The sequence below is a fragment of the Ammospiza nelsoni genome, chromosome 3 (genome assembly GCF_027579445.1).
Source record: "Ammospiza nelsoni isolate bAmmNel1 chromosome 3, bAmmNel1.pri, whole genome shotgun sequence".
Lineage (NCBI taxonomy): Eukaryota > Metazoa > Chordata > Aves > Passeriformes > Passerellidae > Ammospiza > Ammospiza nelsoni.
This window is the reverse complement of record NC_080635.1, coordinates 108,783,330-108,925,883: the sequence shown is the minus strand read 5'-3', so window position 1 is coordinate 108,925,883 and position 142,554 is coordinate 108,783,330. Positions and strand designations below refer to the sequence as shown.

Sequence of the window (142,554 nt, the reverse complement as noted above, 5' to 3'; positions counted from 1 at the left end):
ACTTCCACACAGCTCCTCCCTCACCAGCAGAGCATGAGTTCATTCTGCTGGCTTTTACCACCAACTGGGTGGCCCTGGAGGAAAGCAGTGAGAGAAGGGTGCAGAGGAGGAGAGAGGGAAACGAGAGAAATTGAAAAACAGTGAAGGTGGGGCTTGAGAGAAAATACTTTGTGGGGACTGAAATGACAGAGCCGGATTCTTGATCTCACCCAGGTTTCTCATTCACTCATCACCTTGCAGCTCCCACCACGTGCTTTCCTTTCCATCCTTTCCATGAATACACTGCAATGGCTTTCACCTGCAGGACAGTGTCTGGCACCTCTGGTGTGCTGGGAGTGAGCAGTCACTGAGTGTGTATTTAGCTTTGATGGTTTGGCGCATTGCTGAAGGAGGCCTTTATTTACAGGAATTGTCTCAGAGCTTTCTTCTCTGCAGCAGATCCTTGGCCTGGCTTCCTTCATGTGAGGAGTCAGAATGGGGAGGTCCTGCTGCAGACAACATGCTGCACAGGCACCACAGGTCACTGTTCCAATACACTGTGTGTTGGAAAACTGAGCCATGGATGGATGGATGGGTCACTAGAGGACCTTTCTTTCATAAAAAATACTGTTTCATGTCTCTGAAGTTTTATTTTATGCTATTCTGAATGTTTCATAAAGAACAGCAGAATACGTTTTCAGTGTGGCTAATAAATACCAAACCCAGTTTTGGTCACAAGCATTTTCTGTTTCATTTTCCAGTCAGAATAAAATTCCATTATAGGGGGTTTAATTGTAGAACAGGACATCAATATTTGTAATGAGTCTGTATAGGCAGTAGAAAGAGGATGTGTCCATTGTAATGATCAGCATTTCTGCAGTGTACATCTCAACACCTTTTAATATGAAGATACATGAGGACTTCTGCTGAGGCATGGTTTTGCTGAGCCACCCAGGCAGTTTCTCTGCCAGTTTGGGAGGTCTGCTCCCCTATGGAAACTCTCCAGTTTTGGTTTATTGTATATAAATTTATACTTGGTAGCTGTTGAGAAAATGACTGGAAGAATAGCCATAATGGCAATGGAAAAAAAAAAAAAAAAAAAAAAAAAAAAAGAAAGAAGCAAAGCTTAATTTATTGCTCAAATGGAATGTCTTTCAGTAAGAAATCATTATGTCGGTTTTCAGCAAAATTAGTGATGTCCTACTTCTGGTTGTGTATTCAGTTATTTCAGTGGTAAGAGGGAGCAATCCTAATGGGTCTGCTTACAATTGCCCTGAAATATATATAGTGTGTTTTTAATTAATTTGCATTGGCATATTAATAGGAATTACTTGTATTTTATTCTTTCTCTTACTGAAGCTTGAATGCATTCAAGGGTTCTGCTGCAATTGGCTTCCTCAGGGAAGTGCAGCAGGAATTGTGTCCCTTCTGGCCTCCATGGATCACACTGGGAGATAGAGGGGAAAATAGTTTCTGCAGCTTACCTACTTGCACTCTTCCTTCCCTCCTTCCCCAAACTAGATGCCACAATCTTCCATCATGCAACCCTTTTTGTTGTTGTTGTTGCATGCACTGGACAACAAACCAGGTGAACTGTAGCTACTGAGCATAATGATAATGATCTTCAGCTCTCATTTTGAGGGTCTCTGAAGTTTAGGTCTTTCAAGTTTCTGAGCCACACCTCTAACAGTTCTTGTTCTGGGGTAGCCACACAAGCTTCCAACAAGTTAGTACACAGTGTAAATTAAGCTCTCTTTTAAAATTGGCACTGATGTAAATGGAAGTATCCCCAGCCTTCATTGAGGCTGGTTTTGCTGTTTCTGTGTAATCGGCTTTCTGGATGCTTCCAAAAAGCAAACCTCCCTGAGGTGGTGTGGAGGGAATGGACGATGCCTGTTGCACAACTCCCTTGCCCGCACCCAGCTCAGCCCTTGCTTGTGTCACTGCAGGCAATTAACAGTGCTCAAAACCACAGCAGCTCCTCTTCCAAAATGCCATTTGATGGTATCGGGACACTTGAGCATTCAGGAAAAAAATTGTTTATATTTTAAAGGGAGTTTATTCTTCAGCATTAGAAAATGCTGAAGTAATAAAAGGCATTGAGTGTGTAGCATCAACAAGAAGAACTTTGCTGCAAGTTATGATCTGGATGGGGATAAAAATGCTTCTTCAATATAATATATGCTTGAAATGAACTCTAATATATTCATGTGTTCTGCTTTGATCCTAATGTGTTGTGGGGTGCTATGCTGGAATGAATGTGGATACCATCAATAAAGGAGAAGATCCTTAACACCTTAATGTATGGGCATGTGCCGCAGTTGCCACATCATAAACAAGGGCGTAAGCTCTGCGGAGCTGCCCCAAGATAGGGAACCTTTTTCCTCCTCTTGTCCCAGGGTAAACAGGTTGCTGGTGTCTGTGAGAGCAGTGGGGTGCTTTCTCTGGCACTGGCCAGGGAGGGATGAATTAATTGCTGTGGATTTCTCAGATGTGCTGTAGATGTGCATCTTGACCCAATAGGAATGAAACTGAGAGCTTATCTCTACCTGCAGGATTTATGTTCAGTGATTTCATTATTTATGTCAAAGAGGGCTTCAGGGATTTGAAGTAACCTTAGGCATAGGATCATTTTGTTGACTACCCTTGATGCTAATTATTTGAAGCAAATCACACTCTAACATTTTTATCAAGTTTCACTGTGGAGCGAGATAAGATTAAGTGTAAATGGTGTGGCTGGAAGCTTCTTGAGAAATATTTAGGTTTATTTTGCAGTGTGACATAGGATCACAGGAAAAAGAGAGCGCTCCTGCCTGTGCTCTCTGCTGAGGGTTTTGGTGGGTGTCACTGTTTGCCTGAAGTGATTCGATCATGTAGTAAGGGTGTTGTTCCAGTGGAAATATCTCCTTGCCCAAGATAAGGGCTGAACTAAACCTGAGTCTGGTTCTTCTGAATTCTGACAATAATCATTTCAGTGAGCACAAGTCATGTTGTTGCTGCTCAGCAAGTCTGTAGGTTTTTTTCTGGATTTATTACCTTGCAGAGATAGAGCCTGCTGTTTATTCTGAAAAACTCCTACCTTGACAACTGAAGAACACGTTAAAATTTTTGAAACTAGAGGAAGAAGCTAGAGCTAGGAGGAGCTAGCAGCAACCTCCCATGATGTACCAAAAAGAGAGAAATCTCAAATTCTGTACTTTTCATCACTTCACAAGCTTCTTGATGCAGCCTAAGTGAAAGGTTTCTCAGTAAGTTGTCTGGGGTTCATGTAGGGAAGAGAACTGGGGGTCTTACTGCTGCTTATGTTATGTCAGTACTTTAGACTTTGCAAGCAGAGCTTATCAGTCTCTGCCATGAATCTGCTTCCTCCCTCTGCATGGCTATGGAAATTCATCTTCCAGGAGAACTCCGTTTCAGTTTTACTGGGGGGATGAATTGGTAAAAGCTTGGGAACAAAAGACGATGTCTAGAAGGTTACTAATGGCAGAGGATCCTTCTCAGAGCCTTGTTTAATCCTGCTGTGGATCAGGTGCTGGTCAGAACTGGGCTTGTGTTGAACCATCTGCTGATGTGTGGAACAAGTCTGTCAGTAATACCTGTGTGATGGCTTGGGCCTCAGAAGGGACAGATGCTACCATGCTTGGCAGTGCAAACTTTCAAGAGTGTGTGATCCTGAATTTGGAAGATGGCAGGGTTTGGTAAACGATGCACACAGCCTGTATGGTTTTATTATGGAACAACTCTTTCATGGCATGGTACACCATTAACATGAGGAGCATTGTTTTATTTATCTCAGCTGATGTTCCTCTGAAACTGCTTGGTGGGTAATTTTAATGGATGTGTGTCATGGTTTAGGAATGATATTCCACAATTTAGTGTTCCCATTGCTCCCTTCCCCTTCCCCCTGCCATGGGATGGAGAGGAGAATGAATGGGAGGCACAAAAGGTAAAGATCAGGGGTTGAGGTGAGAGCATTCACTGGAAACAGCAGTGAGATGAGAAAATGAACAGTGTGAGCAGCAGTGTTAATGGCAGAGGGTACAAGAAAGAGGTGAATGATTCACACACAGAGACCCCCTGACAACACCCAGCTGCTCCCTCCACTACACTACACTGATCCAGACGACTGTGAGGGGGTACAGAATAACCTCCAGGTTCTGGCCATCCCCATCCCGGGCAAAAATTAACCCTGTCCTGCCAGAGCCAGGCCGATGAGGAATGGGAATCACTGCACTGGCAGGTACAATAGTGCTCACCTTCTCTGCTTACCAATGCCTCAGGCAATCATGTGTGACACCTTCCTGCAAATGAGGCAAATCCCGCTTGGCGCTCAAGCTGCTGAGGAAGAAAACTTTTATATTGTAACATTAAAGGCAGACACTTTGTTTTAATCACTTGCCAAAACAGCTGAAAACAATTATTAATTAATAGGAAACATTAACTTTAAACTTTGCAAGCTCTCCAAAGAAGTGTCTGTGACAACTTGCATCTGGATTTATGGATAATTTGGATACAGTGAAAATGGGCATCGTACTGCAAAGGTTGACTGCTTTAAATTCATTTTAAGTGTACACATAGTGCTCTTAAAATTAATATGTTTATAAACCTAAATTGGTTCAGTTGGATGCCTTTTGTTCTCTTTGTGGCTTCATTTGAAGCAACAACAAAAAGCTATGCTTGTTTGTGTGTTTAACCAAAATGTTAAATGCAATTAATCCACCAAAAGCATACAAATATTTTTTGAATAATAGAGGTGCCCCTTTCACAGTGTCTTAGGTATTTAGCACCATGGTTTGGCAAGTAGAAAGCAAGTTCTTCACATCTCATAAATAAAATTTTAAAAATCTTTTACTTGGCTTGTTTAATTTGAACTAACACAGTGCAGCACCCTTAGTTTTTCTTGTCTGCTTTGATATGGCTGGAGTTAGTGTGTGTAGCTGGTGGGGGTGGCATTCCTAGTATTTTAGACTCTGGATCCTACTTTTCCCTGTGGAAAATACTGTGTCTGACAAATACAGCTCCCAGGAAAAAAGAAAGGGGGAGATGAATGTTGCAGTCTGAGACAGAGGTCCTGTTCGATCTGACTGGGATGTGACTGTCTGGGGATTCATCATGCAGATCTATTGCTTTTGCCTCTTCTGTCCAAAAAAAGAAAAATTCCTTGGGCTGGCAGAAACACAATATCCAAAATATTTCAGCTAGATCAGACCACAAGAGTTAGTTTGTTATCTTAACTGAGGATCTTTAGACATCTCAATTATTTCAACAATGGGAGAGTGGCTCCTTAGCCTGTTTGCTTCTAGCCTGTCCACTTCCCAGTTATTGAGCAATTCATGGGGGATCATAGGATGAGTTTAGGAACTGCAGATTCTTCAGCAATTACAATATCGTTTCTAGCAAATGTGAGAACTTTGCTTTTTACATTTGTTCCTAAGACTCTTCTCTTAAAAAAGGTGTGTTTTCATCCTTTATTTAAATTCTGCAGGTCCTGCTAAACCAGCAACTTGCTCTTTGCCAGGTAATTCAACCTGAGCTCATCTTCTGTGCATGGGACTGAGTCTGGTTGTCTGGTCTCTGTCATGTATAAGGAATCATCTTAGTTATCCTTGTTTTGATCAAAGCACAACACATATGGCTCTCACCAACCTGTGGAAGGCAGATTGGCCTATGTAGTCCTATATTTATGATTAAGAAGAGAATTGTTACACAGTTCAAAGGTTAAGTTGTGCCTTCAGATAATAACGCTTTGCTTTTCCTGGAATGTTTTGCACAAGTCTCATAAAGAAATAGAACTTGTCCTCATTTTATCAAACAGTTCAGACTTTAATGGCTGCTGAAGTGATGCCTACAGCTCATTTCCCTTTCCCTTCTCCTCCCCACCCAGCACAGTGCTCTTGTTGGAAAGGAGGGGTTGCAGTGGTGCACACATACGGATGCAGCACCTTGAGTCAGATGTACAGGAATGAAAGGCAGTGCTGCCACATCAACAGAGTGACATCTCTGCTCTGGGTGATAGTGCTCAATCATCTCAAAAATAGTGATCATATAAATACCTGAGGATTTTATGGGCTGAACTATGGCAACTGCTCTGCTTCAATTTATGTTTGTACCTGCTGAAGTCTTACACGTTCATCCCGAAATTACTTTTTATTACACACAGTGGCTGTTTGCTCAAAGAACTTCGTAATCTCAAAGCAGTTATCTTTCTTTAAATAGATAATTGGGTCATTACCAGCTTTTTCTCAAAAGAAGGGGGGAAATCGACTAGTCTAATACTCCTCAAAGGACAAAAAGTGATTTTTGCAGTGGGTTGGGTATTTTCTAGACTTCTGTTCTCTCCCAGCTGTTGCTTGATGCACTGCTCTGTCTGGAGACTTGCACTGAGCATTCACCCTATCAAGCTCAGGCTACCAGTGCCCTGCACTTGTGGCACCTCCACAGCATGGTGACCAATCTCAAATGAAAGCAGTAGGTTGCTTCTGCTTGCTCAGTGGTGTATTAGATTTCTAGTAGCAGTACCATTTTCAGGTCTGTAGGTTGTGTGTGGCAGATGGAAATAATTACTTTCAGTGTGCTCTGGGGTATTGCTAAGTGAGCAAGAAAGACAGCGTGGCTTCCCTCTCCCACCACCCAGGATTTAGGATATGCCTCGCTGGAGTACTACAAAGATCTGGATTGATTCCTGAGTTTTATTTTGGTGATTTTCATTATTTCCACAAAAGCAGCTGAGGGGTAAATGTAAATTCCAAGTGTCAGCTTCCAGGGAAGGTGTAAATCTGATCTGTGATGGTTCTTACTGAGAATGAATTTAGAGCAGCCTTGCTTTTAATGCTTGATTTTTGCTTGGGCTGTGGTGATTCAGGGTTTGTTGAGGCCTGTGAGGTTCCTTTATGCCAGTATTGGTTTGTGCCTTTTAAGCAGCATCCTTTCCAAAGGCCTCAGTGCTGAATCTCAGGTACAACTCCCATGCAGCAGAAACTTCCCCCACCTCTTGAGCTTCTTAAACACAGTCTGGGACTGCTGCATCCTCTGATGCTTCTGCATGGAAGAAGTTGTCTGGATTTAGTCTGTTCCTCTCCAGCTCTTTGGATCTGCCAGCTCTGTGAAAATAATGGGATATTAAAATTTTAAAGTTAAAAAATAAAGCATGACTTGATATGCCAGCTTCAGAGGACAACTGCTAATTCCAGTGCACCTCTCTGTGCTGTCCTGACTGCTGTTCCCTGCTACTGTGGCAGAATGAAATTTGTGTGATCCTCAGTGTTATCCTATGCTCACAGGATGTGGGAACCAGCAGGTTTCCATGCACAGAAATCCAGCATTAAGCAAGTGATTTGGTAATCTTTTCTAGTTGTCCAGAAGGTAAAATGCATTGTGCTGCCACAGAGCAGTCCTCAGAGCACCCTGTATATGGACAAGCTGTTTCTTTTTGCTTGGCCATCTTGTTTAAGATACAAAATTACCCCCCAAGCATCTTTCATGGCTTTCATCTGTATCTGTGGAGAATTTTGCAAATGAGAGTTGGGAGGTTTGCCATCCTTGTAAACAATATTGCACACCCCAATTCCAGAACAGGGAAATGCCTCCCTGTCCACAGATGAAATACAACAGATGCTGAATTTTGCAGTTTTTTGATGTCTCACAGCATAGAAGCTGTAGTATGAACATTGAAGAAAAGCCTTTTTCCCACCCAAAGTCTCAAGCAATCGTAAAAGTGAAGCAAAGCTGCTTCCTCTGTCCTGAAGAGAACACCAGGGAGAGGCAGGGACATGCAGAAATGAATGAGAAGGTTTGTTCTAACTGGTCTTTTTTCTCACGTAAGGTTAGCAGAATGCTGTTTGTTGCAGTCTGTTGTTGAAGTACCAATATTTGTTCTATTTTAAAAGCAAAGAAATGTTAATTTGATGAAAATCAACAGAAAAGAGTGCAGGAAGCTGCTGATGTGAATAAATTTCCCATCATGCCAAGACAACATTTTTTTGTATCAAGTCTTTTTTCTTTAAGGTGTCACTTTGCAAGGTTGCTTGCTGATGATAATGTTATGCTGCTACAGCTGTGTGGAGGAAATGAGACTGATGAAATTTCTCTGTGTGAAAACCTGTAGAAGTTGACTTCAAAGAGAGAGATGTCCATGAAACGTGAATGCAGCAGAGATGTTCCCCAGAGATATTTCAGCTACCAGGAATATGAACTGTTGTGAGCACCTCTCCTCTCAGATTTGCATAGATGGAGATGCATTGACTCAAAAGAGAAGGATTTTGATAAGCAGATATTAGCTTCAGTCAGAGCTGAGTAAAGAGGAAAAAAAAGGTAGGTCATATTCAAAATAATGAACACTCACCAGCTTAATTATACACTATGTATGGTCCTACTCTTCATCAGTGAAGATGGAAAAGTCCTTTATTAAATTTTATTGGTACCCATAAAACTGCAGTCTTCAAGCCTATGCCAGCTGCTTCTGAAATCACAACAGAGGATGCTGCAAGCTGAACGGCCATGTCCTTTCCTGAAATTGTGTGGTTTAGCCTACAAGTGAGACTTAATTGGGTCAAATGAAAAGGTTTGGATTTGATCATGGGTTGGTATATGGTTTGTCAGCTTCTGTTGCTGTTCTGCCTTGTCAGTTGAGAAATGCCAAAAACTTTGGGCAAGTGAAAGTAATGCAATAGCTTTGATAATGTAACTTTCATGATGGCTAAAGGACAGCTCAATACCAATTACCCATGATAAGTAATAAGAGTAAGCTAAAATTATAGCCTGACAGTGCTTAGGAGGGACTTGGAGGATGTGTGTAATACATTTGCTTCCTTCCAAAACTTGTTGGACTAGCAGCCTGACTACAGGAAAATCACTGTAATTTAGCTTTTGCTGGCAGTATCAGCAGTGGAATCTAGGGCATAAATACATTGCTTTATGGATATCTTAGCCCAGATCTAACATGGGAGCAAGTGAATATGACAAAGCTTGCACTGTTGTTGCTTCTCCTTTTTTAAAATAGAAACGGGGACAGCTCAGGCTTGGTTGTGCTGCAAAATAGATATGAACTTAAAAACATTACCTTTATTTCATCCCAAACATCTTATTGAAGGGAGATATGAGCCCAGGTTTTGCCCAAAACAGAGACTCTCAGACAGCAGGGCTGCTCTCAGGCAGCCACAAAGGAGGCAGATGAGGAAACTCATAGTTCAGGTCTTCAGGCTTGGCACAGGAAGGCAGCTCCCATTGCACCCAGCCCCTGTCTGGGATGAAAGCAGTGATCACAGCAAACCTGAACAGTCCACATGCCTCGCATGTGACAGAAACATTTGTATTTCCTTCAGCCTGGTCCCTGGGAAGCATCTGACACACCTCATGAGCTTTGATTTGTGTGTCTGGGGCACAATTTGTTTCTTATGGTATTCAGAGACTACAGACAAGAAAAACTGTGGGTCTTGGTTTTAAATTTTGGAAGAGTAGGGTAGCCAAGCTTTATCCTTGCATTGGATGCATTCTGTGAGCTAAGGAAGCACTCATGGTGACATGTTTTGCCAAATGAATTAGCAGAAGGAGACTCAGCCAGCCCTGAGTATGTCACTGGCCACTTTGGTGGCCCTTTTTGCCACACTTGCAAGAAACCTGGGAACTGCTGCAATCTGGAGAGAGAAACTTTGGAGCTTGTGCCAGCATGCACCTGCTAACAGGGCTTTGCTGAGGTCTCTGACCTGCAAACAGAGATAAGCTGCTCTTGTGGGTTAGGAGATTTGAAGCTGCCAGGCTGAAATCCAGCACGTTCCAACGCAAGCTCTTTACCTGTTCCTTGGTTAAGAGGTGCTTGAACTATTTGGCAGGGAGCCAATGAGGTCTGCTGGCTCTGCCATGGGTCAAGGAGTTATGTTAAAAGACCCAGTTTCCAATTAATCCAGGCCTGTGTAACTCTCTAAGTAGCTTGGCCAAAGTCACGTCGGTGCAGGGTCACCCTTGTCTGTGAGTGTGACATGGGGCAGAGGAGACCTCTGGTTCTGCTGGACACTGAACTTCAGTGCAGATCATTAACATTTTGAGCTTATCAGGAGAAAAGTTCTGGAAATGATCCGTGTGATTATATCTTGAGGGGCAGGAGGCAGAGCAGAGCTAACTGGCTGATGTTTCTCTCTCGGGCTGGAGTTCAGCATTGCCCCATAATCTCTGCTGAGGCTGTTTTTTGAATAAAATAGAACTCTGCATGGGACTGTTCTTGGTGTGGCTTCTGTGCTCTGAATTCTGAGGGAGAATTCATAACCAAAATTAGCCTAATTTTTTTCTTCTTTCTGCATTTCTGATGGTAGGTGCAGGATTTGGGGAAATTGCTTTGCTGCACCAGCATGGAAGTGTTACTGTAGCTGTGACCAAGGTGACCAGGAGATGGTCCTTGCTGCCAGATGTGCCCTGGCTTTACCAACCTGTGTGATTATTTTTGATATGCTTTTGTCTCATGGCAAGTATCTCTCAGAGGTAATCTGTACTCTCCTGCCCTGAAATACATCATGTGTAAAAAAGTGATGATGGGGTAGCTCTGTGACAGAGGTTTTTGGTGTAGCAGGGCCATGGTGAACACCCCTTTTCAGTAACTGGGATGGGTTTGCTGGAAAAGGCCTGACTGACGTGATAGTTCTATGCTGAACTGATGGAAGCTGTGAGCAGCAGCACTACACTGGCAGAGCCAACTCCTCTGCTGCTGGTTTTGACTGAAATGGTGATTATCTGCAGTAAATGGTGAATCAGTGCAAACCCTGGATATGCCTGCCCATTGCTTTAACAATTTACTCTCATAGAGGCTTTCAGATCCATCAAATTTTACTTGCTCAAAGAAAATTCACTTAAAAAACCAGGCTCATAACAGGAAGTTTATTCTTTTCATTAATACAGTCTCTCTAAATGCAGTGTGTTTGTTAATATGGTATAAATTGAGCTGAGATAAAAGATCTAAGAAACAGAACTCCTGCCTGAGTCCTGTGTGGTGTATATTTAATGAATTTTCACTTAATTATCCATTAATATGTATTAATAAAATAAACATGGCAATTGAACAGTACAGTACTAAAATACTGTTCTGAAAGAAAACCACATTGAGTAAACTAAAACAACTGCATTTCTTACTAATCTACACAATGCATTTAATTTAAAAGGAGAATTTATAGTATTTGAAATATCCTACCACATACTGAAACTTTTAGTGTAAACTGCCACTTTCTGACTATCACATATTGAAATACTTGTGGTGCATAGTGAAATTTATGTTACATTGTGTAAAATATATAGTGAAACCGAACTGATGTATAATGAGACACACATGTGCCTGCAATGACTTATCAGTTCCATTATTTTCTAACTAACATTATTTTCATGATCAAGTTTTTCTGGGTCAGAGGAAGAAAATGGTGAAGACTGGGACTGATACTACAATGGAGAGCTTAGACCCAAACTTGTACAAAAACCTAATCAAGCTGAGTTATCCTTTGTCCTTTCCTCAGATAAATTCTAAATGTAAAGTCTGCTAATGGTTACAACATGTCTCTCTTTCTCTGCCAAAGCTTCATTACAAACATTAACATCACCCCAGCAAGGGAAATACCACCAGCCACAAGTAGAGAGGCCGGGTGCTGAATTCTCAGCAGCTTTTACCAGGCCAGGGCTGCTGCACAAGAGACCCTGGTGAGGTTTGTGGGGCCTTGCAGGACCACCCCAGCACAGGTTGGGTCATTCAGACCCGTTCAGGTTTTGTGGGAGAGGGTAAGTAGACATCCCAGACCTGACCTCCTTCATCCACCAGTGCTCCAGCCCTCCTGTGAAGGCTCAGGGAGGATGGGCAGCATTGCTGTGACCTGCAAAACATCTCTCCATGCTGCTTAGATTTGTTTTTTCTTTCTTTAGTTAGGTCTGGACAGCACAGCCAAGCATCCCTGCCAGGCAGGGCAGGCAGGCTGGCCTCTGGGTGTGCCCTGCTGTGGCAGAGCAGGGCTGTGGCAGCTGCTGGCCTCCTGCTGACCTGGGTGCTCCTCTGCAGAGCTGCTGGTTCCAACCCACAGATGCCCTCCAGCTTCAGCAGTGGCTTGGGCTGAGGATGGTGGTGCTGGGCTGGCTGCCTGGCTTGGGAGGTGTTTTATCCTGGTTGACTGGAATCTTTGCAGGTCCCAGCTGGTGCAAGGCTGCAGGATCTCTCCAGCTCTGCCCACTCTTGCCCAGAACTTGCTGCTTGGGCCACAAACAGACTGCTGTTTCTGAGAACTTGCCAAAAAAGAAACTGAGGTCCTAATGCTGCTCAACCAAAAGAGTAGGAAGTAAACCACCTGTGAACTAAGTCTCACACCTCCTTGACAGTCCTATTCCAAGCTCCATCATCAAAGTGCTTTCTTTTATGGGTTATCTTTTACCTGGTTTTGCAGCTGTGCCAGGATGACAAAAGCATTTAACACCCAGACAGCGATAATCACCATCAAGTTCCCTCTTTCTCATCTGCCTCGGTAACACTCAAGTCAAGGTGTGTTTATCCCATCCTTGCATTGGGCTGTTGGCCTTTTGCTAAACCAAAACAAGCTGGCTGTGCTGAAATTGAAAGACCTTCCTACTTCATGGCTGTTGTGCAATCGGTGCTCATCAAGGATGGTTAAAGGCACAAGACAAAACACACCCTGCATTTGAGGGTAAGGTGTATTAACCTTTCCACTTGGAATGCCTAATTGCTCAAATATTGCCAACATTGTTCAAACTGCCAGATATGTTAGGGAACAGGCAAAACTGGAGGGACAACTCTGTATGAGGGGTATGACAAATTTATTGGGTAAATTGTATGGGAGTGCTTAACCCTTCTCTCTGTTCTGTTTTTTGTAAGGACAGTTGCCAAGTAGAGTTGGTCATGACTAATTCATGTGAGGAAACAGCACGGAGAAGTTAAACAGCAACAACCAGTTTAATTTCACTTGTTACCAATAAGGCCTAACTTAAGTTTCAAAAGGAGATGAAAGGTAAATTTGCCATTTGCTCTCTATGTTTTAAAAGCTGCATGAGAGCTTAAAGAGTGACATGTTCTGTATTACTAATGCTACCTTTGTCCTTAGAGCAGAGGGAGGAGACAAACACAATTTAATTTCTGCATGTACTAGGACAAAAATTCTCCAGAGCATAGATTTTGTGTTTTGTTCTACCTCATTCCTAGCTTTTAAAAATCATTCTAGAGGTACATTAGTTATCCCTGAAGCAGGGCAGAGCACACATATGCCTTGGTCAGTGCCAAAACTGACCAAGATGATACTGGGACATTTTCATGAAGAAGAAGGAAACTTATCCTAAGTATCTGAGTATCAACTCTAGCAAACAACACATCAGGCATGAATATTTCACAGGTGGTACAACCAACCAGCAGCTACTTCTCTTTTGGTTTATCTTCTTATCTCCCCTGAATCACAGGGTACAATGGTGACAGTGAGTGGATGAGGCACTGTGTATTTAGACAACATTGTAGAAGATGATTTGTCAACAGGGAGACAGAAACCTTTCATAATGCTTGGAGGAAAATTCATAGCATAATCCCAGGATAATAGATTTTTAATCCTTGGTTGTTTCCTTGTATGATACAAGCTAATGAGTGTCACCCACTCCTTTGAACCTTTCTGTAACTTCCTTGAGAAGTTCCAGTTCCTTCCTTCCATTTCCTTTTGAAAGATGTTCAGTTCAAACTGAAACATTTACCAATTCCTTCATTCCTGTGGCTAGATTGTTATTTTGCTAAAACAGAATTGAGCAAAACAAGAATCTTTTCAAAGGCAGTATATGGAATTGTTATCCCTTTGAGCTAACTGTGGGAAGGCAAGCACATGGCTGAGCTTTTGTAAGATCATGTTGGAACACAATTCTCTTCATTTAAAATGCTTCTGAAGAAGCCAGTCCTAATTTAAATGTCCACTGCATGGGTTGTAGTTGAAGACCATGTGAAATGAGGCGGTGAATGGGCAGATCTGGCCTCTGCTGAGCCGGGGGAATCTCTGTGAAGAGGCTGAAAGCAAATGGCTCTTGCATACATTAGCAGCTTAGCAATTTTCTCAGCATCCGTGAAAAAGCTGGGGGTGATCACTTGCCACTAAAAGGGACATTTTGCTAGCATGGACCCAGTTATTTTCTTCCCTGGCTGCCTGTATCCAGTCAAGGAGATGTCAGTGTCCTGACAAGAGCATCAGCTCCATATCACTGGATTTTCAGCTGCAGGGAGAAGTATTAGCAAAGGAAGACATGTCAAAACAAGGAAAACCCTAAAAAAGAGCTATTTGGTAATATCAACACAGCAAAATACTGAAGGGGAGCTTTGGCAGGGTGGGAATAGGCTTCCAAGGAGACAGAAAGCATCGTGGATGTCACAGTTTGTCAGGCCATTGAAATTTCATGCCTCAGAGTAAAGTCGGAGATGAGAAACTCTGGACCTTTCAATGTGGGAGAGCTGAATCTATCAAAATAGTTTCACTTTGCATCTGCAGACTGTGAAAATGTGTTCTTCCTTTTTTTTTTTCTTTTTCTCTCTCTTAGTGTTTTATCTCACCCTTGCCCTTAGTTGTGTGGGTCCCCTCAGTAGACACCATGTTTTCCAAAGAAAGGTAGGGTTTCACTGCTTCACTTCCCCAGAAATTCTCCTTCTGGGAAGACTGAAGAAGCTGGTGGCCACCAACTTGCAGCACTGCCAGGGGTCCAGGAGCCCTAGGGATGCTCACCTAGAAGGCAAGAGGACAGGGATGGGCATAGGGAAGGGGGGAATGAGAAAGGTAACAGAGATGGAGAGGAAGTGGGGAAGGTTCCCTACCCTCCTGTGCCAGTCTGCATCATGGGTGACAGCCTTCTCCTGGCAGCAGTGCCACAGCTAGCAGAGCTGGTGGATGGATACATGGAAAGTGCCAATCCTGCTGTGTTGTGCAGCCATAGCATGGGACAGTCACAGAATGGACAAATCTTACCAGTGCATGTGCTTTCCAAAGCCTCAGAGTTTGCCCATGCAGCTGGTGAGAACAGCACCGAGGCAGCAATCTCAGGCACTCAGAGGATGAGAAAAACTGGAATTAAGGTTCAGTCAGTCCTTCATGGACATACATAATTATGTGGTGTTTACAGGATGTGTGTTACCTTTGCCCTTGGCCTTTGGAATTGAGACCCAAAGGAGGCTCTAACGCGTAAATCCCACACCTTGGAGATGGTCTCTTGAAAGAGGAGGGATAGATGGAGGGGCTGTCATGGCCAGAGATTGGAGTGCTGCCTAGGGAGAATGTTTTCCACTGGCTGTTACCCAAAGATTTGTGTATTGCATGGAGCAAGTCACTCATCTTGAATTTTCACAGGTCATGTAGTGTAGTTATCCCTGGTTTGTGCTTGGTTTGAAGGTGCTCAGGATTCCCAGCTGATCCCTGAGGTTAAGATAAGCTAAACTGAAATAACATGTGGGATAAACTGCCCTGAAATTCTGGGCGCCCAAAGAGAATTTTTGACTTTAAACTCCTGTGTCTTATTTCTTTTTCAGTCCTGCCTAGGGATACCACCTCTCTCTCCCAGGTGAAGCCTTCTGCCATCTTTCAGTGGGTCCACTGAGAGCACTCAGAAGCAAATGGCCCCATCTGGAGTGGGGCAGGAGCACAAAGGCCAGAGCCATGTAGCCAGAAAGGAAGATGGGGTGACAGGAATGGCATCCTGGCATCCCTTCCCTGTCCCATGCAGGATGACCATTTCCTGCCTTGTGCACTGAGCAAGCTACGAGTCCTGTGGGAAAACCAGTGTGTGATCCTGCAAGCAAGGGCTGCTCCTGAAGCTATGTGCGGACAAGCTTAATTAATTCTGTCTTTTTTTTTTGGTGCTTGACATTTGAACTTTGCTTGCAGTGCGGTAATGGAGGAGAGAGGTGAGTGTGTGTGAGCCAGTGAAAGTGGTGTCAGCATTTTGATTAGAACAAGGTTTCCATTCGATGCAGACACATGTCCAACCTGGTACCTGTTTGTTTCCAAGTGATGTGAAGGCCCCCTCTGTTCAGCACACGTCTGGGGGCCCAGGCTTTTAATAGCATGTAATATTAATTTCTGGCAACAGATGAGAGTTAATACATTATGTTTAAATCTGGGATGAGTTGTTGACCAGCTGTGGTCTGTGTGCAGAGATACCAAATGACTTTCTTTGGATAATGTCAGTTCCAGCCTGCAAAGCACATGTGGGTCAGAGGCAGGACTGAAGACCAGCAAAATTAACCCATTTAATCTTATGGAGCCATGTGTCTCCTGCAGAGCATTTGGTGCAGTTATCCTCTAATGATTTATGCATTTCAGAAAGTTCTGGGTGAGATGGCTCTTTTTTCAGTGCAGCATGTCAGTCAGTGCTGGTGGGAGGTTTCTGCCCTTGTGTCTGCACCAGAGAGGTAAATTAGGTAAGCAGAGGCATGAATTATTTGCATGAAGCTGAGATGGTGAATGTGTTATCTCAACAGCAGAAAAGGAAATGGTTCTCTATAGATTATTAGTTACTGAAAAAGCAAAGGCATGTCTTTTGTTGCCACCACACCACTGGTCTGACTGTTGAGTAGATATGGATCAATATCTCCCCTTCCTCTTCAACCCCTTTGCTCTTCACATTTTCACTTGGGCTGAGGTGAAGAGGTTTCACTTTAATTTATGTCATTCTTGTATTGCCAAATGGCATGCCAGCGCAACCGATCCGGGTGTGATCTGACTCTCTGTTGTGTGCTCTCACATGCAATGCCCTCGTGGGAAAATGCTGAGAGAAAATGGAAATTTAAGCTGTGCACCTAGCCACTGTGGTTTTTTGGGTTTTTAATAGTGCTTTGTTTGTGAGGTCCTTTGGGGAGAGAGAGTTTGTGTTGAGTTCAGGGTAGTCATAGCCCATAAGTGAGGATTTCTAAATATTATGATATTGCAGATAGTACTGTAAGCAACTTGTTCTCTCTATGAACAACAAACTATGTGCAGTTACAGATCAGAGGATCTCAAAACAAGGTACAAATATTAGTCCTACACCACAGCCTGAACAAGTCTTGTACCTATTCTACAAATGAGTTGGGTGCTGTATGGGAAGGTCAACTGACTTGTTCCAGACCTCACTACTAGTTAGTGGAGGTGCCAAAACCAGAGCACAGCCATCTTAGCTCCGGGGTCCTTGTTTTCATTGTTTAGCTCTGGCCTTGAAGTACTCAAGTTTTTAGATTAAAAATAAAAAGTTTGTCTTTAAACCTCCATTGTTAGATAACCTCCATTGTTAGATATTCCCCTGTGTAGATACTCATCACTGCCTTAGTGTTTAGATTGATCTAAATAATTACACTGAAAATCAGTTTTTAAAAAATGTAGTAAGAATGGCATCAACTGGTATTCCCACACTTAAACAACCCGAATCTGGGGTAAATGAGAACCCCCGTAACTGAAGTCTGTGTCTGAGTCCATCTCTTGATATATTTTTGAAGTCAGACTCACATGGGGTGAGGCATTTCCTTGCGGCTAATGAATGCAGAGGGAGATAATGGGCAAGAGACCAGTGGCAAAGAACTGAGATTTAGCATGTTCAAGTCTAACAAGGCACTTATAGTGTTTTGCAGGCGTGTGTGCTGCTTCAGGAAATGAGTTTAATGGTCAGGGAGGGCCGTTGTTTTCCAGCCTTCTCATTCTGGATGAGTAGCTAAGATTTTGAAGGAAACTGGAGAGCACTCTGCCTCCACTAAGGTTTGTCCCCTCTGCTCCTCAGCCTGCCTCTCTGTTGGGTGCTCTCTAGCAGGGTAAGGAAAATTCTGCCCTACACAGCAGAAAGGCTTGAGCCATGCTGCCCATGCTCAGCAGCTCTTGAGCCACTCACACCTGCAGCCACTGCTCCACCTCATCTGCTAGGCTGCTTTTTGAGGTCAAGCAAGACCAACAACAGTGCAGCAAACAACGTAGTCATTCCTGCCTGAATATTGTATCTGGAGGGGATTACAAACTCAAGTAGATGTGAGGGAGGAAGGAAATCTACATACAGTTGCTATGTAGGTCATAACTTCATCTTAGAAATACTTGGGTGTTTTATGAACAGTCTCACAGTGATTTGTGGCATGTGGCTCCCAAGGAGGGCAATGGGAACTGGGCTGTCCCGCTGGAGCTGTGCTGAACTCCTCCTAAACAGCTCCTCTCAGTCACAGCCCAGGTAGGGACAGCAGGACAGCCAGTACAGACATTGGTGTGTAGTCTAAAAGCTGGGTGTTTATAGCAAACACATGTAAAGACACCAATGCTCATTTGGAAATTGATGCACACTGGGCACAGGTATTACTGTTGAGACCACGAGCCTTTGGAGCAAAGCTAAAGCTGCTTTTCAAGGGCCATGGATGTACCTGCCCCGCCTTTCCATTGCTGCCATCTCTAATCATGAGCACAATTTTGGTCAGGGACTTGTGGCCAGTCTTGCTCAGGGCCAGCCCAGGGAGGAATGGGGATGGGCAAGCACATCCTGCAGCTGCCCAGTTTGTATCTGCCAGGCTGTGCCCCCAGTACTGGGACACCAGTGCAAGGGAATGGGGCTGAGGCAGGATTTTAGGACAAAGGGGATGTAGGAAAAGAGCCCCAGCCCTGGGATCCTGGCTCTGCTAGCTTGGGCCTGTCTAGGGCCTCTCAGGGTGGCACCAAGGTTGCAGCTCTTGAGGCTTATTGCCCCACCGATTGGGTTGTGAGGGTTTTGGCAGATTGGGATGCTCTGCTGAGAAAAAGTCCTTTGGTTGTCACCTCTCTCGTTTCTCTGTGCTTAAAGTGTATTTTCTCAGTTTGCTGTGTGAGGGGGCTGGGTGCACTGTGAAGCAATTTGGATTCTGCATTGATAAGGCAAGTGCAAACTGTCCCCGCAGCTCTCAAGAGCAGAATCAAACTGAAACTTACCACTCAGAGTAGAAAGCACATAACACCCACAGCTACAGACATGCACAAATTGCTGTAATATAGGTTAGAAAAGGAGCCCTGTTCTGCACTCTCTAGTCTCATTAAAAACATGCACACAACACCAAATCTTCACTGAATGACTGCAAGCACCAGCACATGATCCCTCCTAAACACCCAACTTACTTGTAACGGCTTATTAAAAAGACAAATTTTCACTTTTCATGTATTCTTGCACCCCTTAGCACCTGGTTGCAGTTTCTACAGCATTTTTTAACTTCTGTTTTTTTCATGACTGGTTGAGAGTAAAGTGAGACCTCTCTGGGACACCACCCAGTCTGGTTAACTGGGTCCCCACCTAGGGACATGGCTCCAGCGTGGCCGGAAGAAACCAAACTTCTCCCTCTTAGTAAAGCCCTTCTGCAAGGAGCTTTGAGGCTGACAAGAAGAGCAGATCTGGTCTGTAAAGATGTACAGAACCTGTTCTGTAAAAACAAAAGGTCATCACAATACACAAGGTAGACTAAGAAGGTGAAGGTGGGGAAAAAATGTTTCCTGGGGTTCACAGAGGGACAGTTCTCACACAGAAAATTTTGCCATAGGAAAGCTCAAGGGAGACTATAATATCCAAGAAATCACATTCAAAATGCTGCCTGCCACACTCCTCTTCCTGCCCAAAAGCTGACCACTGCTTTTAAGTTAGGATTTAGTGTGTAAAACTTACTGGTATCACATTGTGACAGCTGTCCTCAGCGCAGGTGAACTGGGAAAGAGGTTTTCAGCCTCTGATTTTGCTGTGTGTGGTTTCAATATTGCAGGAATTGTTTCTCTTCCCAGCACAGTGTGGCCACTTTAAGGCAGGAATGCTGTAAGGAATCTCACTTGGTCCATGGATAAGGAAATGATCAAGGACTTGCTTATTCACAATTAATGGAGAAAAAGAGCTGAAAGCCTTTATTAATCATTGCACAATAAGGAAGTCATACTGGTTTTGCTCCCTTCAATAGGGCTATTTGGTCACACCTACCTAAGTGGTTTGGCATCCCAACCATCTCTCTGCGTGCAGCTGAGGAGGAGGAGGAGGAGGAGGAGGAGGAGGAGGAAGGAAGGAAGGGCCTGGCTTCAGTACCACCAAGGTGCCTGGCTGACAGCTCACAGGGAAGAGAGAACTCTGAGTGTCCATCTCGCTTTCCTCAAGGGCCTGGCATCTCTTTTTAGAGATCTCTGCCAGAGAATTGCTGGGAAATGTTCCCCAATCTCTTAAAAATTGATGACAGCAGAGTCATGCAGTGTGTCAGAAACTCTGTCACTGAGGGCAGTTGGTACAAAGGTGGCCTTCACTGGTGTACAAATGTGTTCTTTGCCAGCTCTTCCATGTGCTTATTGGGAGAATGGGAAGGGCAGCAGACATGCTGGTTGCAGGATGGGTCTGTTTCAGCATCTCATGAAAAATTAAACACTTGTGATTTTGGGAAGTGCCACATCTTTGACAAAAGCTCTTGTTTTTCTGCTGTTCAGTTGAGACTGTGCTGAAGTTACCAGAAAGTCAACCTGTGCTCCCCACATCCCAGGCCAGGCAGCTGTCTTTTTCCTGCCAGCCTACCCCAACCCTGCACAGAGGAGGGAAACCTCCCTGTCAGTGCCAGGGCGGCTGCTTTGATGCTGTCAGTGAGTTTTTCTTTAGCCACTGTGACAGCCTGTGTTTTGCAGATACCTGCCCCATGATGGGCACATTCCTCAGCCACACCGCATCCACTCAGCTCGGCTCATGCAGTAATTAGACAAGTGTTTCCTGGCTGCCTTTAATTACAGCCACAACTATTTCCCTCACTCTAATGTAACACCTCTGAATGACAGCAAAGGTTCTGGGCCACATCCCAGACGGTCCCAGCACGTGTTGAGACGCGGTCGTGCACTGGCAGACACTGATTGGAACCCAAAGGGCTCATACCCCCTCAGTGAGTCACATTTTTCATTTTCGACCTCAAGGCCATAATTGCCCTCACTGGGAATTAGCGGTGTCTCCCAGTACCCAGCCGAGAAACACTGGGCTTTATAAACCAGCCAGAGGGGCAGCAGCATCCTCCCTAAATCCATGCTTAAGTCTATCTCAGCTGTAATTCGCCCTGTCCTGTGGTGAAGCAGCTCAGCTGGCAAGGCCACACTGCCCAACACGTTCAGCCCCTCAGCATTTTCACACTGACACAGCAAGATGGGCACCAGGCCCGCCTGCCCACAGGCTGCCAGCAGCCCTGTGCCGGGGCACACGGTCTCGCAGGGCCGCGTTTGTGGCAGCTCCCAAATTGATGAGCTTTCCCCCCAGCCCAGCTCCTTGCTAAGGCTGTTGTGGTTGTCTGACCTGGTGGTGGTGGTGTTGCCATGGCTGAATCCCGCTGTAGCGCTGCTTGGAGCCCCCAGGCCCTCAGCGGCTCCCAGGGCTTGGGGCTGCCAGGAACCAAGGCAGCAGCTGCCGCACTCGGCCTCGCGAGGCTGTGATCTATAACGTGCATTGTCTTTTTATGTAATGCGTTTTATTAAACATCTTCTAAAGCTTACAAGTGTCCCCAGGACATAACTCTCCAGCACAACATAATGCTTTGCCAAGTAATGAAGTATGATTTATGGCGGTAATGGTTATCCTATGTTTTTTTAAAAAAATTATTACAGCAATAGCTCTGTCGAATATAGGAATATAACATGCTGCATTTGGCACGTTTATGACAACAGTGCTCTGGTTTTCTTAACTCCACAGTTCGGTGTTGGCAGTATTTCAAATTCTTGAGACAGATGTTTAAATGAATTTTTTTAAGAGGACAGTGAAATACTTTTAAAACATCATATGGCACTGAGTGTCTCAATATGTGCAGGAACGTTATTTCTTTAACATTCAGGTAGGGCAGGGCAGCACATGGCCTCTCTGGTTTAGATCTCAGGGTAAATGATGGAAGTAGCAAATGTTGAATTAGGCTTTCTGGGGCATCCTGGCCTGCTGTTACTCTTGGGTTGAGGTGGGGAAGGAGGGGCGGACACTTGACCTTCCCCTGGATTTAGTGCAGTGTTCACATCTCCTTTGTGAGCACTTATACCAGATCCACATTTGTTTTGAATGCAGTTCCCACCATGCTGAGGCAGGACTAAGTGGTCTCACACTGACATTTTGAGTGTGTCATTGTGGTCCCGGTGGTTAAGGTTTCAGGCCAGAAATGACAATCATTTGGAAAAATGTAAATGAGAACCCTGGTCATGTATCTCTGAGGCAGATAGCATTCAAGCATTTCCATTGAAACACTGAAAATTCTTGGCTTTTTTTTTTCTAAAAAAAGGTACTGGCTGAAATTGAGGAAACCTCTGTAAAAAACGAAGCCAGGGTATTCAGTTCTGGCATCACTGTTTGCACCTTTCAGTGAAGGAAAATCAGAACCCACAAGGGCAGGGACAGCATTGCTGAAGACACCACTGCCCTCAGTGTACCAGCACTGGGGCCACAACCACCCAGCTGGTGCAGAGAGATTGAAGACAAGGGAAGCATCAGTAAAGCAATGAACACTTATATTTAATTTACATTTGACAATTTGCACATAAATAATGATGTAAACCAATACGTAAACATATAATAGTTTGTTGTTCTAGCAAAGTAAAAAGCCTGTTAACTTTGGTCAGAGTCTTTCTTAAGAGAGACAAAAAAAACCCCAAAAACACTGTTGATTGTTGCTACATTCACATGTAAAACGTCTAAGGGAGGGGAGAAACAGTAAAGAGAAGTAACAATTCTTAAAGCTGATGCATATAAATTCTTGTAAATTTTGTATCAAATACAAGAAAGCACTACAGGCAATAATAGGAGAAGTGTGTGTCCAGTGACAGAGTAGTGATACTTTGGTTTATCCTACAATTAAGTACTATATTTATGAACTATTGCTACATTTAAAAGATGTCAGCCTCATAATTTGCAGGAGTGGAAATGTAATGAACTGAAGTCCTTCAAAAGGTGTGTTTAGAGACTTGTATTCCAGGATTGTTTGTTTTTTTTTTTAACAGAAGGCATTAAAATGAAGTTTGCTGGAAAAAAAAGACCACCGAATCCTGAATTGTTGAGGTGGACTTCTAAAAATTTTTTTTAAAAACATAACCAGACAAAAAGGGATACATGGTGGGGAGGTGTGTAATAATGCTAATAATGTTCTTGTGAGTTGACTGTGCAACTCGTTAGTGGCAGGCACAATGAGACAAGGGCCTTGTCCCACCTGACTTCCATACTGCCTTTACTATGATTTGTGACCACATCAGACACGGGTCATATTTGGCTTCATTTCAAGTTCTTTCAGTTACATTTTCTGGCTGGCTGTTGACTGACCACCAGCCTCCTTCCCCCCCAGTGCAGACTGCCAGAAGAGCAGGGGACTGAAGGAGCCCTGGCCTGCAAACAGGGTAATTCCCACCAAATTCACTGAGATGCCACACATGGATGCATGATGATGTCATTCACATGTTTGCAAGTTCAGCTGTGCATGTGTATTTGCAAGTGATAAATGCCTTGGTTCAACCTTCTGGTTTTGAGGTCATTGGTTATTTGCAAAACTGGGATAACATTTGATTTTCACACTTAAATGAAAAATAGGTTTTATTACATGGTTTGGCTCACAACTTAAGTGGTATAAATATATATACATATATCGTATAGTGGTATAAATATATCTATAAATATACATGTATTCTTTGCTACACCTCAAACGTCACCATATCATCTTTGGGCTTAGCAAAACAAAAAGATAAAAGGATGTGCATTCTATCTTTCCCTGTGCACATTTTGGTTTCTTCTCTAAAGTAGCAAAGCATTTAGGTAAAACAGCATTGTCTGCACCACTGGACACAAGCACTGAGGTAATTGTTGTTCAACAACTTTGCAATGCCCTTTTCTTCTTTAATTAAATTAACCACAAAATGTACAAACACAAATACTGAGAAAAATATGAGTCGTACAGGAAGGAAGAAAAAAAATTATGTGCCAGGAAAGGACTTTGTTCCCCACTTCTACCCAGGCAAAGTGGGAGAGAAAAATACAAGTAAAACTGAACCCCTTCTTACTCAGGGAATATGACCATCTCTTTTTTTTTTTATCCCTGGAAGGCTCTGGCCAAAAAAACCCCCAAAATAAAACAAAAATCAGAAGAAAGAAATTTGCCTAAACCCCCCTTTTAGGCAGAATAATATTTGTGTCTTTGCTTTTAAACTGCTTTTGGAAAAAAAAGAATGTAAGTGAGATTTTATTTTTGAAAAGCCACTTTAAGCTCATGTGTTCCTTTGGTCTAAAAGTTACATGATAATGCGTGGGGCTGGAGCTGTGTTCTAAAAACCTGTGGTATTGTCCATGGCAGGTCGGTGTTTGCTGTGCCACCTCTGTTCCAGGGAGAGCTGCAGGTAGAAGAATCTTTCTCCTCCCCTCAGAAGAGGAGAAAAAGTTTCTTCCCTGCTTGCTGCTACTCTGGGTTTGCTATTTTTTTTCTCCTTTTCAATTCCCAGTGGGGTGATTTGCTCATGAAAGTACACAGCATTTTTTTTCAAACCAACTGATCTAGAATTCTGTATGTCACATGTCCAACTTTGGCAATATGAAAAACCACATTTGTTTAAAAGACATTGGTACATAAAACACATTTACTGAAACCCTAATCTTAGGTTCTTAAAACAGACGTGCAGAAAAAAAATATCTACAAAGAATGGCCCATAAAACAAAAAATAAAAACATTTAAAGTAAAAATTACAATGAATTTTTCCAGTCATTGTAAACATTTTCCTAATTATTGCTTTTAGAATGATTAATTGCATAATAAATTATGAAGTACTATCATTGAAAAAATAATTATGGATAAATGATTGTCTCTTAGTAACTGGCGAGGCAATGCAGAGTCCTTTGCCCCTTTTTATGCCCTGAGAAAACAGTAACTTTGGAGTTCCTTCTTTCAGCTGGAGAGCGTAGGGAAACTACTGTAAGCCAAGATTGCTTTGCAGCATTGAAACTATGTACAAGCAACTGCTACAGGCACCCTGACTTGCCAAGTCATAAATAAAAAAAATCACTTTGCCAAAAAGTCTTAAGGGTCCATTGGTTCAATTGTTTCTTGCTTGACCTTTACAGGTAACAGAGGTAGTGGGTGACCGTGAGGCAACTTCATAACTGACATATCTGACGACTCGTAAAGGTTGCATCCTGAGGAGATAAGCCCATTTCCCAGGTTCCTCTGCAGAGAGACTTTCAGGTTAGCTCCTTCCATTTCCCTCCTGAGCATGGTCAGTATATCCTTCTCCACGATGGATGTTAAGTCGATATTGTCCTCCACTTCTTCCAGCTTGTCAGCATTGTCACTGATGTCGAACTTCTCGATCTCCTCGTTGATTCGGTTCAGGTCCTCCATGGAGCGGCCAGAGGCCGGAGCGACGGGGCAGTTGCCCTTCAGATGGACCTGGAGGCTGCAGAAGTGAATGTAGCTCTTGTGGCAGTGGATGCATTTATGGGGGCGTTCCCGAGTGTGGAGACGCTTGTGCAGCTTCAGGTGCACAAACTGGGTGAATTTGGCTGGGCAGAGCTTGCACTGGTAAGGCTTCTCTCCAGAGTGGAGCCGCAGGTGGGTTTTGAGATTGCTGGTGCTGCTGAACCGCTTGTGACAAACCTAATGTGGGGGGTGGCAGAGAAACAGCGAAATGAGTGGGAGGCAATTTTATGGTTTAAATCACAGACACCTAGGAGGAGACGGCAGGATGAAGCAGCAGCTTTCTATATCTTCACACTTTCTCACAAAGGGAAAAAAATCCCCACCTTTTTTATTTAAATATTGCTGAATGTCATTTTGAGTGTGGCTGATGGCAAAACTGTATCAGGCAGATGTTGCTCTAGCAGGCTGCAGGCAATCGTGCTGTCTCACAGACGCTGCTGCACGAGGGCTGGGCCCGGCTGTGGTGCAAATTCTAGCCCTGAGCAGCCAAGGGTTTGTCCCTCAGCCCTCCCTGCACACTGTAGGGGGTGTGCAAAGCCCTGCCATCCCTTTGGCCTGTGAAGGAGTCACCTCTCTCTCTGTGTTACATACCTGACACTCGTGGGGTTTTTCTCCTGTATGTACCAGATAGTGCTTCTGGAGGTGAGCCAGCTGCGTGAAGCCCTTATTGCAAGTCTGGCATTTAAATGGTCTCTCTCCACTGTGTACTCGGAGGTGCACCTAGGGAGAGACAAAGCAATTAACAATTTGCAGTTTCCAGTACTACAACAAAAGTGCTTTCAGATGTTTCCTAAAGTCAGCGGAAGAGTCCCATTGCCAAAATACAATGTTATCTAGTTAATTAGGTGGCGTCAGTATTAAAGCACACAACCATGCTTTCTTGCTGGGGGATACTGTATTAAGCCCAGACACATAAACAGCCTAACAAAGCAAGGGAGGCGTGACACTGCTTTTCCTCGAAAACCTACAGGGAGAAACCCGAGCCTTCAAAGCAGGCTCCTGTCTTATTCTCCACTGCCTACCTTCAGATTGGAGAGCTGGCCAAAGGTCTTGGAGCAAACATTGCATTCGTACTTGATCTTCCCATTCTGCTTTTTCAGTGGGTATGGGAGGGTTTTGTAACCGGTCACATTCCTCTTACTTTTAATGAGATTCATGGCTTCTTCACTGCCGGTGGCAGCCAACACCACTGAGGTAGGTTTAGGTTGCATTATGTGTTCTGAAGTGGCTGCTGTACCAGCGGTGGGGGACCCACTGGTAGGGCTGCATGGCTTGTCCTTCATGCTGGCAGCAGCGCCCGTGATAGAGAAGGCACTGTTGGGTGCTGGTATGAGGAAGTCTCTTGGATGATCAGGCTGCAGCAGTCGACGGCCTCCTTCACTGGGCAATGAGCTGGGGAGTGTGGTGGGGTTGAGCATGTGGTGGGAAAGGCTACCTCCACTGAGCAGGTTGCCATAAAGAGGGTACATCCTTGGGAAGAGATTGAAATTGTTGATGCCATTGATATTGTTCAAAGCGCTCAGATTATTACAGCTCATATTGAATGGAGGTAACAGGAATTTGGGGTAATGGGGGTTATAGGACGGTAGAAAGGCAGGTGAGAGGTGGCCAGGAGGTGCATATCCAGGATAAGACCCCAATCCTTCTGAGCCATATGATCCGTTCAAGTAAGAGTATGGCTCTCTGTGCTCTTGGGAAGTAGGTGCCAGAGGTGAAACTGTGACCCCCGGACTACTGTGAGGGCTTGAACTTTTTAAACTTTGGTCTGGGCTGCTCCTCCCGGAAGGACTTGGTGTAGTAGATGCCTGGATGGGTGAGTGAGTAATGTAGCTGGGTCTGTCCATGCCATATGCTAAGGATGCTTTCAGATAGTCTTCAGGAATGTGAGGTCGGATCGGGTAGACAACTCGAGGGAAGAAACACCTCTCCGGGCTATAGTTCTTATGTAAATCATCCAAGTCTTTTTCTGGAGTAACTGGTGAAATGTTGGTCTGAAAGAAGTCTTTTCCTTTAGGAGGATTGGATTCCATTTTCAGGATTTCTTTCACACTGTGCTCCTTCTTTGGGACACTTTTCTGATAAAGCTCATCTTTATCAGCGCTGTGCTGCTTTGGATTAACGTGGGTTTGTGCTGAAATACAAAGACAAGATAACAATTATTTAGATATGTCACTGGCGTTATCTCTTTTCAAAACAGAATCTAACCCCTACAAATTTAGTGGGAAGGAAGGGCTACTCTCGCAGATGAACAATCATTCAACTTGCCACAAAACTAATGGCTGTGTGAAGAAATGCCTGCTGGTATTAAGTGTTAATAAACAGCATTGTTAATTTAAGGGATACCAAGGAGTACATAGAGATCTGGATGATGATGCATTTGCAGAGTGCCAGCCTCCACTCTGCAAAGTGATTTCAACTTTCTTCCCCCTTAAATTTGCCTAGCTTTGCTGTTGAATGTCTCTTTAAGCAGTATTTCTAATAAATGTGGTAATGAGCATTTGTTCACAATACAGGTTTAACTGAAGGACTTTGCAGAACACAAGCTCCCAGAAATGTTCCTCAGTAAAATAACAAGGCATGACAAATCGGGTTTTGCCAAACCGCAGCAGTCACTTCACCAGCCAGTTCAATTACTTACAGTACCAAAAAACCAAGGCTGGCTAGGATGAAAGCCTTCTTCAAAGAGAAGGTATTCTCCATCAGTAAACAGATCATTACTCATTAAATATACTGCTTAGGAACATCTACAACAAAGCAGACTATTTACTGCAGATTTCTGTGGCATTCAGTCTATGCAAAACTCCTCTGCTTACAGCTGTATTTTATAAAAAAAATGCTGAAGCAAAGCAAAAGAAAGCAAGACTGGTTGGCTCCAGCTTAAGTTGAAATGTGCTTTAAAAAAAAAAAAAGGGGGAAAAAGAAATATGTATTTAGAAGGAAATAGAAGCTAGCATACATTCATCTCAGGTCAGCACATACTCTATTTATTTGTATTCAAAGACCTTGCTGTCTGAACATAACACAATCTTAACAGCACACTGAAAGATGCCTTCAGTAGAAAAACAAATCTGCCTATATCTTTGTTACATAATCTTGATTACTTGTAAGATATTTTATTATAGGGGGGGAAACCATAAGAAGGTTTCATAATCATAGTTAGTTAGTGCAAGGTTTTCCATCAGGAGGTACAAGCCAACACCAGTAGGTACGTGACTCAAGAACACTGCAGTCCTTTAGAAATGTTTCTGCTCCCATGACTGACTGTTCTTACTTCACTATCTGAGATGAGAAACAGTTATTTCTGATTTTTGGAGGATCATCTGAACCAAGTGTGGAACGTGAGAACCAGCAATGACCACACTGCTTTCAACACAGATTCTTTGCTTCACTATTCACTACCCTGATGGAATCTATCATTTGGCAACATTACCCTATAAGGCAAAGAAAGCCATTTATTAAACATATCCAAGAAAACAGCTGCTTGCAAAACATGCTCCTACTTACAGCAACACACTTTACAGTAGCATCCTTTTTGAAATGGCATTAGATTAGTAACAAGCAAATTTAGTTTGAGACTTTTGAATAGTTTGGATATTTTCAAGCTCCAATGAAATGCAATTGAACACATTTAAGTTCAATTAAAATATGTATGATAAAACTTAAAAGTGTTATACAGCAAGCATATGTACACATAAGCACACAGACAGCTTCCCAATTACTTCTCTTAGTGTCCAAAGTTTAATGCAGAGCTGTATCAAAAATAAAATAATAACATATTGTGTTTTCTGGCTTTAAAAATCATCTACTTTCTTTGGTAATTTTGTCTGTACTCGTGGACTGATAACTCATTTTCTAAATGTCAGCCAGATTTTGGGGCATAGCACAGAGGTCCTACTAGGTTCAAGAAGCTCCACAATGGCACTGTGAGTAATATTATCTGTATCTTCTTATCAGCTGCCTTTCACCACAGCAGTGTTTCAGAGCAAACATTCCTGGTGACACTATCAGCATCGGGAAGTATCAAGACCAGGCAGTATTGAAAACTGGACGGGGTGGGGGAGGCAGGACTTGTGAAGCCTTGCAGCAGGAAAAATAAATAAATACCACCTTATCAGGCCCATATCAGTTTCTCAGTGGGGTCTGTCAAGCAGGAAGTTCAAATTGACACTTTTCTCTTTTAAAGAAAAAAACTCAGGGGGAGGGGAAGAGGAAGGAGAAATGCTGGTGGTGCTGGAAAAGTGATAGAGAAACTGGGGCCTCTTCAGCTGGAGAAAGAGTTCCCACTGTCACAAGGTTAAACATGAGGGTGGGGATGTACGTGCCTTATGTGCAGGAGCAAGCCCAGGAGTGACAGAAAGGAAGCTCATGCAGAGATCGTAAGTTTCTTTGTGCAACAATCCCATGCTCTCTCTTGATAATAGCTCTTTTCTTCCCTTCTGAATTTTCCCAGTAAAGCTGTCCCTCCTACTAATTTCCATGTGTAGACAGAAGTTATGATATTTAAAGAAATTTTTTCAAGTCTAACTGTGATAGCTGTCTTTAGTTTGCAAGCTATCTTTGGTCCATAAATCCCCTCTTGGCTTTTTCCCTTATTCCTTGAGCACAAGGGACACTTGGGAACACCAGAGAGATCAAAACATAAACAAGTGTGTCAGCACTGTGTAAAATAAGAGAAGGTAATGTCCAGGGCCAAGGAGAGGTTCTTAAGTTTTATACTGAAGGTGGATTTAAACCAGGGCTGAAACTGATTGAGAGGTTTACAACCCTTCTTGCTGCTCTTAAAGGAGCCACACTTCAAAGTTAAAGAGATATTTCTTATAAATGGAATTTTTTTTGAACTTGTGATCTTTGATTTAAGTTTTTATCAATCAGAATGTCTCCCATTCACTCTTGAAATGCATTTCTCCCTCCCACCCCCATACACACACACACATATATATACATATACAGTAAATATAGGCACATACTCCTCCAAGATCTGTCTAGTTTCTGTGGTCAGAGGGACACACAGAAAAGAGATTCACAACAAAACAAAAATGGTGCAGCTGCATTTTTAAGTTACTGATCTGAGGGCGGGGGGGGGGCGGTGTGTGGAAGAAATAAAAAAACCCCAGACTTGCCTCTTGAGGATCCTGACACTTCTAACTGAGGTCAACAGATTATTTGCTCAGATCTGACATTAGTAAGTGTGTGCAAGAGGAAAAGGGACAAAACTCCTGTTACTTTTAAGTATTGATAAAACTTGGGTGAAGGAGCTGCCTGAAGTCACCCCAGTGTGGGTGTTCCAGCTACAGACTGCTGCAGAGCTATAGACTTTGCTCTCGGTTCCTGTGCTCTGAGCTGTACCCTGAGAAACATTTCATAAAAACAATGATCTGCTCTTTTCTAAAAACTTGAAAAACGGTTGTAGGCAGACAGTAATTGCAAGAGTAATTTCAGGAGTGAGATGGTACTGAACACTTCGAGTGGTAGAGCTTAATTATGTCGATTCACATTTTCGATCTAAATTAAGCACCTCTTTTGCTAGTAGAAAGAGAACCTCGAAGTTGTGAAGCGAGCAAAACAAAGAGTGTTTCCACTCAAAATGAGAACAGAGACCAACATTCAGAAGTACAAAATTTGATCATCTGTTTTCTAAATGTGTCCATGGCAGTGTGACATGCCTTTGAAAACCTTTTGCTCAGAGAAGGTCTTTCTGGGAGCCTTCAAATAATTCTCAATATTAAGACAACTTCAGTCCTCAAATTCTGATTTTGTGAGGACAACTTCTCATATCATTTAAAAATCATTTTCCTGAGCCCTTTTGAACATTCCAGGAGGCATTTTTTTAAGCAAGTGCAGATGTTTCCTCTCAACCCAAACAGAAAAGCTTCAAAACCAGAAAGTGAAACTGCCCATAAACAAAAGGGAAAGCGAGCGACAGAGCTGAGCTAACGGCCAGCATGTCAGGGCCAGCAGGAAGAAGAGAAGAATAAATCGCATTTAAGAAAAAAGCATTACAAAGTTGATCTTCATAGAACCGGAAACACTTTAAATAATGTCTTGTTAAACCTGTTAACGAAACAAAAAGATTGCCAAATATTTTGTAAATATGCAAATTATCTTCCCCCAGCCTGAACTTTTTTTCTAAAGCTTGACCAAAAGATGTCACCTGCCTCTACTTGACTGAGGAGACAAACATGACATGAGCAGCAGGAAGTTGCATCATATGATTGCAATATATGAACATTATTATCAAATAGTCATGCCCTGAGTCAATGCAATTGTTTGGATTTTGTTGGGTTTTTGTTGTTTGGTTTTGGTTTGGTTTTTTTTTTAACTGTTACCCTCTCCACCCCTTCATCCTAAAATAATCCTCCCATGTTGAGGTAAGAATGAAATTCTAAACCATTTGGAACCGCCAAAGCAAATTTCCTCAGTGTTTGCTAACTAAAATATCACAGACTAAAAGACAATCTGAAGGAGCAGTTGAATGAGGTTAGGCACATTTAACAAATTACTGAAAATTTATTTTTAGCAGAATACAGAAATCTTGTGCCACCATACTTAAAACTATTTACTGGACAATGGCACCATCTGAAGGTGACATCTTCAATCCTGACAGAAAACATTAGAGACCTCAAAACAGGCAGGACGGGAATGCCATTTGAGTTTCCAGCACTGGGATAATGTGGAGTCTTGCCTCTACCACTATTGTGCAACTCCTAGCAGGCACTTCAACATCCATTTGAAGTTACGTAGCTGCACTGGGAGCTAATCATGGCCGTGGAGGTAGGTGTGTGCTCCAGTGTCTGAAGGACTGGGTCAAAGGCCCCAGTTCAGGAAAACACAGAGGACAGGGTTAAACCCACAACTAAGTACATGCCTAATTGCTGTCTTGCATCTGGATGCTTTCCTTCTGCGGCACAAATGAGCTAATGCTGGGGAAGTTACCTTTAATTTGAAAGTTTGCTGTTACACAGGCAAGTAGATGTTACATGTGGGTGTGTAAATACATTTATGCTCTAAAGTGGTAGTTCTCTCATTTTTGAGGCCACTAATTACAGGAAATAAAGCCAGAGAAATTCCCTGATACATTTTTTCCCTGGAGGCCCATCCTGCTCTGGTGCTTAAAGAGGAGCTAAGGTGCTGAACTCTAAGGCTGTGATCCCCAAACCCTTGAGGCACTTAAAGCAGCTGTCTATATTTTAAGCTGGCAAGACTGGAAGGTCTCTGTAGGTGTGTATCCCAGGTGGCCTCTCCTGTGCTGGGCAGCCAGCCAAGGTAAGACTCTTCCAAAGCCTCCCACAGGCACCAGTGTGCACTGCACACCCAAGACACAGCTAAGGGAGAGATCTGGGTGCAACACACCATGGCCACTGGCTGCCTCCTGCCCATACCAGCGTGTATCCATGGGAGGAAACCCTGACTTCAGCTTTGCCTCTTGGGACCCAGACCCCAACTTTTCCTCCCTCCTCCTCAGAGGGTGCCAAAACCAGCCACAGGCTGGGAGAGGTGGTGATGCACCCCTGCTCTCCTGAGGGAGGCCATACCACTTTAAACACCAAATTATTAGCAATCCATTTGGCTGGAGAGGACTTTCCTGACTTCCTAGCAGGTTGGGGGGGAGGAGGGGGTCCCCTCAAGCAAGGCTGTGTTCAGATGTCTTGCTAGGCCAAAGCCCCACATCTGTAGCAGGTACAGGGTGCCAGAGAACTGGGGACAACTCCTGCACTTCACTCACGGATGAATGCAGTGCCAGGGTGCCTTGGCCAGCCTTTGTGACAGAGAGAGGCTGGAGAGGCACCACGATGCTCTCTAATTTTAGATTTAACTAATGGCCTGGGAGAAAGGAGCAGAAGAAAGCTCAACAGTGCTGGCATTCACAGTAAATTCATCTGGTTCCAGTACTAATGCTGGAAAAACCCAGCTTGCACCATTGCTACAGGGACTTTGGCAAATAAAGATCTTTGGGAGACTTTTGGATTTTTCTTCCACACTTTTCAAAAGGCTAACTTTAGAAAACCTCAATCCTTATGGTACCTGTAGGGTTTTTGGCCCATCTGCAGGCTTTAGACCTGATTGTGTTCCTCACAAGAATGAGGGGAGAAGAAAAAAATAGTGAAAAGTTTTTCTCATTTTCTGAACTACTATGTTCTTTAGGTGGAAGGAGCTAACATAAAATTTCTATATGGTTTAAATGTAATTATCTCAAAAAAGAGAAGAATATCTATTTCAAACTCAGCAGCTGGAAATACTGCAAATATTAAGGCTGAACTACTGTGGCTCAGGTTTCCATTTCTTTAAATCCTGATACTGAGCCTACTACTTTTACTGAAATCAGTTATTCTGCCATGTCCAGTCACTCCTAGTTTTGACCTGATTAGGAGTAACCAGACACAGTAGGAAACACATTACAAATACATTAACTGCTACTTCTGCAAGGAAGCCCAAGGTGCCAGCAGATGCAGGAAACTGAACCCATGTTTGTGTATCCTCCTAGCTAGTGACCAAATGTGCCTGACCAGATTTTAGCAAACTCCTCATCCACCAGAGCCCTACATGCTGCTGTCTCATCTCACCTGCAGGTCCCACTGAAAAATTAACAGCTCATTATATCAGGAAATAAAACTGCACACAGAGTGGTGAAATGACATATGTGCAAAGATGACAGAATCAGTGAGACAGTTTCTGAATAGAGAATATAGCTGCATAACACATTCCCTCCCTCTCTTCTCTCTGTCATTAGGAGACAAGTTTTCTTCTATTAATTTGCAGTGAAAGACAAAAAGCTAGTGAAAGAGTGACACCCACAGAGTATAGATGTACTTTTGATTAATCTGAATGTGTGATACAAGTTTTATAATATGGGATGACAGTTCTAATGATCCCCAAGTAACACTGCTATTTTATAACCCATTCCTTGTTGCCAAATAACTGTAAATAGTTCTTTTTATTAAGCAAAAAACCCCAAAACTGCTTGCAGTTTTTCCTTCAAGTTCCAATGTAATCACTGGCAGAAGGACAAAAGAATACTCTGTTTTAAGAGCAGCAACAGGGGAAGTAGCCTAAGAGTCCACTGAGAAGTCAGCAAGAATCTTTTCTTCTCTAGAAGGGGCTCTGGGTGAGGTGTCAGGCAATGATTAAACGAGAAGTAAAGCACCAAGGCTGGAAATAATCAGAAACCACAGAGGAACACAAACTCCTGGAAACACCTCTTCCCTCTGCTACCAGTGCTATTATTTTTGAACAGAAAATGAAAGCTGCAATAAAAAGTCAAGAAATAGGGACAAAGTACACTGAGCTTAAAACACAAGTAACCAGATGAGAAGACCACAGGAGGTTTGCTCCCACAAGATAAGTAAGGGCAGATGCAAGGCTCAAAGTGCATGATGCAGTAAACACGTATTTTGTCAGACACCTAGACAGAGTCATGGCACGTTGCCACTTCCTGGTACAGTGAGGGCAGCCCTTTGGGAGCATGAGTGGACAGCCTTTAGTGTATGCTACCAAAGCAGACTTTTGCTCAACACACCGTGAGATCTGAAATTGCACAGTCTGAGACTGAGCCAACAGCGATGGTTAGGAAGACATAGGTCAGGTTGTCTGTCCAGAATTTCACCAGATAAGACTCAGATTGTAAACAAACAACTACTCAGATTTTATAATCTCTTTCCATTTGAACAAGCACAGGGAACTCATTCTCTTGTGTTGGGTTTTTTAATTCCCCTTTTCCACTCCAAGCTACCTCCTGTGACACAACAGATGATGAAGCTGAGTAATTATACAACTTATTATTAGATGGTATAGGCAGAAGAGACATTACTAGCATTCCTTATTTATACTGTAATCCACTTACTGAGGTTCATCATTGTCAGCTCTCTGGAGGGGGGATAGTGCAGCCTCTCTGCAAAGTCTCGGCAATACCACACAAGCAGCTCTTGGTTGGCAGGGATGGGCTTGATGGTGTAGAAGTAGATGTTCATTCCATTCTGACAAGCAGCCAAGTTCTGCTCCTGAACAGAGTAGCCAGGGTTTACATAACGCATCCAGTTGCTCTTGTCCTCGTTAAATCCATCAATGAAGTGGTGAAGTTCACCACTTGAATAGATCTGGAACAGAGAGGAAGTGCTTATGAATATATATAGGTATATATAGGCACAATATGCAACATGTAGGCACAGAGTCCAGAGAGGAAAAGTGATAAGCTCCCCTTTTTTTTTTTAAGATGAAGTAAGAGTTCAAGCTGTGTTCATGCCTTTCCAACAATGACATCCTCTGAGTTAAGAAGGTATTTAAAGGAAAGTCCACAGTCACCTTTTCCATTTAATCTTAGCTAGCTTTGGAAAACAAGACCCAAAATCTGAAATGCAGAGTACTCTCTCTGTGTGAACATTCTACCTTAGAGCCCTTTTCCTGGTGCTCTGATCAACAAGTGGGTGATGCTGATGAGGGCAGGTCTGAGTGCATGCTTGCATTAATGCTTTGAGTCACCTGTGTATAAGACTGACTGACTGGGCTATGTCAGAGTTCTTCTCTCCTCTTTCTATGGCCTCTGTACTTGCAGTTTCCTACCACCTCCACCCAAAGGTTTAAACTAGGCAAACATTCTCCACCCCCCAGAGTCCTAAAGCAACACTTGCTCATAGTTGAACTGTAACCCTTTTGTAGGAAGGCTAGGCGAGGCAAAGATGAAATTCACCTGCCATAACTGAAGGAAGACCTGACAAGGGATTAGCCCATGAGATGTCACTTTTCCTACCAAGGGACATGCTCTGACTTGTCCACAGAGGGGCAAGAAAACATGAATCTGAAAACTGTTCAGTGGTTTCAGGGGAAAGAAGTTCCCATCACTGACAAAAGCTACTGTTTCTTGAAATAATAAGATAATTATTTAAAAAAAGAAAAAAATTCCAGAGAAATCCAGGAAACACACTTGTAAAAACACACACTGCTTACTCTTAAGGGGAGCTAGCTCCATGCTGGATGAAATGGGGCTCCTGGTTTTCTGAAAACAGATGACCAGGCAAAAGCCAGACCTTGAAGTGGGAGCAGCTCACACCTCGCTGAGGAGGAAATGCCTTTCCAAAGGGGAGACAGAGCTTATCTCGGGGAGAAAACCCTCCGCGGGGCGTTCCTGCCCCTGTGCCCCCAGCGCTGTCTCCGCACCTCTCGGGCCGGCCGGGACCCTCCCGCGCCCCCGGAGCCCGGCGGGCAGAGAGGGGAGGCGGCCTGGCCCTTTAACGCGGGCCGTAAACACCAGAATCACTTTCTTTAAGAGTAACTTCCTGTAAACTGAGAAGGGGGAAATACATGTGGCCTCATCAAAGCAGCTTGCGAGAGATTTTGCGGTGTGTTTGTTATGAGAAAATGGAAGGGAGCCGGGCTAGATGTGCTGCATCAAGAGGAGCCTCCGCGTTTCTCCGCTCACCCCGGCTCGCAAACTTCCAGGAACGCGGGGCTCCGGCGCTTGACGCCTGCCACCACTTCCCAAACCAGCCCTCCGCCGCTCCCACGTCAGGGCCACAGCCCCGGCTCCCCGGCAGAGGCACCCCCAGCTCCCACCTATTCTGAGGAAGGCGCGCCCAGATGTGCTGAGTCACGGCGCGCTTCCCAGAAGTGACGCGGGCCCGGCCGGCCCCGCTCCCCTGGCGCGGGCAGCGGCCCCGGGCGCCCAGCAGATGTGCCCGCCGCTGCCAGCGAGCCCAGGATGCCTCTAATAACATGTGGGAAGTTATCTCCCACAATTTCCTTTGCATATGCAAGGCTGTGTCAGACCCCTAGGAAGGAATTAATTTTCAGTGCAACAGTTTGCCTTGAACGAATCAAGAGGTTATAACAGGGAATTTAATGATGCCTAGATGGCTCCTAGGATATTATTTCTGAGGATCCCTCCACATTAAAGCTTAAAATCACATCATAAGAATGATGTCATCTTTCTCACTGCAATGTAGGAATGAAGTCCTGCAAGATGGCTATCAGCCCCTCTTCCCTGTGTCAGTCTCCTGGTCTCTTCCTACACTGGACACAAGCTCCCAAAAAATTCAACAAAAAGAAACATTTTGTGGCCTTGTTAATGAGAAAACAGTTGCCCGCTCTGTAAAAACACTCATGCAAATAACTGCCTGTGCAATGCTGTATTACATCGTACAAGAATGATCTGAGAAAACCAAAATGATTCAATTAGGTAGGTGGGGAATGCTGGTGCATGCCCTGGGTTTCACCTGGATATGAGGTTGGGATATTACTAAGGCAGGCACCTGAGCACATAGGCTTGGACACAGTCCCAAATCCACGGATTTAGACACAACCTACATGGCTAGAAGGCAGCAAAACAAATCCATGGAATGAGATGGGGCTGAAGGAATGTTCTCTAACAATTAATAATGTGTCTGTAAGGAAAATGAGGATTATGTCAACTGATAAACTGGAGGCATATTCCACAGCACACACTGCCCATGCCAAAACACATTGGCTGCTGCTTTCTTCCAGCTTATACTATGGAGTACAAATTAGGCACCACCTCTGGTGTTTGTCTCTTTTCCCTTTGCATGAGCTGCTTTTTTAACAATTCTGAGGAGGCCTAGTAAGATTTATGAATTGAATGATACATGCTGAAGACTACTACGACTGTGTTATAGCAGCTCTATACAAGAAGCAGGAAGAAATGTCAGAAAATGTATCATAATTCCAGAGTGAAAGTTTATGCAGTACTTTGACAGCTTCTTCATGGTGGGAAAAATCAAGGATGTGATACTTGCGTAAATCAGAATGACTTTCCACTGTGAAGAAATGCAAAATAACCTGCCCTTAGAGCAAGCAGGAGAACTATTTCTTTACAGAATCAGCACGGATACATTTTGGAAGAACAAGCCAGGAAGGGCTGTGCATCTGCAGTGCTCTCTCCACCCACACAGTCCCTACATCCAAGACAGCCAGGCTTCTAACTCAGCTTAATTCACCCACTGGCCCTGTTTGTGCCTGGCCACATACAGAGGCTGTCCCCTGCATCACACAGCAGGAAGTGACCCAGCTTCTCAGCCATACTCATTTAGTGATCTGCTCACTGCAACAACGTGCTGCTGTTTTTTCCTACTTACCCGCCAAAAGTATTTTCTGTTTGCATTCTTGGGAACTGTATCACTGGTATAGATCTCTCCCACCAGGGGTCCAAAGCGTGTTCCTTTTGGGATGTACTCTTTGCTTATCACTCCAGTGACCTGCAAGAAGAGCAGCACAGGATCAGTCCATTGCCAGTAGAAAATGAGAAGTCTCCCTCTTCTCCCCTGTCCCCCAAGTGTAACAAGATAAAGCAAACAATGCAGCAAATTTTTTGTGACAGGTCAGCAAACCAGAAATTAATAAATGAACAATCGTGTTGGTTACAATATTAACAGTTTTGTTAGGTACTAGCATTTTCCTAAGACATATGGAAGCTAATGATGAAAACCACCTTAAAAATGTGCTTTTTGGAAATACATTTACAAGAAGAAACAGTAAGCAAAATGTAGAGAGACTGTCAAATATCTTCAGAAGTTATTTTTCCCTATCAAAGGCAACACCTAAAAGTCTAGTTCCAGCAAACAAAAATATGCAATATCTATCAATCACTTCACTGCTACAGAGCTTGCTTTTCTAATAAGTTAGGAACTGGAATGACTGCTCTTCCAGATCAAAATGAAACCACCCTCCACCCCCCTCCATTCTCTGGTCTATACCCGCCCAGATAGCTAAAAGGAGAACACAAAAAAAAAAAAGACAACCTTCAGTTCTCTTACGAGCATACAGTGGCATACAAAACAAAACAGAATCTGAAATGGCTCTGGGACATATACTCACAGGTCACTTTCTTGTACAAAAAGGAATCATCAGTTCCAGTAACATATATTAAGTGGGTTTGGTCAAAAAAGGTGTAAGGATTTTGAAGAAAATGCTCCACTATGCTAGGTCTAAGAAATGTACTCTGGTTGTTCAGCTTCCTTCTTGACAGTAATTATACCAAAAAAAGTCACTGACCACAAATCAGGAAGCAATTAATCATTATTCAGAAGAACGTGCCTTGGAGTAACCCTTTGCAAAACACTGCTGAGTTATTGGTTTTGTCTCCCTGTTTCTCACCAATCTTCTTAAATTTAATGTATCTAAACAATGTTAGAAAACCAACAATTTTGTAAACCAAAAACCCCAAGCCTCTGCAAGATTGATCTTGCTGCTCAGATAATAGAAAAAAAAGAAGGTAAAAAGCCCATTAATTTGGTACTAAACCCAAATGTATTAAAAATGCTCATAGCAAAATGTATTAAACATCTTTCCACTTGTCTTGCCACACACCTTGCCACTTGTCTTTTTGCTCACCAGGATTTCAGAACAAGACAGGAACACCAGAAGAGTTGAAGAAGACTGAGAACTAGGATTACTGCTGTCTGTACCCCACAAGGAATCAATGTCCTTACCAAAGCAGATTAGCACTCCTCAGACCCTACAGATAGCTCACTTCAGTGAGCTTTTCTATTTCTTTTAACAGTCCTTCTCAGCAAAGGGTGGTAAAAACCCTGAACTGTATGTAGACAGTGCTTCCCAAATTAGCTAAGCCTTCTGACTTTCTCATGCTACATTTTCTTACATTTTGTGATCCTTAATGTGTAAGTCAGAGGCAGACAGAGAAATCCTTGCCTGTGTACTGGTCAAGATTAAAAATCCCAGGGAAATATGAACACCTAACAATTTCCTGTTAAATGTCAAAATAAAGGGGCCAAATAACAGCCATGGATTCAAGGAATCACCTGGGAACACATTGCTGGGTGTTCGTGGTGGCTGTTTGTACTCGTTTGCATTTTAACATGTGTTTTCAGCACAGTAGAAAGAAAAAAAAATTAAAACATCAACAGCAGAGGTAAATGCTCCATTGATCTGTGCATCTGGACTGAAGAGAGAGAAGAGGGACTTCCAGAAATTTTTTTACACCAACCATAGCTGAAACAAGCTCAGTGGCTCAGTTTTATTTTTGTGTTGCTTGTACATGTCTCATAGAGAGCTGAAAAAGGCAGATGTTCTTCTCATTTTCCCTATATATCTTAATTTACATCCATCTGCCCTCTCAAGAAAAGTTCACAACCAAGCTACAAGCACACCCTACCAGTTTTACTGCATGATAGCTTGAGATTTTTCATGGTTTTAAAACTATCTTGGCCTTAATTAAAACGACTTTAATGAAATTCTCAGAATCTCTAGAAATCACTCCTTGAACTAGTCAACTTGAAACACTCTGTGACACAGCAGATACTTTTTGATATCCACTTTGTAGACAGCGCTTGTGTTCAGCTGTGCCAGGGGAGAAGAAAAGATGATTTCCCAGCCTGCACACATCAGAACTTGGCAGAAGTGGTTTCTGCACATCTGCCTGTGCCAACACTGAAGTTTTGCTAAACCAGGCTTTAAAGCTGTCCAGATGACTTTTAGCTGACGGTGGCTCTCAGGTCAGCAACTCTCGGACTCCACTGTTCCCTGCCAAGCTCAGCTGCTGGGATCGATAGGGCAGTGCCAAGGCAGCCTGGCTCCAGGCCGCCAGCAGCCCCCCTGCCGCAGCCAGAAGGGGCTCCTGCCCCGCCGCAGCTCAGCGGGTGCGGCTTCAGAAGCGGCCAGGAAGCCGGGAGCTGCCGAGGGCGGGCAGGCAGGACAGCGGCGCAGCTCCGGGTCCGGAGCCGGGGCTGAGCGGCCCCCGGGCTGCCGGCGGCTGTGCCAGAGCGGCACTTCGGGGCTGTGTCCGCCAGGTGTCCTCCAGCGCGCCGCTCCGCCCGCCGGGGAGCCCTTCCCGGGAGCCGCGGGGAGCGGGGCGCGGGCGCTCCCCAGGAGCGGCGGAGCCCTTCAGCCGCCGCCCGGGCGCTGCCGGCGGGCCCGCACCTCGCCTCACGGGCGCTTCCCCCCTCGTTCCTCTCCACAGGCGCTTACCCCTTCTCCCTTCAGAGCTCCCAGCGCTCCGCCGCGTCCCTCCTCTCCCTGTACAACAGCATTTCCAGCAGGAAGGTGCAGCCCGGCCTCAGCCGGAGCCCGCCGCACGAGCGGGCCGGCTGCGAGCGGCGCCCAGGCGCGGCGGCCCGGCCCGGCCCGGCGGGGGGAGCCCGGGGCCGGCGGCAGCCCGGGACCGACCGCGGCCCTGGAACTGACCAGGGTCCTAATGCGGCGCCGGGGGCCCGCTCAGCACATCCCGGCCTGCCCGCGACCCCCGGGCGTGAGGCGGCTGGGCTCCGGTCCCAAATCTCATCTGAGATGGCGCTTTGGAAGATCAGCGCTCCTGCATCTTTGTTTGGGGAGATGTAAGTAAAACAACGACTCCTGCTCATTCTGCAAGGGACGGTATTTTGCGATGGGACCACTAAACTGCTTTAAAAAACCAAAACATCGAACAAAACTCTCATTGGCTTCATTAAAACAGCAGCATTCTCCACACGCAAATAGGGCAGACCGTTATGTGTCCTCAATTAACACTGATTTTAATTTGTTTTTAGCTACTAGTTCTATAGTTATGTATTTTTTACCCCTTTGTTCAGGGACCAGTTTTCTAAAAGTTATGCCACAAAATAGAATGCTTTCAGATGGCTTCCTCAGCAACCACATAAAAAATAAATAAAAGCAGTAGGGGGGAGCAAGTGTCTGAGGTCAGTGAGGCACAGTTCATAACAGCTCAAAATCACTCCTTTCACCAAAATCACTGATTCAGGGTCTGTCTCTAAGAAATGGCCTTATCAGAGATATGCAACAGTAATGGGTGGTTTGCCGAGATATGTTTTCCTCTGTCAAAGCTCACACACCAGGATGTGATGCTAGTAATATTCAAGATAGCAGAGTAACTATCATTTTATATGAAGAAAGTCTGTTTGGGCTTTAAGCACTGAGACCAAAGGGAAGATTATTGAAAAAAAAAATTTTTAAATGTTTCTATGAAAAAATCATTCACATATGGCCTTCCAGAGCATAAGTCCGACACCACATTTCATCATTTTTTGACAATTGCCAAAACTGGGGGAAAGGATAAATAATTCACATACAAATAAATAAATGACTTCATGTAAATCTAACAGCCTAAAATGTTATGAGCAGTAGTAATTCATTTTTTTAAATGCTGACACATTCTGTGAACTCACAGCAAAAAATGTGTTCTTCAGAAAAGTCCCTGATCAAGATCCAAGAATAAACAAGAATATGATGACGTGTCATGGGCTCCCTTGCAAATTGCATAAACCTTTAAAGAGGAGCTCCACAAAGCATGAAAGGAGAAGATATAGAAGAAGCAGCCCTCCCCAAACATCAGGGGCCGTACTTCCTCCCTCCTAAGCAGGCACGCAGTACTTTTCCTGCTCTAGCCAGAGATACAATACCAATCATGACAGAACTAGGATTTAATGATCTAATCATGACAGTATCAGCATTTCACAAGCGATATATTATAGATGTTTTTTTGACAATAAACTGACTCAGCATTTTAAACTCTCAACCAGATGAAGCCATAGCTTTCCCCAAAGTTAACAATGAAGACAGATCACATCTGAAACCCACTGGCAAACACGCACGTATGCATCCCTCAAAGTCTTACCTCATCCTTTTGCAAGTGAAAAAAACCCACTCTCCCGAGCTGTCAGGACTCCAGTGGTTTTCCACGAGGTCAAAACCAGAATCACGCTCCCTCACTGACCCACAAACACGCAAAAGCAACACATGTACCCAGTCCTGACCTCACCAAACAAAATCGAACTTAGAAGGCAGACAGAAGAAAAATACAGTGTTGCATGTCAGAAGTTCCTAGCACATGAGCAGATTATGCCATTTACAACTACTTCACCCTGCAGACAAGTAGCAAATGAGACCTGTCTGTATGTAGCCTTCACAGAAGGGGGGCAAAAGAGCCCAATCATATTGGCCCTTCCTTGCAGAGCTACCTTAAAGATAGTCAGGGCTCAAAAACTCCTATTGCTCCTTAGGGTAGGTGCAATTCAGCACAAATGAAAGACCGGGGGGAGCTTTGGAGAACAAAAGGAGGATGTCCTATAGTCAGACTCCCACTAGCAGGGAGCTGCACGGGTCACATTTTACAAGAAAGAACCAGCAATCTTTCAACAACTTCTCTCTTCCCCCACCTCTTATACAGAGATGGCAGCAATCCTCCTGATTCACTGACCTGAGCCAGGGAATAAGGAAATTACACCTTGGTGTTTCCAAACACAGTGCTGGGAATTTTGAAAGCTCTCTGGATGTCTCCAGCTACAGCAGCAGGACTCTACAGGGGCAGAGGGAGCAGCAGCCTCAGCAGCCAATCAATCATCAGCCGGCGGCCAAGGACCGACCCGAGCTGTCACACTGCAACTCATCCTTCAATCAGAAATCCTCCTCTATCCCATGGCAGAGTCTCAGCTTTATTTCCCTCTTCACACCATACTAAGACCTATCTACCAATGCAATAACACAAAACCAGGTTTCACACTTTTTCTGGAGCATGACCTTTCTCTGCCAAAGTTCTGCAGGACAGGGCAGGGCAAGGCAGATGGGAAGAGTGATTTTAAGGAGAATTTAGTTTTAACCTCTTACCAAATGTACTTGGCACTCTATTAAGTACTGCCAAGCTAAATTCCACGGTGTCAACACCCTTCAGCTGGGGGTCTGGCCCTATTTCTCTACACAGGATTAAACAAGTACCTGGTCTGGAAGGAAATATTTGATAGGCATGGATGAGTGTACCTCCTTTTCAGCTCTGTGGTCAGTATGTTTAGCCCAAGCAGAAGCACAGGTAATAGTTGCTATACCACAAGTCTCAGCACAGGGAGAAATGAAGGGTTGTCCCCTGGGTTGTTACGCTACTGAACATCACACCTAGCTATAATAGCTACTCTATACGAAGGAGTAAACAAAAAACCAAATTGCTCATCCAGGCTTGTTTCTTTCCAGCCCTTCTGAAACAACAACAAAGAATGTACCCACTCCAGGGACAAGGATGGAACAGACTCGCACGGCTAGCTACCGGTGAAGATACTGTCCCAGATAAACAAAAGTTAATTTAAGCTACGACCACACTTCTGTCAAGCTCGCTACAGTTCTACCATTACTTCCTTAACCGACATGCCAGAGTTTTTAAGAATTTAGGAAGTTGGGAATACAACAACCTCACGAAAAGAATAAGGCAATTTCATAACCAAAGGGAAAACAAAAAGAAATAATTAAACACATTTCCAGGAATTTGTTTTTTTTTTTTTCTTTTACTTTTTTAAAGCTATTTATTGGACAACCGAGGCACTTTAATCTCTGAGCCAGAGGCAATGAATGGTCCTGGCAAACAGCAGCCTAGAAATTGGCACAAAGAACTACCCCACAGTTTAAAAATGCTTATTCAGATGCTGTTCAAATTGTGTGAAAATTTAACTGTTTGCGAATTGGTACAGAACCAGTTTCAGGGATAGGTTGCCTACAATTTTCAGTGAAAATATTACACAACAGATGACCAGCACACAGTTTCTTAAAAGAGTTATTAGGGTCGCATATGAAAGGCCAGCGGGCAGCATTTGTTGTTGTTGGTAGGGTGTGTGTGTGTGTATGCTAAAGAATCAAAGACAGGGTGAGCACACGCTTTCCAAAGCGCTGTGATTTGGCTTGTCTGACTCCAGCCTTCCCCAGAGCACTGCCGCTTACCTCTTTGCAGTTAGATGCATATTTGAAAGTCAAGTTCCTTGGCAAGGAAGCCTCTGCCTGAGTTAGGGTGCCTCCATCGGCACTGGGATCCAGCGGATGATCATTTACAATATATGTGCACTTCTCTTCAAAATCAGCCTCTGTCCACAGAGTCATGTCAGCATCCTCCATGTCCATTTTCATTGTCCACTCTCTCCCTTTCACCAGATTCTTGAAACTCACAGCGTCCGAGCTACACTGTGTAGCAGCCTGGAAAAAAAGAAAACAGCCTTTAATCCTCATTGTCCTTCAGTGTTGTGGTTTCCGTTGATACAGTGTGACTAATACAGTAGTCTGTGACACTTTAAAAGCGTATGCGGGATAGTTGGTACAGTTGAGTAATAGCCAAAAAGCAGTGTAAACGAAGCTGCTCTGACTGAAGCAGCACTTTAAAATGCCAGTCTCGGTAGTAATGAGGGAACAAAAACAAAGAGGAGAAAATCCCTAGGCTGTGACAACCACTTTACCTTTTTCAGACCCTTTCCTTAATGCTTCAGAGAGAAAATAATATTCCGTGCCGAACAAAATGTGGGGTCATGGCCGTGAGACCACTTAGTCGCCTGTGGAAAAGCTGCCTCAGAAAAGTGTCACACAAACAAGGAGAGGAAGAGGAAAGGAACTGCTGTCTGCGTCTGAATGAAGCTAAAAATGGAAAGCGCATGTTGGAAGAGCGGAACCCAGCCTTGCCTCTTCCAAATGGGGAAGCCTGAACTTTCCCACCGGCTTTCAACACACAAACAACTTTCAAAACAACCTGGCCCCCCCGCCTCCTCCTGACGTCCCCTTATCCTTTGGCATGGAAAGCTGAGAAAGCCGACATCCTGCCAGCATCACTGTAGCAGCAGCAGCCCTGTACAAAGCACTGCAACATGTTCCTGGGGGTCAAACCAGAAAAGGAGCATGGGAAATAAATAAAATAAATTTTTTTTTAAAGTTATTCTATCCCTTTTAATTTTGATGGTACGTCCTAGAATTAGTATCCCAAAGCAGTGGATATGAGCCTAGCAGAATAGTTTCAGCAAGTCCTTCAGCCCCTCTGTCTGTTCAGGACAGAAGCAGTTATCTAACCTATCCTCGAACATGTATTAGGGTCGGGCTCTTTCCATACGGTTCATGAGAAACCAAAATCTGTGCCTTCGCCGGTAGCTGAGAATAACGCTCAATCCGGCGTAAAATCCCTTCATTTTTCCTTTTTGGATGCGCAGCTACTAGGAAATTCACACCCCTCCTCCGGGAAAAACGAAACACGAAGACTGAAAGCGCACGATTTTCCGAGAAAGAGGTTACGGGCTGACTGACTGCGGGTTCGGGGGAGACCCCCGGCGACCCCCGGGACGGGCCCTCCCGGGAGGCACAGCCCGAAGAGGCTGGGGCGGGGGTCGCGGCAATACACAGCCCCCCCCCTCCTTTCGACCGCCGCCGCTCCGGACCGGCCCCGTGCCCCGTCCTGGCCGCGGTCGGGGCGAGCAGAGCGACAGTGCCGGACCCTCGGCGTTGAAGGGGAAGAGGGGATGAACAGCGAAACTCGGGCCAGGGGTATGACAGCTGCGCAGCGGAGTGAAAGGGTTAATGCCGGTCAGAGGAGCGCTCCCGAACCGGGAGAGGCGACGAGGAAACTTTTGCTCCGTCCCGCGGGCGCCGGGACGAGCGAGAAGCAAGAGCCGGGGAGGTGGAGACGGGGCTGAGAGACGGGACAGCATCGCGCTCCTTACCGGGGCAGAGTCCGCGCGCGTTTCCACACCGAAGCCCACCGGCGGCGGCAAACCTGGCTCATTTCTACAGAGTAAACATTTCTCCTTCCTTCCAGCGGCCGGGTCCCCGGGAGACTGACTCACACCTCCAGCCGCCGCTCCCCTCCCGCTCCTCCCTCCCCCGGCTGTCACAGGTGCTGCTGCTCTTGCCGCTGGGGAACGCTGGGGGGCCGCCTGCCACAGCCGCGCTCTCCGCTCCGCTCCGCTCGCACCGGCCCGGCCCGCCCCGCCCTCCGCCGGCCCCTCTCACAGCGCGGGAGGTGGGGCCCTACCTGCGGACCCTGCCCCGCCCAGCCCACCCGCGTTGGGTTTTCTACATCACTGTTATTATTTTATTTTCCCCCCCTTTCGGCCCCGTGCGTCAGCTGGGAGAGCCGCGGCGCTGCCCCACCGCCGGGATCTGCCGGGTGGGCGGGTACCGCGGCGTTTCGCGGAGAGCGCACCTGAGGCAACTTTTACTAGAAATCTGTTTTCCGCGCTATTTTTAAGCTCCGGAGTTTAACACGTGCCCGCTTTCGTTCTTGCGTAGTTTGACTTGATAGCACTTTATAAAAAATACCAACTAAAATTAATTTACTGGTTTACTGATTAAAACTCGATTCAAAGTGCTTGCTCCCAAACCTCAGCAATATACTTGAGATGACAAATTTGGGAGTTTCAAAGTTTTGATTTTATCCCTTTCCAGAGTCTCTAATCAGTGCCTGTAAGAGGAACTGGGGAAAACATTTCTGTTTCTCCCCTTAAACAAAACCTTCCCCCTTTCCCTTGGTGACAGCAGGGAAGCTCTCAGCAGCAGGACGAGGCGCGCAGCGTTTCCGAGCCCGGTGCCCTTTTCGCAGCGCGGTAAGAAAACGAGCTCGGGTCTCGCACGGGGCGATGTGCGAGCGGCCGCCCGGGAGCGCACTGCCGAGGGGAGGAGGGTTGGTAGAGCAATCAACAGAGCCCGGCACCCAATTTTTTTTTCCTCCGATCCAAGTCAGCATGCTGGCTGAAGGAAGGACATCCTGTGATGATGGCATACAATGTCCTGTTTGTTTATTATTAAGAGCATTCCTGCTTCTCATTACAAAACAACCAGATGCCTTACTTCCTTCAGTGGTCCTGTCTCTTCAGCAAGGCGTCCTCGGGCTCAGAGGAACGGTGATGCACAATTCCATTTATAGCCATCCACAGCCCAGTACGAATGCTAGCTGCTTCCCTGTGAGGCAACTCTACTCCTTTTCCTTCTCCTCACACGTCTGCAAGCATATTTCTCGTCACTTGCCTGGCACTTTACGTGGCAGCTAGTTTCACATTCTCCTTCTAAACATACGTGCACTTATATTCTAGGATGATCTTGGTGAATTTCTTCACAGGAGAAGGGGAGGGGGGGCGAGAAGCAGGTTTATGCAATCCGGTGCCTGTCTGTCTCTCTGACAGGCGTACACAAACCCCTTTCTCTTAACCTGCTCCTCCTCCCACTGATAAAAAAAACGTGTGGAAAGGATTACTTGCCATTTTGGGCCTGCGATGCTGAGAATAGCACATCTGTGTAAAGACCTTCCGTGTGTGTGTGTGCGGTAGGGCTCGTGGCAGCAGACCTAAGTAGGGCAACTGCTCCCAAGTGAGTGTCCTGGCTTCACTGCCACCACAGCATAATTCCACAGGAGAGGTGGCCCGAGCACTGGGGCTGGAGGATAGAAATGTAATTGGATATACCCTGTAAAACCGAGGCACATCCAAAATGAGGTCTAGGAAGGCTCTGAAGTAGGAAGAACCATTCATTAAAGGAGAGAAATCCGGCCTACTTGATTGGGTTAATTAACTGATGCTGAGTCACACTGCATAGAACAGAAAAACAATGTAGTCATACTGAAGGTGATTATTTTACCGAAAAATAGTCTCACTCCGAGAGGCAGCTGTTTCAGATCTTTTCACTTCCCTGTTAGCTTGCAAGAAAAACAAAAAAAGGTGTGGGGGGGGGGGGGGGGGTGGGGGGAGACAAGAAGAAAGGGTTGATGTGTTTCCTTTAGGGACTGATCTTCTTAATGTGAAGGAGACCAAGGGAAAAAAGCAAATCTGCTTTTCAAGGAACTGAGAATGCTTTTGGGCTGGAAAACAAGAGGAAGCTGTGATTAGATTAGATTAGATCACATCAGATAAAGTGAAATATTCTTCAGGAGGATGCCAGTATCCCGGGTTAGTGTGGCTCTGTCCCTGGAGCCTGCGGAGGTGAGTACAGCCTATGAAGCCTATGGACTTCAAATAACTCTGTGGCACGCTCTGAGGCTATCCCAAAATTAGCTGCAGGTGTCCCAGTGAAGCTGAGCCCAGAACTATCTTAGTGCAGGAGAAGGGGTATTACTGATGTGCAGATCCAACCTAGCAGTGCCTGATCTGGAATAAAACTAAGTTTATCAAGAAAAAGAGACAGAAACAAATTGTTAAGAATGTGTACTAAAGTAAGAATCACAGAGGAAGCTCTGCCATTAAAGAAATATATAGACTGACCTTCTGACCTTCCTCCTTAAGAGAGAAACATAAAAAGACGCCGTGTTCAACCAGAAGTTATCTGCTCTTTTACAGAAATCGTTTGCACCAGTAGCTGCTATTGTCTGGAATGTGCAATCTCAAAATGTTGCTCATTTCAAAAAGAACAGTTTTAGTAATGTTTTAATTTTTTCCTTCTCGCTCATAGAAAACCTCAATTACTGTATTAATCAGCATTTCTCAGGCAGCTCTCTCTGCAGCAGCTTTCAGCCTGGCAACAAATCATGAATGGCCCTAACAGCTCTGATCTCAGAAATCCCCATCCATTTCCTTTGATGCTATCACCACTTCAGCTCAACAACAAGCCTGTGCAACTCAGCCTCAGCTGCCACTGAGTTTTCCCACTGCTGCTGTTTTCCCTGCGCCTGCTGTAATTGTAAAGGGAAGAAGGAGGGAAGGGAACTGACTCTAATAGATGAAATTTCTTTAAAAAGTTGGAGGGGAGATAAAATGCACACAAGAGATTAAAGGAGAGTCTCATTTTCACATCCTCCCCTTCCCCAAACAAGGTCAGTGGCAGATTGACCACATCAAGAGTAACTACCAGACCCACCCCCATTTCCCACTTCCTGCATGTAGGCATCCTTGTGCTGGTAAACATTTGGGGACCAGTTGTGGTCATTATTGGAGAAGGTACATGATGTAGTTGCACAACTGCACATCTTTTAAAAGCCAACGGAGAAATCAAACTCTAAGAAGAACTTGCTTTCAAGTTCTGATATGCACTCAAGTTTTGGGGCCACATTTTTGAAAACATGGTTGCTGTCAGATTCAAGGGAAAGAGAGAGACCCAGCACACGTTAGTGACTGTGCAACAGGAAAAGTTACACTTTGTTGTAAAAGAGAAGCTGCCTTCTCTTCAGACTGGCCTGACCTTTGCAAAACCTGCCTATGGGCTTCAGATATGATCTCAGAGGCTTTGTATGCCCTAGACAACTTCAGCTGGTATTGCCTACAAGGAGAGAAATTAAAATTGCACTTGAATCTACAAGAAGATTTTTGCAAGGGCATTTGGGATGGTGTGTGCTATAGCCAGGAGGCTTTTGAATTAACACATGCAGCTTTCAGGGACTGCCTTTAATTACAGAGCACCCTGGTCATTGCCTCGTAGCACTTCCAAATGCCAAACGTTTATTTTTGTCTGGGCTGTGCAATACCAAGAGCAGATCTTTTGGCTGCACTCTCAGCTACTGCCTAGTGCAAGCCTTAACATCACTTTTGGTTTCTGTTGTTTTATCCTCTCAAGAAATTTTCCTTAAAAAGAGAAAAAAGGAATCAAACTAAAATACCATATCCCTTTTTGTTTCCCACTAGGCCTTATTAAAATACTGCTCAGAAATGACGTATGAATAAGCCAAAACAATTCTCCTCCAATGGAATAAAAACATTCTCACAGCACACAGAGGAGAGAATTAAGCTTCAGCCTTTTCCTCTTGTTGAGGCTGCAGTTTGAGAAGGAGCTGAAGCTGTTTGGGCCTGTTGTCAGGAGGGCAAGAAGGCTTTGTGAGAGGGTGGACCACAGATGTGCCCTTCTTTGTTACCATCGGCCTTCCCATCACACTTCTGAGCAATAGTGGTCTTGGGAAAGGTAGGGGTGATAGTCAAATGCCCATATAAGAACACTTTTGTTGTCTTTGTGTGTTTCTACCAACACAAGTTTATGCTGGTCAAGAAGAGCTGAGTACAAATTCTACCTTTCACGTCCCAACCATGGAGTTTTGAATATTCTGTCTATTGTAACTGAATCTGAGGAAAAATTAATGACAACTGGCCAACCCATTCCAACTACCTTAATTACTTTCCAACCTTATTGGTAACAAGAGGACTGAAAAAAGAGTGTGCTTTGGAAAATTTTCATTTAAAATAGGCTGACTTCCAGACTGTCGTGGAGGAGAGCTGAGATGGTATGCATATATTAGAAGGCTCACTCTTGTGAATACTTCAGACATCAGCATCATAACAAGCTCACAACAAGCTGAAATGATGAAGTCACCTCAGAATTAATTGTATTATTTCAACTTTCATGTCTCTTCCCAACTTGGCAGTCATGACACTTTTTGGGGTACTCTCTCCTCAACCTGCCTGGTAAGACACAGTGATATGAACAATGGTGAAACTTCAGACTGTGCTCCTGCACAGTTCAGTTCTCATGTCACACTCTCCGAGCTGCCCAATCTCCTGGAGCTGATGAACACAGCAGAAGGAGGGCAAGATCCATGGATGGAACCACACCACTTTTCTGACAAAGAGCTGGCCACAGAGCGCATTTCAAAACAGATTAACAAAAACAACAGCTACGCACCATGACAAAGTGCATGTGGTGGAAATGAAAATATTTACCCACAGATTATCACACATCCAGCAGTGTGACTACCGTGCATTGAGGACCAAATGATTCAAAATAGTGACTGTATGTTTAGAGTTGATTAGGGTTGGTCTGTAGTACCACTTTTTAAGCTTCTAAGAGTACAGTTGTCATTTCTCCACCTCTCCTACCCCAGGGTGGTGAAATAACAGTCTTTTCATACCTGTGTGTTGGCTGGGGGAGGGAAGAATTCCTCTGCTATTAAACACAACTTCTCATTAAATAGTTGACACCTTATCCTTCTTTAAATGTTGTAATGTTTACTTTGCAAAACCCAGGAAAGCTTTTAAAATAAAGATAGCAGAGAGATTCTTAAGCCGGGTGTCCTTGCTTATCTGCTCTTTATCAACCAGCTATTGTTTCTGGAGGAGCTCGTTGGGGAAGGTGGAGCAAAGGGGGTTAATGTTCAATAGGTATCTATCAGTTCCCCTGAAGGAATAGTGCTGCTGACAGAAGAGCAACACTGGGCTCTCAGCTACTTCCTGCAAATGTGACAAACCAGAGAGAGGGAAAAAACCCAAAACAACTGAGGGCTGCAGCCACTTCTTGTCTCTTTTCTTCTTTTTTTTTCCCTCCCTCTCCCAAAACAACCAGTTTTAAGAAATACATTGTCCTTAGGAGAGATAATCCCACAATAGAGTGTCCATTAGAGGTATTAAAGCATTGGCAGTGCCTGATCTACAAGAAGGGCTCTGTCCTGACAATAGACAATTAAAGCTGATAAATCTGCACTACTTGTTGCCGTTCTAATTCCTCGTAATTGTATGCTACTTGTCCCTGCCTCCTGCGTCCAGGGATGAAGCATGCTTCTTTAATCTCCAGAGTACCTGACCTAGTTCCTATGTGGTCTTTTCAGGACCTGTTTTCTTCCCATCTGGACTTCTTCCCTCCTACTCTCCTTTCCTGCTTCTCTGCCCTAAGCATTAAGAAGAGGTTACGATAGAGGGCACAGAAAACACCAGAGCACAGCACCCAGATCAATAATTCTGGAGCCCCAGACAATGCACTAATCTGCAATAACAGCTAATCATGGTCAATTTGGCACACCAGTGATTAAACTGTACTTTTCATTAGGCTCAACAAGTAGAGCAGACGCACACTGACAATTCAAATTGCCCTATCAGTAAGAGCTGCCAAACTCGTGTGCACTTCTGCATTTGTAGCTGCTGCATCACTACACTTGCCAGACTAGGTGCTTTGTGGGGGCTTACCTGTTTTCTTTTGGTATTTTATGAGCTGGGACTCTTAGCTGTGTTTTTTATAAAAAGCAAAGCCGTTGCCTCATTCCACTGCCCCAAGTTCTCTTACTTAAAGGGCCCAGCGGGTGAAATTGTGATGTGCAGGATGCTGAAAAATGATCATTGCAATTACATGTTCCCTCCTGGTCCTAACAGAATTCTTGGGTTTATTTTATGTCTCAAAGATATTTGGTGATTTTGTCAAATTTCTTTTTTATTATATTTCATTGAATAAATCTTGTAAGCCTCCTGGCAACAGAGCAGAGGCATGAAAATGCATCACTGGATTTAGAAGATTGAAACAAGTAAAAATTACTTTGGATCTATGTATTTTTCAAACAGAACTGTTCAGCCAACCTCAGAGTGTATTTGGAGACTTGAGAAGGGTTTGGATTTTTTTTTTCACCCTTAAACTTATGAACTAGCTGCTACTGTGCCCACCTCAGAAATCTACACAGTTATTATCCTTTACATGTCATTTTGAAAGTGACCTTCCTGTCACCCTCATAGAACAATTTCTTGTGACAACAGTTTATTCTGGTTGCAGTCACACCTAACAGACCCATTTTAAAAACTGCCCTGAAAGTCTCACCCGAGAGTTTACCACAATCTTTCTCTAAAGCACAGCACCAAATTCCAGGACTCCTAGAGACCAACCCCACACATCCAGAGGTCTCCTTCTGTTTAACTTTAGCTTATCATCCTTGTAATAACTTGAATAAGTGTTAAAACTGCACTTCAAGTTGCTCTTAAAAAAAAAAAAAAGAGCTTGGAAGATGTCAAACGAAAGCAGGAAATGTCTATTCTACTATTAATATTAATGAATCCCTAATGCATTTGCAACCCACTTGAGGTTAAGTCAGTAGAGTTCTTCTTCTGACAGCTATTCCTTATCAAACTACCACTGCTGAAGATGTTGATGCTTTCCCTTTTGCTCTGTAATCTCTAAACCAAGTTTAAATCACACCAGAGCCTACCACAAAATAATGTATTTTATCCTAAGTGAACACAAAGCCCTGGAGACAGCAGTTTAAAACAGCACACATGTCCGCTCAATTTATCATTTTAAGATAGGAAGCTGCCGCAACAAACAAAACACCTCCTTGAAAGTGGGACAGCAGCAGATTGCGGTGCAGAAAGCTCCGGGATCTTTTGTTTTCCCGGAGAGCAACAACACAGCTTTGCAGAGAAAGACAACAGCCTCCCCTTGCTGAAATCTAAATCAGTTCATATAGAAAAGCCTGCCAACTGCTAGTGAGATGGTAGCAAAATATTGCAGATAATTCACTTTTCACGATAAAGCAGGAACAAGCAGGCATGCAGCACCCAGCAGGGGCTCAACTGATAAAACGGTGTCAAACTCAAACCATTTGTCAATTGGGAGGGAAGAGAGCAAGCTGAAAGATGGATTCAGGAAGTAGATTTATCTAGTGCGACACATTAACTAGTATAAATACTAAGGAAAAAGTAAACACATTTACCCAGCAGTATCGCTAGTCAGCAAAGAAAAGGCTTCTGAGCCTCAGACTCATGCTGGCTGTCTAACCACTCAGCTGTCAGCTACAGCAGCAGTAGCATTTTTCTTCTTGTGCAGGATTGCAATGACATTTAATTCACGGCACTAAAAGGTTTTATTAAAAGTGTACATTATAATTAAGCAAAACAAAAGCGTGACTCGTGTGCTGTTCTAGACTCCTCCCTCCACCCAGTAGCCAAACCAATAAAACCACCTTGGCAGCAAACAAGTCAGGTAACATACCCCGGAGAAGAGCACAGATTTATTATAGAATCATTCACTTGGTGTCTGGCTTGTTCAAAACTGCCTTATCAGAAACTTCTGTGCCGGAGGCTCCCGAGGCAATGGAGGGGGCTGACAATGCAGGTCAGGCACAGTAATTCGCCAACAGCGTAATGTGGGGCACATAAACAAACTGGAATAATGCAGGGCAGAAGGGCTCTTGGATGTATGCTTTCCATTGGAAAGTATAAACAAATAACACAGTCTGTGCACGGCACATCTTGCTACAATCACTGGGAAGAAGCAAAACATTTCAAAGGGCTTTAGGATACCAACCCACAGCTACGTGGCAACCTGTAATATCAAAGAATAGTGCAGCATATCAGCAAACCATTTTAACACTCAATCTAATGCAAACCTCAAAGATTAACAGCAAAGTAAGTCATCTGCATATCCCCCCACCACCATCCCCCTCCAAAAATAAAAAATGGTTAGTTCATAAAGAAAACTACAGCACGGTTCTTTGTTCAGCTGTACCTTTATGTGTCCACGCAGCACAGGTTCCCCACCTCCAGCTTATGCATCTCAGGATTTTAGTCCATATGGAAAGTCTGTCATTCGCTCTCACACTCTTACCCACACGCACGCATGCTCATGCACTCCACACCACACCCGCACTCTTGCTCCCCAACACACACTGCCTGGAACTGCTCCGAGGATTTTAGAATTTCCTCTTGCTAGCAGATTCCTCCCTCCCCTCACATCCACTCCACCCCGTTCTGTAATTAGGCTTAACAAGAACAATTAACAAAACAAACTCCTCTCCGCCTGGTGGCCTGATAATTCTGATTGTCATAATGTATTAAGATGTGTAAGCCAGTTTAAAATAAAGGTAAATTACAGCATTGCACAAGGGTCATTTTGCACCTATTTCTACTGCTTTTATCATAGGGATAATGAACATTCAGCCACGCCTTTAATTTAAAACATAAAACACCAAAACTCACATCTGAACGGCAGAACTCAAAATTAATGCTTTTGAACCAACAAGACTATTTTGATTTTTTTCTTAGTTTGCTAGAGGGCAGCTCCCAACTCCTTTGCAAACTCCTTAGAAAGATTTTTCTTTATGGAGCTACTTTGTGATTGATCCTAAACATTCAAGGTGTAAAATCAAGTTTTAATGCATCTTCTGGCTTTACAATTGTCCATGAATAAATGGATTGCAATTGTTTCTTTTGCCCTGCCTGGTGTCTAATGGCATGATACAAGAGACCAAAGCCTCAACATTTTTCTAATGGTTTCTCTGTCCACTTTTAAATCACTTTCCTTCAGAAAGCAAATCACATAACTTTAGTGTCAGAATCATAAAAAGACCCAATTGAGGACTAACTGATTTCAGGTGGTCAGTGGAGAAACTTTGATGTTCTTTGATTTCAGTGAGCTATGGGTACAACACACAGAGAAAATTTACAGACAGCCTGAATTCAGTTGGAAAACATATCTGGTTCTTGTTCTGCTTATACACTCTGTGAGGTTGTCATTAAAACTATCAACATCAAATGAGTAAACATATTAAAATCATAAGCAAACAGAAGACCTGAAAATAAAACTGGTATGATATGTGACAGGGATTTGGGTTCATGTGAACTGAAAAATCATTCTGTTCCCTCAGTTACGTACAGTCTGATTCACAATACCATCTGCCAACTAACCACAAACAATTTTTTTAAAAACGACAAAGAAAGAAAAAATAAGGCTGGTATTGCTGGTTTATTGTTGGAATCGTGCAGTTTCTGATAAGCTCGTTGTGTTTCCCCAAGTCAATGATTTCATCTCTGCTGGGTGTCAACATTTACACAAGAATAATTTGGGGGGTCAGGAAGACATCAGCAAATGAGATTTCAAAAGGTTTCATAACAGCACAGATTGCTCAAACCCAGGGAAAGGAGGGTTTCAGAAGTTCACTCTTCTGCTTCTTCATTCCTCCTTCCCTGAAGCTGAGTCAAAGTTCTGTAAAAACCTACAGCCAACCATCAGATTTGCAAGACAACAGACTCACATAAAAAACCCCAAGCTTTACAGTGAGACAAACTCTCCAAAATATCAGTAAAGGGAGACCTATTATGGTGCAAACTCAGGCATTCTTTCAATTGGTAGGAGATGCCAGGAGATCTAAGATTGTGTACAGAAACTCAGTTCTGCAGTCTTGGCATAGGACACACTATCTTTTTCTCCACCTCATTCTGTGTTTAGAAAGAAGAGTGCTGACTAGAGAGCCATTTTTCCAGAATTTTTTCTCTCTCTTTTCTCCTATAAAGGCCCACTGCTTTACTTTAACCACAGACCATTCAAATGAAGACAACCAATTTTGTCTTGTATTTTTCCACTTTGCTCATCAGAACAGCAGCACTTGAACGCTTCAGAAACATCAAATAATGACTAATCTGATTTTCACAATACCTCCCCCATATGTTGATGAAGGTATTATTGCTATTCTTGCTCTGCAGAAGGGCTATGGAGACACAATGACATTAACATCAAAAGCATACATTATTTTTGGGATGCAGAGCAGCCGATTTACTCAATACAGTGCATTATTTTATATGTTCAAAGCATTTCTCTTCCTGGCATCATTTCTGTGATGGCTCTGTGTTTTGCAGGGCTTCACATCAGGCACCCAGAAAAATGTCAAAATTTTTGCACACCTGCAAAAGGCTTTACTGAGGTGAATTGGCCTGAATCTTATTCTGAATCACAGGTAGGAATAATACATAGTTCATCAGAGCAGAGCTGCCCTGCTCTGAGGAGAGCAGCACTTCTTCCTGCCATGGCCATCTTACTTCCTTATGCAGCAGCAAATGAGATGGCGGGAAGAGGTGTCTTAAAGATAACATTTTATTACACCACCCCAATTCATCTCCCCTAGCAAGCTTGTCTTATGCCTGAATGAGGCACATAGCCAGCTAACAGTAATTAAATGAGTAATTAAAGACTGTATCATAATGCATAAGAGGATCAAATTTGAGTTAGGCAAACAACCCTAAACTCTGGAGAACTTGAATTTGCAATTTTAGTAATGTTTTTCTACAGGTTTTATGCTGATTTTTGAAACTGCAAATAGAAAAAGCAGAGAGCTCATGACCTAGCACTGCTCTGATGCCTACACAGATCAAGAACAAAGCTGAGGTATTCTGATCTGCCTCAGGCAGACCTCAGTAGGGACACTGGCAGACCTGACTCAGAGCAACCATACAGTTGTTTTTGGCAAGGTCGGCACAAGCACTGCAAGGGATAGAACACTTCTCTTGATGGGTTTCATCAGGTGATAGGCTGGCAGCGGAGGAATGACTGTTTTCAGGCATCTTGATTTCATGCCAGGTGTGGTGTGGAGTTTGTTCTTCCTCCTCCAGTGCTTGACTCAGACTTCTGATTGGTTTCCTTGCCCAGCAAGTCCTCAGCTTGTTCCTCCTGACCGCTCTTGTAGTTTCCCTTTCCAGTCACTCACATCTACCACTCCCACACCCAGGCTCCTGTGCGCCAAGTCTTCTCATCAAGCCAGTTTCAGTCCCTCCTGGTTCCTCATCTGCACTGCACTTCTTTCCTGTCCCACTTTAGGCAAACACGACATGCTGTCCATCCCCATGTGCCCCTGCTGCCCTGCAAACCAGCAGGCCTGGCCCCCACAGCCTCCTCATCAGTGTGGTACAGCCAAGTCTGCAGGCATCTCCTGGTGCTGCTGTGCAGGCATGTAGCCCTGAGCTCAGTTCACACCATGTTGAGCAGACATGGTGTCAGGCCAACTGGAACTCCTGTGACTATGTTAGTATGGCACTGAGCCCGAGCTAATAAGCCCTGGTGAGAGGCCGGATATATTAGCATGGGCTTAGCACTGTGCTAATGCAGCCAGGCAGCTTTTGGATCAGAGCTGGCTTACATCCCGCCCGCTTTTAACACCAAGCCTGCTCGTCTTCGTCTACAATAACGCATAAAGATAAATCCCCATGTCTTGTACTAACCTTACTCTCAGTTTCCCTCTTCCCTGATGCTGCTGATCTCCAGGCATAGTGTCTCCTCCTTCATAATCCCCTCCAGGTTCAGCTCTTGTCCATAGGCTTTAAAAACAGTTCCTTCTGATGACTCTCTGGCCTCAGGACGGTTTGCAGTGAGCATGTGCTGAACATGCACTCCTCTGCTCTCAGTTCCAGTGTTCCATTCTAGACCCAGGAGTGTTTGCCCACTGAAGGGAGCTATGATGCCCTTCTGCAGCTCCTGGGAGGGCTGCTCTGCCAATCCTCTAGGCTGGCTTCTAGCTCAAAAGCAATTCTCCTGGGTCTGGGAGTCAGAGATAGAGGTGGGGACATTGCAAGAGTGTGTTCTGGTCTTGCTCTGAGAGAGACCCAATGCAAATGAAGCACATGGATTCTCCACTTGGATGTGGAGATCCAAGAACTGGGAAGTGCTCCTGACAGAGGGGATGGCATTTGAGCATCCCAGACAATGCCAGTCACCACACTCCCCTGCCACATACTCTACTCTTCCCCAAGCCACTGAACCTGTCATTCAAACTTTGCTCCAAAAAATGGAGGCTGTCATGGTGGAGATTACTTTTCAAAAGAAAAGTCATCACACTCCTAATGTTAGCAATACAATTTTTGTCATAGCTAAATTCTTGGAAATGACAGAACAGATTTTGGGGGGAAATGCATCCATAGGAAAATAAAATGCAAGAAACACCTAAGGCACATGTTAAGAGTTTGGTAGATTTATGAGAACCTTAAAGTGAGATCTCCAAATGCAAATTGTCTGTCTGTCTTAGCAATAGGTGATGCTAGCATGGTGCTTGATATAGTTCCCTGAGATTTATTTTAGGGGCGTGTTATTGAAAACTCTCCTTTGTATGAGAATATTTCCATCAGACACAAGCCACATACAAAGCATATGCATAGATTTAAGCCCTTTTTCCTTGGTCTGCTGTTCCTCTTTCAGTGACCCAGGCCAATGCACTAGCATTTTATTACTTATACAACATGGCAAGGTTTGATAGAGACAGAGACGATGCTCCTATTCCTGTAAGTTTATATCATTTTCTCCTTTTCTTATACTAAATCTTAATGGAAAATGCAGACAATGGAATGCTGAAACTTCTAATTTTCATCACTGTTAAGGTTAGAAAAATAAACAAGTGACTATGTAATTGCAGTAGCTTGCTGTAAAAAACCCAGATCCTTAAATGACTAATCTCATCACTGAATAATAATAATAGAAAATCTTTTTGAAAGAATAAACTTGCACCAGTCTGTCTCAGCATATCCCTCTCATTTAAAACTACTAGCAGTACGTGCACACAAATCAGGCAACGGGGAGTAAGGGAAGCTTGCAGTCAGACCTAATGTCTTCCCTTCCTCTCAGCCCCCAGTACAGGACAGCCACTTCCTTTCTACAAACGCTTTGCTCAGATCTGTACACAAGACAGGCCACATCTTCCGGGGAGGCTCAAAGTCTTTGCAGACACACAGTTGCCTTCAAAGCATCACTGTAAATCTGTGTGGGAAGACTCTAAAATATTAAAACCATCCTATACTCTTTTCTTCTAAGCCAGCAAGAAACCGCCTCTAAACTTATCTATCTCTTCTCTGCTCAGTTTATTCTGGGCTGCAGAATAAACTTTCTGACTACTGAAAAAGATGCACAAATGCATAAGCTGCACCACTTGTGCAAAGGAAAACAAATAGAGAAAATATGTATGTCCCTTCCAGGGAGACAGTTCTTTTCCAGATCATTAAAATTATGCACAAGCGTTTCCCCTATTACAAGAAGCAGGCAAAAAGAAAGCTGGTGTGAAAAAAGTGCATTTCCAAATGTAGTTTATCTGTCCTAAATCCAAACTGACTTACCCTTTAGATCAACACTTCATTGCCATCTCGCCTGATTTTCTTCTTCCACAAGTAAGCACTTGCCCTCTTGCAGATTCATAAGTCACTTAAGCCATTGTGTTCAGTGTTAAGAAATCCCCATATGAAAGTTTGCTGCGGCACTTGTAACCACAGCCCGGCAGCGACAGGACGCGATGCTGCTGCTCCTCCTCGCGCAGCGCTCGGGCAGCCAGCCCGTGCTTACCCACTGCACACCAGAGATTGTCATGTTTGTGTTCCCCAGTTCTACCCTGAGAGCCGGCCTGTGCGGCAGGATGACTTTCAGAGACGCATCCTTCAGACCCTCTCCTTGCTGCCAGATGTCCTCTGCAGCCAGTTCATTGCTTTCATTTTGTATTTCACAACAGCTTGGAAATTTTAATAAAAATTCCCAGGCTACTACTCCTGAAAAAAAAGTTATTATTCTTACAGAAGGTGGAGAGGCCAAAAGAGCTGATCTCAGTTAAATCTTCTGAGTTTCTCTAATTTGACATTTCTTTCTGGCTGTCAAATCCAGGCTGCTGACAGCCCTTCATATATTCATCTCTTTGAAATATGGTCAAGATGACAAGGTGTGGGGCAGTTACAATAGTGATGCTATTCCCTGAAATACCTGGCACATTTGCACTGTGCTATCACAACTCACAGTGCAGAGAGAAGAGGGCACTACCAGACCTTCACAGGCTCCTGATAAGTTTCTGTGGATGGATGCTCTGACCCCACAGATACTGATGAGGAAGAATCAATTGGTTTAAGTCTGGCAAGGAGTAAAGACAAATAGGTACCAGAAATTCAGTGTACATACTGGTTACTGAAAACAGGCAAGGCACAGGGAAATATTTTTTCTGATTAATTTACATAAAAATAAATTTGACTTTTGTAGAGTTGATGGGATTTTGCAAATCACCACATCGAAGACATCTAAACAAAGTCCATCTGTATGTTTATAAACATGTACAAGTGTTTAAGGGACACAATATGTTAAAAAAAAGTCAACGATAATGGTTAGTCTATGCTTCCAATTATATTCTTTCTTCAATTAGTCTTGAAGAAACTAACACCTCTATTAATCATTTCAATTAACTCCACGCACCATATGACATCCGCACCAGCAGCCCATATGTTGCGTTCCAATCACCCAAATATTAAAGCCTTTTTAATTGATTGATCTAAAGAACATTCAACAGGCTCAAGGTGGCAGCCAGCCAGGAAATCCCAAAAGAAGATGACAAAAAGGTGGGGGTGCTAAACCAGCTTCCCAATTTGTTTTTCCTCTTCCTCCAGGGTTCACTAAGTTAATCCAATCACAGCCCATAAAGCCCCTTTTTAATAAAATAAATAAATAGATAAGAGAACACACATGTTGGCTTTCCCCCAGAGAAGCCCCCTCTGCTAAAGCTGGAGAGCCATCCTGTTAAGAAAGTGCCGCATAGGAGGGTGCATTTTTTATCCAGCAGAAATATTTAGCTTGGCCGCCCGCCAGGGAATGCTGAAAGAATAGACTGAATTAGGGGATTTACCTTCCACGTGTTTGGCACGCGTCATTAGAGGCTCTGAAGAGCTTGACTCTTTCGCTCTCTCACTCTCTGTTTTTACTCCCCCCCACCAGAGCTTTGATGCAGAGAATAAAGTATGAGCTATGAGAGCGGTTGATGTGTTGCAGTTCCAAATGTTGGCACAGTGGCTTTTGTGCTGTCGAAGAAAACCGGTGCCCAGTTTCTGAAGGTTTGCATTTTTTTGTTTTTAATTCCAGTCAGGTATGGGGTGATATGTTTTAAAAGCATTTACTTTAACACAGAAAAAAAGAGCATGCTATTTTTCTTTCTCTCTTTTCCTAACAGCAGCAACAACATAAAAAAGTTTCTGAAGTTTTCTGTAGGCAGATTTAAGCTTGGAGAAAGTGGCTTAAAAGTAAATTCTATAAGTGAAACTCCAACCACAGAGTATTTTAGGAACTCCTTTGAAAAGTTAGTTTTGTAACAATAACCCATTAATTGCTCTGTCATTTGACTTTTATATGCTGTCACGTGGATTTAGGTTATTTTAAAAAACACTTCTTTACCTAAGTACTTTGGTCTTGCAAAAACCTATTAAGATCTATAACCAGAACATGTTAGTAGAGGTGGTTGGTCTATACCTCAAGTAACTTGAGCACCTTCTCAGTATTTCTGATTTGTGAAAGGAAGCACTATGTTTTAAGTTACCCTCTGCCACCTTAACTTAGGGCAACAAAAAGAAAAAAGAAAAAGAAAAAAACCCACAGTTTCCAGATTAATAAAAGCATGGAGGTCCTTAAACCAACAGTAAATGAAATGTTTGTGTCTGGTACATGTACCAACCATGTTTACAGGGCAGAGTCTTGCAGATGGACTCCCAGTGCCATTCACTGAACTGGTGTGAGCACTGGAAGAGCCCTGCTACAGCTGCCTCTGCAGCTCATCACAGTATCAGATAAATACAGACCCTATTCACTCACAGTTTTTATTGCTCTCGATTAAAGCAAATCAGTTTAGAAGCTCCTTGCTGACATGCTTACTCAAAGCAAGACTCAAGCAGTTTCTGAACTACAGTACTGGCAGTATCTTTATCCCATCTTCACTTGCAAAAACATCTGGGTCTGACTTCGGTTCAGCTAGTTCATGCCACCAGATGACAGATCACATGTGAATTAAGGGATGGATACTAGCCCTCAGATGAAAATACAAGATATTAATTCCAACGTCAGTAAGGGTGCTGAGGACCATCTCCTTGCTGAACATAAAACACCTCAGCTGTAGGGACCTCCTCTTAGCTTAGGGGCTGACCTATAGTTTATCACTGCTTAAATAAATCATTCATAATTCATAGCCAGGTTGAAAACCACACAAATAATGAGCTCTCAGTATTACTCAGCGGAAAGTGAGAACTGGAGTTTTCCACCTAAACCCGTAAAGGCTGACAAGTTCAGACATGGTTTTGTGAGCTCCTTCCTGGACCCCACATTTTTAATTCAATTTAAAGAAAGCTAGGCAGCCACTTCCCCCCTGTCTTTGAAGTAAAGATGTTAACATCCGTGCTAATAATACAAACTACCCCTTCTTTTATCAAAGGCTTCAGCAATTGCAAAGGCTTTCTTTTCATCACAAAGAAAAACTGCAAAGTAAAGCTGCCTGTTTCTGCTACTAACAGGGCAAGTTTGGCTCTGTACACTGCACAGATGCCAGGCAGTGCCCAAAGCACTGCTTTATAAATTCATAGAATTGTTTCAGTTACAAAAGACCCTTAAGATCATATAGGCCTTAAAGATCATTCCGACCATAAATTCACTGCTAAGCTATGTTTCTAAGTGCCTCAGCTACATTGCTTTTAAATACCTCCTCCTAGGATGGTCACTCCACCACTTCTCTGGGCAGCCTGTTTCACTGCTTGACAACCCTTTCAGTGAAGAATTTTTCCTAATATATCCAATCAGAACTGCCCTTTATGCCAGAGGGTGTTTCCTCTTGTCATAGAGAACAACCAGTCTTCACTGAGCCTCCTTTTCTCCTGGCTAAACCACTCCAGCTCCCTCAGCTGCTCCTCATAAGACTTTTGCTCCAGATGCTTCACCAGGTTTGCTGCCTTTGTCTAGACTCACTATGGCACCTCAATGTCTTTCTTGTAGTCAGGGCCCCAGAGCTGGACACAGTGTTTGAGGCACAACCTCACCAGTGCTTAGTACTGGGTCCTGGTCACTGGCCAGGTCCTGCTGGCCACACTGTTGCTGATGCAGGCTGAGATGCTGCTGGATTTCTTGGCCACCTGGGCACAGGCTGGCTCATGTTGAGCCACTGACAGCCTCAAGTCCTTTTCTGCTGGGCAGCTTCCCAGACACTCTTCCCCCAGCCTGTAGTCTACATGAGGCTCTTGTGAACCAGCTGCAGGAGCTGGCATTTCACCTTACTGGACCTCAAACAACTGGCCTTGGCCCATTGATCCAGCCTATCCTGCCCAGATCCCCCTGCAGAGCCTTCCTACCCTCCAGCAGATCTGCACTCCTGCCCAGCTTGGCAACCTGTGAACTGACTGAGGGTGAACTTAAACCGCTTGTCCAGATACTTGATGAAGATATTAAACAAATCTGGCCCCAGTACTGAACCCTGGGGAACCCCACTGGTGACCAGCTGGATGTCACCCCATTCACCACCATTCTCTGGGCCTGGCCATCCAGACAGGTTTTTACCCAGTGAGAAATGCCCCTGTCCAGGCCATAAACAGCCAGGAGATTGCTGTGGGAGACAGTATCAATGGCTTTATTGATGTCCAGGTAAACAACACCCACAGCCTTTCCCTCATCCCCTAAGTGGGTCATCTGGTCATAAGGAGACCAGGTTAGTCAAACAGCACCTGCCATTCAAAAATCCACACTGGCTGAGCCTGATCCCCTGTTTGTTGTTTTTTTTTTTTTATGTGTCACGATGATCTGCTCCAGAACCTTCATGTTTCCAGTGGAGTGTGTTTCCTGCTAACTGAATCTCCAGATGACTGGCCATCCAGACTTTGGGTACTGTACACTAGTACATTAGGAACAGATAATTCCCCATCAGTTGTTTCCATCTTATCAGAAAACAGGGCATGTACTCTGGACTGACAGTCCCAAATGGGAAAATTCCTCTGTGGAAAGACTGCAAGTTTAATAAAAGGTGAATGAGTGAATGAGCCACTGAGAGTAGCTCAGCTGGTTAGAGCATGGTGCTAACAATGCCAAGGATATGGATTTGATTCCTCTACAGGCCATTCACTGAAGAGATGATCCTTGTGGGTCCCTTCCAATCCGGAATTTTCTGTGAATTAAGATGCGTAGGCTTCAGGCTCGCATTCCATGACAAAGTGCCACAGGGCAGCCTGTGCTTCTCCATAAGGGAAGGCTTCCCTGTAAGGCAAGGCAGGCAGTTTTCCCCACACCACTGGCACAGAGCTGCCTTCCTGTGAAACACCCACTGACACAAAAGGTGCATTTCAGCAGCTCTGGCCCCCATCATGTATGAACCCAGGGACGTGTGGATTTTGATGACTATGACTGGAAAATGCCTGCCTGCTTTACCCCTTTAGTGGATGCAGTGAGGGCAAGTGTATTTTAGTATTGTGATTCATATTTTGAGACTTGGGTCAAATAACAGAGAATATTGGCCTGACAATATCAGTTCTGTGGCAAATTGCTTGATATGTTTGTCACCATTAAAACAAACTTGTGTTTAAACACAGTCTGCTTATCATATTTACAGAATAAAACTATGACCTTTAAAGTGAAATAAAAGACCTCCTTTTTCCTGCCCACATCTCCTCCCTCTGTGTTTTTAATTAAAACCATGAACCAACACATGTATCCATCCTTCCTCCTGTAATAGCTTGGGATCCCACTCTCAAATACTATACAGATAAAACGAACATTTATGTGTTAGTGATTCGCAGGGCAGTAAATTCTCCTTTCCAAACCTGCCGTCTTCATTAAAATCTTATTTGCTTTGTAATCTCCTTTGATCGCTAAAGTTATAAGAAGCCCCCTCCTCTTCTTTTGATACTATCAGTGTAGCTTTTGACCAGAGAGCGTGATGAATTAAATGTATGACAGATATGACAGGTGAGGAGTGCTTGGAGAGGGCTTAAACAGCAGGGATAAGACAAAGCCCCCATTTAAGAACAAAACCCCTACCCGATGGCTAGCCCGTTAATGACCAACCACTCTATTTGTCCTGGTGGATGAGGAGCAAGCTGATACTACAGACAAAGCTTTGTTAGCCATGGGGCTGTTCTTCAATCAGGCCACACAACCAACTAATTGAAATGCCCAGTTTTTTCCCCCTCAGGATTTGATATACAAACCAGGGGGTTTGTAGGTATACTCTTTTCTTTTTCTTTTTTTCCCCTTGTAATGTATTAATTCAGCCACCACAAGTTTACAGCCGGACTAAGTGGAATTACACCATATAAACCTAAAAATCTATCTGCAGGGATCCAGCTAAGCCCTGGAGAGAGACAAGTCCAGCAATACAAATCCAAGGAAATTTGGAAGTCAATCCATTAGGATTACCAAGCCTTTGATTTTGGAAGTCCCAGGCTCAAAATATGGAAGTGATGAACTCTATCTTCCTTCATTTTAGCCTCTTTTCAGAGGACTTATTGACCTCATTTTTTTTTTCTGTTAAAACACATTGATAAATGTGAATGGAATTGTATTGGGTTTCCACTATATTTTAAATGAAGGAAGACATGAAAATATCTGGCTTCCTGAACTTGTGGGTAACATATCCTTTAAAAATTCATACATATTTTCTACACATTTAAAAATGCCACAAGCAAAGTCATAACTCCTCTCATCAGCTAAAGGCCTCTGTCCCCCATTTAAGGTTCATGTTAACTTTCAGTGTGGAGTTAAACTAAACGTGGAGCTTCAGGCCCCAGTAAAAAAAGTGGAGTTTCAGGCATGGGTAACTGTAAACCACTGGCTGCTTCCCAGAGGTGAAGAAATCTCTGTGCCCCCTGCAGACCAGGATTATATTCTCAATGGGCAGTCTCTCATTTTAGCCCACCAATCTGTGGCTAGCAGAAGGCCAGGAGTTTCCAGGGGTAGGTGTCAATGCAATATTCACTGTTAAACCCAAATGGTAAAGAAAAATTAGATTACAGGGATGTAGAAATTATTTGGGTATAATAGAAAACACTACTCGAAGCAAAAATTTTCACTTTCAGAAGAAATTATTTTTTTATCTCTTTGCTCCTTCCTGTCCTGTCCTTACAGTGTGCTGTGGCTGAATCATTCGTGCTGCTATCAGGAAACCTGGGTTCTGTTCTTAGCCCTTCCACAGGCCCAGTATGTGGCTTCTGGCAAACCTCAGACCCTTTCTGTGCCTCAGTTTCCCTATATAAAAATGCAAATATTCCTACCTATTTCAGAAAAAGTGTGGTCCAGTGGTTTAAACCATCGAATCAAGATGTCTGAATTCTCAAACTGAATATGGTATCAATTTCTGCAGTCTTTGAAGTAACTACCCTTAGAGACCCAAGGGGTCAGCTTCCCCTGGGAAATGCTGAATGGCCAAAACCCAGGCTTCCCAGTAGAACATATGTGGTAGTTTCTGGGGAAATGGTGTTTCTGTCTGGATAAGAGCTCAGCCTCACCTCACAGTGAGACCACTTAAGTGGAATGCAAAAGAAAAGATGGTCCAAGCTTCAGCCAGCAAAGCTTTTGGGAGCTGCTCTCACTGGAAGGCCATGGTGACCTTCTCTCCCAGTGCTTTTCTGCAGACCACCCAGCAGAGCTGGCCTGACTCTGGCTCAGCCATTGCACTCCTCATTCAGCATGTGGAGGCGTAAGGCCAAAATTCCAAAACTTCACCATGCAGGACAAAGGGCTGAAATGACAGCTTTCCCCTTCCCCAGGGAGCACTCTGGAACTTTTGGCCATTTTGCAGCAAACCACTGTGTCTCTCACGCTCCCTCCTCCTCCACTTCTCCTCCATGAAAACGCCCCCAAAGCTTTGAGTCCATTCAACTCAGAATAAGTAGCAATTTGAAAACTTTTGGAGGGCAGAAAAAGCACTTCCTGTCTGGCTGGCTCTGTCTCATGGTTTTCTGACTCACTGGACACTTGCAAAGGTTAATTAAATAATGTTTAGATATTCATGACACGTACAGCCCCAGACAAATGGTGTTAACATTATGATGCATAAAACTGTCATTCAAAGAGAACAACCTTATAGCAACAAAGTTAATTTTGTTAACCTCACAGAAATACACGTTTTTTCACTATGGACTCCAATAAAGATAGGCAAAGTTGTTACCAGCATTGTCACTAACCTTGTACTGAAAAAAACTGGACTGATTTTTAGGAAAAGAGCATAGGGATTCAGATCAGTAAGTATAGGGAAAAGGGGGGTGCAGGAACAAAAAAAAACATTAATCTGGTGTATTTTGTTTTTGAATGTGCAAATCCGAACAGAAGCTGAATTTTTTTCAGACAGCTTTCCAATCTCCCTATTAGATATAATGTTATAGTCTTATTACACATGTTGCTTACTAGATGTGCTCTGACTTTTATAGATGTCAACTCCATTTCTTAATTCAAGACATTTGTCTCTTGTGATCTCTGCGCCTCTGGGTTAGAGTTCCAGCCAAAGAGGTGAGCCAGCTTTGTATTTGCAAAGCAGCCATAAAATCCTCTGTTGCTACATCCCTGAAAACTGCTGCTGCCCTGCAAAAAGGCCTGGATTTTGTCTGTCTGCAGCTCAGCACCCAGAAAGGACATTTTGCAGGAGGGCTCAGTGGACATTCAGGAAAACTGCTTTCAGGACCTTATCTGAAGGACAATACTTAACTTTCACCACCTGGGCCTGGCCCCTGAAAGGAAACAGTCACACTCAATTATTGTCTTTTTCTAGACAATTACTATTTAATAAAACCTCCAGCTGATATTAACTGGTGGAAAAAGGGCTATTTTTAGTCAGGACAGTGATTCTCCCTCACTCCTTTCATCTATGAGTAATGTATTTCCTTTTGCTCTCAGTACCACAAACCAGTCCACACCAGATGCTCAGTATTAGGTAAAATTAAAAATGTGGGCATCATACCCTTTGAAAGATGCTTTGAACTCAAATTAATATACCTAAACCCACTATTTAAATTAAAGATATCCTGTCTCTCTGCTGTGTAGTTTTCCCTTTTATCAGAAGGGGAATTTTAGTCCATTTAAAGGTTTTTTGGTTCAGCTCCACAGACGACGCTTTGACTTAACAACACATTGTAATTTCCTTTTAGCCACAAGAATAAAGGAAATGTATAGAAGCAACACCATAATCTTGTCAAGCACTCTCTTTCGTTTCCCTGAACAAGCCTGTTTGAGAAAATGTGAAGCGTAAGATTTTTAAGATGTTATCTGGAAGATGTTCAGATCATGGAACACTTTTATTGAAAACAGACGTATGTATTTTTATGCATCTACTGATGTACCCACACACATAAAATATATGCCTACTAAATTCTTTTATGGACAAGAACAGAACAGTCTGAAACCTAAAGAGGTTTTTCAGACTTCGGGTCTCTTGCCTCAGCATTTTACCTTTTCCAGACTTTTGCCCCAAACCTGCACGGATACTTGAGAAAGCCCCACCAGGGGAGTAACAACCAGGGAGTGCCTGCACCCAGACTCACCTGTGAGCAGGGCTCTGTAACTGCTGTCACAAGTAAAAATGTGGGAGCAGTGTAAAATACATTGATTTCTCATGTATCTCTATGCATATATGTAAAACGGGCTCCTGCACGACTTGTGCCATTTATTTGTATCTTTGATCTTTTTCAGAACACAATTATTTAAATGTGACTGCTCTGCTTCTAGAGCTACAGGACTTGAGCAGTTTGCTGAACTTACTTTACATTTCCTGAGCAAACACCACCCTCCTTCCCGTTCAGTTCATCCCCTCCTGATGCCACCCTCCATGTCATCACTGACAACGTTCAAACTAAAACTACAGGCAGAGATGTAAGAGCTCTGTCTTCCCTTTGGCACTGAGCCATGGAGCTCTGAGTGCCCTGGTTTAGGTTCCATGGGACCAGGGGCCATATCCTGTCACACACAGCAAGCTGGGGAGGCACCCACACGTGCTCTGGGGCATCCAAGTGCACATGGGATGCTGTTCCCTCTGCAGACCCCAAGGTCTCTCTTGGTCCTTGACAGCTCTGCCAAGGTGCTGGTGAGGCACTGGAGGGCAGCTGGGCCCTGGCCACAGCACAGCACAGGGAGGGAGACCTGCCAGGGGAAACCCCAACCACCAGGCTGTAGAAATTGGTGCTGCTGAACCTGCTGTACTGGACAAGTGGAGAAGTAATAGTTGGCACTGCTAATGATGCCATGAAAACTACTTCAGGACAAGGCAAAAGAGCAAGTTAAGCATCTGCAAGTTCTCTCAGTGCTGGTTAGACAGTGATAGTAAGACAGTTTATCCCCAGGAGCTTTCTCCTCACTGAGGGTGTTGAGTTAACTGGAGGTGACCTCTCACTGACCCACAGGCAGCATCTGCAAGTGGTGTGCAGCGGTGGCGGCCGGGAAGCACTTCTCCCAAACAGTGCCTTTCAAAATACCACTGCAAAAGGCAACACTGAGGTGAGCCAGGAGTCAGCCACTCAGCCCTGTCCAGCATGGAGGATGCAATCTCCCTTCACCCTCCTGGGATTTCATCCATCTTCATTCGCTTTTTCTTGCGGCCATTTCCTCTGGCTTTTCAAACTTGGGACACTGGTAGCTATTATTAATTCTCTTGTTTCTTACCAGCCTTGCAGCTAAGAGCTGCAACTTCCCATCAGTGAATACCATAGCAGTTGTTATTTAGGCATTCTTTTAATCACTGATTTTTTTTCTCAGGTATTTCTTGAGCAAAAGCAGGATTTACTGCATTATTACAGCTAAGAAACCTAAGAGAAAAATATCTCAATGCAATGACTAAATGCCATCCTGGGTAACCACAAAATTACTTGCTAATGAAAACTCTGAATAGGAATGAAAATATAACTGAGGTATAAAGAAAGTAACTGTCCAAACCATTTGAATTTAAGCAAGTATGAACAAACCTCTTCATTGTGTACCCTTTTTGTCTATAAAAAGGGTGAAGACATGAAGCAGCAAGACTGACACTTCCATGACAAACAATGGTGCAAGCACCAAGAGATTTTCCAATTTCCAGCTGTAACAAACCATTTAGCTCTGGATAATTCCAATAATTTTAGTCATCAACTTGCAAAACTTCATAGCTTGTATTCAGTTGACATGAATTTGACTAATCTTGTTGCAATGTCTGGTTAAGAGAAGACAGATAATATATTTTGATTTCACAGTAGGGAGGGGGGAAGCTCTACCTCTTCTCTTCCTCTCCACTTCTCAGTGATTCAGGAAGAACAGGGGAGAAATGGAGCTGTTGTGAGGGGAGAGAATTAGTGTGGGAGATGAAAAGGCAAGCAGGAGTCCTGGTAGCAGATTTGGGCGTAGGATCATGTTCACCATTCTAAGGACAGCCCCCAAAACACTAATACCTCAACTTTCCTCCCCAAATATGAGAAGGCAGGCTCTCTAGCTTGCATTAGTGGATAACAATGGTGAGGAATGCATACAAATGTGCAGCTGGTGACAAAACCTCTCAGTTCAATGGAAAAGACAGAAGGAGTCTGGGATTTTGTGTAAGAGGAAGAGATCTAATGACTTCCCCAAGGTTTAACTGAAAACAGGCAGCAGCGATAGGAGCTGTACCCACGAGTCCTGAATCACAGCACTTTGTCTCAATCACAAGACCCTCCTTCCCCTTGGATGTTTTGCACTATTTAGGGTAATCAAGAAAAATATTGCATTGCCCTCCTAAACCAGGAAGAAGGGCAATGGGTTCCAAAGGCATGACAAACCTTGCTATTGCTCCAGAAGCAGAGTGTTGTTTCCTCTGCTGGTCATCTGTGTTGAATCAAGATCAATTTCGATTGCATTGGGTTAGAAAATGCAGAGCCTTTCTTAGAAAAGATGCAAGAGAGCACATCCAACCATGCAGCATGCTCTGTTGCAAAGCCTGCAGAGCCAGCTCCAAGCCCCAGTGGCTGTGGAAAACTGCAGTGTCCTGAGGGGTATCAAGAGAGCAATGCAGATCCTGTCACAGCTAAGTTAATAAGCTTTACATCTCAGAAGGGTGCACAAATTCGGGTTCAGGGACATACACAGTTTCTAAGGCTATTGCATTCACTGCTCGAACTCCTGGAGGCTGCTGAACTTTGTTCCATTATGCAAGCATGATCTTTCTGGTTTTGCCTAGGTTAGGAAAGGATGTGCTCAGAGTGTCATGAAGAACAGCAAGGATCTATTTTTTGAGATTTTTCTGCTAAGGATTTTCCTGAAGAACAAAACTCTCTCAAGCAACTTCAGACAATAAGTTCTTTAGTCTAAGAGGGGTGTTTCCATCACAGCAGTGAGGCAAAAAAAATGCCAGACTTTGTAAGATGGGTCTCCTACCTTAGAAGAACAATTTTTAAAATGAAGTTTCCTTTTTTATCAGAAGACTGTGCTGAGTGGCTAAGAAAGACCAGATTTATCTTTTCTAACAAGTCTTCTAAGGTATTTCTAAGAAATATCACAATATCACAATTCAGAAGTAAAGCATTATGCAGATATTTTTTTTATGTATGCAGACCATACATAATAAGTTTTCCATCTTTGGAAAAATTTCTAGCTGACTGAGCAGTATACATGCATGTGCATGCCCATGAACTCACACTATTTTCAGTATCAAGACCATCTTCAAGCAATTTCTCACTCTTATAACACATTTATCTTATGTAAAACAGATGCATGTCTTTGGGGTAGGCTTTTGTCTTTTAGTCTTGAATTGTGAATACCCCTTTTAATTAAAACGGGAAATACAAATTTCCTCATTTAGTTCCAAGCCTGAAGCCCACTAGCATAAGCAGCCATCTGCAGATTCAGCTGGAACCCTTTCAGCATCCCACAATAAGTCTGCTGCTTAAATTAAGGATCTTTGGACATGTATAGACCAATGCAGCTCCACTGAGCTGTGCCCTTGCACACCAGCTGTAGGAAAGCTGAACTAGCAGTGCTGTATCCATCCCAGTCCTGAAACTATTTCCAATTGGAGTTAAACAGTTACATTATCACTATTTAAAAGCTGCAGAGCTGATGATAATACCATAATACCACCCTTGTTGGCAATGCCTTTTAATGTCTCTGCTCTATGCTGTGCCTATTGAGATGAAGAACAAAAATGAGGAAAGCAGCAAACATTGCAAATGGAGATTATCAAACTGCACAAGAGGCAAACCGAGGGAGGACACCTAATTATCCTTAATGCAAAATAATTCAGTCCTAACTTTCTCATCAAAATATGTATTTTTAAAAAGTCTTCCCTTTTCTTCACATACCCAAAGAAGGCGAAAGCAGTAATTTCCTTTCCCGATGATGGAAGTGATACCAACTATTATGTCAGTACTAAGTGAATTTCCTCCCATCCATTTCTGTCGAGTTAATGTCATCTGACTCAAATGCGATTATTAAAAGTGGGCTGTTCGGTTCCAGCAAACTAAAGGCTTGCAAGTTTATAGGTACAATTGCTTCAGACCCCTCCTACGGGTGATCAGAGAGGCTGCCTATTGAATGGACTCAAAGAAACACATTTTCACACCTGTCAGGCCTAGATTAATATCCCTGCTAATTGCACTTTAAGAACGGCCAATTAGTTCTAGTTATAGAAGCTTTCATGGGTAAGGGGGAGAAGCAGCCTGTTATCACCATCAGGACTCATTGTTCCCCTGAATAGATTTGTGTCCCAAACTGCGCGTGCCTCAGCGGTTTGACTGGGAGCCCTGCTGCACGCAATGACGCCTTTATCCCAGCCCCAAACCCGCTTTAATGATGATGGAGACGGCAGAGGTGACCATAAACATAAAAGGAAAATAAACTGGTGCTATGCTGAGATTACAAAGGAAGAAAATGTTTTCAAGCCAGAAGCGGTTTGCTGAAATTTCTTAATAATCCAAACTTATTTTTCATCTTGGTTTTTGCTCTAAAGCAACAGTACTTTGTAATAATAAAACACTTGCTGCTCCAGCAAGGGAAAAAAAAAAAAATCCAGTAATGTGGCTGAATTTGCAAAAGGCCGATAAGTGAAGCTGTGGCCTTGAAGTGGCAGCCTGAAGAGTGACACTGCAGCGCCAACACCACCGGTGGGACCCTTGAAAACAAATCAGGGACCAAGGGTTAGTCCAGCCATTGGAACGTGACAGGAAGGCTAGTTAATAAACACCAGCTAACCCCTTCAATTACAGCAATAAATTGTTCAATTGGTTAAATGTCCACAGGTTCTGCCCCAAACACTTCTGTGAACTGTTTAATTAGCAAACTCTTGCATCACTGGACAATCAGACCCCGGTGAGCATGGGGGGCGCTGGGCCCTTGGGGAGTGAAGGGCGCTGGTGCCCCACACAGCTCAACTCTGCAGGGTTTGCCTTTGAACCACGCTACCTGCCATGTTTTTACAGCTCTGCAGATTATCCATCCAGTTACACCTTTCTTTAAAAAAAAAAAAAAACCCACCAAAATTAATACTGTGAGGGCAAAATACAGCTTGGTTGCCATTCTTTCCACATCGGTTTTCGGCATTTCGATAAGGAGCCGCACAAATTACAGCTTCTCACCTGCCGCAAGATTAGATAGCCGCGCACGCGAGACGGGGTTACGCAGCACCAGAGATACAGGTACCTGGAAACTGCATGTGGCACAAAACAGACCTGCAGATTAAAAGTCAGCAAGCCTACTTCTTGAAAATATTTAACACACTGAATTTGGAATTATCTCACCGAGAGTTAAGAACATTTGAAACGTTGCAAAATGATTTATCATTAAGATTACTGCTGGCTGTGAGGAGTATTTAGAGAATATTCATGAGGCATATGCCACAAAAACATTTTAAAATCATTATACAAACCCTAATTTTTGGTAAAAGCTATTTTACATAAAACAAACAAAAAAACCCCACAATAATTTTATTCCTGAAAAAAACAATTCATCACTGGGGATCAATTCATAGTTAAAGACTCATGTAAGTTGCCTTCACTGGACTTTTAATCACTGTGATAAACCACAGATAGTAGATATTGTGTCACCAACTAAAAACCACGCACCGATGCAATGGAAAAGAATGTGTGGCTTTTAAGAATGTTTGTATTAATAAGATCCATTTAACAGGAATTTCAGGTCTGAAAAACAACTAGCCAAAGGAGATGAGTACTATTTGTCACGTTTAGACAGTGAGGAGAAATTGCATTTCCCTGATGAAGTTTTCTAAATGAACTAAACCCAAGGAAAATTTATCACAGTTGGGAGTAAAAATACATGTAGTGTTTGCCTGTGGAAAGCTGTAAGTGGTTGCTCCCTGTCTCTCTAGCAATAGTATTTATTTGGAAAATAGCTCTAGGCAGAAATGTTCATTTAGAACAACTTTTTTGATAACATTGAAGGAATCTACTATTTTACACTTTTTCCTGAGAGGTTGAGCCTGGATCCTCAAAGGATATCCAAAGAACAGACAATTTGGTTTACTGAGGAAGGATGTGGTTGGACTGTGGTATATCCTCCACTTAGCAAAAATGCACAAGTCACTGAACTGAACTCAGGATGCTGCTGGCTGAACTTGGTGGCTCCTGGGATTCCTCTCCTGAGTACTGTGTTCTCCCACTGAGCCACCCAGAGAGGCTCGGCAGTAACTCAAGCTCTTAGATTCTCCTCCAGGTACAACCCGAAGGGACCACATCCACTCTGGGAAAGCTGTAGGTTCAGCGTTGGTACTGTCTCAGGTTTAAGGACATAAATGGTCTTATTTGGTTGAACACGCACATCTGGCACAGCTAAGCAAAGCGAACTCTTTACATTTGGGTTCACAGGAAGATTTCTGTTGACTTTTGGTCACTGGGTAAATCCTGTACAGAGCAATTTGAATGCTTAATATTTAAGAAAATAGTTCTGTTAAATCGGCATGGATTAAAAACTGTTCTGTTAAAAGTTGTGTACTGACTGTTGCAGAATCCGAGGGTTTCATGTCTGTGTCACTAGAGCAGACAATGAAGAACTACTCTGGTGTTTTTTTGTTTTCTTCTCTTTTTTTTTCCCTTTTAGTTTTGTAATACTAAGCGAATTAACATCTCTGAAGTCTAGGGGGCTCAGGACAGGCTTTCAGGCGACACCGATTAGCACAGCCTCGCTGAATTAAACAGACTGAAACAATTCAGGCCATTGACAATCCACGGGGGCAGGGTGGGGAGAAACTGCAAATTAGGAAAAGAATAGAGGACACAATACTAGCACTGATGTCCTGGCACACAGGCTTTTATTCTGGAGATAGTTTACAAGCAGTTCGTAACCTTTGGACTCCAGACAGTCTGTAGAACCAACAAGAGGAGGTTCAAGATTTGGTCTGAACTTTCCATCCAGCCCCAGCGGTGTCAATATTTGGAGGATGCAAAGGAACTCATAAAGTCTCCATAAAATGGATGTTAGTGAAACAAAACAAAACCCCCCCCCCGAAACTTGTATTCATAAAGTCTTTTTAGACTTTGTCACTTTAAGCCAAGAAGGTATTAAGGAGATAAAAATTTAGAACTTTGGTGTGCTTAAAAGAGGAGTGTCCCAGCAAAAAATCGAATGCATTTTTGTTTAACAAACCTGGAGTTCAAAAGCTGCCTCTTGTTCCAGGTTCCTAATTTCTGATTTGCTTCAAAAATTTTGAATTATAAGTTTAAACTTTTTGCCATTAACAGAATAACTCGTAGAAATTGTGCAAGCGTGACTTTTCTGCCAAAGAGAAAAGTGACTGGAGAATTCACAAATCAAAATTACTTATGTTCCAGGCCTGTCAATATTTCATTGACCTGTCTAAAATATGTTAATCTCTCTTTCATTCTGTATAATAAATCAATTCAGTTATCATATCAAACCATACTCTGTCTAGAGATTATTTAAACAAGATAACCAATTAAAGTTTTGTACTTTATTAGTAATTTTAAAAGACTAATTTAAAAAAAATTACAGATACTTATTTTATTCTGTGAATGCAAGATACTTAAAGGAATCATTCTGTGTGCCAGAGACTTTCATGTCATGCTGACTAGGAAGTGGCATTTGCTATTAACTTAGTTGACTGAGCTTTTGGGCAACTGAAGTCAAATGAAGTATACTGTTAATAAATAACACAAAACTAAAAGAAAAATAGTAGCCTTTTAAACCTCTCATAATTTTGTTTCTTGTCACATGTTTAATGCTCTAAGTCACAGGGAGCTCAATCAAATTAAATGCACTTACACCGGTGCAAGGGTAACCTAAATGAAGAGGGAACTGAGTGCCCAACAATATTTTAACAAAGAATTTTTATCTGGTCAAAAAACCCACTTTAAATGCATCAAATCGTAAACTTCTGTTCTCAACAGAGGCTTCCACTGTAAGCAATTGATGCTATACAGTTAAAATCCATTACTTTATACAAAGCTATCTTCTTTTTACATGTGGGTCACTTCATTCATCAAGGGAGGAAAAGTTAAAAAAAGTCTCAAAAAATAACCACAAAGAGATAATTTCTGATGTAATTAATGTATCTCCTACTAGTCAGGATCAAAAAAAATTAATTACCAACTTACTCTACCCATACCTGAAAAAGTGAAACCCACTGGTTTTGCTCTAGACATGCTTTCAAAGCCCTCAATACTGAGTTCTGAATTTCTACCTATAGGAACAAGTAGTTTGTTTATTCTCAAAAACCCCCCTAAGTTTTCATATTTCAAATGCATAGAGGGGAATTTGTATTTGCCATTAAAAAAACAAAAACGAAACCCCAAACAAACCCACATTATTACAACTCATCTAGAGCTAGTGTTTTTTAAACAGTTCAGATTTAAGATAATAATCTATTTTATAAGCCAAAATGATTAATCAAGATGATCATACAACGCTATCATTGCAAAAACTGTGCTTGGGTGAGAGGTCCCTCATGTACACAAAATACAGAAAAATGTAGATTTATGCTCTTATGGAATTTCAGAAAAAAAGATGGTTATCCCATATGCCTAATAACAAGCAGTTTCCACAAAGTTTTCAAAGCCCCCAGCAAACAAGATCCACAGTTTTGACTCACCTTATCTATTAATTTTCTGTCTTGTACAGAAAGCTCAAAGTTTCAGCACTATCTTGCCCCTTCATTCTCCATACAGAGTATCTCCACACTGTAACCTCCTGTGTAAAGCATGATCTTGCCTGTTTCTCTCCCCTTTCTCAGAGCCTTGGCACAAAGTTTCTCCAGCTATCCTGAGAGGCTTCACACTGTGTCAAGCACCTGTTCGCCCCACACTCGGTTAAAAAATCAAAATAACAGCTGAGTGGAGGTCAGCCACCCTACACATTTCAGAACATACTCAGACACCCTACTAGCCTCATCCCTCCTGTTTTCAGTGGAAAACAGCAGCTCTAGTAACACAATGCCTTCCTTCCCTTCCCTGTTTGAGCAGGCATTGAAAGCCCTCCTGCTATCTTCTACTCCTAAGAGCAAAGCTTTAGTCTCCAACCTGAAGTAGGTTGTCTGCAGGAATAAGACAACTCATCCCACACTGATAGCATTTGTTCAAGGAACACAGGTTCAGCAGAGCCAGTTAACCATTAGCTAGTACCCATGCAGCTCATATTACACTCACAGCCCTACCTGCTGAGCTATCCTTATATGAAGTTTAGTTGAAGAGAAGCACTTGGGTCAATCAATCTTCTCTGAGCATCACTACAGGGTAACAGCAACACAGAACATCATGATGAACACTGAGCCAGCTCCAGGCACCAATTCCATGTTTGCAGAAACGATGGTTTTGAAATGCCTCACTTAAACCACTCAAATGTTTATTGCCAATACCAAAAACTGCTCAGAAGGAATTCACAGGCACTAAAAACTCTAAATGTTTGCAGATTTAACAGACATCCCTAAAACTGGTCCATGCAAACATTCCCGTACATTCATCCATAACCTGCTGAACCCTACAGGCAGAAAGCAGCAGCTGTCTTCCTAAAAAATAGTGGAAAGTTATCACACTTCTTCAAATATTTTTTTTTCCTAGAGTCTCACAAGTTAATGATGCTGATCAAAAAGCTACTTAATGCTGCCATTAGTTTATATCAACCTAAATCTTGACAAAAACTTCAGCTGCAACAATACTCTATCATGTCACACGAATAATTTTGTCATGCCCAAAGCACAGGATTTATTAGTATGGACTTTTATTAGAAAACCTTCTAAAAAGCACAAGCAAGAGCACTGTGCCAGGCATAATGGTAATGTGCAGAAAGAAATCTCACCAGCTCAAAGAGTTTGAAAGAAGGAAAGTGGCATCACCTTCCCTTCACAGAACAGGTAGAGTGTGTGTTGAGGCTTAGAAAGATTAAGCTCCTTCACCTGCAACTTCAGACTTAGCATGGCAGCTATAATGGAACTTTTTATGCATGCCAGGTTCCACCAGCAGCAGGGCTGAAACACAAAGGAATGTCAGTCTCCAGTAATTTAGCCTGAAACAGACACAGGAACAGAATGCTCATCTCTCCTATGTCCTGCCCATGATTTTAGCTACCCCAGCTTTACCCCCTTTTTACACCTATACACCCCTCTCCTTGTGACAGTTGGTGCTACCCTGTTCCTGGTTTATATTAATTCAAGATCCAAATCTAGCGCGTAGCTTTCCAATCTTCGTAGCACAAATAAGATTAATTTTTAATTTTAAGGCCCTGATTCAGCAAAACATTCAACTACATGCTTAATTCTATCCCTATTCAGTAAAGTACTTAAGTATTTGCTTAATTCTCATTTACTCTGCTGAGACTTGAACATGTGCTTAAAGATAAGCCTCTTCTTAAGTACTTTGCTGAACTAGGGCCTAAACTGTGACCTAGGAGCCAGGAAGAAAAGAAAAAATAGATCAATAATGTCCAGTGTTATTTCCTCAAAATATTTGGTTAGCTGACTGCAAAAGACGAAGAAAAAATAAAAATCACTTTGATCCAAATGGTACCTACAGCTCATACAGCTGCTGCATTGGAAGAGACCAATTCTATAAAATCTTACTGAAAAGATATCTTCAAAAATTCCTTCTTGTTTCCCATTTATTCCTACAAATACGCCTTATGGCAGTGTGTTGAACCTATCACTCAGTCTCAGTTCCGTGACCGGAACCTTGAAGCTTTTCAAGTTAGTTACCTGACATTTAGTAAAAAAAAAAAAATTTAGAGCAGAATCCAATTTAATAAGTACAGTTGAATAGAATTCAATTTTGCATTATCTTAAGAGAAAATTAATGAAGAAGTTGGGACGATGCCAGGGAAGGACTCCATAGTAAAAACAACAAGGAGAAAAAACTATAGACTCTGGTACTCCACTAGAAGAATAGCCTGAGTTAGTCACCATCAACAGAGACCACATTTATTACATGTACACTGTGTAATACAGTTTCTTGTTAAAAGCTGTCATCATGGGTGGATTCTTGGGCCAGTGTGGAGATAATACAAGATCAGGATCAAATAAGCCCTTGGCAGGTAGGGAAAAAAAGTCTAAATATCTGAGCTGAGGCTTAGATAGTGGATAAAGCAAAATATTATTACATTTTTAATTTATTTTAAAAAAGGGACAAATATATTGTCTAGTGTGGCTAGTGGCTTATTTCTGCCTATTTGTCTGCCCTATCCTTATCACCATGAATCATTCCATAAAGTGTCTTCCTCCAGCTGTAAGATCCTAAACTGACCAAACATATCTTTTTTATTGCAGGCTCACTGTTCAAATTAAAGCTACCTTGCCTGTTTCAAGGATATTGGTATCAATTCCACTGACACGGCCAGAAAGTACTGGGAAGGTGTAAGTCAGGAAAAGCATCTGCAGATGAAACTTATGTCCCATTTCTTCCAACAATCTATCATTTCCTGGCAAAAAATCTGGTGAAGCCCAAGCACTGAAATCAGATACATGCTTCTAAACTGTGGAAAGATGCTTTCACTGGGTGTGTGCCCATGCAAATGGAACTCAATGCCCCAGATGAATTCCACCCTTGGAGAAACTGACCCATTGGCATCTTGCCAATGTGAGAAGAGTCCCTCTCACAAATAAAGACTTAACACGTGTCACTGACAGGTCTTCTGTTGGCAAGTCATTCATGTCAGCTGCTGCTGCTGCTCTTCCTTCAGGAACTGCATTTCCTCTGTAGCTGGAGTCCCTGTTTTCATCTACCTTTTGATTTCCAGCTAACAGGAATGCTATTTAATCTTTACAATTCCTAACTTACACATATGCTTAACATCACGTACTGTGAATGGTTCCACTGAAACCTGAATTATGGCACATAAAGCTAAAACATATGCCTAAGCACTTGCAGGATTGGGGCCTGAAAAATTGAGTATTTACTAGCTATTACCCTTTTGATGGATCCCTCCCACTGTAACGATGGATAAAAGTGCTTATTAAAATCTTTGAAGATGAGAGGTACTCTGTAAGTACATGTGTGGGGTGGGGGAAGTGGAAGGACCTGGAGATACAGATTGGCACTGGCTGCCCTGGTGTTTGCCATGGAAACCACACATCATTATTAGCAGCTGCAGAACTAAGAAGCTTACATGGCTGAGGTAGCTCCTCATACTTTGGACGAGCACAGCCAGGTGGCAGAGAGTGCAGTTTCTCAGCTCCCACCTCAGTTCAGTGGGAGGTGGCAGCAGAAGGAAGATGCCCATGTGGACACACCACTCCTTGGAAGGCTCTGTTGCAGCAACACCCACGCTCAGCATCAAAATGCAATGTCACCCCTGTCACCATGGCCTCTCTCCTGCCCATGGCCAACACCTGAGACAGAGGAGGGTGAAGAGATGAGAAATGCCTAATCTGTATTCCCATTGTCAGGAGGGTAGGAAAGGTCACCCGGCACAGAACCAGGTACCTGCTGTCCCCTGCTGAGCTGCTGGGGCTGTGGAGGTATAAAATATTTTCTGACAAAAAGAAACTGGATCACTTGCCCAGGGGAGCCATAATGTTTATTCTGACGACAATGAAAGACAGCTTTGATCCCCACAGCAGCCACGCATCTCTGATTGCAAGCAGCAAGCCCACCTCAACACACTTACAATGCTTGCACCAGCCTCCTTCCTCCCGCCAGGCTGGATGTCAGGCTAATCAGTTTGATCTGACAGATTTTAATTAAATTAATTAAGATCTTTCTGAATGGACTTGATTAGTGTTCCACAGAGGAATCCCCCATGAAAATGAACACTGTCAGGAAAAGCACTAATGTCTTCTCCTCTCAAAATGAGAAGTTTCTTGGGTTGTTATTGGATTTTTTACACCATTAATAAAAGCACTTTATAAACACTTAGCATATGATGGGTTTTGACACCCTGTTATATTAAGTTAACAATAGTCTTCTACACACAAAGAGAAGATTTTCATGTCCTCCTTCAACCAATTTTGTTTCTGCCAAATCCAGCATTTCAAATATGGTGACTTAATCTGATTTAAACAGAAATATGAAAAATTGAGACACAAAACAGTCCTGATCACTTCCAGTCAACCTTCAGAGAGCAGCTTCTTGTACAAATATTGGAAACTCAGCATGTGTAGAAATGAGATGTTGCTAAAACTATGAGAGGCTGCTTTGTTTCCTGTGTTGGCTTGTGCAAGAACCAAGAACATTTTTGTTCCACTAGACCTGACTAAGATTGTATTGGCATAATTGTTGAAGGGTTATGTATGCACACACCCCCCTTTTATCTGTACAGATGAAGGCATCACCTTGCTTTCCACAGCACATCTGTGATCTGCTTGTCTGGGATCTGCAAAAGCTTTGGGGCTGGAAATCCCCTGGTGCTGGTAAGTGACAAATGGGCACAGTCACAGTCACAAGTGGCCACAGTCCACAGGAGACATCCCAGCAGCCAAGACAGGCACAGCCAAGCAGCAGGGTCTGCAGCTGGGAGTGGCCCCTGCTCTATCACAAAAGGACATGTGCTGCAGATGCCTATTGAAAAGTGACGTGGAATCCCAAGTTCACAAATAGAAAAGCTCATTGTACTCTGCTTATAGTAAGGGCATCCTTGACTACATGATAACCATTAAAATGCAGTTAATTCTTACCACTAGTTTAAATTGAATGTACTTTGAAAAATAAACTCACCTCTAAATATTTAATTTTCCCTTGTATAGGAGGCAGAAAGTGAACTTCTTTACCTGCTTTTTTTTTATTCTCCCTTTTCTCCCTACTTTGTAGGTTTAGTTTAATAGCAAATGAAGCTTCCAATGAATTGCAAAGGATTTTGAATTCAACCTGAGAGGAAGTAACAGTGATCTTGTTGTGACTGAAAGGAGTTCAGAGAGTGAAAAAACCACTACTTCATCCACCAACACTTCCTTTTTCCCTGCAGCCAGAGTGGTCATTCAAAATACTTTATCTGGAAGGGTCAAATGATGGTGAGCCCTATGAATTTTTTTCTGACAAAGGCTGAATTGAGAAAGGGAACTCTGAGGTGGGAAGATATTGTATTTGGAATGAAAGTCAAAATAAAGGAGAAATGAAAACAACACTATGAAAAGAACAGAAAAAGGAGGCAAAAAGATTGAAGGCATAAGCTAGAGAGAGAAGATTAAGACACAAGGTATTCTGAGAGACAGACTGAATGAGATAAAACAAGGGAGAAGATTTATATCCTCCAAAGAAAGAAAAGATTCTGAAAAAGAGAAAACAGTGATGACAGGGAATTATCTTATAAAATAAGAAAGAGGGAAGAAGAAAAAGAAAAGGCCATCTTAATTTTTAATACATGACTCCTCTTTGTTTTTAATTTTTTTTCAACATCTGTTCTGCTATAGATGTCACAAAAAATCTTGTGTTCTGATACATCAGCCCCCATTTACCACAGTGTTTCAACAAACAAATGCTATTACAGCTTATCTGCTGGTTAGTCTGACTCCAGCAGACACAAATGCATTTTCTGGTGTTATTTTAATTAGTCTCTTGGCTTTCTGAAGTTCAAATTCATTTATTCTGAGCGTGAGCCAATAACTAAAGTATTCTCATTGTACTTAGATTAGATTCACATGTCAATGTACAAATTCCATCCTCAAAAAACCATACCTGGTTGCCGCATCTGTTGCTGTTTTATTCTCATTACCACATTCAGACAAGAAATAAAAATTGGCTAAAGTGTAATTCTGTCACTTGATTTCAACAGAAACATCTATTTTGAGGCATTTTAAGCTGTTTTGTAAATGCCTCAGGCAAAAAAAAAGGCAGATAAACAAAGAGGCAGAGATTTGCCTTTGCCAGAAACAAACAAAACAAAAGGTTTTCTTTAATAAATTATACAAAGAAAGATAGGATGCAATAAAAAAGACATAGCCAGGAAGAAAAAAGAATTCAGTGTGACTGACCTTCAAGTTCCCTCTGCTCTTTCATTAACTGTCCACTGAGGTGATCCCTGGCCAAATACGGGCAATTCAGAGCCTGTCATAGAATTACAAGATGAATTAGGGACTGCTGCCACAAATTTACAGCTACCAAGGCCTCTGCTGATTGCTTTTTCCCAGACTTGAAAGTAATTTCACTGGAAACACTCTTACCACGGCCCCAAGATCAGCATCAGGACAAATGAGGAACGGGAATAACACTTTTCCCTTCCAATTATCAGGTGATTTTTTTCTCCTCTGTGATTTGTACGCAAATAGACATAATTTAAGCCAGTGTGACATGAAAATGCCAGATCCAACATGGACTGTTTGCTTCCTGGAAAACTTCCCAGGGAAACATCAGTTTTCAATTCCCCTGTGGAAAGGTGACTCCTGTATTTTTTTGTTTAATTTCTGACTGGCAGAACTTGTTAAATAACTGCAATTATCAGCCTGAATAGTTACTGACTCACTGCACAATCAATTGAAAAGCTAATGCAGTTGAAACTGTACACAGAGAGCTCACTACAGGTGAGTAACTTCACATGCATGAGTAGTGTCACTGCACCCGGTGGCATAACTCATGTGCATAAGTATTTGCAAAACCGGGGCCTCGGATTGTAAACTCACTGAAGCAGAAACCAGATCTTATCTGCCTGTAAAGCACCTGGCAGTGCACCTATCTTTGCCACTACATAAATTAATTATCATTAGCATCTGAATTTTGTCAGCTCCAGCACTCTCCTCCAAGCTCAAACACTGAATTTCTTGCCAGAGGAGTGTTGGTGCACAGTAGATTATAGTAATATGGGCATGAATATTTAACTATGGTGGAGTTATTTCAAAAATTTCAATACAAGATGAACATGTGTAAGGCATCTGAAAAGTTTCTAAGGTCCGAGGTCTGGGTGGGGTAAGGGAAAACTTTAAAAGTAAAAAATACACTGAATTGAAACCTTGAAATGCTTTGACCTTTAAACGGACCCTTCCTCCCCTCCTGAGGTTTAAGATAAGTTCAGCAAACAAAATTTCACCCTAGGCTTGACACATAATCTCCTAAATTACTAAAGAAATAAATAAACACTTTTTCCTTTTAAAAAATCAACACAATTTGAAAAGAAAGACAGATACCAATTTTTGTAACTGTTGGTGATAGTTTGTACATACAAGCTTACCTACAATGTAAAGTCTTCAGATTTTAACAGGAAATACATACTTAGAAAGAAACTGTTGTGAAATAGCGCCTTGAAGATAAGGAACTCTGGACAAGATGACTTTTGGTCATCTGAAGAAAAGAATAGTCATCTTCCTTAATCATTTCAGACTGATTGCTTCAGTTTGGTAATCTCACATTTCAATAGGTTTTTACTGCTGAATCTACAGAAACAGGGAGGGGGACAGGATGGGATGTGAGAGGACAGGACTGGAAGTGCCAGTCAGTTCACTCAACCCTTCCCAAAAAACCCCAAATAAACCAAAAACACTCTACACAAACCAATCTCAGTCATTAACTAATAAGTTAAGATGAAAAAAAAAAAAAACCAAAAAACAACTCAAAGTTAATCTGTGCTATGCAATTCTTTTTCTCCCTGGAAAAAAAAATTGAAGGGAGTGTCTTGGTGTTTGATTGTTTCCTGTTAAGTAAATCTTATTCAAGACAGCAGCTGGCTTTGATGCATTTATGGGTATTCAGTGCCACTCTTTCTTCTCTGCTTTCTCTTTCTACTTTCTAGTCTTTGCTAGTGGACTATTTAGATAGCTCCTTCAACAGGCACAAAGTACTCAAGGGAACAGTGAAAGCTACTGCACGTTCATCAAAGCAAAACTAAACTGAAATTGAGAAAAACAAACAAAACCGATCAAAAATTTGAAAGGATTAAGCTCTGCACTCATTTGTCTAGGTAAGACAGAAATCCTATCTTATGAACCCTGTGCCAGCAAAGACATTATAACTGTAATCACAAAGATTCTGATTAATTTACATATTACACAAAAAATATTGTCTCATTAAAATGAAAAAAGAAAGTGCATTATTTTTTATTCTAGTCTGAGACCTGCTTGGATACGTATGGACACAAGAACTCTTTACTTGCTACCTTATGACATTGCTATTTAAAAGCTCTTTTTCTTTTATTTTCCACAAAATTACAAAAGCTCCACAAGTCAGCTTCTGGTGGCACATCTTTCCTTGAATTCTTAGCTGGGTCCATAAAAAGAAAAAACTAGAAGAAATTTTAGCATTTTTACAGGAGTCTGATGCCAAAGTCCTACCACATAGAGCAGTACTTTAAGTCAAAGAAATAATAGTGTTTTTCATGTTGATGACAAAAAAGGAAGGAATACCAAATTAAATCTGTGACAAAAAGAATTAGTGCAATAAGTGTATGATTAAAATACAAACAATGACAATGAAATCTAATCTATTCTAAATCTTTACTCTTACCCTGCTTGTGTTGTGTAATAGAAAACTGAATACACTCAGGATACCTCAGCCCAGAGAGAAGAGTCTTTCCTCACATAACATACACCACTTTGCATCTAATACCTACGTACATTTGAAAAAAAAGAGAAAAGGATTTAACTCCCAAGAGTGACAAAAAGCACAGCTGATAACTTGACTACGAAAGCACTTAAATTGTGCATCATCTTGAGGGCTTCATCCACCTCAAGAAGCCATCCTTGGTGGCAGCTACTTACACAGCTCTTTCTTCTTGTGGAAACCACTAAGTGGAAACCTCACCTTGGATATAGGTCAGGACATGAAGTGTGGTCGGCTGGTCAGTGCCTGGGGCAAGTGTGAACAAGGGCCAGCTGGTCGCTTTCACGCTGAGACCTGCGCCAACACTTGAGAGTCTTTATGAAGTGAGAAAGTAGAGCAGAAGCTCAGAGAGTACATCTTTTAAGCAGGATATTTAGGAGCCTCTGCAATCCTTTTACCAGACACACAAATGCAACCTAGGCTGCTTGCTGGTTTTTTTTTCCCCTCCATTCTAAAAATACTAACCCTCCTTCTGAACTAGTTGGAAGGGACTTGTGAAGGGGTGGAGTAAGGGAAATCAGTGCACAAGTCACCTTTCAGCCACCTATGACATCAGCCTGCTGCCCTGATTCCTTCATTAATACCTTTGAGCTGAAAACAATGGGCCTGCCATTAAGCACCACACAGTTCGAGATAAGAAAGCCCTAAGCAGATAATAATCGGTGCATTTAGCTGGATTTCAAACATTCAGCTGCTTAATCATTTCTTCCTCACTGCATGCTACCCAAACACACGGGGAATGCTTTGGATGCCTTGGGCTAAGGAAGAAGGGGCTGGGGTGTGGGGAAGAGGAGGGAGAGAAGGGAGCCACAGGATGGGGGCTGGGGCGAGAGGGGGATTTCATTGGCAATCCTCTCCCTGGGAAATGAAAACATTTCTTAATTGCCATTAGGGAAATAGGTTAAATACAGGCTTGGTAAGCTGCTAAGGGCTGGCTAACAGATTAGAGGGGATGGCTGTTGAAGTATTCTCATTTCCATTATATGACAGAGCAGGGAATTTTTATTTTCTTAATAGTCTTCAGGGACTGTTCCTGTCAGGCACTGGGTGTGAGACTGCTAGTTAGATTTTAACTAGTCACCTTCCAGCTGACGAAATGAGGCCCAGTTCTCTGGCCCTGAAGTGACTGCTTTCCTGTCTCATCCAAGGAAACAGAAACTGCAGGACATGCTGACGGGGAAGGTATTGTAACACCTGCTGGCTTTGCTCACACGAAATAACAGTGAGTAATCACAGAATCAGAGAAACTAAAGGCATGATGCAGCATACCTGTCACACAGGAGGAGGGGAAAAAAACACCTCAGGATCCCCAAACACTGAACAGACTCACGAGCTGAGCTTGGGTTTACCAGCAGTCCTCAGCAACTCCTCACCTCGGAAACCTTGGGAAAGTGTGGGCAAATTAAAAATCTCAGATGCCACTGCCTGCCTGCTAAGATCCTAAAAGCCTTGTCCTTCTCCACATTGTCCCAAGGCACCTCCTTCAGGTGGGTGCTCTTCCTGCTCACTTGTAAGTTCCTCAAAAGCCCCATCTCTAGCTTATAAAGAGGATGATAAAGTTTTTAGTAAACTGATTGTGAGCAAACAGAAATCAAGTTTTCTTGTAAATGGGCACAGCCTTTATTCATCCACAGAAGTAAAAAGCAGCTACAGGCAGTACACACAACAAAGCTGAGACACCATCCTGTAATCCTGCGTCATGCAAAACTCCCTGGGGCATGAGTGGGAGTTTTATCTGAGTAAGGTCTGAGTTTTTTAAGGAAAGTCTTTGTTCTGGGGCTCCCTGAAGCCAATATAGTGAACTATTCAAACGACCACGGATTGTCAGGTAAGTCGACAGGGGGTCATTTGAAGAACAAGTTTCTGGCAGCAATGCTGGTTTAAAGCAGTTGCTGCCACCTCTCTCTTTCTACCTGCTGATATATTTACCTTCCCACACCCCAGTCTTCCCCAGTGATAAAGACACAAGGATTTGTTCAGCTGTGAGCAAAATGGACTAAGGAACTACTCTGGCTGTAAACTACCCTGTCTGGGAACTCTTCCCCAAGTTTCAATTTAGGCTTATTAACTGTTCTGAGCCAGGGAACACTGTGGCTGTCATTTAATAAACAAGGAGCAGGGACACACCAGCTACAGACACAGCTGCAACCATCCTGTGGCACTTCAGACTACTCACCCAGGAGGGCCCACGTCACATGTCACAGCATCAAACTCCTTCACAGCAAAGTTATGCAAGTCACCTACAGCAACTGTGTCCAGGTATCATCCAAAAGAATGCTGGATGAGTCAGGCCACAGCTGTTAGCAACCCTCCCCACCAGTGCAGTGTAGATATCCAGCCCACCAGTGCAGTGTAGATATCCAGCACCCAAGGCTCCTGTGCCCAGCAGGCCAGCATCACTAGCCCAGCAGCTCAGAGACTGATTGTTAAAGCTGTTTTGTCTCCTCAGGGAAAAAAGAACAGCCTGGAGCGATCTCCACCATTTTTTGACATACCCACTGTGTATCCTTCTGCATCATCAGACATCAATCTCAACACACTTCAAAAGTCTGGTGCTAACTGTTCCATCTTAACAAATGTAAACTTTTCTGTTGCTGATGTCTGAAAGAGATTGATAAATGTGTTGTAAATGCTGGCTGTAAAGGAAGCTGTGAGAAAACTGACTCAAACTCTGGCATATGAAGATGGGTGAAAAATATGCCACCCCCGCTTCCTGCCCATGCTGGAGGCAAACACCAGCCATGAAATGTAGTTTGGATGTTCTCTCTTCCATGTAAATGTGCTTGCACAAGATGAGACCCAAAGCACGCTTACCTGGGTGTACAGACTGTGCAACAGCAGCCACTTTGCTAGCAAATGGTGTTGAAGGGCATTTGCTCAGTTCTGCTGCTTCCACAGATTCAGCCAGCACGGGCAGAAAGCCCATTCATTTACACAGCACCAGTCTGTGTGTCACTTGGCTGGTAACTCCATGGACCTCATTTGCATGGAGTGTATTTCCCAGGAACACTTTGGGTCTTGATCTGATGTCAATAAGAAATGGAAAAGCATCTCACTTGGTTCTGCCTCCCTTTATCAGCTCTCATTCAAAACTGTTTGACTGTTTCTCATACATAGAAATTATCTATGAATGAAAATTAAACTACCCTGAGCTGGGGAGTCTTCCCAGATGATCAAAGAATTGATTACATACACCAGGACAACTAGGGAACCAAGGTTATAGTGCGCTTGTTCTATAGAGCCTGGGACAGATCCTTCACTTCTGCCAATCATTTCAGGCCAGAAGTTTTTAATGCATGGTTTTCCTGTGAACACCTATTTAGTCACAGACATTCTGAACCAACCACAGCAGACAAAGACAATGGAGTAAAGAAAATACAACTTCGTCTAGTGGCTGCACACAATGTCCTTAGCAACTGAAGGCAGCTGCTCTGGCTGGGTGTAAGAAACACTTACAGGTCCATGGAAATCAGTGGCAAATTGTGCCTTTTGTATGAAATTCTATAATAACACTGAAATAAATTTCTTTATAAAGAATTATTAACATAAGGTTCATTTATGCTGTAGTGCTGGGGGAGGTTTGTTTTTTTGAGTTTTTGGGGTTTTTTGGTTTTTTTTGGTTGATAGAGAACAGGAGAACAGTGGAGAAGTAAAAGAAGAGTCTACTGTATTTCAGAGTTTCTGACAAGAACTTTTTCCAGCATAGTTACAGCTCAAGACTGTGCACCTTTTATTTACACTTGGACATGCAAGTGTTAGCCTTTCCAAACACGACCACGCTATGGTGCAACCCCTCTTGGCAAAGAGCACACATTTATTCATGTCCAAGACCATCTGAGTGCCTCTGAAAGACACTGCAGGCTACGCCAGCACAATCCTGCTTCCCAATGAAGAAAAAAGATGCTGTCTTAAATGCCATAGAAAATCAGTTAATGTGTTTTTTTCTGTCCTTAGGGAAAGGAGAGGTACTGTTCTGAAGTACCAGTACAGTGGCAAATAGTGGATACACTGTGCTGAACATGAAGTACTTTCCTTTACAACCCAAGTAGCATACAGGTAATTTGTCTCTTTCTGCAAGTTATGACAAGTCCAATGACTCTGAACGCTACCTTTGGTTTGAGGCACACGAATTCTCATTCCATCAACCCTCTAGCATGCACATTCCTGTAATATAATAAATTCCTTTTCCCTACTTATTTCATAGGCATTTATACTACATGTAAATATAGAATTAATGTGTCTATATTAATGAATAGTCTCCAAAATAGTATCACAACATCAGGGGGTTATCCTTCATAAAATTAATAGGATCAGTGGAAGAAGTGGCTTTGTTGTAAGCGTGGAAGCTATTGCTGCAAACAGGGCTCCTGATTCCTAAATATAAATAACTCCAGATAATTTTTCCCCTAAGTTATTATTTACAATTTTTTCCATCTCATGCATCTATAGAGAACATCTCTATTACAGTATCATATTCTACAAGAAGGAAAATTACCCTCATCAGCAATTCTGGAATCTACCATATTATTAATTGCATCTCAAACCACATTTGGCAAACCAAAAACTTTGAGTAATCCTGGACAAGTAGTTGGACAGAGGTCTACTTATAATTACATAAAAATGTTGTGCTAGAAAATAAGTTGCTTGTGAATTAACTATTACGGATAGACCATTTTTCATCAAGATGTTACTTGCATCCAGTCCTTTACACCAAATGAAAATGAGGAACAAATGGACTATATGCCACAATGGATGAAAATCATTTCAGCTACAGCAGAGCCACTGCACTGCAGCCCAGTACAGACACAACAGCAAGAAACTAGATTAAAGAGAAACAAATTTTAAAGACAAAATATTATTTTAAACAAATAATAAAGTGAACAGTCTGACACAGGGGGTTGTCTGCGTTACTTAATGCCTTTAAAACAAGATTAAATGGATTCCTAAATATAAGCACATTCATTTAGGGTATGACAACTGTGCAGGAATTACTGGGTGAATTTCTATTACTGATGCTCTGCTGAAGATAAAACTATGTGATTGTAACAAATTTAGGCTTTAAATTCTCTAAGTATGGGGAATGCAATCCACCACTACTTGTGATGTAACAAAAAACCTCCCTCAACTATTAATTAGAAAAGGAAAATTAGCTTTAAAGAGTTTTTCATTATTCAAGTACAATTCTTTTTCCTGCTGTCACCCTCCTATCCCCCCTTTTATTCAAAACACTAATACACAACTTTATTTTACCAGATTAATGTGGGACTGACTTTGTGCATGAAAGGAAAACAAGCCTGAGTTCCTATAAACCTTTCAAACTTTCATTCCACCTCCTTCCCAGTTTGCACGGAGGAGTCTATTTTACAACTTTATCCATGTAATGATCCTTGCAGCCTGCTTCTTCATGCCAGAATTTCTCTTTGAAGTTTGCTCTCCCATTAGTGTCTCAGTGTAGGTATTCAAACTGATGGTGCAAGCACAGCACAACTCCAGAACTGTCCATGTTCCATCAAATACAGTTGTTTCATGTTGCTCGTGATTTACAGTCTTAATTAATGCTCTCAAAGAAGAAGAGAACGTCTTGGTGGAGCATCCCCCTTCCACACACATGCACACACACACAGAGCTCTCCTTCCTTTTTTTTTTTTCCTTTTGGTACAAACCAGCGCTCTCAGGGTTTTGTTGGACATTGTGCAGGATGGCTTTGCCAAGTAGAATGGAACACACTTAATACTTTTCCTTTATAACCTTTGCAATAAATCAGCTACCACTCCACTCACACGAGAACGGCCATTAGTGTCCTGTCCCCTCCCCCAGCACTTCCCGAATTTTAAACAAAGTAGGAATAAACTGAAGCTGAGCAGAGCCAGTGAGCCCAGTAAATCAGTTTAATGAGAACTGAATCAATCCTATGAAGTCCACTACTGAACAAATAAGGTGGACAGGAGAGGCTGAGCTTTCTGTGGAGGTACTGGGGATGGGGAAGCAGGAAAGCAGGGCTCACACACTTCAGCGGTGACGCATGTCTGTTGTGAACACTCTGTTCTTTAAAATCACATTTGCTGTAACTTGCTGCTGAATTTCTTGTTTAGATTTGGATGTTTCCTCTCCCTTTTGTGGTTTAGCTCCTCCATGTTTCCCACAGAAGTGCAGTTTTCTGTTTACCCATTTTCACCACTTATCTCCTCTGAGATTCACTTTGACTCTCTGTTTATCCTCCTCAGGTCTTCCCTATTTCCACATTTACTGTTAGTGAAGACTACACACACACACACACACACACACACACACATACACACACACACACAATACTATTCCATTTCAAAGTTAGAAAGTGAATAATTATGTCTTTTCAGAAATGCACGGTATTAAAGAATCCACAAGATTTTGTGTATGACAGCATGTAGACTCCAGACATTCAGCATTAAAAGGGCCTTGCCAAAAGCATAAACACCCACCCAACAAAAAAAAAAATTAAGAAAACAAAACAACAAGCCAAAACCAACCAAACCAAACCAAAGCACAGTGCTTCAAATGTGTTGTTTTTTCCCCAAACCAGAGGCAGTAACTTACACAAATGGAGTCGAGTATGGATTTTCTCAGTCAAAGGCTACTAAGAAGCTTTTTACTTCTCATACATCAGTCCCCCTCTTGGGGGATTTTTGATCATTTTGCCTCATGTACTCAGAAAAAGGAGCTGTTAAAATGCATTAATGAGCAAAATCAGGAATTAGTATGTGCCCTTGGCACAGGGCTGTGTTACTATCCTGCTCCAGCTACAAAAACTGATGGATGAAGGAGTGCATGGCCCCACCATTCAGGTCACCTCTGTGTGTCTTCCACAGGGCTGACAAACCTCCTTCACTTGGGACTCAGTAAGAAAACCTCATCCAATCTCAGATATCCCAACCCCAGCTATAACTCTTTTATCCTTGAAACAGTCATCCCTTTACAAGATTAAAAGCAGAAATATGGATCATATTTTTTCTTCTGTCTTCTTAGTTCCTTCAGAATGAGCAAGCAGAGCCCATTTGTGAGATCCTGCTATCACAAGTCCCAAAGTTTGGACTAAGATAGAAGACTTTAGAGCTTATTTGTGAATGTGGTCCTGTTTCCAGAACATTACTGTCTTCACCGTGAGTCTAAAAGAAGAGCGCACTTTGATTCATCACTCTGAAACACTTCAGGATCATACAGCCATACTTTTAATCTCAGCAGGTCAGTCAGTGAAGACTACTAGAGCATCCAGTGCTTCTTCTGTGCCAGTGCATCAATTTCTCAGATGTACTGTTGCCCATGAAAAGGTTCAGTACCTATTACATTTCCAGACTTGGCAATAGGAAAACCTATTACCACTGTCACCTCTCTACGATCTGCATGGCTTCCGGGAAAAGGCAGCTAATTAACATCGCTAATTAGAGAGACAGACAGGGCCACTTGGCACCCTCTTGCCCCCTGCTTTCTCCTTTCCCAGTACAAAGGAGAGAAGAAGACACACCCAGAGCTGCCAATCTGACCGAGGAAATGGAGACCCTCTGCTGCTGCAGGCACCGTAGAGACCATTCTGCCCAGTTAAGAGTAGCAGGTGCTCCTTAGGTGTTTCTGGGCACAATATTTAAGGATGTTGAGATGGTATGTATCCATACCATCTGAGGAGCAGAATGTATTTATTAGAGTAAATTTGGAAAACCTGCTTATCTATCCTCAGCTTGTACTTCATGCAAGACCAGTGCTGTGAGCTCTTTGGAATTCAAATGTGAATCTTACAATATAGGTTTTTCTTAAAGCCTTGTACGTAAAATAAAAAGTGATTTTTGGGAATCTCAGTTGTTGTGAAAGAAAGAGGTTAGCTGTCTAGTCTAGGTGACAAAGAAAAGCCTGAAACTGAAATAGATTAGCACCAAGCCCAGAACCCAAAATACTATTTTCATAACCTGTGATTTTAAAGCAACTTCATGACATGACTTACAGTTGTTGAAAGCTAGGGTTTGATAATATTACAGGTGGTAATCTAAACCCCCCATATTCTCTGAACTGCTTAAAATTTTTTCTTGGCTTTTTTTGTAGGTAAAATATTTTGTCATAATACCCCAAGACATAAACTCCTTTCTCCAACCTCTAGACGAACACTTTTGTCTCCACTGCATTTAGCAGTGAAGGTTGTGGTTTTCTGACAAAGCAAGTGCAGTGTCTGCTGTTAACGGTAAAAAAACCCAAATGATGAAAAAAAAAGAGTGCAAAGCAAATGACACTAGCAAATATGTAGTTTCAAGCTTCTGCTATGTAAAAGCACATTGAAGAACTCAAGATAGAGAATATTAGGACTATATTTGATTTTCTTTTAGTCCCTGCTGTTTGCTCTATCTCTTCTGTCTCATAGGTATTTAAACTACTTAGGATGACCTATGGATCCATATAATCAAAAGAACAGAGCAGTTAAGAAAAACAAACAGAAAAGGAAATTAAAAGCAAGTCCTTGGCATGGATAATTCACTCTTCATTCTAAATGGTTACATATATCTCTAACTTTTGTAAAAAGAGAGATAAAAAGGTACTGCATTCAAAAAAGAACAATAACAGTCATAAATTCTAGTTTCAAAGAGCTTGGAAAACAGAAGGAGATTTCACTGGAAGGTTGTTCTTTTCTTTCTACTCTTACCAAAACTTTGCAGGCATCAGGAAAACATGAATCCAAAAATTATTTATTGTAACAGACCATTGTTCTGGTCATAGCCACCAAGGGGTCAGTCAGATCCAAAGCCCTCTGTAATGAGAGTCTCTCTGTTGATTTCACGGCTTTGGAACCAGACCAATGTTTGTGCATTTCTTTCAAGGAACAGTTTTTTCCAAATAAGCTGGGATTCTTTTGGAATGATTCCAAGGGCTACGTGACACTTTCGAGAGTTTATATTCATCCAAGTGACTTTGAGGAGCCAGTTCTCTTATTTTACATGGAAAAAACTTGGCAGAGGATGGGAGGGAATGAAAAGCACTGTATGAATCCATCTAGGAAGTTCTAGACTCTTCTTTGGAAGATGTCCCTCAGATTTGATGTCATGGGCCAGGCGGATAGCAGCACACCTTCCCTTCCCTTCCCTTCCCTTCCCTTCCCTTCCCTTCCCTTCCCTTCCCTTCCCTTCCCTTCCCTTCCCTTCCCTTCCCTTCCCTTCCCTTCCCTTCCCTTCCCTTCCCTTCCCTTCCCTTCCCTTCCCTTCCCTTCCCTTCCCTTCCCTTCCCTTCCCTTCCCTTCCCTTCCCTTCCCTTCCCTTCCCTTCCCTTCCCTTCCCTTCCCTTCCCTTCCCTTCCCTTCCCAGCAATCTAAAGCATGAAGAAGCAAAAATTAAACACACATTCTCCCAGTCATGGGGTGTAATTACAGATATGGCTGAAGAACAGAAGTCCCACTCACTGGCTGCAAACACAATTTTTCTTAGTGCTCAGAAACACTTGAGATATGTTTAAAATAAATACCCAGCTAAAAAAATACTGTCAATATTAAAATTATGTGAAAAAAATCTTGGTAGACCTCTGGGATCTACCCAACTAACACAAGTGTCAGAGTGCTTACAGATATCTAATTAACACAGCTTGAAACATTCAGTGCAAATGTTGAGCAGCCTGAAAATTTTAGTTTGACATCAGTACTCCTGCACAGATGGAGTAATTCCACGATTTGTTACAGCAGCAGCCTGTCAGAATAGCAATGAAGACATGACAACATCTTTATTAATTAAAGCACTAACTTCTGCACTCTGTTTTTCCTTCTGTGGACAGAGAAAGGAATTCAGGCCCTTCAGTGCTGGAAGAGTTTTCATGTGGTCTTTATGCCCAATATCCTCAGGCTGTTATGTATTTAACATTGAAATCAAACTGTTTTGCTAATATGTGAGGGACTATATTTTGATTCTTTAGCAGGTTTTTATAGTATTCAATTAACAAACTTTCTGCCAAAAAGCCAGGCCAAAAGGTCCCACTGCATATGCAGCTAGCTAGATTTACCACATTTACATTAGTTAGTACAAGCAGAAAATAATGTGTTCATAAAAAAACTAAAAGTGTCTCGATTCAGCAAAAGCTGTTGCATGGACCTGCTCTTGTTCACTCTGTGATTTTGACTGCCTCTTGCAAGCACTACTGTGAATACTCAAAAGCACTTTTTTAAATGAAAGAAAATCAGAGCATCTAGTGTCGGCAAGCCTTGTAAAGTCCATACATGTTTACACTTGGCATCAGATTACACACATTTGACTTCTTGATTTACTGAGCACACTTGTGTTTTCCCTTCTTTTGTCAGAAATAAAATACAGCTATTCTTAAGAGAAGTCTTTGTTTTTAGAAAGACCTAATTTGTACTGTATGTTAGGAGAGTTCACTTTTCGCCCCACCCAGAGAGAAGCCTGATCCAAATACCAGGGGAAAAAAGAAAAACTCAGAAGAGGTTAATTTGGGTAATGGCAATGTCTGCTTGCAAGATGTAAAAAAGGAGAAAGACAGAGAAAGAAAACAGACAGTGAAGTCCTTGGACAGGTTTGGGGGGTTTTTTTGCTACATCACAAAAGCAATTCTGCTGAAATCTTACTCGGAACATTGCCTGAGTAAAAAAGAGAAACACAGTTCTTAAATTATTTTGTACTTTCCACGTAGAGGAACAGTCAGAACTGTATGGGGTTTTACGCCTTCTTAGTAGCCAGCTTATAAACAGTGCAGCTACCAGTCTTTCCATAGGAAAAACAGTGTTCTGTGGATGATGATAACATGACTAACTGCCCGAGCTTCAGAGGCACAGAACGCCTTCTACCTAAATAAGGTGTGGTGGCAGGCCATCTATTAGCTAACAGACCACTGGCAATCAATAAACATTGGATGAGAGGCAGGAATCAGAGAAAAATCTTAAACAAGTGACAGATTTGCACAAGTTTACTTTTCTAACTCTTATTTCCGTGATTCTCCAAGAAGAATATGACATTAAATCAGATGAAAGGGAAGGGGTTTTATTTGAACAATGTGTGTTAACAAGCCATCAAGTGGAGCACTGGTACGTAAGAGTTTGAGAATCAAACTCATAAAGATAGCAGTAGCCACAACAAGGGGAATAATTAGGTGAGACCTGAAATTTTCAACATATTTTTATGGATATTTACATGCAGGAAAAGGAAACTTATCCAAATATAGAAATCAGGTCAATTCAAAACAGTTGTGTGATTTCCAAGCTAATTCAGGAACTGCCCTATCATTAATCATTATGCAAAAGAAAAGCAAGATAAATCAAACACCATTTGTTCCTGCTAATAATTTGAGAAAAAAACGTAATCCAACCCATTTTCTTTCCAAATGTAACAAAGCAGAATTGCCTCAGAACATGGCTGGATGCCCTCTGCACACAGCCAACATAAAATCAGCCCAAAATAAACCATTTATGAGCAAGTCAACAAACAAAACACTCGGTTATGAATCCTACTATCTCTCTGACAAATGAGTACCCTTTCCTTTACTGCCATGGGGAATCCTACTGAATGTCTGCAGTACTGGAGCCTTACTTATATCTCCTATCATCTAAACACAATATATTCATCTAGATGGAAAAAAAAAAAAAAAAAAGAAGAAAATAATGCTTTATATATGCAATTGAACCTATAGGTTTTCCTTTTGTCCTGAGTGTGCTAACCCCACAGCATTTCACAGATATTTCCTGCAGTACCTTTTCTAGAAATAATGATTTCCACACATAGCTTCTTTCATAAATCTATCACAGTTCAGTATCAAATTAACAGTAACAGAGAAATGTGTATCTTCTTTTTTTTATGACCTTAATGTTGGAGGCTGTTGTTCGGTGCTACTGTGAGTGCACCAAACAAATTCAGGTCCATATAATACCTTCCTGATACTGTTGCAATTGATAAGCTATAAATGAAATTTGTGTGATTTTTGTATGTGCTGTGAAATTGCTGATGGCTTAAAAATTTACATTAATTCACAATCTTGCCTCAAAATTTCATGAGTGAAAATAAAATCTATTATCTCAATACATGGCCAAGTTGTTCTTATCCCAATTTCAATTTTGCCATTTTCTCAGAGTCAGAACATAAGACCAAATTTTTAAGAGAGGATGCAGACACAACCTGAATGCATCACTCACCTAAAAGAAAATCTTGATATTTTATTTTCATCTGAGATGTAAAATATCCTCCTGGGAATTGCTATTAAGCTGTGATTTGGGACCCATGCATGCAATTAGAAGAGTTATTATTTAGGCTTAAAGGCTACCACAGTAAATAGTTGTCTTATCCCTTCTCAGGAATTCTCTTTGGTCTGTTAGAAATCTGGGCTTGAGCAGTCACCCCTACACTGGGAAAAACTGCAGCTTTGTTATTCATCACTTTTTCCTCATCTAGGAGATGCTAGACCAGTAGTAAAGCATGGCATGCAAACAGCTTGTAGAAACAGGGAAACCACATTTTAAATTATATATATTAGGGTTCATTAAATGAGTTTCAAAGAATTTTTCCCATCTGTTTTATTGGATTTTGAAAAATAAAATGTGTGATGTACTGATGAAATCCAAAACAGGAAGGTAACTGTAGTTGCTTGTTTATATGAAGAACAAATGTGTTTCTCTTTAGATTAGCAAAGACAAATAAATTTATTGTATAAGAATTTTTTTATTGCTGATGTGCAATCATTTTACCAACTGAGCTGTGTGCTTGAATTTTGAGATGCTGCTTGTCTGCTTTAATAATCACATTAAATATAGTTTTAATTTGAATTCTCTGGAACACAGAGATCTTACAACAGTAGAAGAGCACACATGCTAATGAGCCTTCCTCATCAGGAGTTTTGATGGGACACATGAGGAGTGCTCACAGAGCCTGTGAGCAAAACTTCCCAAACTACTTTAAAGTTTTATTTAAACATTTTCAAACTGAGATGCACTAACCGCACTTCTGAAGGGATGTCCTGAAAATGTGGATTCAACTGCTTAGAAGCCAGAGCTGCCATGGTACACATTCCTGTGGTGGCTGCTGCTCTGCCACCACCAGGCATCATTCCTCAATCACTAATCCAGCACTGTCTGAGAAGGTTTGCAGTTTGATCACAGCTTCAGCAAGGAAGCACCTTGGAAAGAGGAAGCTGTGTCAGTCCATGCACACCAGCTAAGGCTCAGTCACTCTCTCTACCCTGCAGAAAACAATTCATGAGAAACACACTGATATCTATTTTGCACCATTTGTGATACTGGAGTGCTGCATGAGCTGAGGACCTGTGAAGCTTTTTTTTTTTTCCACTCATATTTTGTCCCTTTTAATAACAATAATAATTTTCCAATGTCTGTTGGCACATTTTTAAACCAAACAGAAGGGGAATTTTCAGTTTCTTCATCATCAGGATGCAAAGATGAAAATGTCTACACATGGGAGCCTCCCCAAAAGCTTGTATGAGACAGGTGCAGGAATAAATAGTCTGAGTCTAAGTACTACAAGGGTCTGCAGGAGACACCATATAAAGTGTGCTACATGTCTTGAGATCGTTCACCTATGGTTTCTAGTTAAAACCTATAACCTTTAAAATATTATTTCAATGCTAGGCAGGATGGAAATAGAATAACTAGCATGTAAGACCCGAAACCAGAGAGCTTTGCAAGGTGTTTGTGGTTCAGATACTAAATTACAATTTGATTAACCTACTTAGCAAAATTCAGATGACAAATGTAACTTTGGTAAAATTATTTTCTGAAAACAACAACTTCTGCAGACTACTTAAGGATATTAAATACTGTAACAGTGATTTAATGAGTGTTTGGTTTCACTGTGACATTGGAAAATCAAGTAAGAGTTTCAGTTCGAGCTTGAGTAAATTCTGATCAAAGGCTCTCAGTATTTTCAGTTTTATTTTAAGGAAGTTTATAATTTTTATATTGCTGCATTTTACTTAAGTTAGTAATGTAAAGTACCTCCATTGTACAAAGTCTTCATAATTTTCTTCGCCCAACACAGTGACATGCTTCACACATCAGCCTTTCAGACTACACCTCTACAGATAAAAACATTTCAGTCTTTGTATCTCCCTCCAATCCATCTGCTCAGCACTGGCCATGGGGCTAGTTTGTTTTGCCCCAGCATTTGACTCTTTTTGATGAGCTGGTGCCTGCAAGGCCTCCACCTTCCAATGACTCCCCTGCTAATGTACAGTGCACACCTGTGACTGTAGTCTTTGGAGGACACTTGCTTCTAGCCCATCACAGCCAAGGAAGGCCCTTTGTGACCTATTTCACATTGCTGTGTGACAAGGACTGCATGGCTTCACTGAGACTTTTGGCAGGCATCATTTCACCTGGAACCTCCAAGCTCCAACACAAAATAAAGTAACTGAGGCAAGAGGAATACACTAATTAGTAAAACAAATTTCAGGAAAGTTTTGTAGCAGTTGGAAGGGGGAAAAAAAGGAAGAAAGAAGAAATAACTTCTAGATAAAATTAACAATTGAACCAAATACCTCCATCATGGCAGTCAGGTGACAATGAGAAACAGGAAATCTCACACTTGCATAAGTGCGAAAGGCTGGAAACCTTCAATAGTCTAACTATAATTTCCAGTATTTTGTATTGCTTGCTCTGTGGAGCCAAAAAAAGACAAGACACCCTGTATAAACATGAAGCAGTATTACAGGAAACATGCATTTTTCCTCATTTCAGGGAGTTGCTTGCCACATTTGTTTACAGAATCACTCGTTCTGTTTACAGGGACATTAACTGCATGAGTATCATTTTTCCTCTCTGTGATTTTTATACACTGCGCACTCATTCTGAAAGTAAGTCAGCGGACCCTCTTTTATGCAGTTCAAGCCTAACATTGCAACATAGTCATTATGGTGCTTCCTACCTGCATTAGTTTTTGAAAGGGCTGACCCCAAAATAAAACGATGCAAATCACATTAGCGCTAGAGCTGAATGCCACTGTGCTGGGAGAAGCAGAAAGGAAAGGCAGGAGTCTGTCCCCAGCACTGCAGCAGCAGCAGGGGCTGCTCAGCCAAGCTGCAAAGTCCTCTGCTGGGGCTGGGCAGGAGGAAGCAAGCAGCTTGGAAAGGAGGAGAGGGGGGACCAGGGGATCTGGCATAATCACAGAGGAGAAACGAAAAGCAAATAGCAGAACAAGAGAAAATGCATGCTGAAACTTGAAGGAAACCAAAGTGAAAGAAACAGGTGTGGACAAGTAGATAAGTGATGAGAGGAAAAAACAATCAGTCAGTCATGATTCTTATTTTCAAAAATAAAAGAGTAGATGAGAAGGGAGAAGCGAGCCCACCCTTTAGAGAGAACACAGGAAAAGGAAAGGTGAGAAGGAAGGTCAGCATGAAAAATGGAAAAGTGGGAAAAGAGAAAAATCTCAAGAAAAATGAGAAAATTGTGATGCTTATCCCTCCACTCTCCCCCTCCACCCCCCCCCCCCCGAAAAAAAAGCTTCTCCCTTGTTTTGTTTTTGTCTTTGCAGAAAAAAAATGTAGACTGAAAGAAAGCAAGAGGATGATTACATTCTCACAGTAAGGAGATAAAGGACAGGAGCAAATTGGATATGAGCTGTATTCATCAGAGGATACATAAGAGAGTAGCTGAATTCAAGAACACTGCAATGCAAAACGAATATTTCTTCAAGAAGGAAAAATGTCTGTCCAGCAGAATTCCTAAAATATTACTGCAATCCCACAGCTTTGTCCAAAAACCCAGTAAATAAAACTTTTGTCTGAAACTTTTCCCACCATTCCAAGACAGTTGGAATTTAATCTAAATAACCTCCTGCTGAGTGTTGATCACAGGCTGTAGCTCTGCAATTCACCCTCATCACAGCTCAGTCTAAATAGAGCTTTAATAAATAGTCAGCTCAAATTCACCCAAATTCCAACTTGCTTAGAGTATGATCTCTATTTCTGAACACATAATGGCTGAACCAAAATCTGGAACTTTGCGATGTTGTGGAATGCAGAATTTTTGTGTTGGGTCTCCAGCTGTTGTGAAGTCACTGATGTTTGGTGTATCAGCAATTTTGACTGGAAAAAATAGAATGTGTTTTCAAATATGTGATGAAGTCTGCAGCTATGGCCAGACTAGAGTATAAGAAATGCCTTGATGATAAACAGGCCACCAGCACTGCATCTCAGGTAGAGGCTGAAAAAGGAGACCAGAACTCTATTTGGCTCAGCCCAGGTTGTTCCCACCTCACTCCAAATGCTGCTTTTGCAACTGGTTTGCTTCTGGTCATTATTCATGTTAATGGCATAGGCACCTCACTGCCTGTCCCGTGCTCACCTTGAATCCCACTGAGCCACACCTCAACACAGCAAATCCTCCCTGAGCAATGATGGATTTATTGACACGCACAGGGGTCCAAACATGAGAAAATTAGATTTGTTCAAATCCAAACTTCACAGGAACCATGAGCCCAAAAAGCTGCAGGCACAACTTCTAATGACATGGACATTTTTAAGCTCCGTAGAGACCCACTGCCCCCCTGATATTTTTACCTTGAAGAAAAAAAACAGAAAGTGCCTGTTTGCAAGAAGATGAGGACTCCCCAGCCCTCACTTAAAGGCAAAGCACTTGCTGCTGGCAAGAGAGCTGTGACTGCAGTTGCTCATTCAGCCAGACACCTCTTCCAAAATAGCCCCTTCCCACCTGCCAGGTCCAATCAGCAGCCCAGAGGAGGGCTTTTATAGAGGCCAGCTATCATTTCCTCCTGCTTTAGATCCAGTGACCCAATGCTAACACCATTCCCCACTCCCAGCATTACTGCACTGACTGACAGGGTCAGTCCTTGCTAGATGTCACTAAATCAACATCCCTGCAGGGTCTCTTTCCAAAGGGAGAATAGGCTGTCCCGGGTGACCTTCAGAGTTCACAAGTGACGGGCGCAGGAGCCCCACGCCATCCATCACTCCGGCAGGAAGGGACATTTGCAGAGGATCAGAATGGCACAGGACTGCCATGAACTTCCTGCACCCCGCTTCCCCTGCATACCCAGCCCCTCTGCTGCCAGTGCTTCATTTATCAGGAGAAGGGAATAGAAGGTGAAGTCAGTGAAGCTGCACTGAGCACAGCAGAGGTCAGGCCCAGGAGGGAACCCAAAGTGCCCGTACACACACACACAAGAGACACACAGAGAGGGCAAGTATGTTTTCTATTAGCTGCCTGCTATAAATATTACAGGTCAAATATTTTGTTTTGAAAATAGCCAAATCCCAAGGACTGCTTCCACCCATCAATCTAAAAGGAGGGGAAAGAAATGTCAATGCTTTCTTCATCTGAAAATTAGCTCAAAACAAACAAGGTCATGGTTGTTTCATGGCTAACAGTGATGAGCGGCTTCTATCAGCTCCTCTTGTGTTCCTGACCTAGGTAAGAGAAAAGCCAGATTTCTGATGCATGGAGGAGCAATTCCCAGGACAATACCTAGAGAGGCAGTCCTTCATGTGAACTGTGATCTGGAGTGCCTATACAGCAAGTATTGAACCGACCAAACTGATTTTCAGCATGAACAAGTGATGCAGCTAATGCCTTACCACACAAAGATATTAAACCATAAAACTAAAAGTAATGGATTACATGGTAGATTAATTTGCCAGGAGATATGACCCTACTTTAGTACCTCCTTTACAATTCATAATGGCCTTAATGGCCCTATTTAAGTACAAACAAACTCCTTCACTATACACTACCTGTTGCTGAGGAATATTTGTGAAAACCCAGATGCTTGGCTGGCAAGTAACACCTGAGACCTGATAAACAGCTCTGTTTTCCTTAACACAGACCTTATCAGGGATAGGTGGAGTCTGGGAGACACAGATGAAGACTGCTTTCTGAAACCCTTCTGCCCATGCTGTTTCAGTATCTGTAACAGCACACAGCTGCAGGCAGGCAGTCCCTGGGAGCACACCTGCTGCCCAGATGCCAGAGCAAGAACCACACTGGTCGCCTTTCCCACTGGCATCTTTCCCTCCATTTGCTGAGCAAATGATGGAGGGGGAGGGCTGTGTTCCTCTGCTCATAGCCACACAGAGGGATGGAGTCTGGGCAACACTGCAAGTCAGCAGCTCTGACTCACACAGCCCTGTTTGAATACTCTCCTGGGAGAGTGGAATTTTTACTCCTTAATGCTGGGAGCTCAAGCATTGCACTGAGATTTGTAAGGTAGTGTGTAAACATCACATCAAACCCCAAAGCAACCCATTCCCCTCTAAATACACTATCACCAGCTTCACAAAGACAGGTTTTTTTTTTTCATTCTGGCAGCTGCACTTGCATATGGCAACTCCTCATAGTGTATTTTTTATGGCCTGGTAAATACTCTGCATATGTTTCGAAAAATAAGAGAAGGTTAATAAAAGGTGATAACATTCCAGCCCAGGAGCAGACTGCCCTACCTGGCACTCTAGCTGTGTCCCATGAGTCCATGGAATGGGAGGAGGGGACTCCAGGCACAGCTCACCCATGGCTCATCACTCTTGTACTCCCCACACCAAAAGTGTAACAGGCACCGTGGTGCTCTGTCTTCTTCCTCAACTCCAGATATATTCATTTCCACCAACATCAGCCATGCAAGTAGTTACACTACATAGCCAGTCACTAACAAGTTGTATACACCAGTGAAGGCAGAGTTGGGAATATCAGCGTTTTCTGGGATGGAGAGGTAGGAAGTGGGACAGCAGAAGTAGCTGTCACCACCGGTTCACCTGTGCCATGCATTAGTAACTTGGTAGCTGAAATGCCATTACAACCTAACTGGAAGGCCAGGCTTTGAAAGTGCTTTTCCAGTGCAAACTTTATGCCTTATTTTGCTTTGCTCTGGCTTCTGGTGCAGTGAGGACCAGGGAAGACAAAGCTCTCAGGGCAACCCTTCTGTCCCTGCACCTCAAGTCTCTGCACTGAGGAAACATGCCAGTCACCACAGGAGTGACTACTGTGCTGTAATAATATGTGGAATCCCTTTACCTTTCAAAAATCAAGTGGAGCATGTCCCTAACCAACTGCAAAATCCCCCCTTCTGCCATCCTCATGGACGGCCTGAATTCTGGAGGAAGTGAACACCCTGATCATATGTATCCCTGACACCCTCAAATGTGCAGTACCCAGGCAGGAGCTGAGGACTTCTCATCAAACCAGCCAACAGCATTTCATGGCTGAAGAATGAGGACCAATGATGCATGCAACAGATTAATTACAGCAATGTGATGGGAAGGATGTTTCTTACCTAGCAGAACACCCAACCCATTTTTTACAAAACTTAAAGGCACTTCAAAGACAGTGATAGTGTGAGAAAAGTATAGCAGAAAGGCTATAACATAAGGTTAATATGCTCCACTTAGTTACGTCATCATTGAGCATTTTCCTACCACATCCATTGCCTACAACAAAAACAGCATGGGAAGATTTACCCTGCTCACATATCCAGGGATAGAAGTCTAATTTTTCAATAATTATGATTCAAAGAGGGGCACTGTCTTGTCATATGCTGTCAGATCAGGTGTATCAAAACAAACTCCTTCACAGTGAGAAAATGCCAGGGCAAAGGAGGACTGTGAAGGAGAAAGGCATGAAAGAGGGGTCCTTATGTCCTATGCAGGTCTTGCCCCAGGCACAGAAACAGGTATGAGCAGCAGTAGGGTAAAGGGCAATGCTAATATTAATTAAGGGTATATATTCAGCAAAGTATAAATTCTGTAGGTATGGAAACTGCTGTGTGTGCTGGGAACCAGAGGGACACACCAAGGCCACCTTGCCACCTGAGGTGCTGCTCTCTGGGCAGCAGCATTTGACGTCCATCAGTTTCTCCAGTGGGGCTATGTCTGCAACAAGCAGCTGCTCTGCAATTGTTTACTGCTGTTATGGCTGCTCTGGTTTATGCACTGGAATGGGATTATCTGGGGGTTTAGGTGATTGGGCTGGGATGAGGACTAGCTGGCTGAGACACAAGCCAGCCAAAACAGAGATCCCCGAGAGGTGCAGAAGGCGGGTGGGGGTGGAGAGCACAGGAAGGATCAGCCTGCACCAGCCCTTCCACCCAGCAGCACAGCCTTTTACACACAGATCGAGCTCGGAGCACAAAGGTCTTGCTGCAGACAGAGCTGATACTACACTAGAGCCACATCAAAGAGCCTTTTTTCTTCATCTGAGCTTGGTAAAGAGCGTGTGACCTCTTATTTCAGATGTGGATTTCTGACATTTACCATATTTTGGTCACCTCAAGAGCGGGCTACTGTCATGGCTTTACTTGCTGGGGTCCTTAAGATTGCACAGAAGCTGAAGTGAAATCAAACACACAGGGCAGCCCAAGCGTGGCTCTGTGATCACTTATGCACAACAGCAGGTTGAACTTAATGCAGTGATAAAGGTTTAGCTGTAAGTGCTTTCAGCTTCCCCATGACACAACTGCCTACTCTGTAACTCCATGGTCCCCTAGGTCTGCATAAATTCATTGATATGCAAGAAGCAACATTGTCTAAATGCTAATCTTAGACTTGCAATCAGTTCACTGGGAAGGCTTCTCTTCCTGACATGCCTTTTGCTATCAATTGATGATTTTTGCACTATCAATTCTTCCTGGTTTTACTTGGATTTTGACACTGTTGGCTTTATATTTCTTCAGAGAGATAAATTTTTTACTACATATAACCAGGCAGGAGGAGGACTGCTAGTCTGTGAATCTCTGAAGTAATAATAGAGCTGTCTTATAGGCTGTTAAGCACTGAATATTGCAACTCAATACTCAAAATTTGGTGGTTATGCTTTACATATCTATTATATACAAAAGTTACACTGCATGGTCATACAACTTTCACATTTCCCTCCTGAGTGGGATGAGATTCAATAAGATAACTGCTTCCCATAAAAAATTCATCCCCAGGAATTATGTATATATAAATACAAAAAGCTCTATCACAGTGCAAGACACATCACTCTAAAACAAATTCAAAATATTCCCCAATACAAAATACTGAAGAAGGTATTACCTCTACCACCATAAAATTGTTTTATTTTTTTCTATTTCCTGTCATCATTACTCTAAAATGCAATGCAGTGAAAAAATCTAGTTTTTCTGAGAGGATTTTCCCAAAACACACCAGCTTACCAATTTCTAAAGAATTTGGTAAGCATGCCCATGGAAAGAAAGACCTATGCACTGTTTCCAGCTTTAATGGTTCAGCAGGGTACTGAGGTATGAAGATCAGAAAGTGAGCTAAAAAGAGTAACTTTAGTGGGAAGTTTTCAGCTGAGAAATTCATGGGAAATAAGCCAAAACCTGGGGTAACTAAAGAAATAAGAAACTTATTTTGATTCTAAGAAATACAGTTTTGCAAAACAGGCATGTTGTTTATTACTAATTTTAATTTGCTACTATCAGCTCTGAATGCACAGTGCAATTGCCAAGTGCAGAGCTAATAATAAGTTTAGTTTTTCAAGTGACATTCTGCTACATTGCTTCCCTTTATTTTTTCCAAAACTCTGGAAAGTTTGCTTCAGTAAATTCAAGACACACTGAGATACCAGATACTTTACTTACTCAAATCCAAGAGAGAGACATAGAAAAGGAAGTGGAAGGAAGAAGGAGAATTGTCTTAAAACCAGTTAAGGAGGTAGGAGGTGGGGGTTTTTCTGCACATTGTAAAAATTTTGTTTTGGGATGAATGAATAATGTTAAGCAATGTGAAAAAAACAAACCTCTCAAGTGTTCCCAAAGAAAGTCTTTGAGTATTTTTAAAAATATGTGTTTTATTTCAAAAGGGACGCTCTGAGATGCTACACTTTGAGAATGATTAATGAAATTAAAAGCTTAAAAAAGTTTCAGCTGAAAACTCTCCAACTCTTAACCAGAACAACAAACTGAATTCATAACCAAGTTAATTGCTTTGCTTTCCACAGCAGCACGTATTGGCAATGTTATTTGTCATGAGAACCTCCTCTGCACAGCTCTAGCTGAAGAGCACAGGGCTGTTTCCCTGAATCTGAGGGATGAAAGAGCTGCTGTGACTTTGGCCAGACCACAGTTTGCATCTCTGGTTGCCAAAGGCAGCTAGGACTCTGCAGAGCTCCAAATACCCCTTGTTTTTCCCCAGCACACTCTGGAGATGGGATAGGCAAGAGATAAGGGAGAGGCATGGAAATTCCCCTCCAAGCAGAGGAAGGCTGGAGGGGGGAGGCATGCAGGGAATTTCCTTCACACAAGGTGAATTTCCTGGGAGCAGCACTGGCTGGGATCTGTGCACAAAAGCCATACTGACCATCTACAGCAGAACATGGTACTGGCCTCACCTGCATGAAAGGGAATTGGAAATGTCACTGCATTGATCACATCTGGCTTGTGATGCACTCCAGACACATTGTGTGTCATTAGGTTGCCTCATTTTCTTGCACATTTTTCCAGTCATCTTCCCCCAGCAGCCTTAAAATATATAATTTCAAACTACTGGCCAGGAATCCTCAATGATCAGGGCTGCTTCTTCATCTCTCTCTGCCTTTAATACACACTGCTTGGAACAGTATTGTTTTAAAGCTCCATTTAAATAGGATTCAAGAGCTGAGGGCTGTTATCCTTCACCACCTAACTTCTTCACCTGTAATTCCTGACCAGACTAAACCACTAAACCATTAACTTTGGTCCCTTTGTGAAAGTGCATATCAAAAACATCTCCAATTTTTGTTTTCACACTTTCTTTCCCTCTTCAGGAGAAACCAGAATGCCAAGCAGCATGGTGCACCTTACAAAATCCTCAGTGTCTACTACACTTCCTCCTTTTACCTACTAGGGGAATTGAAGGTGACTATTCTTACACCTACCGCAATCATTTAAGTGATTCTTTGCTTTCTTCAGAAGTCTCCACACTCACACAGATTCCTGCCTTGCATAGATTTCAATGTACTTTGTATTGTATTGTAATGTTCTTTTATTTCATTCTTTGGGGGAAGAAAGAAGGGGAAATTTGTTGCTTTTTTCCAATTCCTCATCTTCATAACTGGCAATGAGTAACTCTTAATTCCTGTATGGCTATTTTTCTCCATCATCCATTGGGGTGAAGTTGATACAGTAATTCCTAGCATAAAGTTGCTAGAAAAAAAAATCCAAATGTGTTTATTTTCATTATATGGTGCTAAAAGGATGTGCAACTGCAGCTAAGGAACTATTGTGTACAGCATTGAATGCTTATTTTCTGTTTCATCCAAGCACTAAGTAAAAGCTTAACATCAAGGGTACAAGTCATCCTATCCATTCAACCAGTATCCCTTATGGAAGCAAAGCTGAGGATGCCAGAGGAGCTGTGCCAGTACTGAGAAGCCTGTGAGCTGAACATGTGCCTTTCCTACATCAGCAGAAGTGCAACACTTCTATAAAAAATACCCTTTACCATCTGACTCTCAGTCACAAACATACCTGCACTTTAAACTCAGTTGAACAAACCATGGCAAACCCTTAAAAGCTGCACATTTCCCATTTGGGGACCGGCAGAGTTATCAGAGCTGGCAGAAGAATTGTGAGCTCATATTAGCACTCAATGATGCAGAGAAAAAAATTGAGGGAAAAAACCCCCAACCACCCACCCATCAGGGATTTGCAGTATATAAAGTTGTTGCAAGATGTGCCAAAAGAAATAATTTTGAGCCAGAGAGTTTGGGTTGATGGCTCCGTTAATTACAGGCCAGGGCTGCTCCCGCTGGGCTGCAGAAGGCCAAGGCTCGCTGTCAGGCAGACGGACAGACGGACAGACGGATTAGCCCCCGCTGCCCATTAAGGCACCGCTCCACTGTAGGCAGGGACACGGAAGGAAACATAAGAAGGCGGCATGTGCATAACCAAACAGGCTACCTTGCTGAAAAGAAAACCCCTAAAGCCACATTCTGCTTCATTAGCACATGAAAATAAGGTAATTGAATACTTCATTCTCCCATCCAGAGCCAGAGATCCGTCACTCAGGGAAATGGAGTTTTGATAAGGTGGGGTGTTTAAATGAGGCAGAAAGAGTCTTTGAGTGTGCCTTACTTTGTTTGTCTGAGAGAAACCCCACTTAAACATAAGCAAAAAATATATAAAAATCACTTTATGCATCACTCTAACATGACAAAGCCCCTCCAAGGATGGAATTAATACTAATTTCAACATTGTTCTGAAGACAGAAGGCATTACACTTGTTGCTGCCTTTATTTTTGCATCAAAACCCACTTGTCTCTCTTGTTTAGCTTTTTTCCTTTCCTCCTCTCTGTCTCACTAGATATTTTTGCTGGCTTTTAACATTTCATACATCAAGAGATGAAAACTTCAGCAACTGTCAGGGCAAGGTATTTTAATCTAATTTCTCTTGTTCTTTTTTTAAGTTATACATGTAGCATATTCAGGTTTTGGTGTTTTGCTTTATTCAACATTCCAGCTGATTACCAAAATATGAAAATAAATTTTATAAAATATTTATCATTACCAATTTCAGTCTCAGACAGCTCCTATTTTAGTTTTTTAGCCTTGTTTTAGGGAAAAAAGATTAAAAAATCTGATATTTGAAAGGCAAAAACATAAGAAGAATGTGTTTCATTGTTTTTAGCAAGCTAAACAGCAACAAACTCATTTTCTCCCACTGGCTAATCACCTAAAGTATGAAGTGCAGTGACTGGCATTTCCTCCAGAAAAAAAATATTTAAATACTGTAAATAGACCCCTTTCCTCAGCCAAAAATGCCTGCTGTGGTATTAGGTTTTTTATAAGAAAGCAGGAGCTAGAGATGCAAAGAGCTAGACAGACTGCACCCTTGGCCCTTGGGTTTCAGTGTTATGGCTTCCCAGTCTGCTATGCTGATATATCATCTTGAACTATAAAGAAAAATAACATGACATTACAGACCAGCTCTCAGCACTGGCAACAACAAGGATTTTGATAACATTTTAAAGACACCCCCTCAGCCTCTCTAACCGTGATGCCTAACCATGTCTCAGGCTTTTGTCTTGCTCTCTCATGTGTCCAGGCATGTGATAAAGCAATTAAAAGGTTTTCCTGCTCAGAAATATAGGCAATAACCGTAGTGCTAGGAAAGAGCTGCATTTTCACAATATTTAAAAGGTAACAACTAAATTGTGTTGGTGCTCAGACTGTGCTATCATTCCCCCTTGTCCAGGCTCTCTGCTCCCATCACCACACCTTTGCTGCCCGTGGCAGAACAGGTCCACTGCTGTGAGAAGCCAGTTTGGGGACATAACCCTGCAGAAACCTTCTTGATTTTCTGTGGTTAAGTCTGCAGGTTGGCGTCTGTATGGTGGTTGGTATGGGATCAGCTGTGAGCCAGCTCTAGAGCAAGGGAGAGGGCAGAAACTGCAAGGAAAGAGGAATTCAAGCTGTTGTGGACCTACACCTTCTGGAACAATGCCACTTTGGCCAAATGACTGAAGAGGGACCAAAGATACAACTGAAGGCCTGAGGCAGGGTCCAGGAGGTAAACATCTCACCACCTCTACTCATAGTCAATATAATGGTGGGAAAATTAAAGGGCTTACATCTGAAGGCAAACATTCTTCATGCTGAAGCTTCAGGAAGCAATCTTTAAGGTAACCAGGTCCTACCACGTAGCTTTGAAATGCATACAGCAGAACCACCACCTTAAAGTTCAGTCACCACTTCACACAGCTTGGCAACCCAAAAAACCAGAGGGGTGACACAGTGAGCACACAGTACCACCAGCTGAAGGCACACTGCTGCTCTCAAAGATGCAGTGGGCAAGCAAAGAGGAGCTGGGTGAAGGTTTTACTGCGGGTGAACTTCAACAGCCCAGCCTTGAGATCGATCTGAGCAGCACTTGCTGCTCTTGCGCCACGGCTGCCACAGGCAACAGCAAGGCTGGCAACCCTTTTCTTGTGCTGCTGGCTGAACAGACCTCCCAGCAAAATTAGCAGGCCACGAATTAACAACCCCTTTAGTGCCTGCCAACAGAAAACAAAAATAAAACAAAACCATGTGGCCAAGAGTTGAGTAAAATGCTGTCACAGGCCTTCTTGCATATTTTCCCCACCCTTTGACTGGGGGAACACACTGTGAAAACTTTGCAACTAAAGAAAACATTTGCAAATTATACCCAGCTTATGATTTTCTCTGGAATAAATCTGGGTAAAGCAAAATAAGGACTCGATCTCAATCTCTATCTCAGAAATAATACCTTAAATCAAACTGTCTAAACAACCCTCTTTATCACCTAGTGAGATACAGATTTCCCAGGCCTGAGTCCAGAAAGCAAACCATGTGCCCCAGGAATTCATCCAGAGCAAACTGAAGCTGCAGAGCCCACCAGGAAAGAGAAAAATGTGTATCATCAAAGCACTGGTAACTTTACACAACATGTTAGAAAATTATTCCAAGAGGTCTTATGCATGTTGAGAACAGACACCAAACTAAGCTCTTGATGACCACAGTTACCCAACACCCCCTCTTACTTCTTCTTACCAAACATGCACCCAAAATCATAAGCAATTTCCTTCATGCCCTATCTACATACAGATATCCATGAAAAAGTCTAACAGTGAGTCTGCTGGCTTCCTTGAGTCAATGGAAAATTCTGCCTGAAGCTCCTCATAGCTAACAAGGTGCCAGCACTGAAGCAACATGAAAAGAAATATCAGGACTCTCATGTAAAACACCTTTGTTATATACATCTAAGTCAGATGTGTCACAGAAGCAAGCGAAACATTGATGGTAAAAGTTTCTCTACCTTAATAAATTTTTCAAAAAGCTAGTTTTTCAGCAAGTTCAGTTAAAGAAGATGAGAATTACTGCCAGGAGCAATAGCATACATTATTATGACACAAATATGTACCAGCACACATCCACATAACCCGCATTAAAAGAAACCAAGCATAATTCTACTTATTCTGCATATCTAAAATTAAATCTAATTTTTTCTGACCATGCTCAGCAACAGGGGAAAATTTAACAGGTGTCATTGTTTCTCCCAGGTGTAATCATCTTTTAAATTCGCCTGTGTGAGAAAAGAAAAGCCATTTAATGAGAAGGATGAAATTGATGATTAATTAAACAACTTCGAGGGCCTGGAGGATTCTCCTCCATTTGGGATAGATTTATTTTAGCTCTAAGCAAGCTGAAGGGCAAGAGACAGATGCTTCCTTGGCTTTTTATTTTAGCTGGTATGTGTTTGTAAAGGCTTGAAGATGTTTCTCAGTTTACTTGTCAGCCTTTTTGGCATCGGTCATCCAGAGGTCTCTGCCCCAAAACACAATGGGTTTTTTTAAGGGCTTGTGACAATATCCCAGTGCAGTCCAATGCAAGGCTGGACATTAGTTTTGGTATTTAAGAGGAAGCATTTGCTAACAGTATTTTTTCTTCTGTTCACTGCCAGCTTTTTGAACTGCATATTTGTATGTAACTGAAAGCAAGTCACCTCATCAGAACAGGCTCGTGGCTGATTTTCTAGTGAAAACTTGCAAACAACAAACAGGAGGACAGGTCAGAGTTGCCGAGACATGTGGCCCCTTTCCCTTTTTCTTACACCACCACCACCTAGGGGACCTTTGATCTGAATGTCAGCAGTGAAAATACACAAACAGATACTCTCTTATTATATACTCACAGGTGTACATTCCTAAAACTGTTACATTCCATTACTTTCAGCTGTGCTTGAAAACAATAGCTTCAGAAGTTGACCCCTTCTCTCCTCTGATGGCACTGGTGTCCGAGTACAAAGCATCACAGCAAGCACGGTATTCCAAACAGCAGCAATGATCAGCCAACAAATTCAAGCAGCTCGTGTAAGGACAGGGCCAGAGCACCGACTGAAGTTTCTCTGTGTTACACCGTGCATCACTTTACAGCATGCACAGAAAGGCTGCTTCTCTCATTCAGGGCACGCTCCTGGGCCAGCTGGAGTTTTGATGCAGAGAAGGCTGGGTTTAAGGCAAACTCGGCTCTGTTTTACCAGTGCAGCAAGAACTAAAAATCTTATTGAAATACACTCAGCCCCTGTGGATGTTCAGATCACTTCCCATAACAGCATGCCACAAATCATCTGTTTGGGCTGGAGTTATTGAATGCAAGAGCACATCCCATCCTCATAATGTCCCTACTTTTAGAAAAAATCAGTCTCCAACTTTGGCAGCTTAACAAAAGAAGAAGTGCTCTTCTTTGTTAAAAATATGGCAGCATAATTCAGTAACTGGAATGGAGGAAGAAAACGTGAGGGAATTTCTCCATTCTTTTCTCTGATTGTTCGGTACAGTTTTTTTCAGCAGGCTGGTACCACATCTCCTTTAGTTAGAAAATTAAAAGTTGAACTGCAAACATAAAAGGCACCATGAACCATGCAATAACCTTCAGGCATTTTAAGAGCAGCAGAGGTTAGAAGGGCAGCTCCTGACTCTAAACAGCACCTATTGTTTCTCTTTCTTCTTGAATAACAAAAGCAGAGCTGAAAGCTATTTACCTGGTTTTACCTCTGTCAGATCTCATTTCCCCCTTTATTTTCAGCAAATGATCTTATCAAATAGTGTAATTTCTAACAATTGCTTTGATCAGATTTTGGTTTTTAATTTCGCTGTGATAGATGATTTCATTCTCAAATAGATAACTCAGCATACAAAGTCATAGCAGAAAAGCATTTAGGAGACCTCAGGAGTCTGTCAATGTGTATTTAAATTAAGAGTAACTACTTTTAAGCTCATAAGTTAAAATGCTTTCATTTTGAAATCATGAGAGCCAACTCACAGTACAAGGCTCTGGTCCTGCAAACACTCCCTCACAAACAACTTTCTGTCTGAGCCGTCCCATGAGTTCCTTTCCCGCTGCAGATTCACATAGCTGGACACTTCACTTGCCCAAAGCCAACTGCAGAGCGAGGCTGGAAGGATTAAACTCCTGATCCACAAACTTTTCAGTGTTCTGCTATCCAACGTAGCGTGTCCATTATATTACTGTAATTACTTATAAACAAGAACCTTACAGGAGTCAGCACCATGCAGACTTTGTGTGACTGGCTGGGAGGGGTCTGTAGTTCATACAGAATTATAGAATCATTCAGGTTGGTATATAAAATCCTCAGATATCCAGCCTTAAAAAAACCTCTTGCTACGAGATAAAAGCAATACACAATATATAAAGTTCTTCCATTAAAATATTTCTAAAACTTTTGAAGAAAAAAAAAACCAAAACTTTTTGGGGGTGTTTTGCTCTTTAGGAAAAAGGCTTCTACAAAACAAATAATTTCTAGCATTACTGATTTTCACTTAGGAATTTAATTATTTATTTTTTACTTTCTCTAAATCACAACACCCATTTCTTGTATTTTATAAACTTCTGTAATTTCTTGTAAAAGGTAGGGGGGAAAAAACCCTTGAAAACATGTAACAGAAATCTGAACCAAGAAATTATTTTATTGCTATAGATTAAGTGCCAGTGAAGTATTTGCAACCGTAAAAACATCTTTAGACGTAACAATCTATGATGCAAGTTTGCAGCACTTGATTTTTTGTCACTAGCTGCAGTTTGTAAATGTCATACAGAACTTTAAGAAAATCACTAAAACCTGTGAAATAACAGGACTTCCTGCTCATATTAAATCATCTTATAAATTCATATTTTTAAGGAATTCTAGTATAAGTGTTTAGAAGTTCATTTTCCTTATGTAACATGCTAACTATGAAATCTAACAATGTTACATTAGCAGGATCAGGTTCTTAAGTTAGAAATCTATCAGATACTCAGCTGCTATGAACTGTCATATCTCAGCAGGAGCTGATGTCCCACTAGGACTAATTTCGGACCAGCAAAGTGTTTCTGACAGTAAAACAGGTACAAACAAAGAGTGAAAACATGTCTTCTTATACAACACGGAAATATTCTGAAGAGGCACATTTTTGAAAGTGGCTCACTCTTACAGCTTTTCAGTCCAGTTAAGTTTCATTGGAATATTTTCACTTTCTGCAAAGACAGCATCACCAATAGAAAATAAAATCAAGCCAAGTTCTGAAATGTGCTTTACTTTTTTTGGCATCAACTCTCGACCTCTTCCAGATCCATTTCTATTCAAAGTTTTTCCTAACTATGAACAAAAAGAAAACAGACATCCAAGTGCCTGTAAAAAACTAAAATTATTACATACATTATTGGTTTTCTATGTATCTCTGTTGAGCCACTTGAAATGTTGTAATTACATATATTTCCTGCTTTCATAAAATGTTGGTGAAAGGTTTGGTTACTATGGTCCTTTATAGCTCTGGAAGAACTGACAAATGGAAAGAGGAAAGTAACTTTCCAATCAATTCAAAGGAGTATGGTCATTTCCACTTGCAGGATCCACTCTCTATCAGCCTCTACAGACATTTCTGTGTCACCTTATGTAGTACAGAGGCATCTGGGCACAACTTTCCTCTTACTACTTCCTTTTTCAGTGAAGGTATTATTAATTTATAAAGATCAGGAAAAAGTGGATATGAGGTGAGAAGTTTGAGAAAAAATGTATGGTTAGGCAATTAATATAATTCTTCTCAGAACATGCCTGTGTCGCTGTATTTTAGGATTTATGATTTCTCTGTTTTTCAAATCTCACACACACAAGTATCTCAAATCCTTCTTCAAAACCATCAATTTTTGGCAGGCACCTAAGAAACTTGATAACTTTTCTACATTAGTTAACAAAGCAAGTTTTGTTAAAAATATTTATGCTGAAATTCTAAAAATGGCATTATACTTCAGTGGGAAACGAGATTTAGCTTGAACATTTGGAAGTCAATCAGATTTCCTATCTCTAATAAAACAGATTTCCCATGTCTAACAAGAATTAGTTTAGCAACATTGCTTTCAAGAATATTTACTAGTGGCTTGTAAGAAAGAGAAAAGAAGTTTATTTCTACTCTTTACTGTGCAAGTATCATGGGTGGGATGACTCCCACCATACAAGACAAAGTCAGTATTTTCAATTATTTTGTACAGATTATGCAGTTTAGTAACTAAAGGTATTATGACCCTTAGCAGACAAAATAAAATTATTCTGGGAAATAGATGCAGGGGGCAAGGGTTTAAAACTTCTTAAAGTAACAAAAATTGTTAATAAAGGGGTTACTAGCAACAGTATTAGAAACCTTTAATTACAGATACACCATGATCTGGGTGCTATTTGCAATACACTTGCTTTTGGCAAGCTAGACAGGACTGGAGGTTTTCAGAATATAATTGCATGTGTGATTTTGAGAAGGGCAGCATTCTTCACTGGCTTGCAGAGGACATAGAGCATACATAACTAACGAAGCATATACAGCATCACGCAAAAGAAAAGCCTCCAAAAGCTTGAAAGGAGAAGGAAAGTAAGGAAACATTATCCCATCGCCCATCCATGTTTCTGGAATGTGGGCAGATCATAGTAAAAGTTTAAGCAGCAGGAAGATTAAAGGAAAAGTGTTAAAGCCAAAAAGAACACTCACATCATCTGGCGTAAGTCAGCCGTGCCTCTGCAGACCTCAGTGCAGATTCGCTGATTTACGCCAGTTGATGTTTTGACCCGACAGCTTCACAGAAGATACAATCGATTAATCGTGGGCTCTATTCCGATTAAAAGCTTCTCTTGCCATCACGGCACATCTTGCCCCAGCTGGAAGCCACTCTGGCATTTTTCTTTTTGCTAGAAAGCAACCTATAGGCAAATTCCAAAATCATAATAATAATAATTAAAAAAAAAAAGAAATCTGCATAAACTGTCAACTACTGTTTGTTATTATTTACCATTTTTTGGCACATACAGACATAGCAGGCACTTCATAGAAAATACTTTGAAGACAATTCCCTTCCCTGCAGAGCTTAAAAGACAAGGTCCATTCTGCAAACACAGGGCACTGCTTGACCAAAAATTATTGCAATTACTTCAGTGGCATTCCTCACAGCAGTAAGACTGTGCTTATTATGCATGCTGGTAATTTCGGGTCTTGTGATGAACATGGCAAGCAAGAGAGGGTAAAAGACAAAGATATTTTATAGAGAAATGCTTCAGATGCACAACATTTGCAAAGTTTTCTGACCCTGAACGCTTTTTCTATGCATTTAATGAATGTGCCTAGTTTTCACAAATATGTTCAAATTAACCCAAAGCGACCAACCAAAAAAAAAAAAAACCAACAACCCAACAAAAACAAACAAACAAACAAAATCCCAACAAAAACCCCACCCAGAAAAACCCAACCCTTTGAGGCTTGTAATTTTTCAAGTACATGATGCTTAGTATGTGGTTTCTACTGTGATACTTTATTAAGGAAAAAATCCTTAGGATTATTTGGTTTAATAAAAGAGTGGAATTGGGAACGGTGGCAACACTTCTGGAAGAGTAACACCCATATGGTTTCAAGCATGGACACCCAGCCCTACACAGAGAGTACAGCTGCAGACCCTGACAAGACTCCTGCCCAGCCTTCAAATTAAAAAGAAAAGTGGGCCAGCTGTGGAACTGAAATGCTATCAGGTTTGAGGAGGGCTCCAGGGGAAAAAAGGTAGTAAGTTATAATTCTTAACAATGAAGATCACTTTTAACTTCACATCCTGAGTATCAGAAAGCCACTATCATAATTTCAGAGCATGCAAAAAGAGGAGTGACCTATCAACTCAATTAAAAAGTATCTCTGGGAATACTTGATGGTGTGAAGGCACAGTATCTTTCCAAGTATTACTTGGAACTAACAAGTATTTAGTTTTAATGAATAGAGCAGATCCATATTGGCAAGAAGTGGCAAATATGAACATATTTGTTATACAGTGAATTTATGTTCATTGTTATACAGTGAACATAAAGGCATGTTCCCTTCTTTGCCCCTTTCTCTGGGCCACAGACTTTCATGGTAACATTTAATTACTACCTCAGGTTGAGTCATTCACTTTGACAAAAGCTAACACTTTAATAAATTTTGGTATGACTGTGATATGATCTGAGACACAAAGTTAAAAAAAATCTGTTAGACTCCTTCTTTGTACAACTTTTAGGAAAGTACTATTATTTATCTATTGTTACTTTTAAGACATAGGTAGTATCTTGTCAGTTTTCACTAATCTCAAAGGAATGAATTTTGGAAACAAAGCCGCAAGAAACAAAATCTGTGATGACAATTTGCATTCATTGTTTTTCAAAAACACAATCTTCACCATTAAGAAGAACATTTCCAAGCTTATCAGTTAAACACACAGCACTGTATTTCTACCACAGTAACAAATTCTAAAACACATTATTATTAGGTGCTTTAGCAAAATCTTAACAGCTGCTGAGAATTTCAGGGAGCATTTCTACAACTATTGGCAAGATCTAGCAGGCTTGAAAATCAGGAAAAATGAGATCCAGTCACTATATTTTTAGGATCAAACCTTTCAAAAAAAAAAAAAAGGTCATAAATTAAGCAATCATACATGCAACTTGCAGTTAAACTGTCAATTGCACTACTCTGCCTGTTCTTATGTAGTTATGTATTATGCTGTAGTCTTTTAATTTGACAAGGGGAAAAGTTTTTGTGATTACCAGAGGTGCTCAAAGAACTTTAAAATTCCCATTGTGAAACAGCTGTGTATCAGTGTGAGTATTTCTGAAATTGTATTTGCTGCTCTTTAAAGGTTACTTATTTCAAACTGAAAGTGATGGTATGATCTTTTTCACTTCAATCCTAAATGCTTTACGAGAGTTACAGAGTGTTTTAATTTGTTATATTTGCTGTACTGGCTTACCTAATTTATGTAAAACTGTTCCCTCTTTTGAAATGTTTGATAAAGATTCATTTGAAGGATGCAGTGTCCCACATACATTTATTACTACAGAAAAACTTTTTTAAAATTACACTGCTAGCAATAGAATCCATGAGAACACTTCAACTTTAGAAATACTTTCAGATAATCTATTTGGCTTCTATTTGTCTTAAAGGAATCACATATTTAGAGGAGAAATGTATATTTCATGAATTTTTATAGTCCATCTGGAACTAGCATTTCATATTTACCAACTAGTGCAAAAGAGAGTTCATCTGAACACGGGAGCTAGGATTCCACTTAATTTGTCATCTGTGATTATCAGTTGGAAGCCTCTGAATTTATTAAAGACAACTACTGTGTGATAAGGACAGTAGAGACACTGTTAACCATGTCATTTAAATTGCTTGAGCTGGCATCGTGCCCAAGTCCTTCAGATCCATATATCAACACACTTGTTGCTGACAAGGACTCATTTTAGGGGGGGAGATGAGGAACTCCCTCCAAACTGAGTATGCTGTACAGATTTCTACAAAAATTCATGAGAATAAACAGCATTACTTGGTCCTTGTATTTTTGATTCCCACACAAGAGAATGACAAAACAATGACAAATAAGTGAAAGATTGTTCTTACTAGGAAAAGAAAAAAGGAGAAAGCATTTTTTAAATTTTCATTTAAAATTACTTGAATTTGCATTTTACAAGCATATTTTACTTGTAACTGCGATGCTGACAAACTAACAAAGACGCCGCACTCAATCACTTGCTCTGCCAAATTTTATGATCCCATATCTCTCCCACCCTTGCCTCCTCCACAGGATCTCTTGCTTTCACTTCATTAAGCCTGTAGGAAGGAGAAAACCTCTGGTGGCTGGACATAGTTTATCTCTAAAGCTAGTAAGAGTAACTTTATTTCACTTCTGGCAAGAACCATGCCACAAAATAACAACACCACATTTGGAAAAGATGCAATTAAGAAGAATACAGGGATAATTTTACCCCCAATTCATACCAAAATAAATACTAACATCTTTGATGGAAACAACCTACATGTTAAGTTAGGCATATTACTTTCACTGCAGAAAAGATTCAGAACAGAAACTTTTTTCACTGTAGTCTTCATCTGCTGTTTTCTGATTAAGAAAAGGAAAGCTATCCCGTTTTTGGAGGGGAAGAATTCATTAAGTTAAGAATCATTTCAGTGTGTAAAAGCAGCTAATCTCTCTGCTAAAACATCCTGTTCTCCCCAATACGCACGCCGTGTCCAACAACAGCTCCACACTCTCCTGTTTATCACTTCCCAGCACGGCTGCGCTGGCTCTGCGGGCCGGAGCGAACGCCCAGGTACTCACAGCACACGTGGGCAGGGTGTAAGGGCTGGGGAAGAGGCTCTCTTACCTTCCACAAACTGTCCTCTGCCGTCTTCAAGTGAAGATCTGGAAACACAAACCCAAACCTGCTAAAGTAAGAGTGCAACCAGCAGCCAGCCACGCTTCTCTGCCGTGCCCCCCGCCCCCCCAACGCCCTCCAGACCACTTTCCCACCGCTTGCACTGCAAACAGCGACTTTCCCGTGGCATTTATTTTTTACTGGTGAGCCATAAAATCGCCTGCCTGTCCAACTAATGCGAGCATCATTATTTTCATTTACCTTTCACCATCTCAATTGAAGGAAAGAAGAAGGGGGGAAAGCAGGAAAGCAAACGCATAAAAGAAGCTTCAGAAACACGACTTTCAACTCATTTATGAGCCCAGATAAAGGTTAATAGTTAAACTCCTTCCTCTCCCTCCCACCCTAACAATTATTGGTGCCCTTCAAGAAATGAAATATTTTTTTGTTCTCATTTACCAGAGGCTAGACAAACTGTCAACATCTCCACTTTATTTACGGGTTGAGCAAGAGCAGTTCCTCAAACATCAACATTTTTTACGTTAATCCTGGAGAGAATCCACTTCTCTAAAACTACAAAAATTTGCCAACTTCTGTAGTATTTATTTTTAACGAACGAGAGCAAGAGCCTTGAGCTACCCTCCGCTGAGGAGGGGAAGGGGGAAAGTGCAGCTCCACTCTCCCAACTTTAAAGCGCTTTCCCCCACCACTCAGCCCCTGATCACTCTCCATCCCATCACTCCCACCCCAAAAGTTTCCCCTCCCGATCCCCCACCTGCTCCACGTCCAGTGGGATTTCAGGGGAGGAAACAAAATTTGCGAAGTGGTTCCTTTTGGGCGACTTCTTCAACCCGTCTGGAGATTTAAACCTGAAAAACAAACACGTCTATTGAATGCAAACTAAGCTTTGGGGGTTGCCGAGTTAATTCCTCGGCAGACAGCTACTCTCAGTGTCTGGTTACACAAACATACCTACAGACAGGTTGGAGGGGAGTCCCTTAGAAACCAAGGAGAGGCGAGGGGGAGGAAATAAAATCAAAATAGGCAGAAAGGTTGGAGTGGGGGACTCCGTGGGGCAGAGGGGTAAGTAGGCTGGAGAGAGGGATGATCCGCAGCTGGAGACAGGTTTAATATGCAGCACTTACAGGGAGACCCAAAGCAAGGGCAGGGTTTGAGCCCCGAGGTCTCGACTGGGGATGGGGGGGAAGGGAGGGAGTGTCCTTTCGGGTAGCGGTGATAACAACTTTTTACAGACAGCCTAAATAAAACAAAGGAAGGCACAAACCCGGCCGGGCGCGGAGGCGCGGGCGAGGAGCGGGGCTGCTCCGGGGGCAGGCGGCTCCGCGCCCTCCTCAGCGGCGCCTCCCGGCCGGGCCGTGCCCCGCCAGCCCCTCGCCACCGCCCCGCTTACCTGCGGCTGCCCCGGGCCCCCGCAGCATCGCGCCGGGCACAAAGGGGCGGCCCCGAGAGGCGCGGTGCTAAGAGCGGCGGTGAGAGCGCTGACAGCCGCGGCGAGCAGGGAAACTGGGGGGGGAAAAAAATAGTTGCAAGGGAAAAAAAAAAAAAAAAAAAACCAAAAAAAGAGGTGGAGAGACGACCACCCTAACGAGCCGCCGTGATCATGCTGGGGACGCGAGTCCCTCCTCCCGGGGGCAGCGCTGCGGGGCGCGCTCCTGCCCTGCCCTGCCTAAGGGGGACGCGGCGGAGGTAGGGGAGGGGAGGAGGGGGAGCCGCCCGCCCTGCCCTGCCCTGCCTGGCCTGGCCCGGCCCGGGCTCCAGGGAGGGCTCGAGTGCGGCTGCGGAGGGAGATGCGGACGGTGCGGATGCGGGGAAGGCAGGGGAGGCGGCGCGGGGCGCCCCTGCCGCGGCGGGCGGGGAGGGGGCACCGCAGCCCTCAGGAATTATCCACACACAGCCCCGGGCCCGCTGCTCGCCCCCCGTGCGGCCGGGCTCCGCTTCCCGGCTGTCACATGGCCACCCCTGCCGCTACCCCCAGAAGGGCTTCGGGAGTCGCTTCACTTTCACTTTGGCCCCGGCAAGGGGCTCCCGGGGGCCGCGGCGCCTGGCAGGAGCCCCGGCAGCGAGGGCCTCGCCCGCGGGGCATGAGGGGCAGAGCTCAGCCTCCTCCGCTGCCCTTGCCAGGGAGCGGGGCCGCCCTTGGGCCCTTGAGCGCGGCCCTGTCAGGAGCGGCTCGGCTCGTGTCAGCCTTCCTTTCGTGTCTTATGTAGGAAAAAAGGAGAATAGTAAAAATATAGCTCGGTCCGTGGGTGCTCCGGGCTGGGGAATCGCGTGCAGCGCTGCAGCAGAGGGTGTGGCAGGGACACTGGTAGGAGCGGGGCATTGGACAGCTGCAGACAAGCAGCTTGCTCTGTTTTCTGGTGGGACTGATCCCATATGCATCCTGCCCCCCAGCCTGCTCGATCCCTTATGTCAGTCTGTCTAAATGGGTTGGTGAAAATCCCACTGGAGAGCCAGAGCCATGCCTTGATCATCATGCCTTGAGCAGGGAGGGTGTCCTTGAGCAATCTCCACATCTGGCATGGTGATGTGGAGGTGCCTCTGCGGGGCCCTTCCGTGCCTCCCACCAAAACACTCTGCCCCCACACCTATGGGCACAGACTGCTCACTACCCCACCAACAGCAAGTCCAGCATCCCACAATGAACACCAGGGATGGATCTGGTCCAGCAATGTTATTTTTGAGCTCAGAATAAATATTTCCAGGATGAGAGGCATGCTCCATATAAGTATGTCAGATGCTGTTGCATCCCTGCCTCATTTTGAAAGAGCAAATTAAAAAGGAAAACCCACCTCACACAGGTGAGGTGCAACTTCCATCTTGCTGCACTCTTCTACTGTAGGCACCCTGCTGTTATGGACATAGCCCTCTTGGTGTGATTTTCCATGAATATCCCTGGTCTTAGTGTTGATGCCTTTGAGGGAAGAGAGCCAGAAAAGAGCAGTAGCCTCCCCAGAGAAGCTCTCTGTGTGCCTCCTGTGAAATGCCCATCACCTGCCCGACTTGTGGACAGGTGGTCAGTGACCACCTAATGGAACTTGTAGCTCCCAACGCTTCCCGAAAGACACAGGAGCACTTCCTGCACTCATTCTGGCTACAGTGCAGAGGCCACCTTGTGCTGTGAGTCAACTGGCATTATGTCCTGGCTTTTATGTAAGCTCTTTCACTCTGGCCTCTCTCAACAGCCATCAAACGTGGCACAACACATGTCCATAATGTTTAATGAGTTGGTCTGTAACCACCTTCACCTTGTGACAAGCACAGCAGCAATCCCTTGGTTCTCTTGGCTGGTGCCAGCAGTCAGGCTGCATGTGCTGTGGAGCACTAGCACATGCTCATGCTTGGTTCCTCGGCACCTCAGCCTGCTCTCCCCAAATGTCTGACATGTTTTACTCAGCATGAACAAGCAAAATGTAATTACAGTGGGGTTTTGGGTTTTTATTTTCAGTGCACAACTAGATAAAAGATTACCACACAGAATATACATTCCAGTGACAACAAAGTCCCAGCACCACACGTTTTAGTATTCTGTCGTGAGGTTTCTGGTTCTGAACTGCAACTGTTATCTTTGCGTTTCACTGTTAAATGGAACAAAGATGACTGTGATGTTGGTGTTTGTGTTTGTTTCTTCTTTTTTTTTAGTGTTTGTCATAAGGCAACAAGAAGCACTAATAAATCAGACTGTGAACAAATGCTTTCTCAAAACTCACCAAGTTCATGAGTATTATTGAGTATTATTCTGTCATTCTGAGTATTTGCTAACTTAAAAATTAAATTGCCATTTGAGAATATTCCATATTCCATAATATTCATTATCTTTCCTCATTTTTCAATTACAAGGCCAACTTTGACCCCTTTTATCCATGTTTTTTTCTGCTACAAACTGCCATGAAGTCAAGAGCACTTGACAGCAAGCCACTGCTAACTGGCAAAATGTGGCAGAAAAAACATGCATATGTGTCCCCAGTCACACATTTCCATCCTCTCACCCTTTCTCCAGTGACAACCATGCTCACTACTCAGGAACAAGGGCCTGAAGTTAAGAAAGAAAACATTTTACAATAAGCAAAATACAGGGAAAAATAACCTGATTTACCAAATGGGAATAGTGAGATATCATCCCTGAAAAGAGTCAGCAGTAATCCAGATAAAAGAGGAGAGAGTGAAGAGATGATCAGGTGATCATTCAGGCCTATCTTCTGATGCTGCCCAAAGATTAAATCTGTCCTAACAAAGCAGAGCAAAGACCTGAAATAATGTTATCTTACCTCTCCTCTCCTTCCCCCCATCCCATTACTACATTTTTATCAAGCTCTTTTACCTTTGGATGCTTGGAAAACAAAGGAAAAGGGCAGAAAATAGAGAAAGTGAGAGGAAGGAACATTACTCTCTTTTTTAATTTAAAAAGAGGCACGAATTTATTTAGATATTGTCACACTTTCATCACAGGACATTTTAATTTAAATATCTGCTCTTTACCATCAGTTGTACTGACAAGAGGCTAGAATTAAAGGAATATCAAGTTAAGCTTCCATCAAGTGTCCATGACATTTTAAGCAAATTGGGTGACTTTGTTTCTTGGCTTTTTCCAACACCAAAAAGGTGTTCTCAAACAAGTGAAACACGTTTTTAAAATCAATTGACTCAAAGACTTTCCATCTTCAAAATTACAGGGAGGGGTGCTGCCCAGCAGTAAAAATATTTCAATAATCAATAGCAGAATAATCTGAGGCAACCACCCTGCATTTGCATGTCAGGGCACACAGAGAACGTCTGAGGGTGAAGGGAGGAATGAGCAAACTGAAAACTATCCCTTTATGTCGTTTTCACAATATTCTAATTTACCAACGTTTGCAAGCAAGAAAAAAAACAAAAAAAAACAAACCAACAAAAAAACCAGGAGGAAAGGGTAAATTAAAATGTATACCCGGCACACATTTTTGTTTACAAACACTTGAAAACTCTTTTTGTGATTTAAGTAGTTCTGAGGTTATTTATGTTAATGGTATGCATGAGTCTAAATGGCATCCTGTTCTGAAAAAAGAGCTGAGGGAAAAGTGCTTTGGGGCAGTCTACAGCCTTTTTTGTCCCCCGGCCACGATGACAACTGAAATGGAGAAAATGTGACAAAAGTGTGGTGCTGTGTGAGGTGGGCTGGCTGAGTTAAATACTGTGTGGAATGGTGGCCTTCCAGTCTTCCACAATGGGATTTGGGAAGAGCTTTCTCTTCCTGAACTAGAGAGACTTCCTTTAAGCTTGGGCAGGATATTGTACCTTTCTTCTTCTGTACAAGGTAAAAAATATTTCTCTGTAAAGCAGTGACTGTGTCACAGTGATTGCAAGCATGGGTGTTTTCAGGTTTGTAACCTGCTTCAGCAAGCCCACATTGAAAGTATTTGATTCGAGGCAGAGTGTGGCTAAGAAATTTCAATCAGCAGAGGAATTGGTATTGAAGGACAGTCTCTACTGAGGGAGAAATTACTGTATTAGAATCCTGGAAATTTGCTGCTTATTTTTCTTTTATGTTTCAAATAGCTTGAATTTACTGATGGTATTTTCTTTCAGGGTACAAACCCCCTGCTCTTTTTTCCTCTTGCCTAAAAGAGATGGGTGTTTGGAGGGGCAAAAAAATATTGTTAGAAGTCTGTAAGGATGGTTGATGACTATTATGGTTGGTCTTGGGTTTATTTAATTTGAGATTTTAAATAAAAATATTTGTTGAATCACTGTATTTGTCCAGACTGCTTAGAAGAATGGATATGCAAGCACTATCTGACCATGCCCAGATGTGGTAAATTAAAATTATTCTTAGTAAATGTTAAAGAACAAAAATAAGGGTGGAACTTTTCTCTTTACAGTTTAAAAAAAAAAATTACATTTCATGCTAGCGCTCTTTCTAGTTCCATTAAAACCAAATTCAAGTCCCCAAATTAGTATGCAAATATAAAGATTTCCTGTAGTGATTACTTGAATTGGAAGAGAAAGTCAAACTGACTGCAACATGTGAAGACCCAGATTATTGTTCATGATTATTGTTTTGAATAGGGTGAAGAGGTGATGGTTAACACATTCCATATTATTTAGGCAGTGGGTTCAGTATTTTCAAAAGCTTCCCAATCCCATCTTCATAAATCTAAAGACTTAATATTTTTATGACACTAAAATGAGATATCCTAATTCATATAGGTGCCATAATAACATGAAGAAAAGGGGAGAACTTTATTTAATTTGTTCTCCTTAATATTTTAGTGTTATATTCAATATTTCTATTCTGTGAATTCTCTTCAAGACTTTCTGCTAGCAAGCTGAACTAAAAGCTGTCCAGGAAAGAAAGCTGCCTCCAGAACAGACTTAAAAACATGGTAATGGTCATACTAGCTCAATCCAAGGTGTATTCAGTCTCAAATTATGACTACTAGTGACTGCTTCTAAGGAAGATGCAAAAATTGCCAAAAATAACATTTCTAGATTAATCATGTTTCTTCCTAAACATTCGGTTACTTAGGCTTAGAGATGAAGATTTGTTTTACTTCCAAATGGGATAATATAAGATTATTATTATTATTTTCATTTGAGAGTATAACTCTGCCTACCCATCTGTATTTTTTCCTGTAATTCCATGAAGACCTTGCTTTTAATGGCACCTCTTGACAATGTTCCAAAGTTCTGCAGTGTTCCACTCTCCCTTGTGCAGAAAATTCCTAAGATCTCTTTTCCATTTCCTCTTGTCTTATTTAAGTATTACTCATGCAAGTCATGAGGGCCAAGAAGTTCCTAATCTATCTTCTACTACACCCATTGTATTTTACGCATCTGTGTTATTCATCTTACCCTCTGATTATCCCATACTCCCCAAAGCACCCAGTGGTCTTTCCAAACATCAGTTTTGTGTAGATCACTGACAATTTGTGGTGCTCTTCCCTGAGCCATTACATTTTGCTCTTTTCTTTTTGAGATCCTATTTCTGGCAGGGGCTTCCCACTGATGTACACGATGACAAAGCTTATGTAAACCTTTCTCCCACGCCTGCCTCCCCTTTCCACTGCTATCCAATATTTAATTAGCTTCCTTTACTGTCGCTGCCCTTTGACCAGAGGTTTTCACTGTATTATCCACAGTGATGTCCAGATTTCCACCCTGAGTCACTAGAACAACTTGAGGAGCAGATCAGTGAATATGTTGTTCAAGTCTTGTGTCTGTTGTTTAACATTTCCCAAGCTGTTACCCATTCTCCTGGCTGCCCTGGGGCTCTCTGAAATTCCTCTCAGTCTGTCATGCTTTTGGCCAAGGTAACCACTGGCACCAGTTAAGATGGACACTGCTCAGCTGAGTTGCTCTTATCCTCCTTTTGCCTGCCAGACTGTGGGCAGGCTGAGGGTACTCAACTGAGTTTAGGAAAGAAAGAGAAGGAGAGATGGATGCTTGGGCCATCTTTGTGTCAAAGGGCCTGAAGAACATAATCTCCTGATTATGTTCTTCCTCCTTAAGGGAAGATCCCTGGTGTCTCGTCTCTGGAATGGGATTGTAGAAGCAGTGCTTTTGCAGCCTTTTGTGCTTTTGTCTGAATCTGCTTATCAGCAAATAGACCGTGGCTTTTGGAAACAATATTTTTTTTTAGCAGAGGGCACACACCAAAGCAGGATCCTTTACTTGTTCAAAAATGGCCTTAAATATCAGAAATACTACAATACTACAATTAAACAACTCTTTTCCCCTTCCCTGTTTGGATAAATCTACTACAGCACAAGAGAGAGCCCATTCCTTCTGGATTAAAGTGAGAGACATGGTTAAAAGGCTAATAAAAAAATCAAGGAATAATAAATACTAAGTGATTTTTAAGTAAATATATGTGGGTTGTTTTTTTTTTTTTTCCTTCCAAAGGAATGCTCAGCTGTTAGTGTTACGTTTGACAGCTTGTAAAAAAGGTGAGTTTTTGCTGAAGAGCAAGAACAGGTTGAAGAGAGACAAAGGCATGTTCTGATCTAGAGAAACCGAGAGGTATCTGCTCCACAGATTGAAGGTGTTACATTACTCTGTTCAATGTCCAGAGAGGGAGAAGTCTGTACAGCAAAATGGTCATAAAATACATTTTTGTAAAGAGGACAGGAAATGTTTCTGTCAAGAAACCCTCCCAACAAGCAAAAACAACCCCCAAAAATCAAACCAAAAACTCCAGCAATCCCTCTGGTACAGTTTTCCCATCTGGAGAAGCAAAGTGAGACAGATCTCTCCCCCCTCTCAAACTACATCTCTCAAAGGCACTGTGCCCTTGGCCCCTCTGCAGTGAGGCTGTGGGACATGCTAGCAGCCCTGCATGTGCTGGGACACTTCTGGCATCTCAGCCAAGACAGGGCAATCAAGTAGACCAGCAGTGGGCTTGCTATAAGATCATGGCTCATTTAAGTGTGTAACTCAGAGGTCACTGCGTTACCTCTAAGGAAAAACACTTGCTGTCTCATTCTTCCCTCAGGGTTTATTGCCAGCGTGATTATATTTTCAGGAGTGACAGGGAGGCCCTGAGCTATAAATCTAGGGGAGATAGAGAGTGAGCTGATTATCAGACACCTCCTTCCCCACTCCAAAGTCAATAACCTCAGCATCTCACAAGGTTACTTTCTGGAGGAAAACAATCTCTCAGCCAGGTTCTGTCTGTTTGCATCTGCTGAATTGTATTCAGTCTGTCTTCTCAACAGCTGGGAAATCAATAGCTTGCCAACCATCCCAGAGCCCCAACAACATAATCTTTTTTGTGCTAGTGAGGAGGAGGCTCAGGTGGCACCAGGATTAGGTGAATTTTGTTTGAAAAGTGATTTAGGAGGAAAGTGCTTGCTTGAGTGCAGGTCTCTTCCCCACTCCTAAAATCCAGTATGTATATCTTTTCCTCCTGGACGCCTGGGGGCCCTTTTCTTTGAACCCCCACAAATAATTCTGTGGCGTTTTAATGACCAGGTAGCCGCTAAAGATTATGCAAAGCGTTGCATTTAGGGCAATCCAAAAAAGACATCAGCAGTCTCCCGGAATCTCCTTTTCACCCCCGGGGGTAAGTTTATTTACAGAAAGTTAGTTTTGTTTTACCCTAACGGCAAGTGGTAAACTCGATAATTACAAGTAATTTGTTTAGCTTCTGAGAGGCTGCTTGCAGATGAGAATCGGTTTTTATAAAACGTGTATGGAGGGACACATTTTAAGCAGCTCCCAGCGCTGCGGAGCCGGTGAGGAACGTCAGGCTCGGCTCGGTCACCTCCCGCCTCCGGCACCGCGACGCCGAGGAACGAGTTAACTCCTGGGAGCGAACATAAAGCCCGTACCGAGGGACTTCGTGTTGTATCATAAATTCTCCCGCTTTACAACGCACTTAAAAGGGACTTTTTTTTTTATTTCACATAAATCCCCGGGAAGAAAAAAAAGAGAAGATGCCCGCTTTCCTTCCCGACAGCAGCCCGAGCGTGTTTCCCGAGCACCGCTCGTCCCACCGGCGGCTGATTCACTCCTCAGCGCAGGAACCACCGGGCAGTTCCCTGTTTGCGGTGCGCGCTGCAGAGCGGTCAAAGCCCAAGGCCGTGCCGGTAATCCTGCCGGCGGCTGGTGCGAGGGGAAAGGAAAACACCCCCGCCCGTGGGGCCCTTGCCGGGCGCTGCAGCGGACAGGGAGCCGGGCACAGGGGCGGCAGGGGCGGCGGCACTCCCCGGTCCCCGCGCCCCACCTGCGAGACGCGCCCCGGTGCTGCAGCGGTGCGGAGGGAAGGATCAATTAGCGCCGGGCTAATGAGCACTCAGCTTTCGCACACCCCTCCTTTCAGCAGTCCCCTCCGCGGCCCCAATCCGGCCCGGCCCGGCTCGGTCCAGCCCCGCTCACCCCACCTGCTGCTGGGCGCACCTGAGCGGGCCCGGCGGGCCGGGATCAGGCGGCTCTGCCCTCCCTCCCTCCCGCCGGCCGCGGGGCTGCGGCGCCGCAGCGCTCTCCGAGCCAGCGCGGAGCAAACACGGGCGGGTCTCCCCCGCCCGCCCCTCGGCAGCACCGAGAAAAGTACGATATTCCTAACGTGTGCTCTTTTTCTTCTTATTTTTTCCTTCCTCCCCTTTTTTTCCCCCTTTTTTCTTTTTTTTTTTTCCTTACGCATACCCAGCGTACTCCGACGACGAGTGCAATTTAAATTTTAACTCCGCCGTAATTCTGGCACTATCAAACCACAATCATTTTCACATCCTTCCCAAAAGTTTTGCCACGGTTCCCTCGCTGAAGTCTGCGTAAACAGCTTTACTGAGTAACTATCGGGAAACACAAATACACGGAAATAAATAATAGCGCGACAATCGGAATGAATAACCCGGGGCAGATCAGGCAGAAAGTAGAGATTATCTCCCAGAATGTGTACTGCGTTTATGTTTTGTTTTGTGGTTTTTTTTTTTTTTTTTTTTTTTTTTTTACCTCATCTCTCTACGCTTGGGGGAAAAATTAATTAAAATAAAGAGTTTTTCCCCCGCCCGTCTTCGATGTATCTTGCTCGCGTAACAGCAACGTCTCGAAGAAGACAAAGCAGACGGATTCGGGCTCCGCTAATTAGAAAGCAACGAATGCCGGCATTTAATAAACATTTGAGTGGCCGGTGGCGCAGAAGGAGCCAGCGGAGGGGCGGCGGTTTCCGAGTGCCGTGGGAGCAGCGCCGGAGCGGCTCCGCGGGACGGGAATTAGCGCGGTTCTCCCCGCCGGGCTGCGGACCGAGAGCGGAGCCGCGGTGCGGGCAGGGAACCTCGCCCACGTCCCGTCTCCAGCTCCCTGCCTGCGCACACGCTCCGCACGGCGCCGGGAGGGACATCCACGCGGGGATCCAGCCCTCCCCTCCCCTGCTCCGCGGCTCTCGGGGCTCTGTGCCGCTGCCCCGCAAGGCTCCCGTCCTCGCCGCGGGTGGCCGGCGACAGCTCCGCGCACCCCCGCGGCTCTCCGCGCCGGGCAGCGCGGCGGCGAGGGCTGGGCAGGGGCCGCGCAGCTGTTGACAGACAGAAAGCCTCGATCTCCCAAGCCCTCCTCAATCCATCTTCGCGGGATGGCAGGGGACAGCCCCGACGGGTTAAAGTAAAAGGCTTTGTCATTGCTGGAAAGAGGGAGATGTGGGGAGAGAAGGTGGGAGGAAAGAGAGGTCTGATGCTGAGGAGTATAAGATACTGGGTAGGGGGGGAATCACCTGGAGATGAAGTTGCGAGGGAAGTTAAATACGCGTCCGTCCATCCATCCATCCAACCATTCCAGTGCCACCCCCAGTGCTTCACCCCTGTGCTGGCAAGCTGGGACCCACCTGGGGACGGTGCAGCGCGGCCGCAGGTGTGTGCGGTGCAGAGCAGCGTGGAGCGCTGTAGACCAGGGAGGAGAGCTAAGGGCAGCCGGAGCGGGGCTGAGGGTCCTGACCTGCCCGCACACCCCCAGCACCGGTGGCCTCCATGGATGCAGGGTACGGGGTTCTCCTCCGTGGGTCGGGACAGGGTGGATGAAGTTTGCCCCGTCAGCAGAGCCCTGGGCGGTGTGAGGAGCTGGCGAGGGAAGAGTCGCCCCGCTTGAATTACACTGGCTTTGCTAGTCCCACAGAAGGGACTGCAGCAAGTGGGGAAACGAGAGCCAGCTGAGCCCTCCTGCCAGCCTCGTCGGGGCTGAACTTGAGGTCAGCAGAGCGCAAAACTCCTCCAGGGAAGGAGGAAACAAATGTTCATGGATCGGGTATCGACAAACTTGAACAAGTGGGAGGGAGAGGAGAAGGGACAGTCAGAGCTGCCTTCATAAAACTGTAAACAGTGGTGTTGGGACAGAGTTGAAACGAAATTGCCTGGCAGCTGCTTGGAGTTTCCCTACTATGAGCTTGCCCTAGTGGGAGATGAGAGAGCCCTTTACTGGAAGCGTGAAGTCTCCTGCCACCCCTGGGAGCTGCATCCTGCAGTGGTAGAGGTTGTCCATCCCCTCGCAGATTCCCCTCCAGGTTGCAGCCAGGCCGGTGGGGGAAAGCAGGAGAGAAGAAATCTCGTCAGTGGTGATCCAGGCCTTCACACGGGGACACAATGCACTCCAGTGTCCCTCGCAGCTCCTCCCAATGCCAGGCGAAAGGTGACTGCCCCTTCCACAGGCCGCCCCTCTGTTCAGGTGCTTATTAAATTGGCCCAGTCTGCTGGTAAGGAGAGAACTTCCCATTGATTTTTACAAACTGTGAAACCTTAAGCCTGTATCAGGTGATGAGAGAGAGGGGGAGATCAGGGGGTTTCAGCACTTGCAAATCTCTTCATTTCATCACTTTAAAAAGGAATTTTTATCTCCAACCATACTGAAGATAAATGATCTATTAATAACAATAAAAGAGAGTTCGAAGCAGAGAGACCCAGGTATTCCAGTTTTTTTAATGGACTTCTGGTTTAGGATTGATTTTTTTGAACAATGCTTCAGCAACGGTTTTTCATAAGATACAATATTTGATTTTTCCACAAGATATCAAGAACAGATGCATCTAAGTAAACAGATACATGTAAGTACAGACTCTCACAGAAGGCAGTGCTCATTTTGTCCATGTGAGCTTCGTGAATGATTTATTTTTGTAGCCTTTAAGCATAATAATAATAGTAATAGAACATATGTGTCCATTTTATTGCCATATTTCCAAAGTTCATACAACTCAGCAAGCAACGAGCATTTTTGTTTCAAGCTGGGCCTTAGACCATATACTTTATTAAAAAGAGAATTCCACAAAACCCAGACCTGGTAAAACCGTGTACAAAGGGCCAGGGAGCTGCTTTATTGCAATAGTTGAGCCTAACATGCGTGAAGGTGCAGAACTGGCTCCATTCTTACTGATCTTACCAGCCGGCCTGTGATATCCCAAGCCAAAGCTGTATAATCATTCCATTATAAACCACACATTTCCCAGTTGTAAATGGTCATGGTAAAAAATGTGTTTGTGGCTTAAGTTTGGTGTGGAGAGTCTCAGGCAGGACATTTTTTCCCACTCCGTAAGATTTTGAAATCAGGCAACTTGGTCAATTGTTTGGGTTTGGAAAAAGTAGAAGAGGGTATTATGAATTTATTTTCCAGGTTTTAATACTTAGAAGAGGTCTGGTTTTTAAGAGTGATCTTCAATCATTTGAGAAAGAACTTGAACCTATGCATTAAAGGTTAAGGGGAATTTATGATGAAGTTCAGCAGAAATGGGAGAGAGTTCAAAGTCTTTGCTGACAGTTATATGCGGTATATGTGCTGTGCATTGTAGGTAAAACATAGCTGAAGTTCCAGAAGTCAGTTTGGGAATATAAGGGCAGTGTGAGTGAAAAGTTATGGTGAGATAAATACTTCAGTGTGATACATTTATATTGCACATGATGCTTCCAAGGATCCAGTTCTGTATCATCTTGTATAGACAGGAGCTCTTCTCAATTTGTCAGTGAAACCTGGGATGCAGGAAGTGGTAACAAACAGCCTAGCAACATAATAAGTTATGGGGGAAATTAATTTTATTAGCTAAAGCTGGCACTCTGCAGTCCAAGGGCCTCCCTACATCTAAGGGTCTTTTGCATCTCTTCTGGAAATGGCTCTCAGAATGGGATCAGAGCAAAGACACACAGGTCCAAAGATTTTACAGCTGGACATAGTAGTCCTGGAAATATTTCCCACCTCTGATTTTATTTTTGCCATAGAGACATAGGTATTAGTGGCAGGATACAGTGAAACCCTAGACATAAAAAAAGCAAAAATACAGATGTAGGCGATGGGGACAAAAGAAAGGTAGGAAGTAGAGAATAACCAGGACACTAAACAACACTAGCCGAATTAAAGATGCAACTAGTGAAACTTTAGGAAAGGTCTGCTCCCAAAGGCCAGTCAGTCAAAGAAAGAGTCCCTGGACTCATGTCTCCATCTCCATCTGTACTCTATGCACAACTATCTGCCTACCTGTGGGACTCTGTCTGCATTAACAACTTATGTTTCTGAGCCGTAGGCTGGCAGCAGGTTGGAATTTCTCCCTTCCCCATGTGCTGGGAAGAGCAACTTCTCTCTCCCTCACAGAATTAGGGTGAAGGCTGGAAAGTGGCACTGAGAAGACAGAGATCACCATCCTTCTGCAACCTAGGGTGCATCTAATGCATCCTGCAGTGCTGGAGAGCACTGAGCTTGTGCTGGATGAGCTGCTACGTCAGCTCCAGGAACGCGCTGCATTTTCTCAGCAGAATGGGTATCAGCCTGTTCCACCAGCACCCACAGTTGTTGCTGCCACTTAGCAGGGCTGCCTTAAGGCCCTGCCCCAGAATGACTGCATGCTGCATGCTCGTGGAGACTGGACTTCTGGCACAAGCCATGTGTAATGCTGTTTCACTGTGCATTACACAGGCATGGTCACGCTGCTCATGAGTATCACTTAACAGTGCACATCTTTCAGCACACCCACAATAAATGCTATGAGACCTCTCCAGCATGGTCAAAGTATCCAACAGAACGCACACTGAAGGCTGCCCTTCAGCTAGGGCCCAGGGCCGGACCCCCTGAGCTCATGCTTGGCATTCACTGCCATTATTCTGTTCAGAAAATGAGCTCTTAGTGGTGACCCGCCTCCTAGGGTCACTCCTACCTCTGTGGTGGTGCATGGTGGTGGTAAGACCTGTGTTGAGGTGAATGGACCACAGGTTGAGGAAGAAAGGATTATATTAGACATTGTATTTGCAGTACGGTGACATTGACAGAGGGCGGTCACATCCACCTCTCTGTCGGTGCCACCATACTGCAAATATATCTAAAACAAGTTGCCTGAAAGGAGTAAAGAAGACTGAAGGAAGAGTGTGAACATGGAGGCAGTTGCAATTCTTCATTTATCCTCTTCCCAAGAGCAAGACCAATGGCCACAGTTCTGCCAAGAGCAGGAGACAGGCTTAGCTAGCAAGAGTCAGAAAAAAATTAGCAGTGTTAACTGTTGGACTTGATGATCTTACAGGTCTTTTTCAAACTAAATGATTCTTCAATTCTATGAAAATGTGGCAGGTTCTGCGTGCAATTTCTGTAAAGGCTCTTAACTAAAGCAGTGATGGTATTTATTCTTTGTCAGCTGGCCAGGTGCACGTTGTGGCCTCTCAATAGTCTCAGTTTTTGTGGTCCAGGGGTCCCAGAAGGAGCATATTGTGTTCCTGGTCCAGCATGGGGATGCTCTGCCTGGCCCCGCAGCCACAGCCACCTCGAGCAGCTGAGGCACTGCCTCGGGGCGCCTCATCTGGCCCTACTGAATCTCCTCTTCTCTTTCTCATGCTATTTGTGTTGTCCTGGCTTGTAAGAGCACCATGGCGTCACCTTTTAGCAGTGTGAGTGGAGCAGCCCTTCTGCTCCCCTCCCGGGGTCCTGCTCACAGAAACTGAAACAAATGGCAGGAGGAAAATCGGTGGCTGCATTTCAGTGTTCTGTGAGTTACAACGTTGTGCCATCCTGTGGAATGGAATGTGCCTGTGTGGGGGGAAAGGAAGCACTATTTAGTTTTCCATGTGCTTTAGTGCACAACAACTGAGTGTGCTACTCAACATCTGCTAGTGATATTTAATTTAACTTCTGAAAGTGTGAGTTTAGGTACTATCAAAAGGATGGTTCTGATCCTGGAAACCTCTTAAATGCATAGCCCTGACATACATTAATTGCTTTCATTCAAGTAAGAAGATTATTCCTTTATCATCAGGTAATTGATTTAAAAGTGTTTCACCGTATGTTTACACTTGATACAAATTGGTGGGACCAAGAATTTAATAATTTAATAGATTTAGTCATTTAGTAAAATCTGGTGGTCCTTGCATTACACTAACACCTGATGACATTTATGCATTTCTTTCTTGAGGAGGAGCTGCACAACTCTGTGTGCAGGAGGAGCATTTCAGGGACTATAGCCTCTGTTTTTTTCACCAAAGGCTTTGAAAGGGTTTATTGTGTGTGAAACGTTGACCACTGGCCTGTGCATGCACGTGAAGAGCAAATATTCACAATGCACACTTTTTTACTGAATATATCAGTATAGTCTGTATTGTATATGTCTTTGCAGTGCACTGTCTTTGCAGCATTGTGCATATATAGGTTTTCTGTGTTTTATGGACTCTTTAGTGAAGCTGTCTGTTCATCATCAGCCTGCCCTGCTGTTTTTTGCTGTTATTGTCTACCTGGGAGATGCTGGTGAAGACAGTCTCTGAGAAAATAATAAACTTTAAGATCAGTCGCGGAGACGAAAATCTGCCAAGTATCCAAAGTGCCTTTTAAAAACCAAATTCTAAAAAAAGCTTTTTTACATTTTCATCTTATTGAGGTGACCAGAAGGGTAATGCAATAAAATATACTGCATTTAGCCTTGTTGTTGTAAACCAGCTTCTATTGATATGCAAGAATGTGTGAGAAGTCTTTCATTTGACTTTGCATGTATCTTGGGGTCATTTGCAGTATTAAGCAATCTTAGAGGTGGTCTTTAGCAATAGATTTTAAAAGTGACACAGTAAAAATGCTCTGTAAATATATTACCAGTGGAAAATGCCTTTCTGAGCAAAAGGGTTTGTTGCATTTTCTAGTTTGAGTTCTCATTTAGGGTTGATGACATTCATACCTTTACAAGCAGTTCTGTCAGGTTCTCAGTCAATGATAATGGTTAAGGATACTTGTGCTGGAAATGCCTTTGGCCTATATTCAGTTTGCAAATAATTTTTATGGTTTCAGAGAAGCATTGTTATTGCTCTAAAGGATCCACAAGCATGGATTTCAGCTCCTTATACTTTTGCTTAATAAAGTGTTATTTCTTCTCTTGGTATATATGTAAATGTGACATAATTTTAAGTTTATAGCAGATTTGCTTCTGACTACGAATCTTTCTCTATATGTTCTACACTTATTTCTCCAGTGATACTTTAACTATTCATATTTTTTAGATCCCAAAGCAGCATATATCATACTTGTGACTCTGGAGTTACCTCTTCAGTGCCTCATAGCAGCTGATAAAGTGCATTATAATGTTGAAGGAAGCTGTAGAAACACAGCTTTGATTCAGCAAAGTGTAACTTCCTCCTGCTTGGATGTAAAGATGCCTTCCCCTTCTCCATCATTGCCATCTTCCCTTAAAAATTGTTATAAACAACTCTTACTACTTTGTATAATTCCTATTTTTAAATCAGCCATCTTCTGTTCCTCCTTCCCCCACCACCACAAATATGTTACTCAGCCTTTGAGACAATAGCAGTAATTTGGCTATAATTAGAATCTGATCAGAGTAGGGAGAATGGGAGAATAAAAAAAAAATCATCAGATTCCAGAAATGTGATACCATAGGACAGATACCACTTGCTTTGCTAATGAAAGGTGACTTGCATAAGTTGCATAAATATAATTTTAATCAAAAGGAAAAAAAATCTAATAATATCAGCTGTTACAGAGCCTAAAAAGAGAAAAAAAATCTGAGGTCTTTAAGTAAAAAAAAAAAATCTTCAAAGGCATATAAAGTATTTTGGTTTAATCCTGCTGACATCTGCCTGTTTTGAACCCGAAAACAGCCTAATGTTTATCTAATAGTCTTAGTGCATTTTGTAATTAAACTAATTAAGGAAAACATCTTACAGCTTTTCCCTGGAAAGGACTTCCCCCCTTCTCACTCTCATAACAGAAACTGAAAATAATCTCTTTTGTTTGCAGGGCAGATAGAATGGATTCCTTCTTATAGGCATATTCTCCAGCAAAACCCTTTTAATATTGGAGACCCAAGAAGCAATTGAGTCCTATCCAAAGGAGGCAGAAATTGCTCTCCCCTAAAACCCTTTTCTACAGAAGGAAAGTTTTTGATCTCAGGAGCTCTGCTTCCCCCCACTCTCAGCTTCCAAAGTCCATAAAAATGCTTCTAAGCAAAATTAGCTTCCAAGTCCATAAAATTGCAATATATCATTTAAATCATGACTTTTATAGCATCCTTTTTTTAGTACTGGAAAGGGGAAACCCGTGAAAGGGTGTGAAGACATTCTAGGCTTTGAAGATGGTTAGAGATATGATGGCATTTTCAGCACACCTTCTCATTGCCATGAAATGAAAAGTGCTTAGTTGATTAGCAGGCTGATCCAACAGAGTGAACTACAATTAAAGTCAGTGGCAGTTTTGCCAGAGTAAAAATTGCATGAACAGCCATCCAGGGACTTCTTAACTACTTTCTCAGAACTGGAATGAAATTTCTTTTTTTTTTTTTTTTTTTTTTTTCTCCTAGTGCTCCATCTACCTTTCTTCTTTCTTACAGCTCCTCCTGCTTAGACTCGACGAATTCTGCTATTAAATAACTTATATCACCTTTATATATCTAAATAAAACCAAATTTCAAAGAGCATGGGCTTTTTGGTCTAAAGGTTGTATCTATTTTCACATTTGAGCATGCTGAGACTTTGAAATTCTGTCTCTGCTTCATGCACAAGAAAGTCCAGAATTACTTTGTGTGAGAAATGTGGTATACTGAAATAGCACATATTGTGTTAACACTTAGGCAGCACTGGTATTAAGTGTTACTGATATGAATCGTGTACCCAGCTCTAGCTCACATGTGTCTGTGAACAACCAGGACTGCGTGACTTCTAAAACCACAAATTTTCTGAGACATCTGCAGGTGGCACCTTAGATGGTGTTAGGGACCTCTGCAAGGGTCTGCTCCCACTGGACTCCGTGACAAAGTTTCTGTGGCCTCCATGGCAACATGCCTTGGTAAATACATATAACCCATTAACGTGGGCCCATGGCTGTTCTTGAGAAGCAGGATTCCCTTGCTCACCTGGGAAACCATGGGCTGCAAGTCAGGAATTGTGTCATGCCTTTGTTCTCTGTAAGATCTGCTCTGCTGAGTGGAGAAGACGTAGAGGGACTCAGTATTCATCCATTCTGACTTTGAAGGGATGGGGGTAAGACCCCTAATGAATATCAATGTCTCTTCAAGAAATAAATGGTTTGTTCCCTCCAGGAAACAGATAGGTACATTACATTAAGGGATGCAAGGGACAGTACATTTTGAAAACAAGTGTGAAAAATGGCAATTGCTATTTCCAAGATTTTTTCAATAATATCCCCAGAGCTTGATGCTGTGTCCCCACACACAGCCTGTTCCCTTCCAAAAACATGTGGCCATGATCATGATTTCACATCAGAGTGTTTGGCATGCAGCTGTTTCATACATTGTGCAAGTGAATGGAAATTACATTGCTAACTTTATCACACTTTACAATTTCAATGGCCAGATCAGGTGCAAGGGCTGAGAATTGCTCCTTCAGCTGATCTCCTCAGTGTCAGAAGTAAATCAGGTTCAAAATGTTTTTGTGTAAATATAATACAAACCAACAAAATGACCAACAAACCCCTCTCTCTAGCAATATTTTCATATATTGTTTTGTCCAGAGAAACCAGCTACAAGAAACCAGCTACACTTGAATCTCTAGAGGCTGCTAAATGTCTGTGCTCAGCAGAGACATTTTAATTAGTCAAGAGGAGCCTTTTCACTTGGCCAAAGCAAAACAGTACTCAAATCAGTATTAAAGAAATGGAACATCATGTCTATCACTGCCCTGGCAATTAGCAGTATTTTGTGCATGCATCTCTCTCCTTCACTAATGATGCTATCTATTGGTTGTGTTAATGCTTTTTAAGTGAAGCCTATGAACAGCAAGTGTCAGCTGGACTGGGAACAGTTCAGAGTGAAGGTGTGATTTTACTGATCAAGTTCATTGGATAGTGGCATATAAAAGTTTGATGTTTCTCCTTGTGTTGCTGGAGTCCTCTCTGCCTTCTTGGCTGTTAATTACATCTCCTGGATTTTATTCTTCTTTTCTTCTCGTGTTTCTAATGTTGTCAAACTGATTAGCCACTAAATTACATTGCATTCAGGTAACAAGATCTTTGTTATTGATTTGCTCTGAAGGCTTTCCTTGACAGACAGACTGGCAGAATCCTTCATCCAGGTTAGAGAATAATCTATTTGAAGGATTCTTCCAGATGTCACTACTATAGCAACAGCTTCTATAGTGTTAATGCTGATATTAAATAGGGTTCAGCCCTGCATTACCATCTAGCCATATGGCTCTGTTTTTTTAAACTTGAAAATGAGTTTGCTGCTTCTTCCATAGGGAGAACTGCCCGTCTGTACCTTCTCATTATTTCCACTACTGAGTCCTTTATCACTTCCAAAATCAGATTGTAAACCTCTCAGAAGACCATTAAGAAGGAACTCAAATTCTTTTTTTTTATCTGTAGATCTCATGAGTCTTCCTCAGCAAATTATGTGAGATTGTATAATTATCCCCTTGTTTCACTTGGTAT

The 142,554-nt window shown here is 42.8% G+C and overlaps 1 protein-coding gene across 4 annotated transcripts; it reads right to left on the bottom strand.

Moving 5' to 3' along the window:
• Positions 1-22,398: 22,398 nt before the first annotated feature.
• Positions 22,399-122,271, bottom strand: PRDM1 (PR/SET domain 1). 4 transcript variants are annotated; one of them, XM_059469181.1, is made up of 8 exons: positions 122,239-122,271; positions 84,561-84,633; positions 45,011-45,259; positions 38,437-38,556; positions 35,196-35,448; positions 26,380-27,488; positions 25,949-26,077; positions 22,399-25,534 (listed from the first exon to the last, which is right to left on the bottom strand). In XM_059469181.1, exons 3-8 carry the CDS (start codon positions 45,191-45,193, stop codon positions 24,959-24,961), a joined length of 2,370 nt encoding a protein of 789 aa, XP_059325164.1. In that variant the 5' UTR covers positions 45,194-45,259; positions 84,561-84,633; positions 122,239-122,271; the 3' UTR covers positions 22,399-24,958. The 4 variants fall into 4 exon arrangements, with proteins under 4 accessions (XP_059325164.1, XP_059325166.1, XP_059325163.1 ...); XM_059469183.1 differs by lacking the exons at positions 84,561-84,633; positions 122,239-122,271 and adding an exon at positions 55,208-55,343; XM_059469180.1 differs by lacking the exons at positions 84,561-84,633; positions 122,239-122,271 and adding an exon at positions 46,762-46,913.
• Between the last annotated feature and the right edge of the window lie 20,283 nt (positions 122,272-142,554).

Coding starts and splice junctions, on each gene's coding strand:
- PRDM1 (XM_059469179.1), bottom strand. CDS start 45,292: ATGAGGATTAAAGGCTGTTTTCTTTTTTTCCAGGCTGCTACACAGTGT. Junction 26,078..26,379: donor GCCAGCTCTCCAATCTGAAG/GTAGGCAGTGGA, acceptor GTCTCTCCCTAG/GTGCACCTCCGAGTACACAG. Junction 25,535..25,948: donor AAAAACCCCACGAGTGTCAG/GTATGTAACACA, acceptor CCCCCACATTAG/GTTTGTCACAAGCGGTTCAG.